This window comes from Stegodyphus dumicola, chromosome 1, assembly GCF_044657685.1.
Source record: "Stegodyphus dumicola isolate Sdum_Otavi_A_Nest chromosome 1, ASM4465768v1".
Lineage (NCBI taxonomy): Eukaryota > Metazoa > Arthropoda > Arachnida > Araneae > Eresidae > Stegodyphus > Stegodyphus dumicola.
Genome location: NC_140768.1, coordinates 143,773,354 through 143,917,532, shown reverse-complemented (window position 1 = coordinate 143,917,532; position 144,179 = coordinate 143,773,354). Strand labels below are relative to the sequence as shown.

General features: G+C 32.8%; 1 protein-coding gene across 1 annotated transcript; it reads right to left on the bottom strand.

Moving 5' to 3' along the window:
* Positions 1 to 87,917: 87,917 nt before the first annotated feature.
* Ufc1 (Ubiquitin-fold modifier conjugating enzyme 1) lies at positions 87,918 to 137,152 on the bottom strand. The gene is made up of 5 exons (XM_035363914.2): positions 136,881 to 137,152; positions 118,031 to 118,162; positions 117,228 to 117,304; positions 97,682 to 97,772; positions 87,918 to 88,083 (listed from the first exon to the last, which is right to left on the bottom strand). Exons 1-5 carry the CDS (start codon positions 137,001 to 137,003, stop codon positions 88,000 to 88,002), a joined length of 507 nt encoding a protein of 168 aa, XP_035219805.1. The 5' UTR covers positions 137,004 to 137,152; the 3' UTR covers positions 87,918 to 87,999.
* Between the last annotated feature and the right edge of the window lie 7,027 nt (positions 137,153 to 144,179).

Genomic DNA, 144,179 nt, shown 5'->3' with positions numbered 1-144,179 from the left:
AAACATAACAACTACTCAATTGCTGAGTAGAACGTAATTTGATACTTCATGTTTGTTGTTACTTATGCTCACTTATCTGACAGTAACATCAGCCCAAGCCCACGAAAATCCTCTTGTCAAGGAGCGCGAGATTACTTCTATCGCTGGCAACAGCCTTGAGCACCTTACAGGTGACAGTGAGATTTAGCTCAGTTCCGCCCCCCAATTTTGATAGAGAGCACTCCGGAGGGGTGGCGGGTACGACGGTCTCCCAGACCTCTCTTCTTCCATCAAACCACCCGAGAGGACTTCCGGCTCGCCGCATATTTAGAGTGCCGCCATGCCACACAGACACTATACATTTACAAGAATCCATGCCTTTTCCGGGATTCGAACCCGAGCCTCTCGGTACGGCAGTCAGCGACGCTAATCACTATACCAGTTGGGCAGCCCCTGATGTATAAGATAATTAATTACTAAATATGTGAACTCTTGTAAATGTATCAGTGTATTCTGTTGTACTCTTCTTCAACTGCTTTGTTTGCTTCCCCCCTTCCACATGTATATATTTCTTTTTTGCATTTAATAAATGCCATCTTACATATAGTGGTTAACTGTCGCTAGGTTTGGTAACCAATCTTGTAAGGATATTTCCAGTATACCCGGGAGTTAAGACAGCGGTTTGCAGTCACTAATCACTATCCGACTGAGCGGCGTTGAGCACAGTAGCCTAAATAAATAATTCACAGAACTGATTGGCCTTGCAAACTTGGGCAACTGAGGCCTCCAAAAGTCAAAATGTTTGTTCAAATATCCTTTGTGGTGTAGTGGCCGAAACCATTACACAAACCCTGGATAGTAATACAGGGTTGAAATGATCTTCTAACTCAAGTTCTAACAATAACATGAATTTTACTAAAATAAAAACATTAATAGTTGCGGTTCATGACAATGTGGGACTTGGATACATTCAGTCTCGTAATTTTAGAAATTTGTTAAGCAAGCGTGCGCGCTATTAACTGTATATACGAGGAGTGATAGTTCTAGAGGGCCAAAGTGTCCATAGCTCCAGCAGGAAGGTACTGGTTCTTCGCAGTAAATCACCTTACTTTCTCGCTGCCAAAAATATTACTAACTCACGCTGACATAACCTCCGCTGAACTCCGGGGGGGGAATTCCTGCACTCGTACATAACAAAGGAAATCGCATTCCAAAACTCCGCTGAAAGACTACCTTATTTTCTCGAATCATTGGAGTGACCTTTCAGGCTGAAACCAGAGTCATTAAAAAGGGTATCAGGTTCAATATTTCTTCTAACCTTCTTCGGAAACATACAATGACCTGACTAGGAACAGAGAGCTTACTAAAGCTATGTTCACTAATTGTAGTAAGTAGACAGGATACAGACGAAGGGTATACAAAACCCTTTATTTTTCTTTATATACAATGACTTCCGTACTCGGAATACAATGACCCTCCACTCGGGGTCTAACGTAAAAGATATCAAAATAAAACTAAACTCTAATTTAACTTTAGAATAATATACGTGGAAGATTGGCCTTATAATAACAGGAAGCGTATGTAGCACAGAGACTGTGAACACTACAATACGTTTAATTTATCAAGAGGATTAAAACCTCTGGCCTGGAAGGCAAATAGCAACTGCGTAACTTCTAAGGTAAGCGGCCTGCTTCGAACTCACTGCTTCCTCTCTCTCGCTTGGCAAAAAGGCCACACTTAAATACTTGGCGTTCGCCAGACAAACTTTGCATAAAATCCTTCACGCTTATAATTCTGGCCGGAAGTAGAAAATAAGAAGTGATAGTAAAGATTTAAAATAAAATAAACGTTAGTAAAACTTAAGATCCTTACAAGGGGACCTCGTTGCAACAAGATTTATCTTCAGGTATGAAAGAGGTACCATTGCATTTGGAACACCTCGACAGCCAGACAAAGAGCATCTATGCGACCTTGTCACATCCTGCTAAATCAGAATGTATACAAACTAAATACGTGTTCCTTCAACAAATTATTATGCCTCTACACGTACTGTTGCATCTTGAGAAAGACTCCGTATTAGATGGAAGGCAGGTCGTGCAGTCATTAAAGTCCTCATGAGAGAAGAATAAAGCGTTCCATTAATCTACTACCCCGAGGCTCAAGTCCCAGGCACCAGACGTTGAAATAACTCTCTCGATCCCACTGCTACCTCGGGGTCACCACCCCCAGTTTCTTGCTTTCACAGTGTTGGAGATTTGACTGGTCGTTAGAAAATGCTACCTGCCAGTACTGCGTGGGATGCCCGAAGCCCGCAATGAGTCTAATTAACTAACTACTCTACCTCACCTTGTGGGCCACTCGAATAAACGAGGATAGTTTTACCTGCGAGCGTCCACAGGTCACGAGGAGCCGCCAAGCTTAATGCTTTTATACCCCATGACCGAGACTGCCTAGGTACAGATCCTAGCCAGTAGCTTCATAGAGATCTTTGAGTCGAGTTCCCGGGGGGAAGTCAGAAGGTATATCAAGTAAGGCCTTGGAGAGTGTATCAAATAAGACTTGCAGATTGAGACTGCACAGGATTCTCACGGTCTGAAAATGATAACGTAACATTATTGATACTAGATTACTGTATAAAATTTTCACTGCACAAGATCGTGACGCATAGAAACGATATCAACATATTATTGACACCGGCAGACTGCATAAAATCGAAAATGCATAGGACATAGTACAGAATGATCATCACGGCATAAGAGACGTTACCGACATACTGCATAAAATTAGCGCTGCACAGGATCGTGATGGCATTCAGACGATACCGACACGGGATGGACACCACATGCTGCATAGTATCGGCATTGCGCGGAATTATTATTCTGTTCCTTAAACTTAATGATGAAAGTATTAATGAAGATCAAATAAGAAAAGAACGTGCTATTATAAACAATATTATTTTGTCGTTTCGTTATAGTTTGTTACTTTAATTAAATTAAGAATAATATTTTCTCCTATTCTCGTCTTTGCTAAGTATACAGTATATACAAGTATTAATTTCGTTATGGGGATAAAAAAAAAATCTATTACTCCGCTGTGCCTGCAACTGAGTGGAAGGAGGGGCTGCTTTAAATGCCATCTTGATGGGAGATGGTCCATCAAGATGGCCTTGCTGCTTTTCGGAACTTCGAAATATCTTGTGTTCTTTTTATAGATTTTAACCTTAAAATCCTCCATTCTGAGAAAGATTTACTTAAATGTTTTGCTTTCAATCATCATGTGTGGAATTGGAGCCTGGGGATCCAGGGCAGGGAAACTGGTTAGATTACGGGATGAAGTTAGACAGTATTCAGAGAGCTTGGGGTTTAGCACGTTTTAAAACGCTGCCTACCGAGGCCATCTTTGTGTTGGCTGGGCTACCGCCTCTCTCAATTTTATACGAATTTTCTTATGAGAAATTTTTATTTAGAACTGGACGAATGGAATTGAAAATGTATGAAGATTATTTGGTTACGAAGAATGTTTTTGAAAAATTTAATATTCATCTAATACATCCTTTCAAAAGATTTGGTTTTCCTTTGGATAAAGTAATCCAACTATTAATGTATTTGGTATTTATACAAATGGTTCTAGGATCGGGGGAGCGTAGGAGCCGCCTTTGTTGTTTTTTTACTATAGAATTGAGGTGGATTGTAGAATGTTTAAGTTGAATACATATAATTCAGTTTTCCAAGTAAAAAGTGAAGCGTTTAAACAAGCCTTATTATGGATTATAAATACCTTGTTTATACCCACGTATGTAAATATTTACACTGACTGCCTGTCACTTCTCCATGCGCTCTCCCGCCCAGACAATTTCAATCCACTAATTGCCGAAATTAAGAGTTATTTAGAAACTTTGAGTTCATATTTAAATATTAAGCTACATTGGGTTAAAGCCCATATAGGCTTTATTGGTAATGAGAGGGCCGACAGCCTGACCAAGGAGGCGGTCTCAAATGTCAATGCAATGGATATTGAAGTAACAGGTTCGAAGAAAATTGCTATTCGAAGAATGTAAGAGTTTTACGTTAATGGAAAGAAAATACAGTGGTTCTCTTCACCTAGAAACAAAGGATTTATGGAACTAATGTAATTAAAATCACAAATAAGATGAAATGTATGAGCAATATTGATGTTAATCAGGTTTTAACTGGACATGGTAGGTTTCCATTTAATCTGCAGGAAAATAAACTACGTAATAGTTGTCAGGTTGATGGTGATGCTAGGCATTTTGTGGTTGATTGTGGTTTAACAGCCTCTATTAGACATATTTTTAACGTTGCTAATTTTAATGTAAGTACCATTAATTTTAAAGTTTTTAAATCATATACTATTGTTCTAATGAAGTTTATTAATGAAAATAGGGCGCTTGTAGGAATCTTCGGTTAAAATTGAATTCTGTATTTATATGTATTTTATATGTATTTTTTATATTTATGGATATCTGTGGTGTTCTATGTTGTAATTTTTTTTGATTGTTTGTAATTTTGTGTTAGATGTGCTTACTTATTTTTAATTTAGTATTTTTGTTTGTTGTTTGGGAAGAAAAGGGGCCCCTTCTTTTGAGCTATGGGGACACTCGTGTCCAGGTGGGCCTCCAATGAAGGAAGCCTCCAATTCTTACAGTTCTTGTTACCTTGTGTTCTTGTAAAACCTATTGCTTCGAATTTTGCATACGTGTAAACCATCTTAGCTATGTTTAAAACTGTAGTATCTTTTATACAGTGTAATATGAAAAGTCTGAAGATACGAAGTACACAATCTTTCTTTACAATGAAAATTAAATAATTAAGTAATTTTCCAATCAAAATAATGATAATTTGTTTAAAAGCAGGAAAATATAAGTAAATAAAAATATCCTTGTTCATAATTATGCTGTTTCGTTATAACTTCTTGCTTTAACTGAATTATTAATGGATATTTCTCTTATTTTCCGTTTTCCTAAATATAAATCATTATAAGTATTGTTTTCTTTCGGAGAAAAAATCTGCAACGGAGTAGAGAAGGCTGCATCCTGGAAATTCAGAATACCATATGTTTTGAAAATTTATCATTATAATTTAATCAAAAGAATGTACTATCTAGCGCTCTAATTTAATATAAAACATAAATCTATAGAATACAAGGAGGTTAGAATAGACGGAGTAAGCATGATGTCACAGAAATGTCAACAACGTGACGTCACTTCTTATCGTGCGGCCGACGTACAACGTACGGATAAGACTATGAAACATGTTGTTAAATAAAATTACACTGATTTTGAGAGCAATAAAGTCCGGAGGCTCAGAAAAGTGTCTTTAGGCATAATTTGAGTAAAATACCGTTGAAACTTCCACTGGTGCTCGAGGTTTTACCATGTCGCATAGCTACCATTTGCACATTTTCATGTACCTAGATTTTATTGAAATTGGAACAGGTGTTTACAATCATTGTGATTTTTCTCTGTATTAAATAGAAAATCATTCAAGTATTAAAATTAGAACGGAAGACTTATAACCATTCAGTGGTGAAAGCTAACATGTAGACAACGCTGATCAGCATGTAAAGAAAACCAAGCAAACCAAAGTGACAAGCCATGACGTCAAACTGTGACGTTTCATGGCTTCATTTTAATTGCACGTGACATAAGCAGCAGGTTTACTCCTCCTTGTGTAGAACACTTTTTATCGTGGCAACTCATTCTTTTCCAAGACGAGAATTTATTTAAGCTAAATGCGTTTTTGGTAGGGTATGGCACCGGGGACTTATCTACAAACTTATCAAGTTGAACTTCCCCAATCATTGTATTAAGCTTATTGTTTCCTATCTCTAAGACAGAATCTTTACAGTTAAAATTGACATTACTGTTTCTACAACTAGAAACATCTTCATTGGAGTACCCCAAGGATCAGTACTTTTGCCATATTTATTTAACATTTACACTTATGGTATTCCTAAAGACCCACAAATTACCATAGCTTTTTTCGCAGATGATACTGCAAATATGACCCAGGCCTCTAAAGTTTGTCCAGTTCTTTCTTCAACATTACCTCAGTTTTCTAGAAAATTGGCTCATTCTTTGGAGGTTCGCAGTTAATCAAAAGTAGTAATTTTTCTTAAAGGACAAACAAATTTCGCACCACCAAGACCTCTTCTGTTTGATGAAGAAATTGACTGGGTTGACGATGTCAAATATCTAGGAGTTATTCTAGATAAAAAAAATTGACTTTTCAGAAACACCTCAGGGAAACTATGCAAAACATTTATATCAAGCTTACAACTATGCACTCACTTCTTGGGGAAGGAAATCATATGGCCACTTCAAATAAACTCCTTTTATATAAATCTATACTACAACGAGCATTACTCTATGCTAGTCCTGTCTGAGGCCAGGTTGCCAAAACTCACCTTCAACACATCCAAGTTCTTGAAAACAAAGCACTTCGAGAGATTATCAACCCGCCATAGTTCATTCCAAATTCCGATATCCCCGTGATCTCCTCGTCTTCACAATTGCATCAATTCTCTTAGATGTTCTCCATTTCCCAGAGAAAAACACAAATATCCATCTGACATTCTCCATCCTTAACATTTTTTACTCATACTAGACTCTTCAGTTCATTGATTTAAATTTTCCATCCTTAAAATTTTTTACTCATACTAGACTCTTCAGTTCATTGATTTAAACCTTTCAACAGAAACTCACCTTATTCGCCGATTTATGGCGTTCATTCACTTGACTCAATACGTTCGTCTCATATTTTGTCCACACTATTCATTCTGTTTTACCGATGGTCTTCACCAAATGCAAAGTAAAAGAAAGCACTGCTTTCTGAAACTCTAATTCATTATGTTCTTAGCAGCTAAATGTATACTAACAACTGCTTGCACTGCCGTGCAGCAAACTGGATAAAGTATTTATTCCATACAGAAGAACGGCTATTGCTTTTATAGAATATAAATTAGCTAACTAAAAGATTTGCGAGTAAAATAATGGTAATTTAACTTTTCTTAAAAGTAGAAAATAGATAAGTTACAGAAAAATTCATAATCATAATTATATTATTTCATTATAATTAGTCCAAAGGAGCTTTGTTCCTGAGGAACTATTATTGTTTTCGTTTTGAGATTTTGCGTCGAATCACTCTGAATGTCCGTTTCACTTTTCAGACTGCTGCTACGAAATATTATCGCCCTGTGTTATATTTAAAGAAATTGAATAATGAAGAAACTGCATAAATGTATGGATGTTTCTCGCATTGTAATAAAACAACGGTACCTACAGCCATCCAATTTTGAATGACGTAATTAATCCTCCTGCGAATATGGCTATCTGGAAGCCCAAATTTGAAATTGGAATTTGATTTATTATCGATTTCATATTTGTAAAATGTTAACAAATTTTTGATTGACAAATTCAAGGGTTCAATGTGAGCAATGGCAACGTTGTACAGGGGAAAAAAAATTATCTCCTGCACGTGAGACTCTGTATGGGAAATTCTAAAGATATCAGTTTAAAATTATTTTGTGATATTGCTCTTGAACTGACTTTTGTGGTTTAAGTGCGAAGAACATGATGTAATAAATATCTATTAATGGAACTTCTTTTATAAATACAAATTATTACATATGTTATATAATTTTCTTCGAAATAAAAATCTGCAAAGTATCATGTGGATTAATTAAGAATAGTTTTCTTAAAAATCTGTCATATGAAGAAATAACATGCACGTGTTTAATATATATTCTACCTACCGGCTTAGGTTTTCCAGGTCCCTACTCTAATTAAGTGACAGTTCTGATAAAGAAAATAGTTTGGCGCTATAATTTAATTATGTAAAAATTATAATGACGACAGCTTTGATATAGCCTTAAATTTCCAATTAAGTACAACACTCTAAATAAACACAAAAACGCTCGGAATTTTGTAAATTCATCGTCTACCGTAACATTCAGAAAATTGTAATTTAAAACACCCTATCCAAAGAGCGCGTTTTCTGACGATAACCGTAACCGCTTTAACTTTCCGGACCTCGCTTGCGTCCGGCATCGCTTAGTTAACTAATTCCAACCCACAGCTTATTTGAAAACCAGAAGAGTTGGAAAATGTTCAAACAACTGCTGGCAGTCGCTAAATTCGTTATCGTTTGCGCGCCAACGCTTTAATTTATTCAAATGCATTCGACCCTGTCTTTCGCGAGGTTTACTAGCTTCCCCTCCGTCCTTCCCCCGCACCTGCTCATTATCATTAAATGGAGAAGTGTTTGGCAACAGTTATGCTGCGTTGTTTTACGGCTTAGTGTATGTATGCATGCCATTTACCAAGCCGTGAACCATCAAAGAGTCGTTTGATCGTCTGTCTTGTCTCGGGTAGTTGAAGTTAGTGGTGTGGAGGTGGCAACAGGACCTTTGATCTGCGGTCCTCCAGAGACAGGTGAATTTTGAAAGGGAAATGTCGCTGGTTCACGTGAGTTGGAATTTGACAAGAGTGACTAGCGAGAACCGTTGCAGCTGTTGTAGTATAGTTTCTGCAGAACGCAACTGTTATTAATTAATGTGATGTCGTTTTGAACACCGGCAGGTTTCTGGAATTATGATATGCTGTTCCGTGTATTTATTTGGAATGTAAATCGATGTAGGGTTGTGTAAGATGTTTAGCTGACTTACAGGAATCCACTTAATCGGGAACTGTTAATATCTAAAAATGAGTTTCCAATTATTAACAATTCTCTATTTATTAAATGGGTTCGGATGAATGACGTTTTTCAAAAAATAGAGTTGTTAATTGTGGAACGATGAAAAATTACTGTCACAAACCAACAGAATAAAGCAAAACTTTTACGGGAAATGCAAAAATGATCTATATGTATGTATCTCGCACTGTGAAACAAAACGATACATAGAGACATCGAATTTTGAATAACGTAAGTTCGTAATATGGGCATCAGGAAAACCAAATTTGTTAATTGAAATTTGTCTTATTATCCATTTTATATTTTCTAAAACTTTAATGAATTTTTGATTAACAAACTCAACGATTTCAAAGCAAAAAATTAAAAAAAAAAAAAAAAAAGTAAAATCTGAAAACTTTCAGATTTTACATTACGCCCAAAGGGGTGCTTTTCTAACCTTTTGTGTACCGCCTTTATTTATTAAATATCATGTTCTTCGCACTTAAACCATAAAATTCAATTCAAAAGCAATAACGCAAAATAATTTTAAAATGAGCTTATCTTTAGAATTTCTGATACACAGTCTCGTGGCGCTAGAGATAATTTTTTTTTTCTTTCCGTACAGTATTGACATTGCTCGCTTTAAAATCGTTGAGTTTGTTAAAGAAAAATTCGTTAAAGTGTTAAAAAAATATGAAATCGATAATAAAACAAATTCCAAATTCGAGCTTCCAGATTCCCATATTCGAGTGGAGATGTTCGTTAGTCGAAATTCGATGGCTCTAGGTACCGTTGTTTTATCACAATGCGAGAAACATACATACGTTTATGCAGATTCTTCCTCATTTAATTTCTTTAAATATAACACAGGGTTCTAATATTTGGTGGTAACAATTTGGTGGTCGGAAAAGTGAACCGACATTTATAGTGAACCAACGCAAAATTCCAAAACGAAATTAATAGCTCTTCTGAGCTAACGCGCTTTGGGCTAGAAATGGCAACACTGTACAGGAGGAAAAAAAAAAAAAAAAGTTTTTTTTTTTTCAGCGCGCGAGACTGTGAATAGGAAATTCTAAAGATATGCTCATTTTAAAATTATTTTGAGAAAGTGGTGTTGAATTAACATTTATGGTTTAAGGGCCAAGAACATGATATTTAATAAATAAAGGTAACATACAAAAAGTTAAGAAAAAAGCTCCTTTGGGCGTAATATAAAATCTGAAAGCTTTTGTTATTTTTATTTATTTATTTATTTATTTTTACATCAGTTGTTCGAATATTGTTGTAAACTGACACATATTCTTAAAATGAATGGTCATAACTTACCTCAATTAATGCCTTTAACTACAGCTTGCTGTTTCTTTGAGGCTTCTTCCGCATAAAAGACACATTTTTGAAATCAGTTCACTAGTTCTAAGAGATTAACCCTTTGCATTCAGGGCCTCTGGGAAAAAATATAAATTTACTTACCTCTTCAAGGTGCCTGTAATTTCACAAAATTCAATCCTGTTCATTGTTTTCTGAACATCTTTTTGATATGGCATTTGGAAGCTTTTATAAATCCCTGATCTAAAGGCTGAATGTTAGAACTTGTATTTGCAGGAAGAAACACCAATTTTGAATGGTCTAGAAACCGGACACAGTAAATGAACTCTACGAAAAGATTTGACAGGTAGTAAGTCGGATATTCTGTCACTGATGAATCAGTCTTTTCCCGATCTGAATTTTACTGAGGCTGTTGGCACATTTTTAGACAATTTTCGTTGTATTTATAGAAATATTTTACTTAATATTTTTGTGCTTTAAATGTTCTATTTGATAAACCTTATTCTTTACTATCTTTATACACCATAATATCCAACACAATAAAGCCTTTTGTACTATCGGGAAGAGGTATTTTATCCCATTCCTCTTGAACAGATGTATCACTTTTCAGATGGTTGCCATCAAATATTATTGCTATGTGTTATTTAAAAAAGAAAAATTAAGCAATGAAAAATCTGTATGGGTATTCGTATATATGTTCTTTGCATTGTCGAAAAGGACGACAAACAGAGCGGTCGAATTTTTAGTAAAAAAACGTAGTATTCAATCCCGAAGCAACTTGAAGCCCGAATTTTGAATTTCGAATTTTTAGTCCAAAGGATTATTTGACCAAAAGGACTATTAATTTCGTTTTGTATTTTGCGTTGATTCACTACAAGCGTTGTTTCATTTTTCAAAATTTGCCACCAAATACACTCTTTTGCAAAAAAAAAAAAAAAAAAAAAAAATCGAAGCACAATGCAGCAAGGGTTGTTTTCGATGAAATTGAATATGGGTACAGATAATAAAATGATTAAAATATCAAGGTCAAGATATCTGTTCACGGCTCACAATCACCCATTGAGAGTTCAAATTAGTAGTTGGTCGAACCACCCCCGGCGGCAACGCATGCTTGAATTCGTAGAGTTTCCAAATGTCATTCTGCGACACATTCTGCCAGTTGTCGTTCCAGATTTGCGATATTTTGTCATACCTGAATCTGGTAGCCTAGCATGTTCAGACATGCTGGATTTGTGAAATGTCTGGTGACTTTACTGGACAAGGAAGAGTATCAACCGCACGGAGGCAGTCCAGAGATATGCGAGCGGTATGTGGCTTGGCATTATCTTGTTGGAAAATGGTCCCATCATGACATGCCATGAAGGGTAATGCAACCGGCCGCAGGATGGTATCAACATATCGTTGAGCTGTTAAAGATGTACGGAGGATAACTAAAGATGACCTGCTGTCATAAGAAATAGCGCCCCACATCATCACACCGGGGTTTATGGCTGTACGCCTTTATAAAAATAAGGCTGATTGGGACCGCTGGCTCCGTCCTCTCCAGACACGAACACGGTGGTCATCTGCTTCAAGAGTAAAGCGGGATTCATCGCTGAACACTATACGATGCCAGTCTGATGGTAGCCATGAGGATCGGCTACGATACCACTTCAGACGACTCTGACGCTATTGTGGGGTCAAAGGCAAACGTCTCAGAGGTCTCTGTGAACGTAACCCCGCCTCAGGTAATCGCCGTGAGATGGCCACGAAGGTATAGACGTGGCTGTAGTGCTTTGAATAGTCGGCAATGATACTGTTGGGGCGGTTCGGGCCTGGCGAACAATCATCTTATTTTGCTTCGCATTTGTGATCCTTGGCCTTCGTTTCGTCGGCAATTTTATTGTAGCAACTATTGCTGCCAACATCTTTGCACACCAGTGTCTGTACGCTGCAGGTGGCGGCCTATTGCTCGGTATGACCACCCAGCTTCACGCAACCCTACAATGTGACCCCGTTCGAAGTCGTTTAGTTGTCTGTAAGGTCTTAGGTATCGTCATAATAGCATCTTTAGTTGCTTCTTTACGGAATTACAATGGCAGCAACAAAAAAAGTAAATTTTCCGCCTCTGTTACTGGTTTTATACTTTGCGAATTGCGCACCAGAAATGCGCGCTATGATCGCAATTCCGGTTCATTTCCTTTGAAACTTTGATCATTTGTACGTTCGATCAAGATGTTTTTGCATACCAAATTTCGTAACGATCGCAAAACTCCTTGGTGCTTCCAGTTTTTTGGAAAGAGCGTATTATCGCCCTGTATTATATTTAATGAAATAATGAAGAATTTGCATAAATGTGTGTATGTTTCTCGCACTGTGATAAAACAACGGTGCCTAGAGAAATCAAAATTTGAATAACGTAATCTTCCATAGAATATAGGCATGTGGAAGCCCTAATTTGAGTTTGAAATTTGTTTTATTATCGATTTCATATTTTGTAACACTTCAGAGAATTTTTGATTAACAAACTAAACGTCTTCAAAGCGAGCAATAGCAACATTGTAGAGGGAAAAAAAAAAAAAAATTGTATCTTCAGCGCGCGAGACTGTGTATCGGAATTTCTAAAGATATGCCTAATTTAAAATTATTTTGCCATATTGCTATTGAACTCAATTTTATGGTTTAAAAGCGAAGAACGTATTTACTAAATAAAGGTAACACCCAAAATGTTAAAAAGAAAGTCCGTTTGGACCTAATTTAAAATCTGAAACCTTTCAGAATTTTTTTTCTTAGAATTGTTTCTCTTTATTTATTTCCTATTTTGTACACATTTTATAAATTTATATTTAAGAAACTCGCCTATCTTAAACTTAGAACTGGCAAGAAATAAAGAAGTTTTATCTGCAGCTGAAGGAGGTTAAAATAGATGGAATGACGTCACAAAAATGAAGCCAAAGAAACGTCAACAACGAGTCGCCACGACTTATGATGTTATATTTCTTGATAATTTAATTTTTTATACTTCTTGATATTTTGATTTTTATTCAGTTTTTCTTCTTATAATGCTAAAGGGGATAACCTTTTCTGCTATGAATTATGTAATCTTTTATTTTAATTTTTAAAAACATTTCATTTACACTGCTATGAAAGTAATGAATTTTCAATCAGTCTTTGAATTAAACTGTTAGTCTTTAATAAATTATGAAAAAATATAAATTTTCATGAAAATTATGAATTTTAAAGACATTTGAAAAATGTTGAAAATTTAAAGCTATCGCCTCAATATTTTCGTGAAAATTTATATATTTTCATAAAAATATTGAAATTTGAAAATTGATGAAAATTTGAGAGATTTTCATAAAAATATTGAATTTTGAAAAGTGTTGAAAATTTATATATTTTCGTGAAAATTTAAGAGTTTTTAAGGGGTGTGAAAAGAAAGGACTATTCTGGTGCACTTCTCGGAGAGAAGTGTCTGAGAACAGTCCTTTTCACAAACCTTTTTGCTTCAGCTTCCCAGATTGTTGCCATTCAGGAAAATATAAGATTTTTATCATTCAAATTTAATCTACAAATCCGGCTGTTTGAATGCATTGTGTTGCCACTGCCTCAAATAGAACACTCACTTCTACAGCGTGTTACCTTCACTTGCCACTCATTTTTACAGCGTGTTGCCATTCAGTAAAGCGTAAGATATTTAACTTTCAGATCTAATCTTTCCGCAACTCAGTAAATAACCAAGAGTAATAACTAAGGTCAAACCAAGGTCAGTAATATTTGATAAAAAATAACCAATGAAATAACACTAGCTGTATGAAATAACTGTATGAAATAACACTATCTGTATGAACACTAACTGTATGAAATAACACTAGCTGGACTTGCTACAAATCTGTAAGTAACAATTATTATTGGTCATAATAACTACAACTACTTCTACTAGTTAATAAATACTACTTTCATTTCACCCATCACTCAGCATGAAGTGTTGTCATGACTAAAATAAATAAGGAATTTCAGAGCGCTAGAAAGAAAAATAAAGATGTTAATACGCAAAATTGATTCTTGCTTTTGTTTTGCCGTTTAAATAATTATAAAAAAGAACATTGCAAGCGACAACAAATCTCTATATACTTTTATTTTTTATGATAATTCTTTTAGGCGGCTGGTGGTTCATTCGGCTAATTTTCAAAGAAATAATATAGCGAATATAAAAAAAAAAAAAAAAAAAAAAAAAAAAAAATGTATGGCAACTCTTAACCTTTTATTGGAAATTCTAATTTATTCTATTCTATTCTAATATTCTTTTATTGGATTCTAAGTACATGCGAACAAAGTGATTTTGTCTTTTTAGCTTTATTATTGAAAAAAAAAAAAAAAAAAAAAAAAAAAGAAGCTTTTGTTAGCATGAGTGAGTTCAAGAGCAGACTGATAGTCTGCGATATTAAGCAAGAGCATAAAAGCATAAAAAAACCTTAACAAGTTCTCTGGTGAAAATCTGAATCCTTTCAGATATTCTTTTTTTTTTTTTTTTTCCCGAAGCAATCTAGATTTGAATATTTTGAGCGCTTTTCTCAATTTAATACGTTTTTTAAAATGTGAATGCTTCTTGAATGGTCTTTAATATATATATGTTGTTCCGTACGTACGAGTTCGTATTAAATTAAATGCACAAGTCCGATAAAAAGTCAACAAAATTTATTCTTATTACCAGAAATAAAACAAAATGCTGAAATTTTTCCCTCACGTATATTCGTACGATATCACACAGTAGTTATATTATAAACTACTGAAACGTTAAATAGAACATAATTCAAACGCAAAGAAAGCTAATCCGAACTCACCACGAATTCGCTACAGTCAACAACAAGAACTAAGTAAAAAAATGAACTGAGTTGTTTTCCTCCGGCTTTTATAAGCTTTTTAATCATGCACGAGAACACTCTGGTATTTTCTCGATATTCCTGGAAAGCAAAAGAGTATACAGTTACGACATATCTCTTTATTAAATGTTAAATGCGCGTGCTCCTGTATTTTTAATTTTTCGGCGTAGCTTTCTCTTAAAACTCGTCCCGCGCTGCAATGCACGGGGAAATAAAACAATTTTAATTATAATTCTACTAAATATAGCAAATTAAATACAAAATCCGTAACAATATATATATATAAGTGTGTGTATGATTTGTTTGTCTTCATCATAATAAATAAGACAACATTTTGTAATGTTCTTATTGCACTACATTTTACAGCAAATTACAACACGAGTGCCAATGCGTTACAACATAGGTAACGCAATGCATAGAAAAATTTTCGACTGTATATATTAGAGATTAAGTGCTTCTTAATTTGCATTCTTAGATACATTATTAGAAAGGTAAAATAAAAATTTTAATGTATTAAAAAGTCAGTTTATTGCTTTTAAATAGCTCAGTTTACCTATCAATGAGAGACTGATTAAATTTGCAAGAAACCGCAAAAATTCAATCCGTCAGTGTAAGAGGTTTATAAATAATTTAGCTAGAGTGAAACAAAAAATTCCAATTAGATGTCATCATCAAAATCTTTTGGTTTTGGTTTATGACCAATTTCATTTTACAGTGACCTTTACAAGAATTTACTTCCTTTTTGCGTTTCGTTTATAGATCATTCATAGTGCAATAGATGGCGCTGTCCGTGCTCCGAAGCAATTTATTGTTTGGCCAATAGATGACGCCACTGGCTTCACGTTCAGTCATTGGTACTAAACTGTCAATGCTGCGAAGCAATTTATTGATTGGCCAATCGTAGCTTCACGTTCAATCATTGGTACTAAATTGTCAGTATTCCGAAACAATTTTACACAGCCCTCAAACTTATTTTCGCAAATTAAGTAGCATTATTATGATATTAATTTTTATGACAAGAATTTGGAAAGAAATATTTAACACTTTTAATGATTTGAAGCCCAATTTTTCGCTACCGTTAAAAACGAGAGTGAGGAACGCCCCAGAAAATTTTAAAATAGAGTTAAGGAGTATACCCGTTGAAGAAAAATAAAAGACAGATAACAGGTTGTTATTATTTAAATTTTTGGACCTACTTGGAAAGTTGTCGTATTTTTTTTTATTATTAGTTCATGTAAGTTAACTCACCATACAGGTGTTAAAATGATCTGAAATAAGTGTCAGTCTGAAAATTTATTAACTGTCAATGCATTTGAATTACAGAGTGTAACCAAGAGAAATGTCTTGCAGGATTAGAATCTTTGCGTCATTATTATCACTATTTGTGTTTTTTCTGATAAATATTTAGTAAATAAGATTGATTAGAAAATTTGTTTTGTTTAAAAAACATTTTTCCATTCTGGTTTAAAAGAAATAAAATTAATTCGGCCCTTTCAAATTGTGCATTTGGGCCGCATGCAGCTTGAATCTTAAACCATAGCATTCGAAGATTTTCTAGTTTCTTTCTGTTAAAAACTGGCAGAAAAATAGGCTTGAACTCTGGACTTTGCTACTGCCGCTGATCGGTTAGGTAGCTCCTGGCCCCCAGATGCCTGCAAATTCGCAGATATTTATTTCCACTCTTTAAGAGCTGACGGTCTACTGTATATAATGTAAATAGTGAACTTTTACTTGATTCTTCTTTTACTGTTTGTATGTTTTACTTTGTACAATAGTTGGCAATTTGGGATTTCGGACTCTGCACCACCCACGTGACCAGTCTTATGCGTTACTTTCAAAACATCGAAGGAAACTGCTTCTTCTTGTATTCACCTCTTCAATTCTACCCCGTATGGAGAATTCTCATCTTCGGGCTTTATCATATGTCAGGCCCAGTCGAGATTCTCTGAGGATACTGGCAAGAGCAGGAACGAATCATCCTGCTCAATGCCAGGAAAAACACCAAAGTATCAACGGATTTTCAACAATTATCTGTAACAGTGGTTTTTCAACTTTTTTCCCTCCATACATACCTTTTACATTACTAAAAGATCAGCCCCCCCCCCAAATCTTTCTTTTTTCACAATGCGAGAAGCATATATACATTCATGCAGAAATAGAATTAGGTATACTACATCGCATTGAGAATTGTTGTCCCAGAGCATAAAACAATCTTCTATTTCCGTGCCTTGTGTGGACTTGTCTAGCAAGAGAACAATCTTGAGAGCCTGCTCAAGCTAGATCTGACGACGAGGAAACTTAGAAGTCAGGTTATCTGTTCGGATATTATTTTAGCCGCATACATGGACCCATGGGACATGTTTCATGAACCCATGGGTGAAGACATCTGGAAATGAATAATCCCCAAACTGGAGAGACAAGGATCAAGTGAGATAAAAGAGGGTAGCCCACTGGCTGGTTTAAATTAATTTTCAAAATTCTGGAATGGTGTTTAAAATTTTTAGATGTAGAGTATTCATTGCTATGTCGGAGCCAGTGGCAGTCAGGTGTAATTTAAGAATGGTTTGCTCACGACATAACACCATCAATTGAAATCAAAACAGAAATTATAACTGAAACCCAAAAATAGTTCTAAGACCTGACCACTTAATTTTCATTTAGAAATCTCATACGTAGAAGCTCTAACCCAACAAACTTGGAGCAGCCAAAGCACCAATTAGCGGCTATCTTTAATAGAATTCTAATCATATATTTGCAAATTATATACTATAAACACAATAACAAAAACTGAACTTATCTCCACAACGAGAATAAGCCCAGCATAATTTTCTGAACTCGAGACAGCTTTAGGAGGTTAAATACCGCATCAAACATAAGGGTTTTATCCTTTCAAACCCAGCTAATTTTCTAAATATATTTTACTGGTATCATCATCGGGCAGTGGATTCCATTTCATTCATCCAAACTAAATTTTATAACGCAATCGTCTCTCCGAGATGAAATTGACTTCATTCCAAAAACATGTCTGGAATGTTATTCGCTGTTGTTATTCAAGCGCTGCAGAATTTTTCTACCTGCAGTTGTTGCCAGACTTATTCTCGCTGTATGTGAGAGGTACAACAGATGAAGCTGGGATTTGATTAAATTTGGGTGCAACATTCTGTACACGTATGATTTAGTAGATTGTGTCTTGGAAAATTTTGTAAATTTCTCGCATACCCTAAAAATGGCTTTATGACCCAAATCACCGTTTGTACACTTCAACTCCTTTTCACATTTCTTTGCTCAAAGACGAGAATTTTGATTTATACCTCATTTGACGCAGCTCTATTTTGATTATTAAACGTGATTAAAACTCTGACAGCAGCAGCATTGCACAGGACCATTTCATTCGCGGTAGGTAGGACTCAACTTTGATGATCATACTTCCAACTTTGTGACATTGTAGATAAGTCTTTGCCTGTCGTTCTTGGGCAAAGTGTCGAGAAAAAAAAGAGTAGCGCAGCGTTTGATTTTCTTATTTTCTAGATTTAGTAGATTCTTGAAAATTATTTGCTATGAATGTGAGCTGTGTCAAGCCTTCTAAAATGTCTTGCATTTGAAGTATTTGTATTATAGTATTTGAAGGCAGGCCCATAAGGACACTTAAAATGGCTTGTGGTTATTAATATGAATGAGTAGTATGTACCAGCCTTCGATTTTATCAGCTTAGTCATCGTGCGGTCAATTGTTGGGATCAATTCTGATGGTTTCTTCAAGCGACCTCGGAAGTTTTTCTTTTATTCCGTTGCTAGTAAAATGCCTCTTCAGACTTCTCCATGTGTTTCTTCGTTCGCCAGCCTGGATGAGTGGAATTTTCCAGATCCCTGCGGATATTCAGCCGTGTCCTATGCACTATGATTCAATACCTCTTGTCCCACTTAGCTTTTCGGATTGTTAGGGTATTTTCATTAGGAATCATTCTCATCATGATGACTTTTTATGCAGTTAGGTTTGGAATAGATATAGATCAGCATCTGGTTTTGACCCTGAGATATCTTCGGCGGGATTTGGGTTCAGCGTCTTGGATCCATGTAATCAGTTTCTTGATCGAATAGTAAAACTGTAAATTTATTTCCGGTCTGTGCATCGTCCACCGTAGCGGGAACTAAGTGTCTTTTAGTGATAGGAAGTTTACTTGTTAGCCCTTGGAGTGCTAAGCTGAGCAAAGTTTTGATTACATTGAATCTACTCTTTGGAAGTGTCGAGGAGAGCAAGTAATGCATGTTTAACGTAACAAAGCAATAAAAATGTAGTAAATCAGTCAGTTAGATTGCATGGAAATGTGAGCATACCGCAGACAGCTTTCAGCTCCATGAGTTGGTTTAGCATACTTTGCGTAATTTTCAATGCATGGTGAACTTACAATCTGATTTGGAAATGACAGTAGTTAAAAGCAAAAGATTCATGTACTCTCGGCATTTCCCACCTTGCTGGGTATTTTATTAAACACTTTAGACACAGAAACGAAGAGAGAAATGGCATTTCTAAAATAACCTGGTGGTCTCTCTCTATTTCAGCAATAGATTGTAACAACAAACTACCTCCAAAATGATTAAAATATTAATATGAATTTCTTTACTTGCATAAAATATAACATTTTTTTCCCATTCTGGTACACAACTTACAGCAATTTATGGAAGATGAGTATTGATATTTTTCTCGAAAATCACGGTTTCAGATCAGCAAAAATGATACTCTTGTAAGCCTTCATACTAGTGCAGTACTTCTATAAATTTCATACCTTTTGTATAGAAGATTTGTATTATCTACATTTTTTCCCTCTTAAATCATTAAACGCAGAATAAAATGCTTAATTCAATGCGGATTGTAAAGTGACTGCTTTACAACGATTAAGCATTCACTTTACAATCATGAAGCGCATAATTAAGTGCTTGATTGTAAAGTGAATGAGTAATCATTGTAAAGCCTAAAATTCACACATTTCGAAATTTTTTACTGTGGAAAAACTGATATATCTTGTTTTAAGTAGTAAACTCTTTCAAGTAAAGTTATTATTGTATCGATTTTGTACACATGATATCAAGAATGAGGGGTCAATTGTAAGAACTGTAGCGATTACGACGGATGAATGCAATTGAGCAGAGGAGGTGACGCGATTCGAGCGGAGGAGAAAGAGAGAGTCGAGAGGTGACACCTGACCCTTGACTTCGTGAATATAAGATGCAGAATTTTCTCGGCGTTCGTATTCAACTTTTTTAAATAAATTTCTGCGTTAATGTAAATCATTATGCATACATCTCAACTAATGGATTACTGCTAATTATTGCCGCATGGACTTATTACAAAATATTAAAACTTTGACTGTTAACGGGACATGTCTCACTAAAAGTTTAAAAATTATTGCTGGGTTAAAATGTATTTAAAATCTCATGAATGTTGGGGATCATTGTAAAATAGTTGGAAAATCATGACGTTGCTGTGTTCGTTGTACACAAATGAACACTGAAAAAGTAACAAATACGAGTTGCCCAATGAGTAATGTTACGCAAAGAATGCTTTACCCAGTACCATACGATGTAAAATCTGTTTCATGTAGTAAAGTTTTAAGGGATAATAGGTGTGCTTATAGTAACTGGATCGCTACGTGCGAAACATATGTATTCCATCATTAACTACGGCTGGGAAGAGTCGTAGCTAGGGTTTTCAGCGCCCAGGGACAAGTGAAGATTTCGCTCCCCCTACTGCTTGCCAAGGATGGAAAACATTTAATTCTAAAATGTCGTAACATCAGTTTGGCGCCCCTTGGATTCTGCGCCCGGGGACAGATGCCCCCCTTGCCCCCCTCTAGCTACGCCCCTGCGGCTGGGACATATGTGTCCCAGCCCTTCGCTTGAAAACCGTTTGCCAAAAAATCCCAGATGCTAAATTTACCTTATTTATGACCTTCACTTGGACAGAAAACGGGGTAATTTTTTTTTAATTCGTAGTCAAAGGGTTCGTAGTTCATCATTTTTTTAATTCGTAGTTAAAGAACTTTGCATAATTATACAAATAGAAACCAGCCTCTTGTTTTCTCTACATATAATAAAAGAAAGAGTCTGTCTCTGTAATCTCCCATCTTGGAATCTACTCATGTAAACCTCATCACCATGCCCATCGTGGAAACATCTCAGGTTGCAGGGAAGTACTGCTGCCGCAGTAGAAGCTCTGGCATAATCACGTCCGTATCAAAGTATCAAAATCTGTGTGTATCTTTCGTTCGTGCTGTGCTTAAGCTAATAGATCCAGGGCTACAAAATTTGGTACATAGGCGCATGTAGACAAAGAGCCAGTGCACCTCCAAGCGATTTTTTTTAAATTCGAACCAGATTTTTTATTTATTTATTTATTTTTTTTAAATCTTTTTTGAGGAAATCGCATCATTTTGAATAGTTCCATTCTTTTAGAAATGGGGTTTTCGCAACATTTTTTCATTCAATGATTTGTACACTGGAGATATGAGATGAAATGCTGCTTATTTTCTTTTGATTTTTGGACACGCAACACGCACACCGCAATCTTCTTATTCTGACGCGCATGTGTCTCGCGAGGCAGAACAGAAAGAATTTCCTTTTTTCCCTCTCTCCCTTTATTAGCTAATGGCAAAGAGGTTTGTATATTTTGAATTATGCCATCCACAAAGCACAATTTGTATTGGTTATTGCTTTCCTGATGATCGTTTTGTATTGGTTATTGCTTTCTGATAATCGTTTTGTATTGGTTATTGCTTTCTGATGATCATTTCATTCTTTTAGAAATGTGGTTTTGGCAACAGTTTTTCATTCGATGCTTTCGATACTGGAGTGATGACTGTTTTCTCTTGAAAATATGAGATTTATTGCTTATTTCCTTGTTTTTTATATTAAGTTTTAATTATGTATAATTTTAATTATATAAAAAGTTTCGCATGATTATTTTAGGATTGTTTAGGACCCAGAGGAAAGGATGATCCCACAAGAAGTCAACCGCAGTGCCGACTACCAGAATCCTCAACCGGAAAGAAAATCAGCTCGATTCCCTGGAGGTAGGAAAGGGAGGAGGGGCCATTCCGCCCTAGAAGTGAAGCACTGCTTTGAAGCTTGGGTCACCAGACGGGGTGTTCTTTGTTTACATTCAGAAGCTCGCTTGACAAGATTCTGATAGTATTTCGACACACGACAGTTCCATAGAAATCGAAAAAGGGACACTCTCGCATGAAAGAAACATTCATAGTGTGATGGATAATAGCAATTTGTATAGTTTAGTGACATTTACGCAAAAATCACATCTTGGTTATTTTTCGATAACTAACAACAGCGATTTTGATTATGAATTTGTTTCATAAAATTCTAAGCTGTTGCACTACAAAAATATAGATTTTAAGAAAAATGTTATGCTTAAAGAATGAAAAATACCTTACGGTACATTTAAAATTGTATACGTCTTTCGATACCCTTGATAGAGTATTCGCTACTTTTATTTTATTTTCCAAACGTCAAAATGTTTTAAATAAAACAAATTTTTTTCACATCCATATATTATTGTAACATGTACCTTTTAAAATTTTTTAGAGGAGAGGCTTTACTGCTGCTCATTTTAAACCCATCGTTTTAATTTTATATATCTGAAAAATAATCACTTTGGGCTTACACGTTTTACTTATTTGTGTTAACTAAAAATAAAATCACCATCAAATGCTGCAATCCTCGTCAAAATTAATAAATATACACACAGATATACCGACATGTTAGCTTTCCCTTGATTTGGAATCACACATTTGTGTAAAATTATGTACAGTTTTACACAAATGTGTGGAACAGAAGAGGGATACATTTGCGAATTTGGCGGAAGTGTACCATGTGCGGTCAAGATGATGTGACCATGCGAACGTGCTACATCATCAAGACAGCTTATTCAGAATTTGAAAATAGGGTAATCGACGGAGGTGAACTGTGAAACAACTGTGAAAGTACTGTGAAGAAATCTAATGATTAAATGTATCTAATTTATAATGATTATAAATGTTATCTAAATATATAATAACCTTAATATTGAATTGTAAACATAAATTGAAATCCTGTTGACAAATACGTTATAAAACTATTTAAGCAAGAATTGTTCGTATTGGGAAACAATCTGTTAAAAGGTATTGTAAAGCAAATGCTATGAGATGCGACTTAAGAACGTAATAAAGAGTTTTGGAATATGTATTGTTGAAATGAAGAGTAAAAAAAAAATCTGATAAGTATAATTAAAAGAATTATTCCCCTTACATTTTATAATAACTCAGTTACAAGTTTTAAATAACACTTAAAAAAAAAAAAAAAAAAAAAAAAAAAAAAAAAAAAAAAACTTATTTTATTCCCTTTCAGAAATGTTCAGAGAAAGTCAAATACTATTTAATACCTATTTAATTATTAGGAATTAGCGAAATACTTTAAATAAGTATTTCGCTAATTCATAATAATTCTCTAATTTAAAATGAACCGAATAGAGCATTAATTATAAATTGACTTACATTTTTCGATTTAAAAGAAGCCTCAGAAGCCAAAAAATCATGTCATATTTAAGAAAGTATTTTAGGAAGAAGCTCTATAAATAGAAAAGAAATAATGCATAATTTTAATATTAATAATACAATAAACTTTGATCTTAATTTTTGTACCTTAACCGAATAAAATCGAATTACCTTAATTTTTTTTTCTAATATAATTAACGAAAACTTGTGAAAAATATTTCATTCAAATTAAACCATTCTGAGAAAACTGTCCTGTGAAAAGTATAGCATTTAATTCCATTCAGAATGAAATGTTGTTTAAAAATATGTTGTTTTCACATACTTAGGACTCTGAAGTATTGTAGAAAAAGAAAATATATACACTTATATGTATATTTGCGACGTAATTACAAAATATTTACACCCGAACGCGTCAAATCCCATAGAACTCAATGGTAAATGACCCAGTGTTTTGGTCACCACGTAGGGATCGCCGGTGCTTCAGAGCCATGGAGGTAGGAAGTAAGATGGAGTCGCCCTAAACAAGTTTCTCCGTACCCTGCTCTGAAGGAGTTTTACAGAATTCCGCAAATCGGAACCCGGAAGTGTGTTCTACGTCATCACCGGATATGTACTTTTGATATCTCTGTTGGCAACAAAGCTTGGCGAGCATTTGGCGTTATTTTTTTTTTTTTTTTTTTTTTTTTTTTTTTTTTTTTCCCCCGTAAATTTTTCCGCAAGCTGAAGAATTGACGCGAATTTGGTTCATATGCTTGAGTGAGGTGTGTATTTTTTGCGCCATTTTTCTCGCATTACTTGAGCTATTTACTTTTTTTTTCTATTAATAATTATTTGTATTTTGTTATATTTATGATTAGTGTTTGATTTGATTTTCATTTAATTTATAGTTGCATTTTATTTACAGTATATATTACCAAATTATTGATCTGTGTTTCGATTTGTAGTTGTGTTTGTTTTGCCGATATGCAACCAAAAAAGATGAAATTGCTTATAATTGGAGATTCAATGGTTAAATATTTGGATGAATATTTACCTGCGAATCTTCTGAATTATGAAGTAGATTTACATTCTTTTCCTGGTGCAATAATAGAAAGGTTAAATCCTTTTTGGACAATTCTCGATACCATTTGATTTTGGTACATGTTGGTACCAACAATTCGAATGACAATGTTGAAGTTATTCTTAAAAAGTAAGATTACCTCTCTAAGGATATTAAACTTTGGGTAAAATCCTAGTATACGGTGCGGCCTTGGCGCGATTTTTAAAATTGTCGCCAACACCAAAATGATGCGTTTACGTTTGCCGCCAAATTTTTGGCAACCTCAAAGTAAAGCGTCACCACAAGTTTGAGTTGGCAAAAACAGTAAACAAAATGATAATCATAAGATAATAAATCCTAAGCATACTGTGAGACACAAGAAAAAAAGCAAGCATTTAGAAATTGAAAATAATTTTTAACAGACCTTTATAACAAATAAAAATATAATTTTCAACATGCATCGCAACAAATACAAAACATTCACATATCAAATATAATAAATTAAATACCATGGCTCAGTGTCACATATGTTTTAGGGTTTATATCATAACTCAAATGCCATGGCCCTCAAACTCGGGTGGCGGATATATTGCTTTTATTGCGTCAATATTGCTTTTATTGCAAATATAAAGTCTTTCATTTTTTAGGATGACGATTTATTATTTTTCAGGCGCCGCCACATATATTCTACCAAATAAAAGTCAAACTCTTCGCTTACCTTTTTCGTCCCCTTCATCCCACGCTTAACAGCACTCTACGTTCCTTCCAAATCCTAGTATACGGTGCGGCCATGGCGCGATTTTTAAAATTCGGCAGCAATACGCATCTACTGCCCATTGAATTACAGCAAGCTTTCCTTCCAGTTCTAACTTCCAAAAAAATTTCGTGTTTAAATATTCGCAATTCATAGCACTGCACATCATAATCGAAAAGTAACGTTATCCAACTGTAGAACAAAATACGTTAGCAACTCGAACTGTAGAATAAAAGACGATATCAAACTAAAATCATATTCAGTATCTGACCAAAAATCAATTAATTAAAAAATATTAACCAATCACAAACTCGGCGGAACCACTACTGTTATTTTAAAAAATACAAAAAAAAAAAATAAATAAAAAAATAAAAAAAAAAAATAAAAGATAAATAAATTTTACCTGAACATACGTTATCCTTTCTCGTTCAGTTCAGCTGAAGACTTCGGAACTTCAAACAATGGTTTGAAATAATTCTTCTCTTCCAACTGCACCAATCAAAACTTCTCAATTTAATATGTTTAATGAGCATGCGCGAAAATGCTCCCAAATGCACTCTCCTCCAGAGCTTTCAAAATTGGCTTGGTTACCACAATTGGCGCGCTTATTAGTCTCTTAAACCCAAATTTCGCCAACTCTCATGTGCACCGTATACTAGGATTAAGCCAAACTTTGAACCCGAATATCAATGTTATCATTTCAGATATCCTACCACGTGGTGAAGATTTTTTCACAATTTTAAATCAGCGAGTAGCAGCTTTGAACCGTTTACAGGTAATTAATAGAAAAATTGTAGAAATTAATTCTCAACTTGAAAATTGCTGCCAAAATCGAGAAGCTTTTTTTTGTTTGCAGGTCGTCTCATCAATTTGGAGCTAGGTTATTGGCTAGGGATGGATTACACCTAAACCGTCTGGGGAACAAATATCTTGTGGCAGTTTTCCTGGATAATATCAAGACTGCTTTGACTTCAAAGCCAGTTTCTGCAAAGGTAAGTCATTTTGTATTGTCTTGTGTTTCATTTACTGCGTTGGATTTTCCACCTCTGAGTGATTCTTTTGTTTCTGCAAGCCCTTCTTATCCTCTTTATTCAATTGATTTGAAGCATGGTTGTGCTGTAAATGCTACTAAAAAGGCTAATTCTGATTTGAGAAATGCTGCTAAAGCTGCTTCTGGCTCTTGACTGAAGAGTGTTGCTATTCCTGGTGCTGGATCGTGTTTTAAATGTGTTGTCCATGGTGGTGACTTTCATTCAAGGAATGCTGTTAACCCCACAGATGGTTCTAGTTTGCATCTGCAAAATGATACCACCCCTGGCTCACATTCTAAAAACGTTGCCAACCCAGATGCTAGCTCTCGGTCTCATTGCATGGTGGTGGATCACTCCGTAGAACTGATTCTGGTTTGCATGTAAGGAATGAGACTAAACCTAGATGTCATTCTAGAAATGTTGCCATACGTAGTGTTGGCTCTCATTTTAAGTATGTTTCTGTCCATGGTTTTGGTTCACATCCGAGGAATGCTGCCGTCCCTTGCTCTAGTTCTGATTTGCATCCAAGGAACATTGCTATCCCTGGCCCATGTCCTAAGAATGTTGTCATTCCCGTTGTTGGTGTTCATGGTACTGGCGATCATCTGAAGAAGCTGCTTTTGTTTTGCATTCAAGGAATAACGTCACTCCCAGCCCCTGACGTAGAAATGACACCCTTGCTGATGTTGACTCCTCCAGAAGTGTTGCAGTCCGTGGTTCTGGCCGTTTTCTGAGGAGCAGTGCTAGTTCCACTGTTAATTCTTCTACGAACACTACTGTCCCAATTGCTAGTTTTCAAAAGAATCTAATTCGTGCTTTTGATGATGGTGGTGTCCAAGGAAGGATTTAACTGTTAGTGGCGGTTTGCGTCTGAAGAATGCCCCCTTAATACTACACTCGCCCCCTTAATTGCCCGAAACAGCGTTCTGTCTATTGATAACAAATTACTCATTTATAAAGCCATGTTACGTTCCATCATCACTTATGCCTGCCCTGTCTGGGGGTATACCTATGATACCCATGTACAAAAACTGCAAGTTTTGCAAAATATTGTGCTTAGGCAAGCGGCGGGTTGTCCGTGGTTTATTAGAAATGCGGCAATCCACCGCGAATTTAACATACCATATCTGAAAGAATATATGGCCACTCTGGCCCTCAGATTCTACCAAAAAATCCCTAAAGTCTGTAACCCTACTATTCCTGTACTGGATTACAATTACAATAGCCAGGCCTTCAAAAAAAGGCCTCGGGCCGTGCTCAGACATCTAAATTAACTTGTTGATATGCTTACTTATCATATGTAATGTTTCTGATTTGCAATTGTCAATATATAAACTCACATATTATCACCCATGCATAATATATTATACTAATTTTTCATTTTTGCATCTATTTACTCAATTTCTTATTATTGCTTGTATATTTGTGTGTTGTATTTCAATATTTATGTGTGTCACACTGGACTCTTTGGACTCGGTTGCAACTGGCATTTCTTTTTCTATTCCGCACTTGCCCTCTCCCGATGGGGCGTGTTAGCCACTGTGGTGGCTCAAGTCTCTTAGGATCACACAGGATTATCACCATGAACTTCACTTCATGCATGTATTCGTACCTACTCCAAATTAGGAACTTTATATGCTTGAAAATCGAATAGTATGTTAATCTAGGGTAGCGCATCACGCCCGGGTACCTGAATGCAATGTACTGACGTTCTGACGCTTGATCCGAAGAATGCTGCTTTAGCTGTTTTGCGCCTAAAAAGTGTAATGGCCTACACGGGACCATCACTAAAAAATGCAATCGCTGCTGCTGGTTGTAGTGTACAGCAGGCAAGTGCTGTTTCTTTCAGTGATTGTTATCCATTGTATTGTTCTTCTGTTAGTGGCAAAGGGATTTTAAAAAATGATTCAACAAATTTTGATATTTCACAACCTAAATTGTGTATAAAAGATGACTTTTACTCTGCCTCTAGTTATGCTTTGCAGGAAAAGAACATTTCTATGACCAGAGAAAGCACTTGTAGTTCTGGCCTAAGTTTCTTTCACTTTAATAAATTTTGTTTACTAAAAGATCATGTAGAAAGCAGTGAAATTAATTGTCAAGAGAGGGAAAATAAGTCCATGTGTCCTATTCTGACTGGAGGGGGGGGGTCCGAAATTGACTGTAATGCACCATCACTTTACTCTAGAAAATGTGATATTTGTAAAAAAAACTATAAAACTAAAAATTCTTTTAATAATCATAAAAAGAATTGCAAAGAAAAACTGAAAATTTTAAACTTTCATTAACTTCTCCTCAAAGTAATATTGCTATAAACATTGATAATGTATAGAGTGTTAAAACATTAGAAACCAAAGAATGTATTAATGACAAAATAGAAATGGCTTATCTTCGTAAATGTGAAATATGCTTGAAAACGTATAAATCGAAAAATTCATTTTATAACCAAAAAAAAAAAAAAAAAAAAAAATATATTCAAATAAACAAGTACCTGATTTAAAACAAAATTTTTCTTCTGTTTACCCTCAGAAATGTCTAAATTGTGATAACTGTTATCCTTGCAAATTATCATTTTTTAAACATAAGAAATTTTGCACAAAAGTTAATAAATTGTATGTATGCTTCATAGCTGATTGCCATAAGTCTTTTACATATGTTTTAAATTTTAATAAGCATTTAGCAGATGAACATAATTTAAATAACTTAAAAGAATATTCATTTGAAACAATGAGTTATTTTCAAGACTGGATAGAACTGGAAGGAACCTCGACATTTACTTCATTCAGGAAGTTTTCTAAAGTAACGAAAAATTCTAAAACTTATCATTATTATTGTTGTCATTTTACCACGCAAGGTTATTCTGATTTTGAAAAAATACTAGTCGGAAAAGTGAAAAAGGTACAATTTCAAAAAATTTATGTTGTCCAGTCAGAATATGGACTTGTGAAGAAATGAATAAAATCTCTGTTTTTTACTTTCCTAAACATAATCATGAGCAAAAGTTTGAAAATTGTAAATATCATCCATTGAAACAAAGTACGTGATGTTTGATAAAAGCAAATTTACGTTTGTCTGTGCCTCCACAAAAAATAAGGGATATCTTACAAGATGGATCGGGAAATCGCGAGAATAGAAATAATTTCCCTGTAAAGGAAAGCTTTGTCTCCCGTAAAGCTATTTGTGCTTATTCTAGATATTTAAACAATTCATTGCGTCCAAGTAGTGATGCAGTTTCTATTAATTCAATCATTGAAACTTTAAAATGTGAAGCATACAATCCTGTGTTATTATAATATATATTATAAGCCTCAGAATAATTCAACTTTGTACAGTCCAACTGATCTAGATAATCTTACAAATCATAAAGTATCGTTTGCTTTTGGTCTTCAGACACGTGAACAGAAAGAAATGATGATAAAAGGTTGTACAGAGATTCTATGTATCGATTCTCCGCATAAGACTAACCAGTATGATTTTTACCTTCTTAATCTTATAGTACCTGATGAATTTGGTTGTGGCTATCCAGTTGCTCATTTTATTACTAATTTTCTAGATGCTGACACTCTTTATTGTTTATTTAATAGTTTAAAGTGTCGTGTACCAAATTTATATGTAAACTGCGTAATGACAGATGATGACGAAGTTACATAGCCTGCATTTTCAAAGGTTTTTGGCCAAAATGTTAAACAGCTTTTATGTTCGTGGCACGTACGCCAAAGTTGGTTCTGACAACTTAATTCTAAAGTGGTAGATAAGGAAGTACGACAAAAAATGCTAGGAGAATTAACAAAAATATTACATGAAAGAAACCAGATCACTTTTCATGATCAAATAAGGAAATTTTTGAATGACTATTCTAGGAAAAGTAGAGATTTTATTGAATATTTTTCTGAAAATTATAAAAATAGATTAGAAGAATGGGCTTTATGTTATCGAAACTTTCCACATGCATTTACTGATACTAACATGTACTGTGAATCTTTTCACAATCAGTTGAAAACTGTTTATTTTAAGTAGAGACATAATAGACGATTAGATATTTTAATTTCTACACTTCTGACAATTGAGAAAGATAAATATTTAAAGCATACCTTTAAATTATACACTAATGTATCTCCCAGAAATTCCATTTTTTGTTTAAGTAGGCATCAGAGAGGACTAAAAATTAGGGACAGTGATGTAAATAAATGCTCTGATAATTCTTGGGCTGTTTGCTCCCAGGCAAAAAATAAAATATATACTGTGCAGCGTCTTTTTGAAATTTGTCCGTGTCAGGATTTTTGCTTTTATAGGTGCCCTAAAGTATTGTCTCATTGTGTAGTCACTTGTATCACGGCAATTGCTTAGATAAATTGCTTTGCAAACATATACATAAAGTGCATTCATTTCTTAATAGACAAAATGATTGTATGTTTAATCCCTCAGGGATTAATCTTAAATCGAATCAGAAATTCAATGAAAGTATGAAATCAATAAATGTGTATTCTGTTAATCATTACATTCCACAAAGTATTGAACAGAGAGTAAATGCATGTGAAAAGTTTGTAGAATTACTGCGATTAATAAGACAACCAAAAGTCCAAAATGTCATGTTAAAGTGAGTTCATATAACATTAAATTCATTAGTTTCAGAATGTAGGGGAATTTTAAACTCGAATGAAAATTCAAGAGCAATTACAAGTGCATCATGTCCAATTTCACCAAATCAAAAACTTAACCCACAATTGTTTAAAACTTCTAAAAAAAGAAAATTGCAGAAACGTCAGCAGAACAAGAATCGAAGATCTTAATGATAGTGTAGATGACCCAGAAATAAATGAATGTGTGGAAAAGAAAATTAAATTTAAAGCCATAGCATTTGATTTAAATAACAGTGATCAATATCTGTGTGATTTAACCAGAATTGATCAAAATAAATCATTTTCCCTTCCATTAAAGTCTAGCAAAGATATTTCTAAAAGAATTTTTCAATTTGGTTGCTATAGTATCAATCGTATTGCTTTAAAGTCTTTAGATTCTTATAATCAGTACGAGTGAAGAAATTTTTATAAAATCGGTTTGTGCAGATTTTGTTAGGGGGTGGTTATTTGATGTAATCATAAATGCATTTTTATACAGAATTTTAGAAAGTGATGATGAATATACTTTTGCTGATTCCTCGATTACCCAGCTTATCATATCTGATGCATTATCACTTGGAAATGTTTTTCCCATTTCTTTGAATTCTTTCAAATATTTATTGATTCCTGCTTGCATTGATTCTCATTGGATTCTGATCATAGCAGATTGAAAGAAAAATACCTTTTATTTATATGACTTTTTAATAAATTCATGCAATCCAAAATACATAAACTTAACTAATAAATGATCTAATTTAATTAACAGTTTATGGGATATTCAGTGTCCACCACATGCTTTACGGAATGATGAAAGCAGTTGTGGTGTCTTCATCTGTTATCATGCATTTCAACATGTAAATAAATTAGGCTTATATCTTCCTTTAGATACCCTTCAATTTAGAAAATTTATTTATAATATTTTAACTGAGAATTTAACCTCACACACGGGAAAAGATAAATGCATCTTTAGCAGAGCAAAACTTTTCAGTAAATGTTAGAATGAATGAAGATTTGACCAAATCATGTTTAAAAACACATGATATTGAAATTGCACCATATATGTTAAAATCTATAGATCCTTTTATAAGTAATGAAGAAGGACACTTGTTTAAATCTGTATCTTTGTGTTTTCGAAAAGGATGGCTCTATAATACTATAATTGATGCTTTTTTGTTTAAAATATTAAAGTTATGAAGATTTTGCCTTTGTTAAGTCTAATTTACAAATACTTAAAGCAAATTCCTGTATTAAAGATATGTTATTAACAAGATTAAAATCAGCAAAATTATTTTTTATCCCTGCAAATTTAAATTGTCATTGGATATTAATAATAGTAAGTATTCCAGATATGGTATTTGAATTTTATGATCCACAAAATAAATCATGTGTGCAAGAGTATCAAATTTTAATTCATACATGGTGTAAGGTTTTAGCTAAAATATTTGCTACTAGCACTAAATGGAAAATAATTTGTCCTTTGCATATTTTTCAAACTGATAATATGAGCTGTGGTGTTTTAGTATGCTACTATGCTTATCAGAGGATTAAAAATCAAAGTTTAAATACGCCAGTTAATATAACTGAATTCCGGAAAATGATATACGAGCATATAATTTTAAGTGATTGATATATTTAAAGAAATTAAAAATAAGAAATGTTTTTCAGGACAGCATTCCATTCCTTTGGTAATGCTTGAAAAATATAAAGTATAATGGACAAATATTTTGCAGTTTATCTGTTGCCATACAGTTTCTATAAAAGAAGCCTTTTTTTTTTTTTTCTGAGTTTGCTTTATTTTGTAATGTTATATGGCTAATAAACAAATAAAAATGCTTATGTTTGTATGTAACTTGGTAGTATAATAATAGTATAAGAGAAAATTGTTAAAGTAGGCAACAATGAGCCCTTTTGGCCAGGGTGATACCCCCAATTGTGGATAATAGAGAATAGTTCATTTTATGTTAACAATGCATTCTCAAGGACCTACATGCCAAAATTTTCTCTTATTTTTAAAGAGGAATCAGAAAATTTGTACTTAACACTTTATCCCATTGACTGTGAAGGATTTCCTCAGGAATGATTGGTAAGTCTGCACCAATTTTCATGGCCAATGGGGTAGTATGTAAGTACTGAAAATTTTTCTGTTCATAATTAATCTCATAACATATCTGATCATTTTTAATATTTCAGGTTTATGTTTGCAAAATGAATAGTGCATTGTTTTCAGTGATCTCGTGTTTCATAATTGAATTTAGTCTTCTTTATTTTTCAGTAAACGATGGGCAGGAATCTGGTATGTATAAAGAGTCAAGAGCAAGCTCTGCCAGCAGAATTTTCTGAAACTGAAACTAGTACTCATAAATTTTGAAACAATATGGTTGAATAATAATATTTATACTGTATTCAAGGAATTTTATCTGATATGTCTTTATTTTCAGAGATGAAAAGCTATGTAAAATAATTATGTATTCTGAATAAAGTCTGGGAAAAAAATTATCCATTTTTGAATTATTTTTTACTGAAAATTGCTCCACATATTATGAATTAGTCATCTGTGAAGCATAATATAATATAAGTATTGTTTCTTACAAGACATGAATAGTACATTATCCCTTCTTAAATAAAACATATTTTCATTCTTTATTTCATCATCCATGATATTAATTGATTTTCATTAAGATTAAAAAACATTATAGTCACTTAAAAATGTGGACACTTTTGTTTCCTGGTTAATAAGAGTACTTGCATATTTGTAAGTTTCAGTACGCAAAGCCATATATATACAAATTAAACTTTCACACATTCCAATAACAGAAAAGGTCCAGCTCCCAATAATTAGATATTTTAATTTTTCAACATTCAGAAACAAAGAAATACGAGTGAACTTGCTGCTAATCAAAAAGATGAATATACTGGTCTTGTAATAGTTATGGAAAATGAGTGCTGAAGTTACAGCCCATTTTTTAATTTTTAACTATTGCAAAATAAGGAGGCATAAAAATTTATGTGTCAGGCAAAGGGCTTGCGGTCTTTCACACAGAAGAGTTTAGCCAGATTTATCTAAAGCATTCATGTAATTAAATATCTTGTAATTTTAATTCTATAATAGGTCTTATCATTACTTAATAGTTAGATAATGCCTATTATTATTTCCTGTCATTACAGAAGTACTTGCTGAAATTTCTTTGTTTATCATTTGCATCGATGGTTTTAAAGAATTGAATTTTTTGCAGAACTCCAATATCCATAAATTGTTTGACACATTAAAAATAAGAGAATATTTGCTCTAAGCATATACATAAAATCCAGATTTGATTTAAACATTCATAACTAAAGAACAAACACTGCTTTTACAAAAGGCCATGTTTTCTCCCATTTTGCATCAGTTACAATTATTTTCATGCACATGAGTATATTTTGAAGTGTTAAATTAATTAATTATCATTTCTATTCTTGGATGCTCTATGCCTGAGAAAATAAAACTTAATGTTAATCTGTATCCAAAATCTGATAACTAATTATTAATTTACTAAACCAAAATAATGAGGTTTTATAGTGCATGAATTGAGCAAAAGTGTGCAGTTAAATTCAAACTTGTAATATTCTGTAGCAACCATTTAAAGTCACGTTTCCTAATGTTTTCATTAAACGTAAAACTTAAAAATTTTTAACACAAGTATGTGTTAAAATTTATGTTAAAAATTTAATAAGCTATGTGTTATGACATAACATAACACTCCGAAAATTTTTGAAAGAGTTAATGACTTAAAACAACAAAGTATCAGTTTTTATGAGAAACAGCCAGTCCTTCGAGAAATTTTTGTATAAAAATTGGAAGGTCTCTGCAAACAACAATGAACAGATCTTAGAAAACTTTAAGTCATACACTTTTTTCTTTGTCACAAAAATATTGACATCAAGTGATTCCTCTTAAAAAAAGCAGAACATATAGCTCTGAACAGAAGTACATTATCAGTATTGATCTCCTTTTCTAGAAAACCATTGTGATTAGGAAAGGTATTATCATTTTCTTCTAACTAATGATTAAGGCTGCAGTATGCCATCCTCCCCCAGAAGTTTGCGTTGGTGATTCGTTAGTGCAAAATTCTGGCGATTTCGTTCAGTTTGTTTGGTTGCAGCTAAACACTCAAGGGCTATTTGACTAAAGGGAGGGATGCCTTTTTGGAGGACTCTGTAAAGGAAACAGGCTCGCATACACGTACACATGGGGAAAATCAAGAAAACACCCATGCAGCCAGCCCATTCTCCGAGATTCGAACCACGGACCGAACTATCAATGTTCAGTGATTTTACCGCTCGCCTGCTAGTGGGCAAATATAGTAAAAAGCATTTTTTAACATATAACGGAACATTATTGAAATTCTGGCTTTTTTAAGTTTTGCTTTTCGGATTTCTCTATGCCAAACATTAAATGCCCTGCTACAACCTCTATTACAAAGAGTAAGAAGGGAAACTAATAAAAGACACAGTCAACGAATGCTTCAGCATGGAATGCTAATATTCTCGGACTAGGGTTTGTCATAAGTCTTAACTAAACTTCTCTTTCTATGGTTCTGTTATGATTTTAGATATGTATCTAGGAAGTCTGTCTGATGACGTAGGAATACAGATTTGTGGTTTCTGAACGCCTGGACAACAGATCAGTAACGGTCTCCACAGTATCATCTGTTTTTACACACCTTACTTTTTCATTCGTAAGAAAAGCTAGAGATGGAAGTCCGACACGCATATTCCTTTAAAAGATGCAAATATTGGGAAATATTCAGTATTAAATGCGGAGTCGTAGCTAGGGTTTTCAGCGCCCAGGGACAACTGAAGATTTCGCGCCCCCTACTGCTTACCAAGGATGGAAAACATTTAATTCTAAAATGTCGTAACATCAGTTTGGCGCCCCTTGGATTCTGCGCCCGGGGACAGATGCCCCCCTTGCCCCCCTCTAGCTACGCCCCTGATTAAATGTGTCATTCTAGATTCTAAATGTATAAAATGATAGATGTAATGGCGTACATATAACCAGATCAGTGCTGTGAAGTAGCCTTTTAAATTGGTAGATATGGGTTTGCTATCTGTCGTTATGGAGGCATACGCAGTGACATACTTAGTTGCTCTGTTTACATATTTAAGTTTTTATCCTTACTTCCTTAAAGAGGATTCTCGTCATTAAAATCATCGGTTAGAACGAATGATGCAGATAAGTGCTATCTTAAGCGTTTTCGGTTGATATTATGAGTCCATTAGAAGGCAGATAAAATCGATACCAGATATATAATATCAGTCTGTACAGGTTGAAGACAGTAGTGAGCCAAACACATAGATGTTCCAGAAGGAAAGCGTTTTCCGTCGGACATCGAAATGCACAATGGCAGTCAGCCTGTCCAATTCTGCAAGAATTGATAAGTAGTGTACCTGTGGAGCCTGCCTCAGCAACAATACAGAATATAGTAAATTAAAAAATTCGGGAATTTAAAATGAATAAAATCCATTTATTTTCCAAATATTTCTTATACGTGAGTAGTACCGTCTTCGCGAGATGTCAGAAGACAGAGAAGGACGGTGAGGATGTCAAAAGGATCTGGAGAACTATCTCATCTCGGGAAGTCGAGTAAAAAGATGTTTCTACATCTTGACACTCGAGAATAAAATACGATCTGCGTGTGGAAACTGCACCACTATGAAATGGAAAGCAAAGGCGATGAACAATGAGAGAAAGATAGTAGGCGAAGAGGTAGTTAGGATACGTGTAAAACGGTACAAAATTCTTAGACTGGTCCGTTCTACCTTTTGAAAAGCGACTTGCTGTGTCACACAATCACGTGATGCTGATGCAGTTCAACTATCTGAGCAGTTTAGGATAGATAAATACAGATTTCGGAAGCTTTTTGTAGGTCTTATAAGATTGTAGTAGATAGAAAATGGGGGTTCTGCGACAGGAGGAGCTGAGGAGGTGGTCAATGACGTCACACAGAGGGCGGGGCCAAAGGGCAACGTCATCACACTAGGAGGCGTGGTTTCGAGTGGAGTTGAGTTGTTTTAGATTGCTGATTGAGCTGTAGACCTCCTGCTTTTCATTTAAAGTTAGTTTTTTTATATTGGCAACAGGAAATATTTTCTGCATCTTAATTTTGAAGATATAGCGATGCTGCCCTCTATTAATGAAAAAGTGAATTATATGTTTTAAAAATATATTTTTTAAGTCTGGTGTTAAAATTATTCAATGCGCGACTCTGAAAACAATGTAAAAGAAACAAATATAAAAAAAGACTTTCCTTTAATGAAACTACAAGATAATTTTTTTTTATTACTCAATTTTATTCTGATACTTTTATTCTTTCTAGTTTTCCATGAAACTTTAACTTATTTCTCAGGTTTTCTGTTCATAATAACATATTTATTTACTGTCATATTTTCTTAATACTTAACGTTTCTAATTTGTAATATTTTATTTAATTTCCACATACTATTTTTTTTTCATACCTTTCATACCATTTCAGCATACCCTGATTTTTAACTTATATATTATATTTCACAAACTTTCTCGCACATGCTGTTTATTTGTTACACTACTTAATTTTAGATGCAATTTCACACTTTTTTTAACGTTATAATGTTCAATATATTCTGAATTTTAACTTCATTTACTTTTTTTAAACCATTCTAGTATTCTATACACACTTTAACTTAGTGGTTTGAAATTCTATTTAAAAAGAAACGTTTATTTTTCGTGATCTTAGTTCTTTTACTAAATTTTCTACAGAATTTCTAATTTCTTTTACATGTTTAACAATATCTTCCTTACATTACCGAATATTTTTTTTAAAAACTTAAGTCTATAACTGTTAATTGCTTTTCTTAAGTTCATGATTTCCCTTCTGTGTTTATATTTCTTAATTCTAGTTTAACTTATTTATTATAATGTTTTTATTTCTGTCTCATCATTCGTAATTCCAACATTTTATCCCTTTTTATTCATTTTAACGATATGGATTGTTTTCATTTACTCCATATTCAAATATTTCCTTACAATTTTTAAAATACTTGTTTTATTCTCCGATCATAATAGATCATCTACAGGTTTTACTCAGAAATTTCCATTCACAACTTTACAGTTTAATACCATTTATATCTAAATGCATTTCTTTCTCATATAGTTTTACGATCTTCAAAGTTTCTAACATCATGTTTAGTTTTAAATCCCTATTACCTTTATGTGTGTTGATAATTTTCATTTCTAATTTTACAACCACGTTCAGTGTTTCATCCACACATACCAAAATATTTCTTACATCTTCTGGTATTTAGTCTATGTCATATTTCAGTACTTCAAATGAATTTACACTGCTCACACTATTATTTTTTCATGTTTTAGAGACACTGACTATACTAATTTTACTATTTTTCATACAATAATTGCATCTATGTCAGCACTCATGATAAAGTAGCAATTGTTTTGCATCACATGCATAAAGAAATTCTTAAAACCAACTTTTTCAATATCGTATTCAAATTACTGTTTTCCAGATGGGAATTACCAGTATTCTTTGGTTTTACTCTGTTACATCTTTTTAAATTTTAACATCTTACTTTTAATTCTAACATACATCTTTCGAACAGTTTTTTCTTTTAATAATAGCCTTACCTTATTTGTTCAAATTAATTCTTTAATTCACCTTCTTTACTACCTTTCAATACCTTCATAATTCACTATGCAAACGCAATGTCTTTCACTGACATTCTGTTTAATAATACTACAAATTTCCTTAATTGACAAAAAGCGAATCATTTCTCAGTTCAAAATAGAACTACTATATTTCGCACAAACATTACCTTCATCCATTCAAGACACCCCTTAACCTGTAACTGACGTAGCGATAGGAAAGGAGACTCTTATCATATGCTCTTTCGACATTTGAAGTTTCTAGAACTTCTTTGACAAGTATATCAATACCATCAGAAAATATACTTAACATTTTTACCCAGTTTAAAGGCAACATACTGTTATAAGAATGGTTTTAGTTAAATTTATAAGACAAATAAACACATTTTGTGCTAAATAGGCATAAACATTTAGATTCAGAATATTTCTTTTTAATCCGATGTAAGACTTGAATTTCATTCATGATACGGATTGTCTCTTGATTTTTTTGTTTACCTTACACTAAGAGAAAATTTTTGTTTTACAATTTCAGCTTTTAACGAAATAGAAATAAAAACTACGATACACCTGGTGTTTTTAAGAAAAGGAACTTTGATATAATTCTGGAAATGTAAATGCTTTTAGAGTTTTTTTCTTTCAATAACGTTGATTTTCATTACTTTACTAATTTCAATAATTCTCTTATTAGCTAATATGAATGAAAGAAGATTGTCAAAAATGTGACACAGTATAATTCTTACGAACATACGTACCTTTACCAGCATACAGATATTACCGATTGAAATGAAGAAAGATACAGATATTTTACTCCAATCTACATTAAATTAAAAAAATATTTAAACTTTCATACATTCCAAAGAATAAACGAAAACTCAATAGATATTGTCATGTTTGTATATATGAGATAAAAGTTTTATTAATGGTATTTAAAGTAATGCTTAGAACTTCATAAAAGCGAACATTCACTATGTTAATACACATATAATCAATTATTTACATAATTCAATGTAATATTAATCATTACATGTACTATATGCATATATATTTAAAGTTTAATTGTCTTACAATTGAATAATTAACTATTGAGAGAAAGAGGTTCATATCTTACACTATTTAATTCACATGGAACAGATTTTTCCATCAACCACATTGAACCGCGTTTATTAAATTCGCCAAAGCTCTTTTATTTCTGCATTTTCCCACTCACGACACATTTTAAATGTAACTATTGATTACCATTTCAAACACCGATATCATAACTCAGTGTAAAACTACATCATAACTCATTTATTCCCTACTAACTACAATTTTATATATATTTAAGAAGTACATCTAAGACATGATCATTTTCTATGTTCTAGCAAATCGATTCAATTGCGAACATACTATTAAGACTTGCGATTTTAGAAGACTTGCATGTATTAACGATGTCAAAGTTTCTTCGTTTTTATAAGATTCACATCAAATCATGTCGCATTCGAATGTGGTGTAAGAGATCACTTTTTCTTTTAAACACTTGTAAACAATGGATGCAATTTATAAGAAGAGAAGTATCATGCTGTTTCAAAACATCATCATCATCATATTTCTGTTTCTTTTGACACCGGCAACATTTAAAAAAAATGTTTCGTGAGATATTCTTTAAATTCTGTTTTACTTGAAAAAATGTCCGAACATTCAATACGATGTAAAGATTCATATTGTTTTAAATTCTTATGCTCACTAAATATTTTTTTATCATGATTTACTCTTAAAAATAACTTTATAAGTTTTCATATCCTTTTTACATGAAAAGAACTTGTGATTATTCACTACAAAATTCTAAGACGAGAAGCTTCGCGACTTTTCAAACTATAAACTTAAATTTCTTAGGACATACACTACATCTGATGTTTCTTTCATGAGATTTCAAATATCTCTTCAGATTACTCGTATTCAAGAAACCTCGCAAATATATCACATAAGTTCAGCGAATAATCGCTTCATAAACTCTTAAATTTTCAACACGAGTGAATCACTTGAAGCATATACTGCACTGTAAACATACAATACTTAAAAAAATTGTTATAAAAAATAAAAATACATTCATTTCACCAAGAAGCTTTTCTATTTAAATACATTTATTTATTTCCAAAGAACAAGTTTCTGTATTATACATAAAATATACTTAGAATTTTCTTTCATTAGTTAATATCAAATTAACACCAATATCCATTTACTGACATTTGATATACATGTTTGCTTTAAAATTAAAACTAAAATTTTAATATATTTCTATTAAAAAAAACATAAGGAAAAAAATACTCATAACATCAACCAAAGACAGAAATTTAAATAGAATAGCTGTACTTATATTAGTGCATTTTTATAATCTTCATAACATTTCGATTCAAAAAAAACCTATCACAAAATAAATGAAACATTTTTTTCTGCCTTAAAGAATCTCTTATATTTTTAAAATTAATACATAAAAATATATCTTCACCAATATATTTAATTCTATTACCAACACTTATTATAATGCAATCATGTCTTGTTTGTGAAGGATGATTTACAATGCAACCTTCGCATTTAAATAGTTTTTTAATCACTGAATTTAATTCAGTTTTGATAGAGTTTATGAGTTCTTTAAAAAGTTCATCATCATCACTTGCCATATCCGAACAATTGTTTTTTACATTTGATTTGCAACGGTAAAATAATTTCAAAAATACTTTTATATAAAGTATTAGATACATCAGGATTAGATACATCATTATCTTACGGTTGTTGTTGCTATTCCAAATTTGACAGTACATACAGAAGTGAAGGAAGATAATACATTCTTTCGCGTATGATTATCAGTGTTTAAGATATTTTCCATTACTCTATCATGATAAGTGGATGATGCTTTGAAGATTCTCCTTATGCATATATGTAATATCGAGGTTCAGAATAACAACATTAGGACACTATAACTCTTTCCCACTATCCTATCATGATTATTTTTACATATATGACGCAGGAAAGACTGGCTTCACAAACAAGACATGACAAGAATGTATTACGATAAGTGTTGATGAAATCATTTCGTTAATGTATTTTTTAGATAATTTTTGCTATTTAAGAATGCTACGTATTTCTATATCATTCAGAATTGTCGTTAGATTCAAAAGCGAATATGAGGAATATATGTGATACAGAGTTAAATGTGGAATTATACGAAGAATTTTATTCACGAAATGAAGCTGATATTTTGCTAGATGAACTATCAAATTATGATTTTAAAAATATTAGTTTTGAAATTAATGGGACTCAGTATGTTCCACGAAGAAAAGTACTCGGTTTTGGTGATGAAGGACTTAGTTACGAATTCTCTGGAACGAGTATTTGTGCAGAACCATGGGCTCAAACTCTTCTAAATGTAAAAGATTATGTTGAAACGATAACTGGCAAAAAATATAGTTTTGCTTTATTGAACTATTATCCTGACGGAGTGGCGAAAATTTCAACGCATAAAGACAATGAAACTTGTCTCGAACCTGAAAGTGATATACCTATCATCAGTTTAGGTGCAAAACGTCAAATGGTATTTACCAGGCGAAATTTCACATCTCGAAGCGTGGACTTAACTCATGGAACTCTCCTTGTAATGAAACCCCCAACGAATCAATTTTGGATGCACGGAATACCCTCTCAACCTGACGTTAAAGATCCTAGAATTAGTATCACATTCCGAAACATAAAAATTTCGAAAATTAAAAAACGACGCTTGGAAGATAATGAGGATGAACTTCCAGAGGATGACTGGTTTGCCCACTATATGAAGTCTGTTCCTGAAAATATCTTCATGCCGAATAATCGAGAACAGAAAAAAGAAAGTTCGAAGTTGATTGCACAGTGGACTCTTGGTTGGGGATATTTTGTGTCCATAAATCAGTTTGAAAACAGAATGAACATTCATCTACGTGAATGTGTGGAACCAAATAGTATACCCTACTACACGCGGTGTTGTTATAACTCCTGCAACATGGCAAGAATTTTCCTCAAAAATATATGAATTTAATCTTGTCTATACGAGTGCCAGCATCATTTGCAATAATGAGTTGGTAGTTTTCAACAAAGAAGGTGAGTGTATTTTTCAACAAGTTTTTAAACAAGATGAAAATTCTTTTAAACTAAAACCTGCATACCTAAAAGTAAACTGTGATATTTTAAAAAAATTGAAAGAAATTATTCCTGATGTATCTAATACTTTATATAAAAGTATTTTTGAAATTATTTTACCGTTGCAAATCAAATGTAAAAAACAATTGTTCGGATATGGCAAGTGATGATGATGAACTTTTTAAAGAACTCATAAACTCTATCAAAACTGAATTAAATTCAGTGATTAAAAAACTATTTAAATGCGAAGGTTGCATTGTAAATCATCCTTCACAAACAAGACATGATTGCATTATAATAATGTGTTGATAATAGAATTAAATATATTGGTGAAGATATATTTTTATGTATTAATTTTAAAAATATAAGAGATTCTTTAAGGCAGAAAAAAATTTTTCTTCATTTATTTTGTGATAGGTTTTTTGAATCGAAATGTTATGAAGATTATAAAAATGCACTAATATAAGTACAGCTATTCTATTTAAATTTCTGTCTTTGGTTGATGTTATGAGTATTTTTTTCCTTATGTTTTTTTTAATAGAAATATATTAAAATTTTAGTTTTAATTTTAAAGCAAACATGTATATCAAATGTCAGTAAATGGATATTGGTGTTAATTTGATATTAACTAATGAAAGAAAATTCTAAGTATATTTTATGTATAATACAGAAACTTGTTCTTTGGAAATAAATAAATGTATTTAAATAGAAAAGCTTCTTGGTGAAATGAATGTATTTTTATTTTTTATAACAATTTTTTTAAGTATTGTATGTTTACAGTGCAGTATATGCTTCAAGTGATTCACTCGTGTTGAAAATTTAAGAGTTTATGAAGCGATTATTCGCTGAACTTATGTGATATATTTGCGAGGTTTCTTGAATACGAGTAATCTGAAGAGATATTTGAAATCTCATGAAAGAAACATCAGATGTAGTGTATGTCCTAAGAAATTTAAGTTTATAGTTTGAAAAGTCGCGAAGCTTCTCGTCTTAGAATTTTGTAGTGAATAATCACAAGTTCTTTTCATGTAAAAAGGATATGAAAACTTATAAAGTTATTTTTAAGAGTAAATCATGATAAAAAAATATTTAGTGAGCATAAGAATTTAAAACAATATGAATCTTTACATCGTATTGAATGTTCGGACATTTTTTCAAGTAAAACAGAATTTAAAGAATATCTCACGAAACATTTTTTTTAAATGTTGCCGGTGTCAAAAGAAACAGAAATATGATGATGATGATGTTTTGAAACAGCATGATACTTCTCTTCTTATAAATTGCATCCATTGTTTACAAGTGTTTAAAAGAAAAAGTGATCTCTTACACCACATTCGAATGCGACATGATTTGATGTGAATCTTATAAAAACGAAGAAACTTTGACATCGTTAATACATGCAAGTCTTCTAAAATCGCAAGTCTTAATAGTATGTTCGCAATTGAATCGATTTGCTAGAACATAGAAAATGATCATGTCTTAGATGTACTTCTTAAATATATATAAAATTGTAGTTAGTAGGGAATAAATGAGTTATGATGTAGTTTTACACTGAGTTATGATATCGGTGTTTGAAATGGTAATCAATAGTTACATTTAAAATGTGTCGTGAGTGGGAAAATGCAGAAATAAAAGAGCTTTGGCGAATTTAATAAACGCGGTTCAATGTGGTTGATGGAAAAATCTGTTCCATGTGAATTAAATAGTGTAAGATATGAACCTCTTTCTCTCAATAGTTAATTATTCAATTGTAAGACAATTAAACTTTAAATATATATGCATATAGTACATGTAATGATTAATATTACATTGAATTATGTAAATAATTGATTATATGTGTATTAACATAGTGAATGTTCGCTTTTATGAAGTTCTAAGCATTACTTTAAATACCATTAATAAAACTTTTATCTCATATATACAAACATGACAATATCTATTGAGTTTTCGTTTATTCTTTGGAATGTATGAAAGTTTAAATATTTTTTTAATTTAATGTAGATTGGAGTAAAATATCTGTATCTTTCTTCATTTCAATCGGTAATATCTGTATGCTGGTAAAGGTACGTATGTTCGTAAGAATTATACTGTGTCACATTTTTGACAATCTTCTTTCATTCATATTAGCTAATAAGAGAATTATTGAAATTAGTAAAGTAATGAAAATCAACGTTATTGAAAGAAAAAAACTCTAAAAGCATTTACATTTCCAGAATTATATCAAAGTTCCTTTTCTTAAAAACACCAGGTGTATCGTAGTTTTTATTTCTATTTCGTTAAAAGCTGAAATTGTAAAACAAAAATTTTCTCTTAGTGTAAGGTAAACAAAAAAATCAAGAGACAATCCGTATCATGAATGAAATTCAAGTCTTACATCGGATTAAAAAGAAATATTCTGAATCTAAATGTTTATGCCTATTTAGCACAAAATGTGTTTATTTGTCTTATAAATTTAACTAAAACCATTCTTATAACAGTATGTTGCCTTTAAACTGGGTAAAAATGTTAAGTATATTTTCTGATGGTATTGATATACTTGTCAAAGAAGTTCTAGAAACTTCAAATGTCGAAAGAGCATATGATAAGAGTCTCCTTTCCTATCGCTACGTCAGTTACAGGTTAAGGGGTGTCTTGAATGGATGAAGGTAATGTTTGTGCGAAATATAGTAGTTCTATTTTGAACTGAGAAATGATTCGCTTTTTGTCAATTAAGGAAATTTGTAGTATTATTAAACAGAATGTCAGTGAAAGACATTGCGTTTGCATAGTGAATTATGAAGGTATTGAAAGGTAGTAAAGAAGGTGAATTAAAGAATTAATTTGAACAAATAAGGTAAGGCTATTATTAAAAGAAAAAACTGTTCGAAAGATGTATGTTAGAATTAAAAGTAAGATGTTAAAATTTAAAAAGATGTAACAGAGTAAAACCAAAGAATACTGGTAATTCCCATCTGGAAAACAGTAATTTGAATACGATATTGAAAAAGTTGGTTTTAAGAATTTCTTTATGCATGTGATGCAAAACAATTGCTACTTTATCATGAGTGCTGACATAGATGCAATTATTGTATGAAAAATAGTAAAATTAGTATAGTCAGTGTCTCTAAAACATGAAAAAATAATAGTGTGAGCAGTGTAAATTCATTTGAAGTACTGAAATATGACATAGACTAAATACCAGAAGATGTAAGAAATATTTTGGTATGTGTGGATGAAACACTGAACGTGGTTGTAAAATTAGAAATGAAAATTATCAACACACATAAAGGTAATAGGGATTTAAAACTAAACATGATGTTAGAAACTTTGAAGATCGTAAAACTATATGAGAAAGAAATGCATTTAGATATAAATGGTATTAAACTGTAAAGTTGTGAATGGAAATTTCTGAGTAAAACCTGTAGATGATCTATTATGATCGGAGAATAAAACAAGTATTTTAAAAATTGTAAGGAAATATTTGAATATGGAGTAAATGAAAACAATCCATATCGTTAAAATGAATAAAAAGGGATAAAATGTTGGAATTACGAATGATGAGACAGAAATAAAAACATTATAATAAATAAGTTAAACTAGAATTAAGAAATATAAACACAGAAGGGAAATCATGAACTTAAGAAAAGCAATTAACAGTTATAGACTTAAGTTTTTAAAAAAAATATTCGGTAATGTAAGGAAGATATTGTTAAACATGTAAAAGAAATTAGAAATTCTGTAGAAAATTTAGTAAAAGAACTAAGATCACGAAAAATAAACGTTTCTTTTTAAATAGAATTTCAAACCACTAAGTTAAAGTGTGTATAGAATACTAGAATGGTTTAAAAAAAGTAAATGAAATTAAAATTCAGAATATATTGAACATTATAACGTTAAAAAAAGTGTGAAATTGCATCTAAAATTAAGTAGTGTAACAAATAAACAGCATGTGCGAGAAAGTTTGTGAAATATAATATATAAGTTAAAAATCAGGGTATGCTGAAATGGTATGAAAGGTATGAAAAAAAAATAGTATGTGGAAATTAAATAAAATATTACAAATTAGAAACGTTAAGTATTAAGAAAATATGACAGTAAATAAATATGTTATTATGAACAGAAAACCTGAGAAATAAGTTAAAGTTTCATGGAAAACTAGAAAGAATAAAAGTATCAGAATAAAATTGAGTAATAAAAAAAAATTATCTTGTAGTTTCATTAAAGGAAAGTCTTTTTTTATATTTGTTTCTTTTACATTGTTTTCAGAGTCGCGCATTGAATAATTTTAACACCAGACTTAAAAAATATATTTTTAAAACATATAATTCACTTTTGCATTAATAGAGGGCAGCATCGCTATATCATCAAAATTAAGATGCAGAAAATATTTCCTGTTGCCAATATAAAAAAACTAACTTTAAATGAAAAGCAGGAGGTCTACAACTCAATCAGCAATCTAAAAACAACTCAACTCCACTCGAAACCACGCCTCCTAGTGTGATGACGTTGCTTTTTGGCCCCGCCCTCTATGTGACGTCATTGACCACGCCCTCAGCTCCTCCTGTCGCAGAACCCCCATTTTCTATCTACTGATAGTCCATGAGAACCACATGCAAAACTACATTAAAACTTCTATCTTGGATGATTGGTCAGAAATGACTTCTAGCTTCTAAAACTTAAATTATGACAGATTCTAAATTGTTATGGACTAATTTGACTCTTTATGAAAACAAGAGGCATAAAGTAATAATATCAGATGAAACATGTTACTAAGAATTTCACTAAAACAGAGGGCTGAAAATTCGGACGAGGCGACAAAGGTGCTCAGTTCTTTCCACCTGCACTTTACAGGTTTTATGAGACTTTCACATGCTGAATGATTAAGACTACTGAATACTGGTAGTATCACCCAAATTCGAACCCATGCGAACGCTGGTTGCATGATAGGTTTTCACAGTTTTTACATCTGCAGCATGAATTTGATCCAGTTTTCATTAGAAAGTCCTCATTTCCCCTCAGCAGATAGGACTAGCATGCTTTCCCGTATTCAAATAAGCTATCCTATTCGTCAGGAGGTCTGTCATGTCTTTTACATTATATAGATGGATCAGTGAATGCTCATGAATATTTCTGAATACATACATGTATTTTTTTGTAAGTACATGACCGGACAGACATGTTTATAAGATTACGTTTCTGTGGTAGGTAAACAAATATTAATTGTTGCAAATTTCTATAAATATTTAAAATCATTTTATTCTTATATAGATAATTTCTTACGTGCAATTGTAGATATTTCAATTCTGAGTTCGAAAATATTTAAACTGTAAAAATAGCTTAAATAATACGTTAAGTATGAATAACTGCGCTCCTAACGCGTCTTGCTGCTGACTTGCTTGCTTGCTTTTGAATCCCTAAGACCAATTTTTTTACAGAACTCGTGCTGCACCATATACACTGGTCATCAAAATTAAAGGGTAACGAGGAAAAAATATGCTCACTAAGTTAATGTTGCAACCAATGCCCGATGCTATAATTATTTACATTAATTAACAGTGGCGTAGCTAGGGTGGGGCAAGGGGGACATCCGTCCCCGGGCGCACCATCCAGGGGGCGGCACATTGATGATAAACATTCCAGAATGAAATGTTTTCCATTCTTGGAACAGAGAAAGGGGCGCAATATCTTTAGGTGTCCCCGGGCGATGAAAACCTTAGCTACGCCTCTGTTAATTAAATACATTTGAACACAAAATTGCACTTCCGCGCATACGTCAGCGCCAGAAATATGCAAATTCGGTGACTGACAATGGGGTGCGCAATGGATGCCTGTTGGAATTCCGGTCTGTTGTAAAGTTTAAATTGAATATGGTTTCTGAGACCAATCAGTATTCAGTAGTTATAGCTCAAAGCATCATTTAAGTGAAAGTCAAAAGGGGCGAATAATTGGTATAATCGAGAGAAGTCAGTATGGAGGTCGAAAAAGATTTGAATCTGGAGCTGCTTTTTAAGCAATGAATCGGTTGACAGACAGCCTTGGTCAACGGCGACCAAGAGCAACAAGTGCATCAGAAGAGCGTTTTATATCCTTGTTGACGCGAAGAAACTGCAAGGGATTTAGTTTTAGAACTTCATGCTGCCATAGGAACTAGAATTAGCCGTTCTGCTGCTGCACGAAGGCTTAACGAGGTTTGAATGGTTTGTGTCCCACTCACTCCATCTTCCAGAGGGGCCCGTTTAAACTGGTACCGTCGTCATGGTCAGTGAAGCCAAAACGACTGATCCCGAGTATTGTTTACTGAGAAGTCCAAACATAGTCTAAGCAGTGATTGTAGATGTGTGTTGATCTGGAAAAAGAAAGGAACACACAACTTCCCTTCTCTTGTCCGTGAAATATACCGTTTCCGCGGTTTAATGCTTTGGGGAGGAATTACGACCAGTGGCTGCATTGGAATCTTTCAAGGAGGTTCTGTAACCGCTCGGAGATATGCTGACGAGCTACTGGAACCCCAAGTTAGACTGTTTAGGAGTGCTATTGGCCCAGAAGTTTTGCTAATGGGTGAAACGTTTTGGCCTCGTCGAGTATATGTTGTGTAAGAATACTTGTAAACAGAAGATATCACTCAAATGTATTGACCACTTTACTCACCCGACTTGAGCATATGTGGGATGCCTTAGCACGCCGAATTCGTCCGCGGACCTTCCAAGAGCTGACAAGTCCACTTTTAGATCACTGGCGTGCAATTCTACAAGACTAAAGTCTATGAAATCAAGATGTCAGATATGCAAACTTGCCCTAGGTGACCATACACCATATTAAAGAAAAATATTTTCTGCAAGAGGGGCTTAATTTTCCCATCTATTTGGTTTTAATTTAAATATTTTGCGAATAATCAACTGCCAATTATTGTAATTTATGTTAACTAATGATTTTGTACAAATTTCTATTAATAATTTTTCATTAAGTATCAGCTACTTTTATTTCTGTCATTATCCTTAAATTTTGATGACAGTGTAAATACGGCTCTGAAAGACGGGGGGACGACTTAGTTGTTAATCAGCTGTAAGACTTTGAGGTTTAAAATAATGTTAGCGTTTTATAGTTGATTCAGAGATTGGTTGAAGCAGTGGCGTAGCTAGGGTGGGGCAAGGGGGGACATCCGTCCCCGGGCGCAGCATCCAGGGGGCGCCAAATTGATGATACACATTTCAGAATGAAATGTTTTCCATTCTTGGAACACAGAAAGGGGCGCAAAATCTTAAGGTGTCCCTGGACGCTTAAAACCTTAGCTACGCCTCTGGATTCATGAGTGATTTGGGAATATGTAATATTTCTTATGCACTAAGGGGGATAGCTTAATGTCCACATTCTCCTTCAGCTATTTAATTTCTTGCTGCTCATCTGAAGTTACTGTTTAAAGAGACAACCATATGTATTCATATGTATATGACAAATGAGATTCTCATATGTATTATGGCATATGAGACAGATGAGTATTGCCATATGTATATGACAAAGATCAGTTTCTTACAGTTGTTTATAGACCAGAAGACTGGCCTGACAAGTCTTTAAAGCCACAAACACTTGTAATTTTTCCTGAAGTTTATTCTGGTAGCTGGAAGAAACTGCTCGCATGCATTTCTGTAGATTTTATTTTGTGTAATGATGTATCAGCTAGTTTTTCTTAGAAAAATCTTCACAAAGCCATTCGGCTTGATAAACAAATAATAGTATATTTTGTCATACTAAAAAAAAGAAAAAAAAAGAAAAAAAAACTAGACTAATCAGTTTTTTTCTTTCGGACCCAGAAGTAAAAGCTGGGATCATAGTGTTTCCTACATACAACATGAATATGAGACAGTTTCTTTTAGAAATTCCTCCACGAAGGCATCCCTTCATTTAAGGAGATAGCTGTAATGTAATTTGCTATATTCGAACAAATAAAACAAACAATTTAATGACTTCTGTTTCTACAGCATCTAGTCCCTCCCAATAGTTAGAATTTGCTGAATATTTTTTCATGATGCATTCAACAGTGTCTCTAGTTTCCTTGCAAAGGTCATTTCAAAAATAAACATGGCCCATAGTACCTTTCAGCAATTCGCAGAAAACCATTTAGTTTTTTTTTTTTTTTTTTTTTTTTTTTTTTTTTTCCATATTAATAATGAATTTTGAGATTTTTAGCACATTTTATGCATTAATCTGAATGAAGCAGGTGGATAGATAATTTATTGTGACAAATTATATAAAAGATATGCCTTTATGAGAAATTTTTTAAAGACAGTTAGCCTAAATTTCTATAGGAATAAATGCAGCTTTTTTGAAGTTAAGTAATTTGTATTTTTATGGGAAAGCCATGAAAACCATGTGTTTCCAATTTATTTATCTACTGGTTATTGAATCTGGAACAAACTAATAGCATTCCATGGCTTCAGACAACATTCGACCCATGATGAGCCTTTTTTTTCTAATACAGTAGAACAAGGGTAATTTTTATTAATGGGTAATGATAAATAATGACCTTTCAGTAAATTTATGAAAATTAATACATGTATGTGTACAGTTGGTTGAATACAAAATGAAGAGCAAAATATTAATGTAATTTATTGTATACCAGACATATACAAAATGTTATAACTATTTCACAATAAAAAGGAATGGAAAAATTTATTTGAATAAACATTTTAATTTTAAAAATGCATAAGCCAGGCTATTTTCCATATAAACGTTTATACTATGGTATTGAGCAACTAATTGAACTGGGAGACAAGAGTTCATTTCTACTTTGTAACATACTTCTGTCACCAGTCTATTGATTGAACAATAAGTAAGTGACAATCAAAATCATCCATGCTAATTTAAGTTTGTATTTATATGAAGCGACACCTGCTTGATTTTTACTCACTAGAAATATTCTTTCATGTGAAATTAAATATCAAATTACGGAAGTTTATGAAGTTGACCTGTTAAAAAATCAAAAATGAGACAGTGACATGGAAAGCTCTTGGGCGAAAGAGATGACATGCATGATTAAGAATGTCCTGGAAAGACATCTATTATTTTGAATGAATTATAACATAGAATAGATAAAGTTGAACTTTGTGACTAGCATTATACCATTCATGAATTCCATACACTATTCTCATATGTGTTATATGAGAATAGTGATATGAACATTATGTGTTATATGAGAATCATGAATTCCATACACTATTCTCATATATCCATTATGCATGATATTGCCTGTCATCTGCTTTAGTGAAAAACTGTGTGCTAAGTAATAACAATATATGCTTACCAAAGAATATACCAAATATATAGTGTGGGGGGGGAACCTTTCATTTAGAGCTGCACTGATATTGGCACACTAAGCAAATAAAGATGCTTATTTACTTTCTTATATCATGACTGAGAAAACAAATCGAGTTGTCTGTTACACCCAAATGCAAACAATGATGTGTAGCACGTTAAATTAAACAATAACTTATGGCATGGCATCATGCACACTATTAATCAAGCCAAAGTGCAGCTAAGCAGATGACCACTGCATTGTGGTACAATAATTGCTCCACTTCTGCTCGTGAAACATTGAATACACTGAGCAGATCCTTTTGAAATTACAAGAAATGCTTCTTGGCTGACAGCATGAACTTAAGGCTAAATTCATAACAGCTACTTCAGAAATTGTGATTACAGGTTTGGGATCAATTGGTCAATAACCTCAATCTCATCCTAAATATTTACTGTTTTTTCAACAGTTAAACAAATTTTTGGGAAAAAATTATTTTACAACTACAAAGTATTCCAGAAAATAGTATCTTCATTTCTAAATGAACTGCTAACAAATGTGTATGATTAGCGTTAACAGAATCTTGTATCCTTGTAAAATAAGTATCTCAGTGCCACAGATACCTATATGGAATGATGGCCAAATTTACTTTAATATAAGGTGGTGTGGTGTGGTGTATTTAATTATGGCAAAGCACACTAGGGTTATCTGCCCAAGGGGAGGGATGCCTTCGTCGAGAACTTTCTAATGGAAACTCGCTCGTATACACGTTACACATGGGGAAAACCACAAAAACACCCATGCAGCCAGCCCGTTCGCCTTTAATATAAGGTTAGGTACTTTTAATATAAAAAGATTTTACTAAACTAACAGTCTCTATCTTTTTCTTTTAAATATTTTATTCCTAAATGGATACTGCTTTTTGGATTTTTTCATGTATTCATGAATAAATATTTTTATGCTTCAGTTTTATATGCTTGGATACTGAGCTGTCATTTTTTGAAGTTAATTAACTAAACCATAATTTTTCATCTTTAGGTATCTGATATATAAAATTTTAGTAAATTAAAAAAAAAAAAAAAAAACCCTAATATTATCATAGATTTGTTTAATGGATAAAGTCATGAACATGTTTAAGAAATAATTATGTCTATACTTCTTATAGTATCATAGTATATAAAAATGATAAAAATCTATTAATCAGACCTTAATATAGAAAATGCATAATTTTTGTAAACTCACCAAAGGTTCTTCACTAGCTGTTAAACAAATAAAATCTGTTCATAATTTTAATTCAAAATTCAGAAAGAAAATGAAATTTTGTGAGGTTTCTGCATATATGTGATTCATGCATATTAATGATTCTAACTAAAATTTAACAAAATCCTCCATTAAGAATAATAATGATGAACTTTATCTCTTACAAGAATCTCAAAGATATATTTTACTGTTTTATTACATAAGTGTTACTTTATAACAGCTGCACATTTAAATAACCCCCATGTTCTCAACAATTTTAGTACAGAAATTATCTTCAAAGTAAGAACCCCGAAATTAATCTCTAAGAATTAATTCAATCCAGATTAGACTATTGGTGCACAACTTGTCTTCATAATTTTTCCTATGTGCACAGTGAATATGAATGTTACATAATCTTTCACGAAGGAAAGATTCCTCTTAAGCAGATAGCCTTCATGCGCTTTGCCATAAATTGACTAACAAATACTGCTTCATAAAATAAGTAATTAGGAAAATATGAATAAAATAGCCATCAGTCAATTTTTTAATGTTTTTCTTAAAAAAATAATTATATTTTCAATTTTAGGACAAGTACATTTCAGAAAATATTGAATGAACTGAAATATTGTAATGAAGGTTCATTGTGTTCTCGATGAAATTAAATAATGCAGAATTTTTAATGTAATACTATATTGAATGCTTTAAACTCTTTAATTTAGCATAAAAATATTCAAATTAATTGTATTTTTATTTGAAATTCCAACAAGCAAACTTAAAACTGTAGTTACTTAAATGCATTTATTTGCAACAAATATTTTAATTGTAGTAATTAGCTTTATAAAATTGAATTTTGATTCTTTGTTTTAATGGAAAATCAAAATCCTTAAAGAAATATAGAAACAGACATCTATGTATAAATATTTACAGCACTAGAGAAAAGTACTCAAAGAAACTCTGTTTCACACTAAATTTACTAGGAGTTAATAAACAATAACTAAATTTTGACAAAACAAATAAATTTACATTAATTGATGTAATAAATAAACAGAATATCAGAATGAAATGGGTAACAATGCAAAATATACGAAAATATGCATATCAATACATGCAAATTATAAAAATAATGAATAGCCAATGAGAAATATATACACTGCATGAATTACAAAAGAGGGAAAAGAAGAAGATGCATGAAATATGCTTTAGTTTCTTCCTTTATTTACTGTTAGTATTACAGTTTTTCAGTTATACAATGAAAATTTAAACAATGTCTGGAAAGAATTAAAAAACTCTAATTATATGAGCCAAAACTGTTAGTATTGTGATAAGTAATATAAAATTATATAATCAAATTAATAAATCTGAATGAAGATAATACAAAATATAATAAGATAATACATAGAATTACAGGAAAATTAGTTTATTTGAAATATGAAAACAGCCTACAGTATAGCATCACATTAAAACATTAGAAGGGTACCTTGGATTGTAAGAAGTTATTAATATAAATTAGAATATAGAGGAAAGGATGAAATGATAAGACTGGAATTTTAGAAAATTTGTTATTCAGTGACAGATTACATTCTTTTGTTCAAAACGTTTTTTAAATCTGGAACACTGCACTACTAGGTAAGGTTTGAGACTGTATATCCCAGAATGAAAATAGTAATTAAAATGTAACTGAAATAATAATAAAGTAATTTTATTATAATTCAATAAATGCACAAAATTGTGAGATAATTACTTCAAAGTAAATCAAATTTAGAACTATAGTATACAAAAGTTTGGAATACAAAAGATCCCAAGTGTGAATGAAAAGAGTACCAGCTACACAAAATTCTTTGCTGAATCTAGATGTATACAGACATTTTATAACGAAAAAATTATTTTTAAAACATTCTGATAGAAAAATATGAAACTCTTTGATGAGATCTAATGAAAATATCAACAGAATCAACTTGAAGATGTTTATAAGTTTTTGCAAAACAGTACGTTTTCTATGAAAAATTAAATAATATTTCTTAATTTCTTGTAGAGTTTTAACCCATAGAAATAAAAGTCAAATATTATTGTCCCAGCAGTTCGTACATGTGGTATATAAATATTGTTAAGAATTACCTCGATTTTCTATTCCTTTTCATTCATTACATCAGTTAATGAGAAATAATTATTTTGCTAATAACCGAAATATGAAATGTACTGTGACCCAAAATGGTTTTCGATGCCGTTTAATTACTTTTTCTTACTGTTATTTATTTCACTTAGAGTGCAAGTAGATGCGTAGCAATACAATGACAACAGTATTCAAATTATAATAATTTAATTCAATATAAGTCACAGAGTAATATCATATGTAAATTTTCTGTCAAACATTGTGAATTATATGTAATAGGGAATGTTTACAAACTAAGAACAATATCTGTGAATTTAAAAATGTTCTGCCTAAAAAACACTGAAGATGTATAGTTTTCCTACATCAAATTTTTTACCGATAACTACTGTGCTTGTTTACGATATTATTTACCTATTGTAATTGCCAAGCAGTGATAAATCAAAGAGTAGGGCAACCACTGTTAGAACTATATTAACCCTGCTCGTATGCCATTGGTCAGCAAAGATAATGTAACTAAGGCTACTATAAAGGGGAGCTGAATCATCATCCATTTTGAAGCTAACTTGTTGGTATTCGCTATTGGATTAGCACTGATTTCTTGACATATTTGTGGATCGATTTCGACCTAATTTTCAGAAAAATGGGTGGTTGTGCTGCACCAAATTGTTCGAATCAGTCTAAAAATAACTTTAGGATGTTTCGTTTCCCTAGAAATGAAGAAAGACGAAGAAAATGGATAGTTAATTCTCGTCGAGATCAATGGATCCCGGGCCCAGGAGCGTATCTTTGTGAGGTAAGTTCAGCTTCGTATTTTTCCATAGAATGTTAGAAAAATTACTGGTAAAAGCGCAGAATAGGCTGCATCAACAAAGTTCAGTATGAGGAGCTGCGTGACGTCATTAAATGGGTGGGACTAAGCTTATGACGTCACAATGTAGTCTCGCATTTACACTACGTGTACTTTCTATTTTCTCTTAAAAATAACAATAATAAATTGTTTATTATTGTAAATTAATATCAAATTCCTTACTTTTAATTTACATTTATAACATTTAAGTTTAGGCGTTACTGATAATAAGTATAATAAATCGTTTATAAAATTACCATGATACAGTGAGCGAATTCTACCAATTATTAAAACGATAAACAACGTCGCAGTCTCTAATAGTTGTAGAGCTTCAATATTAAATTATTATTTTTTTTATTAATTTTTTTTATTTATACAAATAAACTTTTTTTTAATTTAAATTCATATTGTGGAACATTTCAATTTTATCATTTTTACAAATTACCTTCTTGCTACGTAACGACATAATTCCTTACATACCAATAATTAGACAATTTTCATTATTTCTAAAAATTTTAAACTTTACGTTAATAAAAAAAGAATATTTTTTATTGCATATGAACATCATTACACAGCTTACATATCAGTTTCTAAAATTCCTAAATCACGCTATATTCTGTGCAGGCATGCTAGAATTCTACGCATTAATAAATAAAAAAATCTAATTTCTCAGAATGAAAGAAAATAATATAATAAAATAAATACTACAAACTTGGAACACTAAGCAATGCTTCACATACGCACACACACACATATTATTTGCAATTACGATACCAAACACTACGTATTAAAATATGAGGTAAACGTTACTTCAAGCGTTAAAGTTTACAGTTTTGCTACTGTTGAGTCGATCGTCGGACTATCCATATATATCGTAAATCGGAAAGCGTTATAAACATATCAAAAAACAAAAAATTAAAAATACAATTTAAATGAAAAATTATGTCTTAAATATAATTCACAATTAAAACAACAATACAAATTAAAAATACACAAAGGATATGTTAAACATTGCACATAAATAAAGTCACATTACTCCTCGACATCACGCACAACCTCGTTTTCCCTTTTACACAACGATCAGTATTCGCTCGAAAAACATTAAAGAATTCCACAAACTCGGTGTCCTTGTGCTCATTTATCTATTTTCACTTAAAGAAAAATCAGACAATTGCTCAAATTCGGCATTGCGCACCACATTGGCTTTGCCCATGTGCACATCGATCTATTTTCACTTAAAAAAACATTCCAGAGTTGCACAAACTCGGCATTGCGCACCACATTGGATTTGCCCATGTGCACATCGACCTATTTTCACTTAAAAGAACATCCCAGAATTGCACAAACTTGGCATCGCGCACAAACTCGGCATTGGGCACCACATTGGCTTTTCCCATGTGCACATCGATCTATTTTCACTTAAAAAAACATCCCAGGGTTGCACAAACTCAGAATTGCGCATCACATTTGATTTGCCCATGTGCACATCGACCTATTTTCACTTAAAAAAACATCCCAGAATTGCACAAACTCGTCATCGCGCACAAACTCGGCATTGCGCACCACATTGGCTTTTCCCATGTGCACATCGATCTATTTTCACTTAAAAAAACATCCCAGAGTTGCACAAACTCTGCATTGCGCACCACATTGGCTTTTCCCATGTGCACATCGATCTATTTTCACTTAAAAAAACATCCCAGAGTTGCACAAACTCGGCATTGCGCACCACATTGGCTTTTCCCATGTGCCCATCGATCTATTTTCACTTAAAAAAACATCCCAGAGTTGCACAAACTCGGCATTGCGCACCACATTGGATTTGCCTATGTGCACATCGACCTATTTTCACTTAAAAAAACATCCCAGAATTGCACAAACTCGGCATCGCGCACCACATTGGCTTTACCCATGTGCACATCGATCTATTTTCACTTAAAAAAACATCCCAGAGTTGCACAAACTCGGCATTGCGCACCACATTGGATTTGCCTATGTGCACATCGACCTATTTTCACTTAAAAAAAATCCCAGAATTGCACAAACTCGGCATCGCGCACCACATTGGCTTTGCCCATGTGCACATCGATCTATTTTCACTTAAAAAAACATCCCAGAATTGCACAAACTCGGCATCGCGCACAAACTCGGCATTGTGCACCACATTGACTTTTCCCATGTGCACATCGATCTATTTTCACTTAAAAAAACATCCCAGAGTTGCACAAACTCGGCATTGCGCACCACATTGGATTTGCTCATGTGCACATCGACCTATTTTCACTTAAAAAACATCCCAGAATTGCACAAACTCCGCATCGCGCACAAACTCGGCATTGCGCACCACATTGGCTTTGCCCATGTGCACATCGATCTATTTTCACTTAAAAAAACATCCCAGAGTTGCACAAACTCTGCATTGCGCACCACATGGCTTTGCCCATGTGCACATCGATCTATTTTCACTTAAAAAACATCCCAGAATTGCACAAATTTGGCATAGCGCACCACATTGGCTTTGCCCATGTGCACATCAACCTATTTTCACTTAAAAAAACATCCCAGAATTGCACAAACTCGGCATTGCGCACCACATTTCTGGATCTTTAAAACTCAAGCTATGATTGACTTTCAGGTGCGCATACCCTTCGAACTCGAGACAGTCGTACGCTTTCCAACAATCGGATATAATAATCGATCCTGGTAGAACATTCTCTTTAATGATTTCTAGCAATGTTTCGGCACCTCTGTTTTCAACAACTCTAAAGACGTATTTATCTGTTCCTCTCTCAACCAAACCAAAAACCCATTTTCCTTCGACTCTTTTACCTCTATGATACTTTTGCTTGCCAAACTTGCTTTCGTCGATTTCGACAATGACACCTTCCCCACCCAACTTAACATTCTCCTTCAAACATAACTCCATGCATACTTCTCTACAAAAACTTTTCCAATCTGTCACCGTATTTTTAGCAATACGTAATTCCGTTCGTATAAAATCATTCCCGCACTTACCCAACCACATATAGGTAACTCGCAAAACATCACACATGCTCAATTTACTCTTCGCAAACCAGGAGTTCTTTCGAATTGATCTTGAAATTCGATGCCTACATTCGCCTCCAGTAACTCTGCACATCCACTCAAAACCGTCTATACGGTTTTTTCGCTCTACTAGTTTCATATTTGTTCCACAAATCGGGCACTTATACGATATTGCAATCAAACCTTTCTCCATACACCACTCAATAACACATTTTTTATCTCTTCGCTCCAACTGATAAAAGAAATCCAGATTCAAATACTCATCCATTCTGCAGTAAGCACCGAATTAAACACACTCATGAATAATCAAAACATTCTTTAAGCAAAAGACAGACAGACAGACAAAGTAGACAGATGTCTTTTGTTGCACCCGCTAAGTCTTTCTGCACCGATGGGCGAAAAATCAAGCATAGGTGCGAAGGAAAGGTATATAGAAAGGGGGGCAATTTCGTATTTCAGAGGAGAGTAAAAAGGAATTTCGTATATTTTATACGAGTTCGAAAGGCCAGGAAGAAAAGATGGGACAAAATAAAGTAAAAAATAAATGGCCCAAAAGTAATGGAGAGGGAAAAAAAATTTATTTGTAATTAAAAAAAAAGGGCCTATAGAAAGAAAAGGAAAGGAAGTAAGAGAATTTTGTTAAAAAAAAAAAAAAAAAAAAAAAAAAAAAAAAACACGATTGTGTTCATGAGTGTAGTCAAAGTTGTTATCATTTACATTAAATACAGTCTTCCAGGTGTGTGTAATGAGTGTGTTTTGTAAAGCTGAATAGAGGTAAAGATGGGAAAATTAATAATAAAATAATAAATTTTGGGGGTCCAGTCACATAACAGTATAAGTCAAGTTTAGAAGCTAACTTTTGCTATAACAAGGAAACTAAAATTTAAAATTTTTTAAATTTAAACTTTTATTTTTTTACATGGAAACCAATATTAGCCTCTACCTTGAGACACAGTAACAGAAGACACATAAGATCAAGATACATATAATATCATGCAAAGTTATACATTAAACTAAGTAACATCATCTATTGCGGTTTCCAACATATTTATATATTCAGGAAACACCATCAGATAAAATCATAAATCCAAAACAAGGCGAGAACATATCAGCAAAAATAAATAAGTAAATAAATTACGGAGTTTTTTTATTATTATTATTAATTAATTTTTTTTTAAAAATAAGCATTTTATTTATTTATTAAGTTAATGGTCATAATTTATTATATGTGTACTATTTTATCAATTTGAGGCGCACTGTATTAATATATGCTTTTAATTTAAATAGATAGGAAATATAGATTAAAGGAGCAAAAACTACAACTCTGTACATTCATTGAGGCCCGAGATCGTGTTTTTAGCTCTCGAGACATTCCTCAAAGGGGCCCCAATGGGTAGGGCTAACACTACTAATAAGGGCTACTGATAAGGATAGCGTCCCTACGAGATGGTAACCAAAAACGAACCACATGATTTAAAGCAATTACTAAGTATTTAATGCCAAAACATAATAAAATGAGCATAATAATAATAATGATCATAATAAATGAATGAATTTAAAGGTACTTTAGTGACAGATATTTGATTTAGCTTAGAGAAAAGAAGTTCTACTTATCTGAACGCTCCGTCTTAGTGCTGCAAAAGATTGCAAGGAAGACAAGACCCCCCCAGGTACAGGAGAACTCCCAGCTTTGAGAAAGAGACAATGCAGAGGATATTCGCGAAAATTTTCTGAAATAAATGAAGATTTTCCGGGAAACACCTTTGAAAATTCAGGAGCTCTTCCAAGATCCTGCCTCCATCGTACGTGATCACAGCGCCCTCACTTTAAGCAAAGAATTCTTTTCTGTATTTTCAGAAGTTACGGTTATAATTTTTAATTCATGCATTCAATATTTTCAATCGTTTACTAATGATCGTTTTCAATCGTTTGGTATCTTAATAATACATTTGTGAGAGATAATTCGTTGCGTTAAATGCTAACACTACCACACAACACACAAAAGTAGATTTATAATTTAAAAAATCTCGCGCAGAACATTATAAACCTACCATTTCAACTCAGTTAAAATATAATTTAAGTTGTCTTTAAATACGAAGCTATAGCATACTTATAACTTGTTTTTAAGAAGAGGCGTAACCAATATTACGTCATAAAAAGGCGTGTCCAAGAGAAGTAAACACAGCATGGACTGATGCAGCCTATTCTGCGATTTAACTCAGAGTTTATTTATTTATTTATTTATTTATTTTTTTCATTTCTTTAAATTTTGAAATATATTTAGAACGTCAAACAAACTTTCGAAATACCAATAACTGTGTTCTACTAAGTTGTCTAATTGGAAGTTAATAATAATAGCATATATATATATATATATATATATTTGCATTTTAATAAGTACGAAAATGTCTAAGTGAAGATGTGCTTTAGGCCACTGCTTGGCGATTTTCAGTAGTGGCGATTTTTGGTGGGACTAAAATTGTGACGTCACAATGTATTCTCTATAGATATAGAAATAAGTAGAATAAATTCTTTACATTTTAAGTTATAATAATGCAGTAAGTGAATTGTACCAGTTATTAAAACGGTAAACAACGTCGCAGTCTCTCATATTTGTATTTCATACAGCTTCAGTATTTTCAAAGATTTTAGAATTTATACAAATAAAAAAAGATTTTTATTATTAAATTTATTGCGGCAATTATATCAGAATGTTGCAAGTGTCTTTTAAATAAAATAGCATATACTCCAATTTACGTTAAATCTATTAATATAAGGGCTCAATAAATTTCAAGACTTACCCCCTTTTGATGATTTTTTTTTTTTTTTTTTTTTATGCTGGATTATATTCCGGATAGCTACTAGAAAAATACTAACTTCTTTTGTGAATGATTCAACGTAAAATAAATCATACACATGATTTTGATATTTTGGGGGGGTATATTGACATAATATTATTTACATTTTTAGTTTAAAAGGATAATCTTTTAAAGAAGAATATCCGATTACTTGTTTTATTTTTCTCGATTCCTGCAGCAACCCAACCAAACACAGAACTTACTGCGTACAACCCTTCAGATATTTTAATTCTTTCTGAATAAACTACATTCCAGAATTCATCCCCGCCAATTAATATCTCAACATCTATGTTATTTTTTCTTGAGCAATCGGCGATCTGCAACCCCAGATGCTCCATGAAGTCTGCAATTTGTTTACTAGGCATACTGATGGGCGCCGAGGAAATAACATCCGAGATCAAACATTCAATTTTTATTTTATTATTTTGTGTCAAATTCTGAATTTCGATTTCAACGACCGGATAGGAATGATTCATTGCCTTCGTCACACCAAATGAATAAACAGAAAGTCTTTCATAACGGATTGGAGTAAGTTGTAAATCGTCGGCCAATTTTTTCGTTATAAAGGATCTGTGACTGCCTTGATCAAGAATTAATCTAGTTAATTTTGATTTATACTTAGAACAAGCATAAACTGTACAAGTTTGTAATAATACTTCCCTGGCATTACAGTCATTATTATTATCACATTGAGGAACAGAAGCAATCAATTTTAAGTTTTGAACTTTATTTCTTTCCTCAGAATTCAAAGTCAGAGATTCAGTTTCATTTTCGGAATAACCTTGTTCCGACTTCTTGTTTACAAGGGATATATTAGTATAAATCGATTCATTGTGATGCATACCGCCACATTGATTACATTTAGTTTTATTTCTACACTTTTTTGATGTATGAAATTTTTTAAAATAAGAATAGCAGCGGTTTTCGGATCTTAGTTTCTTTAATTTATCAGAAACATTCACTTCGCATTTAAATGACTCGTGCAAATTATCACAAAAGATGCATTTTCGGTTAACTGCAGTCTGAAATGCAGCCATGGGTGTATTTTTTACATATTTTCTAATTTCATATTTTGATTGATCGACTCGCGGAGGCACAGGATTTTTCCTTTCATTTAATACTAGATTTGAAACTTCCCTGCATTCTATTTCTGTTTTAATAAATTGCGTTAATTCCGAAACTTCAACTTTATCTTTCGATCCTCTTTGCCGATTAAATTCTAAAACTAAATCGTCCGGAATTAATTTTAATAATATTGGAATTAATAAATGTCCATATGAGCCAGAAGTTACTTCTAAAGTTTCCAACTTACGAATCGAAACTTCTAATTCGTCATATAATTTACGTAAAGCCTTTACGTTAGCAGAATTTTTAATGGCTTCGAAATTGAGAATTTTATTCATGAATGAATTAATGATCAGGTCTTTTCGACCATATCTGTCCTTTAGTGATGCTACACAACTATCATAATTACTTTCTGTTAACTCAAAGCCTGAAACATCATTCAAAGCTTGTCCCGTTAAGAATGTTTTTAAGTATGCAAATTTTTGTATTTTTGAAAGCGTTTCGTTTTTATCTATCGAATTTTCGAAACTATTCCAAAATTCCTTCCATTGTTTGGGGTCTCCCCAAAATTTATCAATCATTAATTTTGGTAATTTCAGCGTACTATTCCCACTAGAACTGGAACTTACATGCAAAATTCCATTACCACTAAACTGGTTTAAATGGTTTAAATCAGAACTTTGGGGATTCCTCACTGGCGGTACTGCGGTAACCGCACCCAGAAACTGCTTAATTTGACTACAAGCAATTATACATTTGTCATTGTATTCTTCGCTTATACTATAATCTTCTTCAATTAAGTTAACATCAATTAACTCTTGTATTTCATCATCAAGCGTTCTCAAATTATTTTTCTTTTCTGTTAATAATTCAAACAATTCCCGTAATTCTTTACTCGAATTTTCCTCCCCTTCAATTTTTAATTTATCTTCAATCACTTTAATTAACCTAGTAACAAACGATCTCAATGTGGAACGTTTACGTTTCAATCTATCTAACTTCTCTTCCATTTTATTTAATTTAAATACACCCACGACAGCAATAATAAATACTTACTAATTTACTACAAATAATCACTAAACAATTAATTTAAGATTTCCCTACCTTTATTTGGAATTCCATTGTCCCTTGAATATGAAATATCCTAAATCGAAACACTTAGATCGAACACCTAAAATCTTCACAAAGCCTTAATTTACGACGATGCACCATCTAAATATTTTGTGCATCTCCAAATCAGATGATGGTGGTTCAGTGAGTTCACTAATTTTAACACTTTTTCATTTTTAACAATATTTTAATTACTATATACAGAGCGTATTCTTAGGCCGCCGCCTTCAACATGATCAAACTTTATTCTTTTTCAACTATCCGAGCAACAGCGCCCTCTAGCCTTTTCCTTCAAATTACACAACATACGTTACGTGTAAGTTATTAAGATTTATCTTTAAATAAATTTTTGTTTGTCTTATACAATAATTTTAGGAGTGATTAATTTAACTACAAAAGGAAGTTAACACTTGATATTCACCAATCGTAGGCGTTTCTTGTCAATTCTGAGTTTAGACGGCAAAGTTGTTCACTATAAACTTAATTGAATTAATCGTTTGATTTGGTTCTAACAGTTCAAAACGTCCTGAATGGCGTTCATCATAAATGCTGCTTTTTCCAACTTTAAATTTTTTAAACCATTTCTGGGCAGTCCTTACACTAATAGTGTGTTCACCATGTACACTATTAATTTTTATCTCTGCAAACCTTGCAGATTCACCACACGAAAATAAAAAATGTAGCACAGCACGTTTGTACTATCTATCTATATTCATCTTCTATGGGTACTAAAATGCGTTCGATATTTACGAAAGTTGGTGATGTACTGAATAATATGTTAGTTAAACGATGACAAGTTTCAACAGGTTCAGAATTGTATTATTTTAGTAAATGCGTCATAGTGAATTCCACGCATACTCTTAATGCGCACGAACTTATGGACTGAAGCTCGCGTAACTCTTTGTTTCAGAGAAGGAATGCCTTGGTTAAGAGCTGCCTGAGGAAGAGTGATTCGTATTTTACATAAGGAAAATCACGAAAACCACCCTCGTCGAACTACCACTATTCAGTGGTCATAACTACCCGACCAATAGAGGGGTCGAAGGAAAGTTAATAAGTGCTTAAGAGTTATTATTCGGATATGTATAAATTAGATTTGTTTTAAATTATATTAATTATAGATAGATTGTTAAAGTATATAACATAATTTTAAGGTAGTAAAAAGTCGAATATTTTTTAAATGTATCATAAATTAAACTTTTTTTTAATATTAATTGAGATGGATTTGTTAAAAAAAAGAGAGAAAAAATATATTCTAAATTTAAAAAGAAGCTACGAATTTGAATATATCCTAAATTAATTATTTTTCAATTATATCAATAAAATAAATAAATTTATTATCAAATAAAATACAATTATATCAATAAAATTATTTTTCAATTATATCAAATATAATTCAAAATTATTTGCAATTCTAATTATTTCCGAATTGAAAATTATTCGAACTCCATCCGTTTATACGGATCTTCAATCACTGAGACTCCAGTTATTATCTTCCGAGTAATCATAATTAGAATTATTCAAACTCAAGCTATTCGGAATTTTAATTAATCGGATTCCAACTAATGCTAACAATGCTCTAAATGCTAACAATACCACAACACACAAAAGTAGATTTACAATTTAAAAAAATCTCGCACAAAACATTATAAACCTACTATTTCAACTCAGTTAAAATATAATATAAGTTTTCTTTAAATACGAAGCTATAGCATACTTATAACTTGTTTTGAAGAAGAGGCGTAACCAATATTACGTCATAAAAAGGCGTGTCCAGGCATAAGAGAAGTAAACACAGCATCGACTGATGCAGCCTATTCTGCGATTTAGCCAAATTACTCTTCTTGGTACTTTAAAATATTTATTTTCATTTAACTGTCACTTATTGACGATCAACTGATTTTATAAGTACAAAATCAACTGCGGAATGTGTATGTGTTTGTGCAGTAAAATATCGTTGTTTCTTTTGTTATCGTGAAAAGTTTATACCGTTTGTAAAATTTGTATCATACATTTCATGTAAACTTTGTGCTCAGTTAGAAATGTGATGTGCCTTTTTCTTTTCTTTAATTTTACTGTACGATTGGTGATTAAAAGTAGCATTCTATGTTTTGATTCTGATGTATTGTCGCCAAATCGGATAGTTGGCGCCAATGTTAAAAACTAGGTGGTATGATCCAAATAATAAATGATTTTGTTTTTTCTTTATAGTAAGATAAATATATTCTGTATTTTTAGACATTTTAAAGAAGTTAAATATTAATTTGGTTGATCTTTACATTATGGTAACTTGGCGTTTTTTTGGCGAAAATTTGGCGACCAACTCTCCTACAGCAACCCTCTATTTTTTTTTCCCGCCGCCATTTTGTCTTCACGAAGTAAAGACATGTTTCTTTTCTTTTTATCTACTGAACACTTCTTCCAACAATCTACTAGCCGAATTACACTTATGCTAGAAATTTTATCTAACAAAACTGCTTAATCATGACAAATATTCACTGCGAAATTGGGAAAAAGTGCACAATACCATACTCCTTACGCGTTTTTCAAAGTAACACATACACATAAACCATGTACACGCCGACTTATTTTTACTTAAAAAAACATCCCAGAATTGCACAAAAATGGCATTGCGCACACTCTTCACCATATCCATGTACACTGCATTTTTCTCATAAATTAGAAAAATTTCACGAAAATACATGACAATTTTCTCAATCTTTAAAGAACATATATGAAATCACCTGATCGCGAAAAAGTATTTACCCTTTCCAAATATGAACATTTCCACATATAAAATAAATAAAATATCCAAAAACTTTTACCTCTAAATCATCTATTACATTATACACGTCACCAACGAATTCATACCGCAAGCATTACAAATACTTAGTATCAAATATTTAAATTATTTCCATGCACGTTTACTTCAACTTAAACGTGTACCAAATTCCTACAAACATAAAATTCACAAAAGAACTATCATTTAATTAAAATATCATTAAACCATGTACACGTCGACTTATTTTTACTTAAAAAAACATCCCAGAATTGCACAAAAATGGCATTGCGCACACTCTTCACTATATCCATGAACACTGCTTTTTTCTCATAAATTAGAAAAATTTCACGAAAATACATGACAATTTTCTCAATCTTTAAACCCGGTAAAAAGAACATATATGAAATTACCTGATCGCGAAAAAGTAATGAACATTTCCACATACAAATAAATAAAATATCCAAAAACTTTTACCTCTAAATCATCTATTACATTATACACGTCACCAACGAATTCATACCGCAACCATTACAAATACTTATTGTCAGATATTTAAATTATTTCCATGCACGTTTACTTCAACTAAAACGTATACCAAATTCCTACACACATAAAATTCACAAAATAACTATCATTTAATTAAAATATAATTAAATTCAAAAACACTACTTAAAATATAAATGAGCACATACATTAAATTAATACATACATAAATACCCATTTCGAATTCACTTTAGTTACGGCCATGGGATCCAAAAATTCACGAACACTGTTTCACACAACACAGAATAAAGCCAAATACAAAATTTCCAGATTTTTTCCCGATTTTTCCCCTTTTTCCGATTAAAGAACCGTAATTCGTCCATTAATATCACATGACATATCCCATGATCTCTCATTTCCCTCACACAAAATAATGCGTAATCGGAACTGAGTACTGCTCACATTATTACCAAAGTGCCAGGTAGTAACCTATATCGCCTCCAAAATGTCGCCAAACTACCAGTTACCATATTGTAAAGATCAACCATTAATTTAAATATTCGATGAATCGTTTTGATCCCATTATTATCCTTTATTGTAGTAGTAAATCTTAATGTTGTATTTTTAACTATAGGTACTTTAAATTTATTTTTAGTGTGTAAGCAGGAAATATGTTTTAAGTAGTTTTACAAACATGATTACTTTTTAAAAATTTTGTTCTATTTTCATAAAAAAATTTAAATTTATCAGAAAATTACATTCTTAAATTATTATAATATATGTAACTGTAATTTAATACTAGTGCTTTTGATTTTAATGTTAAATTTCATGCATGCTTTTGTTAAATATGCAGGTACATTTTGAAGAAAATCAATTTGAATGCTCTAGGCAAGATGGGCGTAAAAAACTCAAGCCCAATGCTGTGCCAACTCTTTTCACTGTGCCTAATCCCCCACAACTGTTGACCCCACAGCGTCTAAAAGGCATTGGTTTACCAAAGCACCGTTCAGTTACATCCAATTTTTGTAATGTATGTGTTTTTTATTTTTATGGTTTTTCATAAAAAAATATGTTTTTATTACAAATGGACTAAATTGCTTTATAAAAGAATCAAAATATTGAAATTAAGGCATTATGTGATAAAGCTGTAATTACAGTCCCTAAGATTAGATTAAAAAATTAAAATTTTGCTGTTGTTATATATATAATTAAGTATGTACTTTGTTATTATAATCATATATTGAAAATTAAGCATAAAACCTCAATTTGATGTAGTTTTTGGATAAAGTTTTTGTAGTTTTTCGAGGACGGTCATACATGGGTCTGGTTTCTTCAAATTTGCTCCTAAAAGAAAGAAACCGGTATCTGATTGCCTTCAAAGTCAAAAGAGTTTAAATCAAAATTTGTATTAAACTAAAGTTGCTTTTTTGCTTAATTTTAAATTCCAGATAAATAGAGAGAAATATGTATGGAGTAAGTAAAAGAAATAATATTGAAATTAATAACTTTAATCTTGAGTAATACAATAATATAGTTATAATACATTGATTTAAATGTATATTTTAATGTCTTATATGTCTTGTCTGAATGTTGTTATTTTTTGTTTAAAGATTTACAAAACTTATTAGTATTATTTATATTATTTATTATTAAATTTACATTAAGTATATTTTATTTATCAGCATTTTCAGGTATCCTTACTTATATGTGTTTCATAATTTTTGCATCTTCAGGGTGGCTTGCTGCACAGTTTACCTTTATTAACTGAAGCGATTTCTGTTGCTGAACCATCTGTTGTAAGTCTTCATTTGAACAGTTATTAAATATTTAGTATTATAAACTTTTTCTAAAAAGTATTAACACTGTTTCTAAAATTAAAAAATATATTAACGTAATATTTACTTATGTTTAAGAAGTATGAATGCTATGAACAGTCCAATGTATTTATGCTTTTTTATAAGTTGAGTTACTTTGAAAATGGTAATGATTATTTGTATTTATTTTTATCCGATCAGAGTTTATAATTTCTTTCACTTCCACATATTTCATATATTATAATTTCTATTAGGTTCATTTGCCACAACCTTCAGCTTCATATTTTGGAGAAATAAATTTTGCTGCCGAAGTATCTGATGTAAATTGCCATTTTGCACTTCTAAAAAATTTTAATAGTTTTTTAACATCTATTCGTAAACTGTACTATGTTTTTTTTAATGTTTCCATCTTCATAATCATGCACTTTATTTCATTTCACCAGTGGTTGCAAATGTGTACATTACAGTACATCTCAGGTGTGTTTGCAACAACATTTAGCATTACCTTCTGATTAAATAACAGCTGCTAGTAAAGAATCTATTCTATGTTTTCATTTGAGCAGCTATTAAATGTCATATGTTTTACATATATTAATGAATTTTTATACGATTTCTGAAATATGAAATTGTTTGTCTTATGGTTGCTAAACAGCTGTACTATATCTGGCTGTTGTGCTATGGAATTATTTTTGAATTTTGAGTGTTAACAATTTATTATCTATTTATGAATTATAAAATGTTATGTAAAATAATTATTTCTTAAAATGAATGTAGTTTATATTATCTGTATTTCTAAATTTCTTATATATATATTTCAGGTTTGTTTGCAAGAACAAGCTTCAACTTCATCTTGTGATAAAATGCCATCTATTTGTGAAGGATCTCATGTAAGATAATTAGTGTATTATTAAATTGCTTGCTTATAGAAAACGTTTCTATTAACTTTTTTTTTGGGGGGGGGTAAAAGGAATGTAATTAATTTCATCAGCATTTACAAATTCTTTGTGTACATTTCAGGTTTGTTTGCAAGAACAGCCTTTAGCCTCATTTTGCAATGAAATACCATCTATATGTGAAGGCTCTGATGTAAGTTGATAACTAATGTATAATTAAATTACTTCCTTATATGCATTTAAAATGTTCTATAAAGTAATTTTTTGGTAAAAGGAATGTAATTAATTTCATCAATAGTTGCAAATTCTCTATGTAAATTTCAGTTTTGTTTGCAAAAACAACCTTTAGATTCATCTTGCAACCAAATTGTAATTAATTTTAATTAATTTCATCAGCATTTGTGAAGGCTGTGATATAAGTTGATAATTTGTGTTATTAAATTGCTCATGATTATGGAGATAATCGATCCCTTGAAAAGCTGGAAATAAATTTTAAAAATCTATTTTTAAGTGAAATAAATTTTAAATATTAGAAAATAAAACAAAAATAATCTAGAAAATGCTGAAAACAATAGAGTCAAATTTAAAAACCCACCACAGTATAGGAAAAGAGACCTGGAACTTGCATTTTTATTTTGTGGATTTATTATCTGTTTAAGTTTGACATTTAATCCAAAGGGGCTTTGTCCCTGAAGGACTATTGTTTTCGTTTTGTATTGAAACACTATAAACGGCGCATCACTTTTCAAATTGTTGCCACCAAATATTATCACCCTGTACTATATTTAAAGAAATTATATAGTGAAGAATCTGCATAAATGCATGTATGTTTTTTGCGTTCTGATAAAACAACGGTACCTAGAGCCATCAAATTTTGAATGACTTGATTCTACTGTGAATATGGACATCTGGAAGACCGAATTTGAAATTCGGAATTTGTTTTAATATATATTTTATATGTTGTAAAACTTTAACGAATTTTTGATTAACAAACTTGAGGATTTCAAAGCGAGCAATGGCAATGCTGTACAGAAAAGACACTTTTATCTCCAGCGTGTGAGACAATGAATCGGGAATTCTGAAGATATGTTCATTTTAAAATTATCTTGCAATATTGCTGTTGAACTGAATTTTATAGTTTAAGTGTGAAAAACTTGATATTTAATAAATAAAGGTAAAACACAAAATGTTAAAAAAAGGCCCCTTTGGGTGTAATTTAAAATCTGAAACCTTTCAGATCTTTTTTGTTTGTTTGTTGTGTTCCCCCCCCCCTTCTTTGATGATTATTCATATAGATTTTTTCTTTATTCCAGGATGTTCTTTTAAGGAATTTTATAAAACAGCAGACTGAATTGATCTCGCTTCTGCAATGCCAGAACAAAATATTACTGAAAGAACTTACAGCAACCAAAAAAAATGAAATTAATGTTTTAAAAAAATGGCATAGCACTGAAATTCAACTTCATGACCTTCAAGTACAGCATGAGGAATTGCTGAAAGGAGTGAAAACATTTCTTTCAGATGAACAAACAGCAATGTTGAAACTTCCTCGTAGAAGCATTGCAAAATGGTCTAATGAGGGAATAATAAAAGGCCTCAAAGTTAGATTTACCTTGGGCAAGCATGGTTGTAATTACTTGCACAGAATAGGTTTTCCGTGCCTTCATACAGCACTTTAAATAAAAGACTTCAAGGTCTTGAAATGAATTTTGGAGTCATCAGTGAGATGATTGAACCTTTGAAAATTAAAGGAGAAAAATGAATGCTAGTGATAAAGACTGTATTTTATCATTGGATGAAATGGAGATTTCTGGCAATCCTGATTTTGATATTTCAAAACGTAAATTTATTGGTAAATGTACATTAGGAAATCAAAAGGGTGCAGGAAATCACTATTTAGTTATTTTACTAAGAGGTTTGAAGCTGAAATGGAAGCAAGTGGTTGCCCATGAGATAACTGGATATGTAACAGGATGCCAGCTCAAACAACTTGTTGTCAATGTTATCGAAGCTGTCAATTCTGTTGGATTTAATGTTGTTGGTATTGTTAGCGATATGGCAGCAGTAAATAGAAGCCTGTGGAATTCTTTGGGAATATCTGTTTCTCGAAGCCAAACAAATAATTTCACTACTGAAATTAAGGGCAAAATTATTTATGTATTTGCAGATGTGCCACATCTTTTAAAAAATCTCTGGTCTGCAACTCTTAATCATAGTATAAAACTGCCCAGTTATGTTTGCAATAAAGAAAATTTGGTTACTTTGCATGTATCTGCAGGATTTATAAAAGATATCTGGATTACTGAAACAAACCAAAATTGTGGTTTGAGAACTATGCATCATCTCAGCAAAGAAGACCTCTTCCCCTCACATTTTGATAAAATGAATGTTGCTTCTGCTGTGAGGTTTTTTCCAATTAAAACAGCTGTGGGATTGGAGAAGGCAGTAGCTTTAAAAGAGATAAGCCCTAATGCTCTTACAACAGCATGGTGGATAAGATTTATATGTCAGTGGTTTCAAATGCTATCCTCTAGATGTAGAAAGAACTCAATTTCTGTGACAAATAAAAGCAAAAAAAATTGAGTTACTTTTTGAATTTATTAATGTTATACAGCTTAAAGAAATTGGTAAAGGGTGGAAACCATTACATACTGGTTTGATTCTTTCTGCTTTATCAGCCATACAGTTAGCAGAGGCATGTTTTCTGAATGATTTTCAGTTTATTTTGACGAGCAGATTGACACAAGATGCTCTAGAAAATGTATTTTCTCAGATACGCAGAAAAGCTGGTTTGAGGCCAAGTGCTTTGCAAGCTGTGAAAGCATTAAAGCTTATCTGTTTATCTCAGTTTATATCTGACATTAAGAACTCCAGTTATGCTACTGATTCAGATATTTACTTATTAAACTATGCGAAAGATGAATTTGAATTTCTGTAGGAGAAAAAAGCTTTAGAGCCTGTTACCATACCAGAAGTTTCTGATGTATCTCTACAGAATCTCACCCTTAGTGAGGAAAATAACGTCTGTTATATTGCAGGAGCTGCAATATATTCTGTTTTGAAAAATGCTTGTAATTCATGCTCACAATTTCTCTTAGTTTGTGAGCAAAATACTCCTTCCATTGATGAAAATAAGCAGTACATAATTAATTTTGCAAATTTAGGTGGGCTTAAATGTCCTTCTCCAGAAATTTTTAAATTGTGCCTTCTGTGTGAAAAAATAATTCAAAATTTTCGAGACGAAATAATACATGGAAATGTAACTATGGATGTGGAATTTGTTAATATGATTTGTAAGAAAGCAGGCGAGGTAAATATTCCCTCCTGTTGCAATATCAAAACAAAGATAATAAAATATTATTTTACTGCCCGTGGAATTGGTCTCAAGAAGCTTCTTCAAAATAAAAGGCAGCAGCGGCAAAGTTTTGCATCTCCTGCTTTTAAAAGGAAGAAAGTAAACTAGAATCTAATCAAGAGTTTAAGAAGTTTTTGCTGTTCAATTCTGTCTGTAAAAAAGTAGAATAGTTGTCACTGAAAAATTGCTATTTGTCTCTTCGAATAATAATTAGGCCCACCAACAGCTGAATGGTTAAAGTTACTGAATGCTGGGAGTTCCATCTTCTGTTCTATTTCCAAACAGGCTGGCTGCATGATTGGTTTTTTTGTGGTTTTTCCCCATGTGTAATGTGAATACAAGCCAGTTCTCCTTAGAAAGTCCTCTACAATAGAAGATCTCATAGTCAGCTAAATCGGATTTACTTTTGTGTGACCTTAAATGAGGCATCAATTGTGAATCTGTTTTGGCATGTTATTAGGAATTTTAAATGAAACATTTATTGCTGTTGTGAAAGAATGATCAACTGATGTTTACCTTACTAATCAATGTCTTATAGTATTGTAATGGCTTGCAGGATTTTTCATAATGGGATGTTGCATATGTTTTACTCTTTACTCTTCTTTTTTACCAAATAAATAGAGTATGTTCCTAATCAGACATTTCTTCTTTTGTACCAGAGTTATATAGTATGATGTGATAATTTGGATTTGTTTATAGAATACATAACAGTATTTTTTGACATTCTAATAGAACCAGTGTATTTTATTTATTTACTTATTGCTTTAAAACAGATTTTGAATCAAGGCTTACTTCCCACCCCCTTTGGGTATGCACATAAAACATGTTTAAGCTATATTTATAATATATTAATGAGATACAGTGGATGGACAAAAATATGGAAACACCTTGTGAAATGCATGTTTGAAAAGAAAGATTGATTTTAATGAAATGTAGGTGGCGCTGGTGTTTTTGACTACTGACGCCACCTATACAACTTCGTAAATGTGCTAAACAGTTCAGTTGTTGTCGGAGTACTGTTATGTGAGGTTGTCATTGCATTATGTCAGAGTTAACAGACTTCGAACGTGGGCAAATTGTTGGAGCACGTATGGTAGGTGCTTCCGTAAGCAAGGTAGCCGAGGTGTTTAGTGTTTCAAGAGGTACTGTATCGAAGATTTATTCCGCATATTTGAAAAGCGGAAAAACATCATCTGCTAAATCACAGGGCGGACGAAAGTGTGTCTTGAGTGATCGTGACAGACGATCATTAAGGGCAATTGTGACGAAAAATAAGAAGACCACAGCTGCAAAAGTTACTGCTGAAATGAATGTTGTGTTACCGAACCCTGTGAGTACCAAAACAATTAGAAGGGAGCTTCATAAACAGGGAATTGCTGGCCGTGCTGCAATTGAGAAGCCACTCATCAGTGACGCTAATGCCCGTAACAGGAAAAGGTGGTGTTTAAGTCATAAAGCCTGGACTATAGAGCAGCGGAAGCGAGTAATATGGTCTGACGAGTCTTCTTTCACATTGTTTCCCACTTCTAGCCGAGTTTACGTCTGGAGAACGCCATCTCAAGCCTATAATACAGACTGTTTGTTGCCAAGAGTGAAACATGGCGGGGGTTCTGTTCTGGTTTGGGCAGCCATATCGTGGTTCTGTGCTAGCCCCAAATGAACTGTGTTAGGGCACATGACTGCCAAGACTTATGTGAACATTTTGGCCGATCAAGTTCATCCCATGGTACAAACTTTGTTCCCTGATGGTGATGGTGTCTTCCAAGACGACAGAGCCCCTGTTCACACAGCTCACATTGTCCAGGTCTGGATTTCTGAGCACGAGGATGAGTTGTCCCATCTCCACTGGCCACCACAGTCACCAGACCTGAATATTATCGAACCTTTGTGGTCTTAGGTTAGCTTCTTTAATGGAAAAAGAACAAAATAAAAATGATATACCTTGAAAACAAGAATACTATGTGAATAGTGTTGGCTAAAATTTATTCAGATGGTTTTTTGCATTTATTCAAACATCTCCGCATATAAATGAGAATTAATTATATTACATTAGTTTTAAAAGTAAAACTAATATAATATCATTCTATATAAAGCTGTTTGATGTATAATGGAAAAAATTCAATTACTGCAGTATGTTTTAATAAAATTTGAATATAATAGACTGAATTGCACTACATTAGACCAAAAAGCAAAACATTTTTATTTATTTATCTTTATTTTCACTATATGTGTTTGTCATATGTTTGTTACTAGAGGACTTATTTTATAGATTTGAAGCTAAATAATATTTTTATGTTTTTACTTATCCAAATTAATTAATAAAAAGAACTGTGATTTAAGTATTGTCTTTGCTGTGATATAGATTGAATCTTATTATGTTATGGAATTATCATTTAAATATTCAGATATGTGTAATATTAAGAGCATATGTATGTAAGTATAATTTTCCAAGTATAATAAAAAGTAACCATCAACAACAAATAAACTTATAAGTAAATAGTATCTGTAAATTCTGTATGTAAAGGTATTATTTTTATTTTTATTTATTTGTGTGTGTATTATTTTAATATTGTTTATAGCTAAATAAAGAACAAAAAAAAAAAAAAAATTAATGGAATTTTTTACTCTATTAAATCTATGAATCCCACAGTCATCTGAGCATTGAAGTAATTTTTATAGCAGTCTGCACTTCATTCTAAAAGCATTATAATTTAAAGGTGTATATCTTGAATCAGTATTTAAAATCATAAAGTGTTTAGCAGCTTTTTCTGGAAACACACACAAAATAACATTTTTAACAAATTTGCTACAGTAATAGACGTTTGATTCCATGTGAGCAAAATTCAAATAACATATTAAAAATAAAAAACAAAAATTAAAGATTAAACCTTATCCTAAATTAATGGAGGTTGAGGGATTTCCCTCAACCATATTAAGAATGTGGTTGAGGGAAAGCTCTTGTCAAAAAATACATTTTGAGATAAATAACATTATGCGTGTATTTAAAAGAAAAAATTGAAAATTCAATAAAGGAATTCAAAAAGAAAGCATTTTTAACTAAAAATACAAATTTGAAATATGATATGTGAAAATGTTTTAGAAACTTTTAAAATAACTTGAATCATACGAGAAATTTGGCAATTTCAAAAAAAAAAAAAAAAAAAAAAAAAAAAAAAAAAAAAAAAAAATACGAGAAAGAATCTGTACTGCAGACAAAAGAAGGGGGAAAAGCCACACATCTTTATAGGAGTGCAGAAAAAAGCTGAAATTCGGATTCAATAGAATGTTAAATTTTAGCGGACAGCGCTAAAGAGCCAAAGTTGCCGCTCCACACCTAAATTGCAACCCTAAAGCTTAGATTCAAAATGCCTGACGAGTCAGCCTGTATCTCTAGTAGCTCTAATGTAACGATGACGTAGGTACACTTCCGGTGATGACGTACAACACACTTCCGGGTTCCGATTTGCAGAATTGTAGCTCGTTCGCTCTGAAGCACCGGCGATCCTTAAGTGGTGACCAAAACATTGGGTCATTTACCATTTAGTTCTATGGGATTTGACGCGTTCGGGTGTAAATATTTTGTAATTACGTCGCAAATATACATATAAATGTATATATTTTCTTTTTCTACAACACTTCAGAGTCCTAAGTATGTGAAAACATCATATTTTTAAACAACATTTCATTCTGAACGGAATTAAATGCTATACTTTTCACAGGACAGTTTTCTCAGAATGGTTTAATTTGAATGAAATATTTTCACAAGTTTTCGTTAATTACATTAGAAAAAAAAATTAAAGTAATTCGATTTTATTCGATTAAGGTACAAAAATTAAGATAAAAGTTTATTGTATTATTAATATTAAAATTATGCATTATTTCTTTTCTATTTATAGAGCTTCTTCCTAAAATACTTTCTTAAATATTACATGATTTTTTGGCTTTTTTTAAATCGAAAAATGTAAGTCAATTTATAATTAATGCTCTATTCGGTTCATTTTAAATTAGAGAATTATTAGAAATTAGCGAAATACTTTAAATAGTACTTAACTTTCTCTGAACATTTCTGAAAGGGAATAAAATAAGGATTTTTTTAAGTATTATTTAAAACTTGTAACTGAGTTATTATAAAATGTAAGGGAAATAATTCTTTTAATTATACTTATCAGATTTTTTTTACCCTTCATTTCAACAATACATATTCCAAAACTCTTTATTACGTTCTTAAGTGCGCATCTCATAGCATTTGCTTTACAATACCTTTTAACAGATTGCTTTCCAATACGAACAATTCTTGCTTAAATAGTTTTATAACGTATTTGTCAACAGGATTTCAATTTATGTTTACAATTCAATATTAAGGTTATTATATATTTAGATAACATTTATAATCATTATAAATTAGATACATTTAATAATTAGATTTCTTCACAGTACTTTCACAGTTGTTTATAAGTGAATAAATTCTTCATTTCAAATACATTTATAAATAATTTAATGAATATTTAAGTATTTTGTCAAAGGCAGATACATGCTTTTTGCAAGCACATGCATAAATACCCATACATATTTCCTATTTTTCATTTCCGGCATGTGCAAATCTTTAATTTCTGTGCATTCACTATATTTTTCGTGTAAAGTAATTTACTCTAATTTAGCATACACCCGAAAATTTTACATAAAAAATATATGTGAATATAATTTGAATGAAAATTATAAGTATTATTTTTAATACCCACTCAAAGGTCAGTTTTTCTTCAAAATTCCTCCACGATGGCATCTCTCTCTTTAGGCAGATAGCCCTTGCATGCGTTACTCTATTTAATAAAAACTTAATCTGACCTATGTGCCTAATTACAAATATTTTAACATACACAATTTTATATTTACATTTAGCCATCAAGTTTCAAACTTTTCAAAACTTCTAGAAAATAAATTTTGGCAGATCTCTTTTAGCAATTTTCAAAAATCTATATTTTTGTAGTGCAACAGCTTAGAATTTTATAAAACAAATTCATAATCAAAATTGCTGTTGTTAGTTATCGAAAAATAACCAAGATGTGATTTTTGCGTAAATGTCACTAAACTATACAAATTGCTATTATCCATCACACTATGAATGTTTCTTTCATGCGAGAGTGTCCCTTTTTCGATTTCTATGGAACTGTCGTGTGTCGAAATACTATCAGAATCTTGTCAAGCGAGCTTCTGAATGTAAACAAAGAACACCCCGTCTGGTGACCCAAGCTTCAAAGCAGTGCTTCACTTCTAGCGCGGAATGGCCCCTCCTCCCTTTCCTACCTCCATGTTCAGAGCAGGGTACGGAGAAACTTGTTTAGGGCGACTCCATGTTACTTCCTACCTCCATGCTCGATTCATGGTCAAGGGCTAAATGAGGAAGGAAATCCCGTCGAAAATGAAGGTTACCCTAGGAGAAAAGTCCGAATTCATAGCCTGAATTGTCCCAGTTGGGAAGAATTTGTTCACAAAAGAATGGATGACTTCAGAAAGAAAAAAAATAAGTAAAAATTTTCTCTGTTCTCGCAATTTGAATTGAAGTTCAGTTTATATCATTTTGTTCAAACGTAAAATGATTGTAAAGTAGAATTTAAAATTACATTTTTCAAAAAGGATTGTAAGCTATGTACAGCAACTATGTACGCTTTCATGTAAATAAATGAATCGTGAATGTTACCATGTTAAATGTGTAAAAAATGTTTGTACTGAAAGTAAATTTTTACTATAAATGTAAAGTTTAAACTTTGTTTAAATGAAATTTTTGAAAGAAAGTTAATCGAATGAATATGTTAAAGCTAGGTTCTCCACGAAAGCATGAAACGCGAACACGAAAGCTAAAAACACTTTTGTGCGTGTAGTACACCAGGTATAGTATTGATAATAAGGGGTCATTTGATGTGTAGAAGTGTGTAGATTGTATTTTTACTTCTAGGAAGTTGGTTATATGGTAGTGTTGTTTGTTTCAACACAACACTTACAGACTCGCTTCTTAATAGAACAAACTTCTCGAAAGCCTTGGAGGAAATGAATTAAACGTATGACTGAATGAAATTTGAATGTAATAAAATATAAATTGGGCGAGAAATTGGAAAATTTTTCTCTATATAGAGTATTAATAATTTTTCCTTCTAGATATATTGGAAGGCTGAGATTAATTATCATGACGTTTTCAAGATTACAAGACGATGTATGTAGTTTCAGTCTCAAGCAAGAAAATTTGGAAAAATAATTTTCTTTCTCTTTGTTTTAACTTAGGTTTAGATCAGTTTGTAAAGTTGACCCTGAAAGTTAAAACTCCGAATTCTCAGTAATGTAACTGAAATGAGAAATCAAAAGTTTTTCTCGAATTTAAAATTCTCAAATAGGTCGTTTCTTTTTTTAGCAATCTTGAAAGAAGAAAGGAGATGAGGACTTTGGCGAACGCCGTTTCCTCCAGTCCGGTCAGGATTGGTAAATTAGAAGTTGGCGAGTCAAAATAGGTCATTGTGAAACCTTTTTCTTTGATTACTTGAATCCTGGTGGGGGAAATCTTTTACGTATATTTTAAATTTATAACAGTTATTTTATTTCAATGAACTTTCCTATCGATTCTTGTTTCCACTTTAAGTTACATTATCAGGACTACATTCCTTCTAATCTCCTTTGCAAACATCACTGGAGTACTGAGTAGGAACAGGTAGTTTACTTAAAACTATGCTCGTATGAGTGTAGAAGATACGAAAAAAATGGGAAGGGTTAAATTATCCTTTATTGTTCACAGTTTACAGCCAGTTTCGAGTTATGCAAATGATGTGAAATGCGCAATTTTCCAGCGCGCGTTGAAGAAGATATAAAGGATCGAACCTGTGGAATGTTCAGTTTTCGTGCCGTTATTTCTGCTTAAGAAAATCATCGTAGAAAATTTGTTCTTCTCTCATAGGACGTGTGCAATAGCAGAGAATGCGAGGCCGTTGTCAACGGAGGCAGTTCCAGCAGACAGACGATTTTACGAGGGGCATGGTGATCGGACTGAGAAGGGCAAGTTTGCCCATACAGCAAATTTCAACGGGTAGATATGTGGACGCATCCACAGTTCACCGGCTGCGGCTACGATGGTTGAAACAAGAAAAAGTGGCAAATTCGAGGAGTGCCGTTGCAGCCAGAATGACGTCAGCACGCGTGGATCGACGCACCCGGAAGCCAGTTCTCCAGCATCATTCCCGCAAGCCAGTTCTCCAATCTGCAGCATTTTCAAGACACCTTTGGATGTTCTCATATCGACCAGACCCATTTGCCCTCGTTTGGTAAATATTGACCTGCACTCGTGGCGTCTGTTAAGAAGATTGCCAATGACCCCACATCATAGACGTCAACGTCTGCAATGTGCCGGGCTCGAGGGATGTGGGCGTTGGAATGGCACAGGGTCGTGTTTTCAGAAGAGTCACGCTTCTGTTTCTCCAATGTAAGTCGTTGCGCACGAGTGTGGTGTCGACGTGGAGACAGGTCTTATCCAACAACAATTGTGAAATGCCCCACCACACGAAAACGCGGCATCATGATTTGGGGCGCAATTGTGTACGATTCCAGGTCACCTTTAGTTCGTATTCAGGGCACTATGACAGCCCAACGATACGCGGATGATATGCTGCGGCCGGTGACACTCCCGTACCTTCAGAAAGTGCCTAATGCACTTTATCAACAGGCTAAAGCCCAAACACACACTACTCGCATCAGCCAACGTGCTCTGCAAGGTGTAGATATGCTTCCATGGCCACCGTTCTCTCCAATGAAACACATTTGGGATGTGATTGGACGCTACTTGGAGATCTTGCCATTGCAGACGAACTGTAGCAAATGATTAACAGGAAATGAACAGCCATTCCTCAAGACACCACCTGTAGTCTCTTTGACTTTTATCTAGATTTGTTGCTTGTGTATCGTCGTCCAAGGTGGTCCTACAACCTACTGAGCCAACGCTGTTCTCGCTCTGTATTATGCATATCATTTCGAAATAAAGATCACTTGTTGTTGTCTCTCTCTGTTTGCCGAGTTTCATCACTTTCTGGCCACTCCGTCTTGGGTGTTGCATTGTCAATATCGAGTAGTGTATAAGTAGGAATCTTGGACCAATTTTTGATCATTCTGTTCTAAGTATGAACTGCATTGGGGTTTCAAATCTTCTAAATAAATTCGATCATATTTTACTTCTTTCTGTCCATGTGATTCAAGTTCACATGCCATTACTGCATTTTTATACGTATCCATTTATTAGTAAACAAGACTGCTTTCTAATAATCAATTACCGATGCCGCGTATTCCATGCCAATTATGAATTATGTTGTATATATTACCTTTAAGAATTGTCGATGAAGTCCCAGCTTGTGCAATGTAGTCTCTTAGTGATAACAAGTTTCCTTCCTGTTGTGTTTGAAGAAATCATGTGTTCTGTGAAGTATAGTTCAGTACCTAATAGTAATTTATTAGATAAAGCACTAAAAGACTATATCAACACAATTTTCAGGGAAAAAAAATAAAATAATTTTTTTTTTTTTTTTTTTTACTGTAGAAATAGCTGTGAATCAGTTTCTTAAGGATAAATCCAAGGTTTCAGCAAATAAACTTTCTAGTATTATGTCTAACCCTGAAGGTAGATTGCATGAAAAGTAGCCTCTTTTCTCATGAAATGTGTAAAATTCGATTGATTCCTTTCTTTTGACTACATAAGTGATAATTCTGTTAGGAAAGGGATACCTTTGTGAAGGGCATTCTATTGAAAATTAGATTATATTTACCCTGCGAATCAGGAAATCCGTAAAAACATCCAAGCCCAGCTCGGTTACTGGTCTAAAAACCCAGGTCGAATTACTAGTGTTAACCGGTTTCAAGTACTTAAATGCTGCGGGAAAATTAACAGGATTAATTGAAGGATTTGATGTTGCTTAATTAAGAATCAGATTTCTTTGCTTTAAATTTTGACCGCCTGTGCCGCTGTCTTGAACACTGATAAATCTGTTCGAATCATGCATTAGTGGTTACTACTGCATGATTCGGACATATTTATTTACAAAATAGTGTGGATGCTCTTAATTATGTAAAAGGGGTTTTTACACTTCTATTTTTTTTTCTCTGCTTATTTCCACTTTGTTCAAGTAGCAAACTTAAAAAGGCAAAAATTTACTTATAATTAAAGTAAATTGATATGCTGTTTATCATTTGTAATTAACTGATTTTTACATTGCGGGGATTTTTTTATATATTGGTAAATATAGGAAAGTTTTTCAGAATTTAATTTTGCTATATACGCAGAATTTTATGATAAATCTAAGTCAATAGCCATTATTGTGTAATAATTGATATTATAATTATTAAGTTATATTTCATTGTATAATTTTCACTTCTACTATCATTCAATTAGCTATAATAATATAATTCTTATAGTAAATGATATAATAATTTTACAATAATAAATAATTATTATAATTATGCAGTGGAGCACTGTTTATATGTTTCTCGCTTATACATATTTTACATTTATATAACATGCGATTTCATCTTGGTCCCCATTCAATCCTGTTTATTTTAATAATAAAATACGAGGGTTGGAACTTTAATAGTGGCAACTATTTATTTACAAGGAATACAAAAGTGATTCATGTCACCATGTTTTACAGTCCTTCAATATAGTCTCCAGCATTGTGTACAACCCGTTTCCAACGATGTGGAAGTCGCAGAATACCTGTAGCAGCGCCTGTTTTGTTGATAGTTTGAATGGACCGGTCTACTGCCACAATAATCTCAGGAACAGTTTGGAAGCGAGTGCTACGAAGTGGTTCCTTCATCTTAGGAATTAAGTCATAGTCACAAGGGCTTAGATCTGGGGAGTATGGTGGATGGTAAAGCATTTCCCAGCCCCATCACTTGAACAAATCAGTCACAGCTTGCGCTGCATGCGGCCAAGCATTGTCATACAAAATGAGAGGAGAGCTCTGCAGAAAGTGTCGCCGTTTTTTTCTCAAAGCTGGTCGGAGATTGTGCTCCAAAAATGAGCAGTAATACTGCGCAGTGACGGTTTGCTGTGGGGGAACGGTATGCGTTAGGATGACACCATCACAGTCGTACACGAGAATCACCATAACTTTCACATTGCTTGGGTTCTGACGAAATTTCGAACATCGTAGTGACCCGTGATGACGCCATTCGTTTGATTGGCTTTTCAGTTCTGGCTGGTACGATCGAGCCCAAGTCTCATCCAGCGTAATGATACGGCGTAAAAAAGCATCTCCTTCGCGCTCATAGCGCTCCAGGTGGGTTCGGGCAGCATCGTATCGTAGCCATTTCTGCATTTTCGTCAATTGATGTGGAACCCATCGTGAAGCAATTTTTCTCATGGACAGGCGTTCCTTCAGAATGTGCAGCACAGTCGTATGCGCTAATCCTGTTTGTCCGGCCAGCCGACGAATCGTATGACGGCGATCACTATCCATTAGTGCGGCAACAGCTTGCACGTCTGCATCGCTGACATTCAGACGACCCGGCCGCAGCATGTCTGCCACGTTTTGGCGTTCTTCATTGAATGCTTTCACCCATCTTGCTACGGTTCTGCAAGGCAATGCAGATTCCCCGCAAGCCTTTTGAAGACACTGTCGTGCTGTACGACCTCTGGCACATTCAATTTTTATCCAACATCGTTGTACTTGTTTTGAAAACATCCTGACAATACTTACTTTAGACCGCGAGCTAATACATGGATTCGTTCTTCGCGTCACTCTGCTTGCGCGTGACGTAGGCAGGACGAGTCTTTTTGCTGAGAGGTAAGGTAGGTATGTAGTTTACGTTTGGTATACGCGATATTCTTTGGTTTTGTTGCGTAGCGTTTTTTCAGCTGTGTTGCCACTATTAAAGTTCCAACCCTCGTATTTCTTTAATTCCTCGGATAACTTCGGTTATACACCGCTTATGCTCGACTTACTGCATTGGTTTAACATCTTGCAGTCCAAACACTCAAGTATTTTCCCCAAAAATGAGGATTGAGGAAGAGAAGGCATGAGACATATATATATATATATTTTGCGGGTGTTTGTATAATGTTATGTTTTCAAACATCATTTAATACTATTTATTTATTTCCCCTCCTCCCACAAATAAGTAAGTAAATAATCTTGCACTGTATACAAAGGCGCACATTTACCACTCTGCCTCAGTCGAAAAATACGCACGGCTGTGTGGGTAATATTATGCCAGCTTTCAGGTTAGTTGGGTGGTGACGTATTCATTGAAGAGGCAAACCAACTCCCGAGCTGCTAATATTGCATTAGTAGTTTTGTAGGATTTTTTTTGGAGGAAAGTTTTCTTGAAAATGATCAACCATATTCTTATTAGCCAATTCCTTTATGAAGGCAATTCTTCCCTTCAGATAGCACTCGTGTACCTTACCATAACTTATGAACAATGAAACAGCATTTTTAAGCGATTCTAGTATTGCAAGGACACATGTATTTAGGTTCTGCAGCGAGTTAAATAACAGGATAATTCCTGTAACTTTTATATAATCTTGTATCGTCTGGGTTTACTCTGATTTCCCATATCCCTTAATCTTATTATGGATTGTGTAAAATCTTCTTTGGCCTTTTCCCAGATTTGTAATGCTTTGAGTCTGAACTGCATTGTTGTGACTAATCTCACTTGTTTGACCTCATTATCAAAACAAGCGCATGAAATTTATCATGGCCAGAAGTATAAGATTACGTCTATTATTGGCAAGAACCTTGAGCACTACATGGGTGATAGTATGATTTTGCCCAATTTTGAGAAAGAGCATTCTGGGGAGTGGGTCAGACTGTCTCCCCTTCTTCACCTACCACAAAACCACATGAGACAGCTTTTGGCTCGCCATATATTTAGAGTTGTCCCAAGCTGCCAAGACACTACACATTTAGAAATATCCATGCCTTCTTCAGGATTCGAACCCAGGCTCTTCGGTGTGGTAGTCAGAGTCGCTAATCACTATCCAGCAGCTTGAGAGTCTGAACTTTGCAATAGCACTGTCATCGTTTAGAGAAAAAGATTTGTTAAGATGCTTCATCAGCAACATTCTTACTTCCAAGTCACTTACCAAGGGATGCATTGCAATATGTATGATTTCTTCAATTGATCAATAGGTGTAAAGTAGCTAGGCAGATGTTTTCTTAAAGCTTGAATAGTCTTAATATATTATCTCAGGTGCTGCCTTAGAATCATTAGTAGCAATTATTCTTTTTATCAAAATCTGCAAGTGAAATAGTCTCATTCAGGCTATGTTAATTGCAATAAGATCATAGTAGTCTCACCGTAGTTTAGGATCCATCCTGGCATCACTTTTCTATTGTAGTCTATATTTGATAGATGAAGATGTATACCAGCTGTGTCCTCAAAGATAATTTCATCTCATATAGGAGAGTGTTTAAAAAATTAATTACTTCAGTCACCTTTTGTTTCAATTTTGATTGTTTCCTTTTTCAAAAACTTTTCTGTTAGATCGAGTTTGTTCAGAGAAGAGATGACAGAAAGAAGCTCTTGATACACTACATAACAGTGATTCCAATGAAATCATTATACAGTAACTTTGTATGGATTAATACTTGATTTCAGCTCATGACCTTTCAGGTAAGTTGGAATTTTACAGGAAATTGCACAAATACTTAGCCTTAATCTTCATGTAATATGTAATTAGATGTAATATTGTAATTAGATGGTTTGGTCTGACTACAGCAAACCACATGGGGATTACTTGTCTAAGAGAAGGAATATTTTGTAAAGGATATTCTAAGAACAAATAGCTAATATTTACATCACAAATGAGAAAAAAGCACAAAAGCGGCCATACAACAACTAGCTCATTCATCAGGATTTCAGCCCAAGGCAAATTACTAGTGCGCAGCAGTTTTAATTACTGTATTTGCCAGCATATAAGATTCACCCCATTTTTTATGCACATTTTTGAAGGATAAAACTTTATTACTGATCATTATAATTCTGCCAAGTTCTTAAAATTTTCACAGTTGGGGTGACCCAAAATGCCTCTCTGCAGCCCTTTTTCCATCTTCTTTAGCATACATAACCACACATAGCTTGTATGCTATGTTATAGCAATGTTGATATTGTTCTTAAGCCATGACTTGCCAACAAATTTAAGAAAATTGAACAGTAGAAATTTCACACACTTAAAAGTTGCTCACAAAAATTGGAAAGTTTAAACAAACCCAGCTGTGATCGTCGGTGACAGTGCATGCGTATTCACTGAGCTCTACTTAACTGTAATGTTCCCACACTCTGCAAGGAAACAAGAAAAAAACTGCATAACTACAAATAGAGGAAATTTCCGGAAATGAATGTAATCAGAAACTGAGTATCAACATATTTTCCTGATCTATTTTTAAAACTTCTGTTTTCCAGTTTTTTTCTGGCACCTGTTTTCCAGATCTATTTTTGAACGAAAAAAAGTGAGTCTTATACATCGGCAAATACGGCACCTGGCTGCTGTAGACAAATTAAATGGAAAATATGCAGAACTAAATTTTGTTTATCTAAAATACAGATTTTGTTTTAGTGATACTTTATTATCATACTGATACTGCTGTAGTTAACATTGTTTTGAGATTCTTACACAAATGTACACATTACTTAGCTTTGGAAAATGCATATCCGAATAAAATAAGTAAAATGTCAATAATGACAATTATTGTGCACATATTGTTTTGGTTATGACACCTTTCCAGCCTAGAAGACTAGATTTACTGCTTTACCACCTCATTTGCCTGTTTAATATCAAGGAATTTTATGTAGTAATTGTAAAAATTAGTTTCTTGCTCATTAAAATTATATTTTTTGCATACACTCAGAGTTAGGATTTCATAAAAGTATTAATAAAATTCTAGAACTGTAACTGGAGAAGATTTTCAACAAGTTAAATAACAGCTTTTATGATGGTTCACAAATATAAAGATGATGAAAATCAGAAACAGGAAGTGCACTGGAATTTGAAAGATCACTTTTACTGCATCTACACAGTATTTCACCCAAAATTATATGTGATGTACAAGGTCTTAAAAGACTTCAATAATTCTTCTTTTTTTTCACTCCTCTTTTATATCCCGATGAAAATCTAGACTGAAAAAAATTATTTTAAATATTCCAAAAATTAAGATTTTGTATGTTGTAAAGTAATAGTTTCACATAAAAGTAATTTTGTTTTAATTTCGGGGGGCTCAAATTTGTCCTGCTTTTGGGGATGCAAAGATTAAATGATTTTATTATATAAAAATACTCACTGAATTTTCACAAAATATAGTAATGAAGTTTTAAATGTATTTCATATGAATTTACAAAGTGTAATTCTAAAAAGAGCAACAAAACTCAATTTTAAAAAAATTATAATTTAATAGAAATTCCATTTCCAACAAATATAGTTTTTGGTACATACAAATCAAAATTCTTGTTAAGTAACAGAAGCACTTTCTTTATGGACAACAAGGCCCTTCTGTATAAGGTCTGGAATTTCCACAGCTAGCCATGGACCCAACTACAAAAAAAAATAGATAATAAATACATAAATAACACTTTCAAAATATTATCAGACATATGAGGGTTAATTTACAATGTAATACAGTCAAAAGTCGTTAATTCGGACACCCATAATCCGGACCTCAAAGCTAAAAACTTTCTGCACATGCACCGTTTTGACACATGCACATAGGCGTTTACGCGTGCGCATAAGACCATTTACCACTGCGCATATGCGTGTGAGCAAGCGCAGAATATGTTTTCACGTGCGCTTTTTATGTATAACGGACGGTATAATCTAAAATTATCTAATTATCTATTTCAATTAATGTTGATGATTGCGTTGTTCCTTAATCTTCGAAATGGATCCGGCTTATTATTTTTTGCAGACTGTAAGAGCAATTTTATAAAAGTAAACTTGAACTTTCGATTATGTTAAATAGAATCTCCAATTCTGGAGCTCCCAAAGGATCCTACAAAACGAAAGTATGTTTCAATGTCCATCAAACACAAAGTGAAATTGCTGCAAAAAATGGATAAAGACATGAAGAATGTGACAGAGAGGTTAGTGAAAACGAAAAAATTTCGATTGACAAGTTAGTCGGTATTCTCGGCACAACAATTAACGGGACTTGAACAGCGGAACTTTGTAACTGAACAAGAAATTGTGTCTGTTTATAGAATTAAAGAGAAAGTATTATCACATAAAACGAAGCAACTTAAAACAACTTGCATTGAAAGAAATGTTTAATAAAGTAAACAAATAAATATTAAGCTTTTTTTTTTTTTTTTTTTTTTTTTTTTTGTAAATTTTGATACTCTTTAGATTATAATTGTTCTTTATTTCATAAATTAAGTTTTCATATTTTTAATTTTAGACTTTCTGCATGCCATCTTACGAGATTTAAACTGATGATCTATAATCCGGAAAAATCGATAATCCGGAATTGCCGAAGTCCCGACGAGTCCGGATTAACGACTTTTGACTGTAAATACAGTTATATGATAACAGGGATGTTCATGTCTACAATCAGTTTAGGAATTCCTGGTAAAATCAATGGGATGGCTTCTTAATGGTGACCTGTTGTTAGGGTGTTGGTGCCTTTATACAAGCTGGCCAGTATTTGAAAAGACAAAATCCTTCTAAAGTGCTCACATCCTTACATAGATCAATTTTTAATTTGTATAAACACAAATTTAAAAGCCTATTTGCATAACAGTGTTCTAACATTAAGTTGCCTGCACCTTTAGAAGGGATTCTACTATGAAATGTTTCAAACTGATGAATCAGATCATAAGGAGCACACTCCAGATCTCAGCCTATGGAAAATTGTAACTTACTCATTTAGAATTTTTCCTGTATGCAACCCTGTACAATCACTAGAAAATGTACTCTCTCTAGTTGCAGGAAACAGTAAAACTACACATCTGCAGAATGGTAGTAAGTCATACGGCTGGCTGAATTCGGTCACTCTGGATGGAAGGAAAGATACAAGTACGGTATGAGCAACACACACTCATTCTGCCTAGACTCTTCTACAAAATTTGGGAAAAAAAATTTTTTTTTTTCCAAATTTTGTCCTGAATATATGTAGATTTTTTTCCTGAATTTAATAAATAAATTAATAAATTAATGGATAAATTTTTTTCCTGAATATATGGAGAAGTACATACACCGAAGAACCATTACATTATGTCCACTCTCCATCTATAACAATGAGCTCGATCAGAAACAAAACCACTGCGCGTGTGCGTCTGATGTTGGAGTATATAAAGCGGCTATGCATTGTCTTTCCAAATATACTGTGATTAGCGACATAATGGGAAAAGCAGCTGATTTATCAGACTTCAATAAAGTTCAAATCATTATGGCTCGGCGACTGGGAACATCAACAACAGAAACAACATGTTTAGAGGGCTGCTCTCGTGCAGTTGTTGTAAGCAGCACATATCGAAAGTGGTGTATGGATGGTGAAATGACAAGCTGCCTGCCAGCAGTGTGTCATTGACGCCACATTGATTCCAGGGAAAGCGGAGATTACTAAGCATTGTTCACTGTGACCGAAGAGCTACAACTGCTGAAATCACCACCAGCTACAACAATGGCGAACCAGACAGTGATTCTCATAACACTGTGCAGCGTACATTGCTGTGTATGGGCCTATGCAGCCAAAAGCCAAAGCATGTCCCTGCACTGACTGCATGCCATTGCCAGCTGCTTCTGCAATGGGCCAAGAAACACTGGAATTGGATGATAGAAGAAGGAAGAAAGTTGCATGGTTCGACGAACCATGTTTTCTGGTACATCACATCAATGGGCGTGTGCTAATATGCCAATTTCCAAACTAAACCCTGGTTCACAGATGCACAGTTGGACGGAGACAAGATGGTGGTGGCGTTATTATGGTCTAGGCAATGTTTTCATGGAGCACATTAGGACCCATAATCCCCATAGAACAATCCCCGATGTCTGTGCGCTATGTGAACATTGTTGCAGACCAGGTTCACCAAATCGAGACAACAGTATTTCCGGTGGGGATTGGTGTTTACCAAGAGGCTAATGCACCATGTCATAAGGATCGAATCGTCAGGGAGTAGTTAGAGGAACATTCCAGTGACTTTCAAGTCATGTCTTAGCTTCCAAATTCATTTGACATTAGACATCAATTCCAATAGAGCATTTGTGGTCCCAACTGGAAAACCAAATTTGTACTGCCACGCTACTTCCTTGTAATGTGTGGGTATTGCAGGACCAGTGATGAGTACTTGGTACTAGATACCTCAGACTACCTATCGGTACCTTCTGGAGTAAATGCCATGTGCCTCCGTGCCTGAGCGAGAATCTAGATATGACGCAACACGCGTCTCGTTCTTCTCGTCAAACACTATGTTTGCTTACAATTTTGAGGGCTAAAGGTGATCCTACATGTTATTAACAGGATGGTCATAATGTAATGGCCCTTTGATGTATATGCTACATGCTGGCTGATCATGTTCGCTTTCCTTTGTGGATTTTGAAGCTGAAATATATTTCAAGATGACCAGGTATTTCCTGAAATATGTGATCTATCACTTAGTTATTTATTTCATACATAGCACCAGAGGAAAGGCTATTTTTAAATATGAAAATATATATAAATGCCTATATGATTAATTGTAATTGATGCATTATATTAATTACACAATGCATATATCATTAATTAATATAATAATCTATTAAATATTCTGTTCCACTAAATTTAAAAATTGTTACTTATAAGGAGTAAGACTGCAGTTTTGGCGAGTTTCTTCAAACATATCACCAAGCCATTAGTATTCATCATAGCATGGGCAGTTCCACTAAATTTAAAAATTGTTACTTATAAGGAGTAAGACTGCAGTTTTGACGAGTTTCTTCAAACATATCACCAAGCCATTAGTATTCATCATAGCATGGGCAATCACTGCCAACACATTAAAAGAATTAAAAAAATGAATTCAAAATAAATAAAATGATGATTAAAAGTACTATTTATAGTTAATATGAAAATGATACATTACTATTGTTATTCCAATGTACACAGAAATGTTTTTGCTTAAGAAAACATCAGAAAATTGCACAAATTCAGTGCACACATTAAATATTATATTATATTATATACATTATTTTCTTTTTCCATATACATATTGATCTATTTTCACTTAAAAAATATTAGAGAATGCACAAACTTGACATCTTGTGCAGTCTTGGCATTAAGCACATTAAACATTACAAACACCATATTATAGGTATTATTGTTTTTCTCTCCATGTACATAGTAATCTGTTTTCGCTTATAAAATCTTAGAACTACATAAACTTGGCATCACCACCAATCTTGGCATTGCAAACATTAAACATCTTGTAGATTACGTGATACATTACTATTGTCCTAATATCTCATCCCATTAATTATGGTTATTAAAAAAAGAAATTTTCCAAAATAAAATCCTTACAAAACAAAACAAGGAAAATAGAGTTATTATGATAAAATCATTAACAAATACAAAAACTGCCAAATTTGAAGTGCGTTATTCTTCACTTTAGCCAAGAGAAATTTCACTAGTTTCATAATTAAACAATATCTTCATAAAATTAAAAAAAAATTAGCTTTCATTTTCAAATGTGCAATAAAATGACAGTAAAAACAAAATGATAAATAAATAAAAGCAGTGAATCACATACTACATGACTATCCATGCCTAGCCATAACTAATCAGCTCCATGAATCCAAGACTGATGCCAAAGGTATAGATGTTATAAGAGATGTTTTGCAACTACTTAAGTAATTCACTAATATCCAATCAAGTCTACACCTTGGCTTATAAACATTTATTCTAAAAGAAAGCTGAGATATTGCCATGAAGGTATCTATATGGTTGTGTAATATAGTACTTTAAAGAGTACTGAATATACAGTCAATCTCCACTTACCAAGAATGATATCTATGGTTAATTCAAAATCATGGTTAATCCAAGGGTTGTTAAAAATACACAGAAAAGAGGAATAACACACGTTACAATAAACGGAAAGATATTATAGTAGTTTACTTCTATTTTTGAGAAGCTTGATGATGTGAATATGTTCTTTTGGTTATGTAAACTAAATTAATATTCAAAGTTTTCTTCCTCTCTTCATGGTACACCTGCTATTTGTGGCTTTTTATATTATTTGAATACGCGTGGTACTTCAATAAGAATCAATGGAAAATAAGATTAATGGCAATATACTTGAATTACTTTTATGATTGGGCAATTCTCTTTCACCAGATGACCTAACAATGTTTATACATTCTGGATTATATACAGCTGTAGACAAGAACAATTCCCATATAACATGATACAATTTGCTATCACTGCTGTAATTCCATATACTTTTCCTTTTTTATTTTCCCTTGGCAATTTTCCTGTCGTTTCACAGTAAATAAACCTTTTCTTCGCTTAAAGATGGGCTAGTTAATCTGGAACCTGTTTGATTGGAAATTACTCAGGTTCAAGATTAAATAACCCATCTCTAAGACTGATAATTTTTAAACATTTTAATGTTATTTTTATGCCACTGTTTTAATTTGCTTTTCATAAATGTTTCTGTGGAAATTTACGATCAATTTAATTAAATTTGACCTTATTAGCTGCCTCTCTTCCTTTTCGTTTTCTTAAGTTGTTAAAATTATGTTAACAAACTGTTTAATATTTTCTAGTTCATTATGCCTTTTCTCTGAGGCGAATTTTCAATGTACTGTATAATTTCTCAGTTAATTGGCATGTCCTGGTCTTAAATGACTGGAACGCAAAACTTATTGTTGCATTTGCTGCTAATAAGTTGAAATCTTTCTAACATAATGCATCACAACAGCCAGCTTTATTGGAAGCAGAGCTGATATAATTTTAGATATTAAATTGAATTCACTATCAGGAAAGTTAATTTGTAAATTTAAGTCAGTTAATTATATTTTTTAACTTGAAAATCGTTCCGTTGTGTTTTAGAATCTAATATTAGCATAAGTTCTTTTTTTCATTTCAGTAAGTATATATTTTTATAAAACACTATTTTTAGTTTTTAGTACGGGAACAATTAAATATTTCAACAATTTTCGAATTACCTTAATTATAGGAAAACTGATATTATAGTTTTATCATCTTATAGTATTAACAGATTCTAGTTTAGTTTTTAAAACCTCTTGCAATTAATGACTGTCTCAATTCAATTGAAGTACAATGATTCATGAACATATTTTACATCCTGACAGCATGCTTTTTTATCATATAAACAGTAAAACCAAGCTGAAGTATTATTGGCAGATTTTTTTATGTTTTCTGAAGTCATTATTATTTATTATGGATAAATAAAAAACAAAACATACACATTATGAAAACAAATATTCTGAATAATAAAGTATGATATAAAATTTGAACTATTTTTGAAAAAGGAACTCACCAATTAAAAAAAAAATACCTAACAGTTTCTGTTTAAACATTTTAAAAGACTACACACAATTTCACTATAACCATCGATACTTCCATATCAGTAGCAAATGCAGGAGTTACTTTTTGAATGTTAACATTTTTCAGGAGGAAAGATTGCATTATTTAGGAGAAGCAATAAACTTGAAGATCATCATGTAGCAACAGCTACGAGGCTACTATGAGGTGCTGACAAAGAAATCAAGGTTTGAACAACCCAGTTAAAACTGGTTGGCAAAGTCAGGTGATGTGAGGTAGGTTTCATACATACTACATGCTTGACCTTGATAATATGCGGACAAACAGAAGTGAGACAGCAGATGATTCACGTTAGTACTGCCAAATCGGATGAAAAAAAATACATACTTCAACAGGGTTCGTACCCACATTTTAGTTAAAAAAATAAGCACCTATAAGCACTTTTCAAGCACATTTTAAGAAAAAAAATAAGCACCTGTCTAATTACATCATACACAACTGCATAACCTTAAAAATTAGACTTGTAATTTAAAATATGATAAATGAAGTACTTATTAAGAGAGAATAAGCATTACCTCAACCATGGAAAATAATTACTTTTTTTAATTTTTTTTTTATTTTTAATTTTAAATAATAGTTCAATTTACAGAACTAGTTTACAATGAGAGAAAAAAAAACTATGAAGAACTAAACTATATTACAAGATTTAATGATGAAATTTCAGTTCAAAATAGAGAATATAAATAATAATAAGTCATATTTATTGTATTCGCTTGGAACCTAATAATAAATACAATTTATTTTTCCACTAATATTGATATTTAAATAATTTAAATCTAAATTCTGAACATTTTCTAAATTTTCACTGTACATCAGTTTTTTGTTAACAGATATTGCAAGCAAAGTAATTTAAGTAAAAAAGAGGAACATTTCTGAAATCAGAAGACAGAAATTTGCTTCATGCAGTCATCTTTAACAGTAAAAGCTTAACTAACCCGCATACTTGGAAATTGGCAAAGATTCGGACAGTCGAGCGTATCTTGAAGGAGCAGAGGGGAGAGTAGACTGTAGCCGCTCTTTAGATTTTTCTGCTAAATAAATGCTTTTGACATCTCAATAAGTGCATCATGTAAAAATAAACCAACAGAACTAAAAAATATTCTGCTTAGCAAGCATAGTAAAATTCTTTTAAGTGTTCATAAACAAATCTCGAAATGAACAAAATTAATTATCTCTGCAAAATATCGCAAACATTTTTGCGCAATATGTGTGCGGTAATTCTTCCCTACATGATATTACGCAATCGGAATCAACAACTGCCGGTATTGGGAGAATAAAGAACTAAATAACTGGAGTTTTTCATTCTAATTTTCAACAGACGACGTTAAATTTCTGGAATAGAATCATTCTTCGCTTGGGTTGGTAGACCGCAGAACGTTTAGTCTTATTCAATCCAGATTGGAAAGTGACCAAAAAAAAAAAAAAAAAAAAAAAGTATCCGTTGCTTGTTTTGCAGTGAACTGTAACAGTTTCAATACTCAAGATTTATTCTTTAAAAATAAAAGCTTAACTAACTGGAATACTCGGAAATTGCCAAATATCTGAAAATTCTGGATAGTCGAGCGTAACTGGTAAAAGAAGAGAGGGGGCTAGATTGTAGCCGTTTTTTAGATTTTTCAGCTAAATAATGCTTTTGACATTTCGATATGTGAATTACATAAAAAATAGTCCAATGGAAGTGAAAAATAATCCACTTAGCAAGCACAGTAAAACTGTTTTATCTCTGCAAAATATGGCAAACATTATTGTGCAATATGTGAGCCTTAATTCTTCCGCACGTGTTGTTATGCAATCAGAATCAACAGCTGCCGGTATTCGGACCATTATGCGTCCATGTGGCATATTTATAATTGAGCAGGACACGTCGTCTCTCCGCGCAATATCCATACTACACTCATATTGATTAATAAAAAGATTTACCAATATGTGGTGTTTTTCATTCTAATTTTGAACAGGCTGCATTAAATTTCCGGAATAGAATCATTCTTTGCTTGGATTGGTAGACCGCAGAACTTTTAGTCCTATTTAATCCAGGTTGGAAAGTGACCAAAAAAAAGTATGTTGCTTGCTTTGCTGCAAACTGTAACGGTTTCAATATTCGAGATTTTGTGGAGAAAGGTAAGAACACCCAACTTGCGTACTGTTTAATGCATTGGAAAAAAAAAAAAAAAAAAAAAAAAAAACTATTTTGACTATTTGATTACTTTTACTTTATTTATGCCATTCTGAATATTATTCCTTAGAAAACTAATCTGTGTTAAAACACACCCATTTTTGAAGTTTATCTATACTTCAGCAGTTACTGTAAATTTATTATGTTCGGTATGATCATAATAAATGTGAATATGAACTGACCACGTGGAACGAGAATGTAAATTATTAAAATCTTGATAGAAATTCAAACGTGTGTAGTACTGGGTGGGAGCAAAAGAATACAGTATTTACTGTAATTTCTACCACTTTCGCAATTCTTTGACCAATAGAACAACGTGCACCTGTCTGTACTTGCGCACAAAGGTTATGTTATGCAGAGAAAGGGGTGAAAAGTGACTTCTGGGAGTATGATTCACCCTCATGATCCATATAAGGAAGAAAAGTTGTTTATTTAGTTTCAGCTTCGGTACAGGGAAAATAATATTCGTTAAAAAAAAAAAGCACTAAAAGCAAAAAATAAGCACTAAAAACAAAAAAAATAAATGCTTCAGAGAAAAAGTAAGCACCTATAAGGGCTTTTATTTTTTATCTTCAAATATAAGGACTTATAAGCACTTGTAAGGACCGCTACAAACCCTGTTCAAATAACAGTAGGTGCCAAATAAGTAAATTTAACCTTTTAATAAAACAACATATTTATAGCTAATACTGAAAATACCAGTATTTTACCTTAGCAAATATTAGTTTCACAAAATGCAAAAATAGAACAAAATACCAATGTTTCATATACTAGAATCCCAATATTGTAATCACTAGTCATACAGGTATAGTCACACTCCACTCATTGGGCAGCTCTGTCCTACTTTTGAGAGAAATCCGGAAGGCAGTCTGAGGATCTCCCTTCCTCTTCCCTCATCACCAAACTACTCAAAAATACTTCCGGCTAGCCATTCTTTTGATTAACTCAATGCCACACAGACACAATACATCTAGAGATATTCATGCTTTCTCTGGGCTTTGTACCTGGAACCATCAGTATAGCAGCCAGTGTTGCTAATCGTTATGCCGATCAGGACAGCACACAGAAATATAGTAATTTCCTTTATTATTACAGATGCAGCTTAATAAAATATGTACCTAATATAAAGAGGGACACACTAATGTAGTTAATTAAGTTAATATATTTAACACACCAATGTATTTAAAGTTGGGTCTATTTTTTCCCCTCTGAAGAAGAACATGTGTTTGTTCAGCCTCAAAATATATGTGTCAATTTTTTTAAATTGTCATTAATTTTTTTAAAATCTGTCAATCTAAGACTGCTTTTTGAATTTTAAAATCTGCTCTTTTACCTTTACTATTATATTATATTATTACATTCAGGGTATACCGAAGGAACAATATATTAGGATTAATGATGCAATACAAAAAAAGACTACTTACACCCAAGGCCATGGCATGCGCGATTCCAAACTTTGGAACATTTCTTGCCCATAGAGGTTTAAAGTGATCAGTTAGACATATTTTGCCTCCTCTACAAAGAAAGCACATGACTTTTATTACATGCAAAAAGTTACACTTCAAATGAAATACAAGTTACATGTCAAATAAAAGAATGTACACATTTCTGCACATGGAAATTAAGTACTTTTAAGGAAAATTAATAAAAAAAATTAAGGACCTATGAGCAAATGGGAACATAACAAATTCAATAAAAAATATTATCTATGCCTGAACTTTACTTTTGTAACACCACCCTAAAAATAAAATAGATCCGTAAATAGGATGTATTATTATTAAACAAAACATAATTATTAATAAGTTTGAGAATAAAATAAACTTTATGAAATTCATCAAATAGCATTAAACATTTTACACTTATAATAGTTGGACATATTTGAAAGAAGACAAGTGAATTATATTTACGTTTTACTAAGAGTTAGCTTTATGTTGATTTTTTTTTTATGTCTCATTTTTGTCTTTCTCAGCCTAAAGGTTTAGTAAATAGCAGGTAGATTTTTACGTCAAGTGACATACGTTAAAATGAGAAGTAAAATAATAATCAGCATGATTCATAACAAAAGACTGCCTGCTATTACTGCTGCCCTTTCCCTAGAGAGAGAGACCTGCTGATCAGAAGAAACGTGAAAGTCCTGACGTAGGCATGGTTGGCAACTTTTGAAAGTTAGTTGGCTTTGTCTAACACAGTTAGTGTCGTAACTTCGTGTAGAGTTCCAGGGGTTGTAACCCAGTAAATGTACTTTAAGATTCCAACAATCCACTAAAGCACCAGAGATAAGTTGTTTTGTTTTATTTTAAGTCTCACTAGATGCAAAGAATAAGTTTTACATAAATTTTACATTTTTGCATTTTATCTTGTGACTACAGTAAGGGTTAATGAAAGGAAATAATTTCCTTTAATATGCAGAGATAAATTTTAGGGTAAACAGTTAGTTATAGATAATAAATTAGGTAGTTAGATAACCTTAGTTAGATAACCTGGATTTACATGGCCACTATTAAATTTCATTTATTCTTTAACAATATTTGTTAAAAAAGCCCTATTAAAATCACAATCTAATAAAATTTATGACATGTAATTTATCACATTGATTCTTAAACGATATTAGGATAATTATACATTAGAAGCTACAGAACATTTGTTTTGTAGCAACCAAATTCAACAAAATATTTATGCGTCTTTTAATTTGAAGCCTTCCCAGACATTTTGGCTAATTTATATCGATTTCCTTCTCTTCAAGCATCTTTTCTAACGATTAGAAATTTGTCTCAATATGCTAACTAATGCTCTCACTAGTTTCCGCATGCTTTATCTCCTAACTTATCAACCTCTCCCGAATATACTTATGAGAGTTACTTGATCTGGTAAAATTAAAATGACACAACTCCCCAGACGTGAAGCAAATTACTGCTATGTCTGAAAGTAACTACAAAGTCACAGAAAGGTTAAAATAAGTCTCTTATTTAAAAAGAACTTAGAACATAAAGGCATGCTTTTCTGCTAAGAAAATCATTTGTAACTCATGTTGATGTAATTAAACAAGAAGAGTCAAATTCAAACTAAAATTGTGGACTAGTGGTCAAAGACTATGGAATTTAATTTTAATTTAAGCTAGCTCAGCAACTTTTATAGTCATAAGAAATTCAAATGTTAGCAGCGATAACACAAAGATGCATAATTACAAATTATCAGAGCTGGCAACGAGCAAGCAGAGGTCATAAACACACCCTGTCTTACACTCCAAAAACCTCAGTTTAAAAACTCTCTAAGTGGTTTGCATTATGGTGAGGAAACAGAAATGGAAAATTATAGTAAATGCTAAAATTATAAACAACTGAGAAATTTACATAATAATAATTGAACATATCTTTGAAAAATAATTTTCTTTTTCTTCATGCATTCAGTTTCTATCTTCAATATGTTTCCTTTTCTTTTTAGAACTTTTGGATTTAATTAAAGATTTCTGTTGTTCTAAAAAAAACTAAATGCATTTAGAATATATAGAAAAAGCTGCTCACTTCATTTCTTTAGTAATATGAACATTCAGAAGAAATATGAAATAGGTAAGGGCCGGTTACAGAGCTCGTGTGGCATAATTTTTAGAATTTAATGACACACCGAGTGACAAAATCTAGAAATGGCAAAACGTTTAGAATTTAAGAAGCGAAATCTAGAAAAGCACTATTAGAGCTTTTCTAACTTTTTATGCACACACTAGCAGAATTTAGGATCTACAGAGATTGCATCAAGTGGGAAAATGCCTAGCGCTAGCCCCGTGTATGATGCATTAAGACACATTAGATGAATCTTTTAAATTGTCAGTTTTTAATTTCTTTATTAATTAAAAAAAATTCTTTTCTATAATGCCTGTCCATGCAATTAGATTAGAAACATTTTTGATATTTTCCTTGCCTGTGATTAGAGAAAAGTACGGAAAATAAAGGGAAGATAAACATGTTAAGAAAAAGATTTTAGTATCATAAGTAAAACATTCAAATATTATGTTTTCATTGTTCTTCCAGATGTTCTCTAAAATGTAAGAATTTCTCTGCAAACTTCCTGTAAAATATATCCATTACGTGTTAATACTATGAAGACATTTTTCAATTTGTCATATTTTTCTGGAATCTTCTAGATATTGCCTTCAAATACTGCAATGCTTAAAATCCTAAAGAAAAATTACCCCTACCAGTTCTGTAACAGCAGAAAGCCATAAATATTTTGGAAAAGAAAATCACAGGGAAAAAGTGTAAAATGAATTTTATAGATAAAACTAATGCATATTCTGAGACAATGACATGGGAAAAACTTTTACCATAAAAAAGAAGACATTTTTTAATTAATTACATAACTATTTTGCTTTTCCTAAGAACTGTTTTGTAAATTGTGCTTTATACCATTATACCTTGTTTATTTTTCAAAATATTGTATAAGTGACCAAAATGGAACTTTATAATATGACAATGAAAAATAAAAATGTTTTATTTTAATGTTATTTTTGAAGTATAATTTGAATATCGGGGTTCGTACACATTTCTGCACACAGAAATTACGTACTTTTAAGGACCATAAATGAAACAATTAAGGACCTATGAGCAAATGGGAACTGAATAAATTCAATTTAAAATACTATTCTATACCTGAATTTGACTTTTGTAATACCATCCTAAAAATAAAATAGATCCCTGAGTAGTATGCATTATTACTAAACATGAATTAATTAACATAATGATTAATAAGTTTGAGAATAAAATCAATTTTATACAATTTATCAAGTAGGATTAAATATTTTACACTTATAATAGTTGGACATATTTGAAAGAAGATGACATTTACTTATGTTTTACTAATAGTTAGCTTTATATTGATTTTTTTATGTCTCATTTTGTTACATACTTAGTCAGTCTAGAGTCTAGACATTTAGTAAATAGCAGGTAGATTTTATGTCAAACGGTATCGGTTAAAATGAGAAGTAAGATCATAATCAGCATGATTCATAACAAAAGACTCAATGTTGTCACCACTGTTGCTTGTCTAGAGAGAGCCCTGCTCATTAGAACAAACCTGAAAGGTCTGATGTAGACACAATTGGCAAGTGTTGAAACTTAGTCAGGTTAGTTAGTTTGATGCAGTTAGTGTCATAGCTTTCTGTAGAGTTCCAAGGGATTGTAGCCCAGTTAATATACTTTAAAGCTCCAATAAGCGATTAAAGCTTGAATTTTTAAATTTTTGTGTTTTATCTTGTGACCACAGTAAGTGTTAGTGAAAGGAAATAACTCGCTTTAATATGTAGAGGTGACGTTTAAAGGTAAGCAGTTAGTTATAAAAACGAGAGTTGGAACTTTAATAGTGGCAACACAGCTGAAAAAACGCTACGCAACAAAACCAAATAATATCGCGTATACCATCCGTCAATTACATACCTACCTTACCTCTCAGCAAAAAGACTCGTCCTGCCTACGTCACGCGCATGTGGAGGACGCGATGAAAGGATCCTTGTATTAGCTCGCGGTCTAAAGTATGTGTTGTCAGGATGTTTTCAAAACAAGAACAATGTTGTTGGATAAAAATTGAAAGTGCCAGAGGTCGTACAGCATGACAGTGCCATCAAGGGCTTCAAGAGGCTTGCGGGGAATCTGCATTGCCTTACAAAATCGTAGCAAGATGGGTGAAAGCATTCAATGAAGGACGCCAAAACGTGGCAGACATGCTGCGGCCAGGTCGTCCTAATGTCAGCGATGCAGACATGCAAGCTGTTGCCGCTTTAATGGACAGTGATCGCCGCCAAACGATTCGTCAGCTTGCCGGACAAACAAGATTAGCGCATACGACTGTGCTGCACATTCTGAAGGAACGCCTGTGCATGAGAAAAATTGCTTCACGATGAGTTCCACATCAATTAACGGAAATGCAGAAATGGCTACGATACGATGCTGCCTGAATCCACCTGGAGCGCTATGAGTGCGAAGGAGATGCTTTTTTACGCCGTATCATTACGTTGGATGAGACTTGGGCCCGATCGTACCAGCCAGAACTGAAACGCTAATCAAACGAATGGCGTCATCACGGGTCACCACGACGTTTGAAATTTCGTCAGAACTCCAGCAATGTGAAAGTTATGGTGATTCTCGTGTATGACTGTGATGGAGTCATCCTAATGCATACCATTTCCCCACAGCAAACCGTCACTGCGCAGTATTACTGCTCATTTTTGGAGCACAATCTCCGACTAGCTTTGAGAAAAAAACGGCGACACTTTCTGCAGAGCTCTCCTCTCATTTTGTATGACAATGCTTGGCCGCATGCAGCGCAAGCTGTGACTGATTTGTTTAAGTGATGGGGCTGGGAAGTGCTTTACCATCCACCATACTCCCCAGATCTAAGCCCTTGTGACTATGACTTAATTCCTAAGATGAAGGAACCACTTCGTGGCACTCGCTTCCAAACTGTTCCTGAGATTCTTGCAGCAGTAGACCGGTCCATTCAAACTATTAACAAAACAGGCGCTGCTACAGGTATTCTGCGACTTCCACATCGTTGGAAACGGGTTGTACACAATGCTGGCGACTATATTGAAGGACTGTAAAACATGGTGACATGAATCACTTTTGTATTCCTTGTAAATAAATAGTTGCCACTATTAAAGTTCCAACCCTCGTAATTGAATTAGGTAATTAGATAACTTTAGTCATTATGGATTTACATGGCCACTATTAAATTTTATTTCTTAACAATATTTGTTAAAAAAAGCCTATTAAAATCAAAATCTAATAAAATTTCACAGTTTTAAATACATGTAATTTATGACATTGATTCTTAAACGATATTAGGATACACATTAAAAGCTACAAAACATTTATGTTTTCTAACAACACTCAACAAAATATTTATCCTTCATTTTAATTTGAAGCCTTTCCAAACATTTTGGCTAGTTTATATCGATTTCCTTCTCTTTAGTCATCTTTTCTAACAATTAGCGGTTTGTCTCAATATGCAAACCAATGCTCTTGCTAGTTTCTGCGTGCTTATCTCCTAACTTGTCAACATCTCCACAAGGTACCTATGAGGGTTTACTTGATCTGGTAAAAGTTAAATAGTCCCAAACCCCCGACTGGATCATAAACTGAAATGCTGAAATTATAAACAATTGGGTAAGTTACATAATAATATCTTTGAGGAGTAATTTTCTTTATGTATTCAGTTTCTTTCTTCAACAAGGTTCCTTTTCATTTTAGAATTTTTTGATCTAATTATTTCTGTTATTCTAAAAAACACTAAATGCATTTAGAATGTATAGAAAAAGTGGCTAATTCTATTTCTTTAGTAATATGAACATTCAGAAGAAATATGAAATATATATGGTAAAGCCCGGTTACAAAGCTGGTGTGGCAGAATTTTTAGAATTTAGTGACACACCGACCAACAAAATCTAGAAATAGCGCAAAACGTTTAGAATTTAAGATCCACAGAGATTGCATCAGGTGTGAAAATGCCTAGTGCCAGCTCTGTGTATGCTGCATTAAGTCATATTAGATGAATCTTTTAAATTGTAAGTTTTCAATTTCCTTATTAATAAAAAAATCCCTTTCTATAATGCCTGCCCAGTGATAAGATTAGAAGCATTTTTGATGCTTGTGTCTAGTGAAAGGTAGAGAAAATAAAGGGAAGATAAACATGTTAAGAAAAAGATTCTAGTATCAGGAGTAAAACATTTAAATATTATGTTTTCATTGTTCTTCCAGACGTTCTCCAAAAGGTAAGATATTCATCGCAAACTTTCTGTAAAATACATCCATTACGTGTCGATATCATGGAGACATTTTTCATTTTGTTACATATTTCTCGAATCTTCTAGAATCGTGGGTCTATAAATCTTGACTTCAAACCCTTCTAAAATTTCCAAGCTGCATTTTTCAAATACTAAAGAAAAATTATCCCTACCAATTCTGTAACAGCAAAAAGTCAGAAATATTTTGGAAAAAAAAAAAAAAAAAAAAAGATGGAGGGAAAAAGGGTAAAATTAATTTTATAGAGAAAAGTGATGCATATTATGAGAATTTTGAATATTCCGAGACAATTGCATGGGAAAAACGCTTACTATGAAAAAATTAAAAAAAAAAAAAAAAAACATTTTTAATTAATTGCATAGCTAATTTTGCTCTTGCCTAGAGCTGTTTCATAAATTATGCTTTATAGCAATATGCCTTATTTATCAGATTCATAATATTGTTAAGTTGCCAAAATGAAACTTTATAATATGACAGCAAAAAATAAAAGTGTCTTATTTTTATGTTATTTTTTAAATACAATTTCAATATATTACCATTATTTTAATGAAATTTATTAATGTTACGATGTTTTAAAAAAAACTGGTCAAAAAATTGTCAGATCTCGGAATTAAAAATTTTCTATAGAAATGATCCCAAAATTGCCAAAATGTTGACAAGTCGCCAAATTTAGAGCTGTTTAATAAAAGAATTCACATCCCCAAAAGCGAAAAGTTGTTTAAGAGTTCTTTATTAGAAAAAAGGTATTTCGAAATGCTTGTGTTTCACTTCTTGCTTAGAAACTTGAGTATCTCATCATTTTTAATATAAATAGAAACAAATTATAACCCATGAACCCATTCAAAAGATAACCATATATGTCAGTGAATCGCCAAAAATATTTCTCCAAAATGCACTCAAATGGCTCACAATCAAAATGGCACTCAAAATGGCAGTCCTCACACTCAAAATGGCAGTCATAAAAACAGACAGAGATTTCAGATGATTAAAATTAAGGACCTTCTGCTGATTTTAGCCAAAATTAAGGACTTTTAAGGACAAAAAATCAATTCCAAAAAATTTAAGGACTCTTAAGGACCGTACGAACCCTGAATATATCACCATTATTGTAGTGGAATTTATAAATGTTACAATATTTTTTAAAAAATCTATAAAAGAATTCACATCACCAAAAGCAAAAAATTGTTTAAGAACTTTTCATTAGAAAAAATGAAATAATTTTGGAATGCTTATGTTTCACTTCTTGCTCAGACACTCAAGTATCCCACCATTTATATCAGAAATAGGAAAAAATTATAACCCATGAACCCACTCACCAAATCAAAAGATAACCATATTTGTCAGTGAATCGCCAAAAATATTCCTCCAAAATGCTAATTCACACTAAAAATAGACAGAAATTTCTCAGATGATTAAAATTAAAGAACATCTGCCAAATTTGGCCAAAATTAAGAACTAAAAATCGATTCCAAAAAACCTAAGGACATTTAAGGACTCAAGGACCGTACAAAATTTATACACTGTGTGAATAGGTGTACACAGACATTTTGACAAGTAATTCTCCAGGGTTCGTACACATTTCTGCACATGAAAATTAAGTACTTCTAAAGACCATTAATGAAAAAAAATTAAGGACCTATGAGCAAATGGGAACTGAATAAATTCAATTAAAAATATTATCTACGCCTAAATTTCACTTTTGTAATATCATCCTAAAAATAAAATAGATCCCTAATTAATCTGCATTATTACTAAACATGAATTAATTAACGTAATTATTAATAAGTTTGAGAATAAAATAAACTTTATGCAATTTATCAAGTAGCATTAAATATTTTACACTTACAACAGATGGACATATTTGAAAGAAGATAAGTGACATTTACGTTTTACTCACAGTTAGCTTTATGTTGATTTTTTTTAAATGTCTCATTTTGTTACGTACTTGGTCAGTCTAGAGGTTGAGTAAATAGCAGGTAGATTTTATGTCAAACGGCATAGGTTAAAATGAGAAGTAAGATCCTAATCAATATGATTCAGAACAAAAGACTGAATATTGTTATTGCTGCTGCTTGTCTAGAGAGAGACCTGCTCATTAGAACAAACCTGAAAGGCCTGATGTAGGCAGGTGTCCTGATGTAGTTTCACAAGTATTGAAAGTTAGTCGGGCTCTGTTTGATGCAGTTAGTGTTGTAGTTTCGTGTAGAGTTTCAGGGGCTGTAACCCAGTTAATATACTTTAAGGTTCCAATAAGCCATTAAAGCACCAGAGGTGATAAGTTGTTTTGTATTATTTTAAGTCTCACTCGATGCAAAGAATAAGTTTTACTTGAATTTTTACGTTTCTGTGTTTTACCTTGTGACCACGGTGAGTATTAATGAAAGGCAATAACTCGCTTTAATATGCAGAGATAATTTTTAAGGATAAGCAGTTAGTTATAAATAAGTAAATTAGGTAATTAGATAACCTTAGTCATTATGTACTATTTACATGGACACAATTAAATTTTATTTTTTAACAATATTTGTTAAAAAAGCCCTATTAAAATCAAAACCTTATTAAATTTCACAGTTTAAAATACATGTAATTTGTAACATTGATTCTTAAACGATATTAGGATAATTACACATTAAAAGCTACAAAACATTTATGTTTTGTAACAACAACACTCAACAAAATATTTATCTGTCATTTTAATTTGAAGCCTTCCCAAACATTTTGGCTAGTTTATATCAATTTCCTTCTCTTTAAGCATCCTTTCTAACAATCAGAGATTTGTCTCAAAATGCAAACCAATGCTCTCGCTAGTTTCTGCATCCACCTACCTGCTTTATCTCCTAACTCGTCAACCTCTCCACAATGTACCTATGAGGGTTTACTTGATCTGGTAAAAGTTAAATAGTCGAAAACCCCCAACTGATGTGAAGCCAACTATCGCTATGTCTGAAAATAACTAAAATATCAGACAAAGGTTTAAATAAGCCTCTTATATAAAAAGAACTTGGAATACAAACGCATGTTCTGATGCTAACAAAATCATTTACAGCTCACGGTGACGTAATTAAACAAGAACAGTCAAATTCAAACTAAGAGTGTGAACTAGTGGTCAAAGATTATACAATTTAATTTTAATTTAATCTGGCTCCAGTGGCGGCTCGTAATAAGCACTGTGGAACTGCAGCACCCCCTATTTCCACTTATTACAATTTTTAATATATAATACAGTGTGCCCTTTAGTCTTTAATTCTTTCTTTATACTTTTACAATACATAATCCCTAAGCTTAATGTCAGTAGCCATCCCCCGGTTTGTGAAAAAGTCTTTGGAACTACGCGCTTCACAGTTCCAGCGGCATGGTATTTGGCTGTTCAACGCATGCGCACACAGAAGCAGCACGCCGAGCCAGGGAGAGAGAAAGCACTGTCGCTCTTGCAGTGCTGAAATTCTGGCGTGTTGTTGGGAACTTTTACTCCCCGTGTGTCGTATTCCTCACAAGGTGCAACTTCACCATACGGACCATAAACAGAGTTCATGAAAATTTGCAACCTTTAAAAAATTGCCTTACTGAAATTCAATCAACATCAAATGCAGATCAAACTATTGCAAAAGCAACAGACATTTTAAAATATCTAAATGATGATAATTTCAAGTTTTGGTTAGAGGTTTTTCATGAGATTATGCCTCATGTTGAAATAATATACTGTTACGAATTTGGTATTTAAAAAGCTAATGTTAGTTCAATTATAAATCAAATGGTTTTATTTCCCGCGCAGTGCAGCGCATGACGAATATTAAAAGAAAGCTAAGCTGGAAAAATTGAAAATACAAGAGCACGTGCATTTAACATTAAATAAATAAATATGTTTTTTTGATTTCGAGAAAGTACCAGAAAATTCTCGCACACGATTTAAAAATCTTATAAAAGGAGGAAAACCTCTCAGTTTGTAACAGTTGCTTAGTTTGTTGTTGTTTAGAAAACTGCTCTTGTTGATTGTAGCGAATTCGCGGATTAGCTTTCTTTAGCTGTTTTGGAATTAAGTTCTATTGGACATTTGAGTAGTTCTACTGTGAGATATTGTAATACTGCATAATTTGAGAAAATTTAAGCATTTTTGTTGTGATAATAATAAATTTTTGTTCATTTTTCATCGGACTTGTGCATTCATTTCATAACGAACCCGTACGCATGCAACAATATAACTAAATGCAATACAGAGAAATTAGTGTGTTTAAAGTTAACGAATATATAACAAATTTCAAAACTGCTATTTTAAAATTAAGAAATTCAAAGAACTGTGATAATTTTTCAAAGACACTGATGGCAGAAGCTAAGGAAATATGTGATTCTATACTATGTATTGATAAAATACACAGATATTCTTCCACTAAACACTTAGCAGCTGCTAAATTGTTTAATAAAAAAATGCTTTGCTAGTTTTAGGAATAAACATTCTACAGAAGAAATAATACTGACCATTGAAGCATATCCAATGATTGACAAAGAAAAGCTTGAAACTGAACTAAAAGTATTCTATTGTAGGTCGGATATCCATGAATATTTCAAATTAATTGAGCTACTGAAATTTATCTTCGAAAATAATGTAGATGATCTCAGTGAAATTTACGAAACTGATAAAAATTCTCTTTAGAGTTCCCAATGATTACATCAGTGGCAACGGTGCTTTTCAACATTGAAAAGAATGAAAACTTTTCTAAGAAGCACTAGGAATTCGGAAAGACTAAATACGCTTGCTTTGCTTTCAATAAAGCAAAATTTCCTCAGTTGTCATCCAGAGATCAAGGAGAAAATTATTGATCTTTTTGCGCAAATTAAAACAAAGAAGAATGGATTTCATTTTTAAATAAACAGATATAGATTAAACTGTAACAGTTTAGGCTAAAGTAATTAAGAAATGTTTAATTTTTTTCTTGTAAGCTTTCATGATGTTTCAAAATAAATTTTCTTTTTATACATGTTTGTTTCCTTTTACACAATTTTGAAACAAAAGTTAAATTTTTTTGGAACAGCACCCCCACTAATTTTAGTTACGAGCCGCCACTGTCTGGCTCAGTAACTCTTTCATATGAGGAAACAGAAATGGGAAATTATAGTAAAGGCTGAAATCATAAACAATTGGGTAATTTACATAATAATAACTGCACATTTTCTTTGAAGAATAATTTTCTTTGTCTTTATTATTTTCTTTCTTCAACATGCTTCCTTTTCATTTTAGAATTTTTAGATTTAATTAAAGATTTCTGTTATTCGAAAAAACATGAAATGCATTTAGAATGTATAGAAAATAATTAATTTTATTTCTTTAGTAATATGAACATTAACAAGAAATATATATGGTAAAGGCCGGTTACAGAGCCGTTGTGGCAGAATTTTTAGAATTTAGTGACATACCGAACAACAAAATCTAGAAATGGCAAAACTTTTAGAATTTAGAGCAGGCATTGGAAGCAGAATTTAGGCTCCACAGAGATTGCATCAGGTGGGAAAATGCCTAGTGCGAACTCTGTGTATGTTGCATTAAAACCTATTAGATTAATCTTTTAAATTGTAAGTTTTCAATTTCTTTATTAATAAAAAAATCCCTTTCTATAATGCCTGCCCATGCGACTAGATTAGAAGCATTTTTGATATTTTCCATGCTTGTGTCTAGTGAAAAGTAGAGAAAATAAAGGGAAGATAAACATGTTAAAAAAATGATTCTATTATCAGGAGTAAAACATTCAAATACTATGTTTTCATTGTTCTTCCAGTTCCATGTTCTCCAAAAAGTAAGAAATTCATCGCAAACTTTCAGCAAAATACATCCATTACGTGTTGATGCCATGGAGACATTTTTCATTTTGTCACATATTTCTCGAATCTTCTAGCATCGTGGGTCTATAAATCTTGCCTTCAAATCCTTCTAAAGTTTCCAAGCTGCAATTTCTAAAATACTAAAGAAAAATTATCCCTACCAATTCAGTAACAGCAAAAAGCCGGACATATTTTGGGGGGGGGAAGGAGGGAAAAAGTGTAAAATTAATTTTATAGAGAAAACTGATACATATTCTGAGATAATTACATGGGAAAAACTTCTACCATGAAAAAATTAAAAAGATATTTTTAACTAATTACTTAGCTAATTTTGCTTTTGCGAAGAGCCATTTCTTAGATTGTGCTTTATAGCATTATACCTTCTTTATTTTTCAGAGTCAAAATACTGTATAAGTTGCCAAAATGAAATTTTATAATATGACAATGGAAATTAATGTTTTATTCTAATGTTATTTTTTTAAATATAATTTCAATATATTACCATTATTTTAATGAAATTTATCAATGTTAGGATGTTTAAAAAAAATCGTCCAAAAATTCTCATATCTCGGAATTAAAAATTTTCTATAGAAACTGATCGTAAAATTGCTAAAATGTTAATAAGTCACCAAATTTAGAACCGTTTAATAAAAGACTTCACATCTCCTAAAGCTAAAAGTTGTTTAAGAGCTCTTTACTAGAAAAAATGAATTTTGAAAGGCTTTTGTTTCACTTCTTGCTTAGAAACTCGAGTATCCCATCAATTATATCAGAAATAAAAACAAATTACAACCCATAAACCCATTCAAAAGATAACCATAGATGCCAGTGAATCGCCGAAAATATTCCTCCAAAATGCTAATTCACACTCAAAATGGCAATTGTAAAAAGAGACAGAAATTTCAGATGATTTAAATTAAGGACCTTCTGCTGATTTTGGCCAAAATTAAGGACTTTTAAGGACCAAAAATCGATTCCAAAAAATCTAAGGACTTTTAAGGACTGTACGAACCCTGTTCTCCAACATAGAAATACAAAATTAAAATTGTACAAGTCCACCTTTGGCTGCAATGGCAATAAAGAAGATTTCATACTGATAACAGTCTCAGCCTAAAAAGCTTTCAGATTTCCTGTATCAACATTATGCGATTATTCCAATGACATCCAGAATATTTTTGGGGCAGTTTAGATTAGCCATTAAAATGCCCAATTACTACTTCTTGACTTCCTCTGTGACTAAGCTAATCGAAAGTGTTCACTACTGGAAACCAGAAAACATAGTGTAACTGTGATGGATCACTGTGACCAATTTTCAAGATTTATGTCATTATCATACACTCAATGTCCTAGAAAATGTTAGATGAAACAATGTGAATACACTGAATATGTCCTGCAAAAGAAAAAAAAGGTTAATTACAAATGAAAATTAGCTGTGACGCCATTGTAATTTTTTTTTTTCAGAATTTATATTATAAAGTTACCATAACTCTGATATTGTCCTTGAAAATCTTAAGATGGCAAGATGGTACATATAATGGTATAATTTTCCAAGGCTTGGCTTGTTTTGCAAGCAGCCAAAAGTGAAGGTGAATTCACCAACTGAGGGATGCATTAGGCTTAGGCACTAGTGGAAGAACAGAAGAGCAAGTTCCAGATTGCCTAAAATGATGAAACAAAACTTTGCAGTAAGCTCCGAGAAAAACAGAGAGATCCTTCTTTTAAAAGATTTCAGTTCTATCAAGAGGAACTGTAATATGGTTGCTGGCAAAGCTGCTACCAGCATATGAACAACTTAGTTGAGAATTTAATTCCTTCCCTGCCACAAAGAACTGACAACTGCAGCTTGAAAGATGAGTAAACCTTTTTGCCTTATTCTGAGAGTTTAAACTCCAATCCTATTATATGGGATGACTCTTGCTGGTAATTCACCTTTGCTCAGCAGGTTGACAAGAAAAAACGAAACTTGTTGGTGAACTACATGATCGAGAAATGTATTAAGAACTGTATGCATTACATAGCAGTGTACATTGTGTAGTATACAATTTTTACATGCAGCATATTTTATTACCATATTTGTGCACTGCACATCCTATTAGGTTAATCTCTTATTTAATGCATTTCACATGTATTTTTCTACTTTATATTTGTAAGCAATACATAATGTATACACATAAGAATTTGTATGCGTATCATTATTTTAATACTGTGTCTATGTGTAATTCACTCAGTTTATAAGTTAAATCATCAATACAACAATATACACAATACATATAACACAGTTATAAAGTACATAAGTACCCATATGAAATACACTAAAACACCATTTTTAGTGTGTTTCATATAGTATTTATGTACTTTATAACTGCATGTATTGCACTGTATGTGAACTATGTGGTGTAAAATTCTTAAGTGCATCATAATTTAATACTGTATTAATGCATTGTGTTTTTTGTTTGGTTCAATGCCTTACTTAGAGTATTATATATAGGCATTTATGCACTTAATAATTGTTTTTATTATAAAGTGTGTGCGCTGTTATTTTTTCCGTTCTTCTTCTTCTTCTTCTTTTTTTTTTTTTTTTTCTGTTTATTTTCATGGCATTCAAAGAGAACAGACATAAGAAGACAGAAAATCAATTTCAAGTAATCTAAGCTTATGTGCTGATCATCATTTATAGTTAATGTTTTATTACATTGCATTTAATTTTTTGTATTTATTTATTATACATTCATAAAAGTACAAGACCAAAATAGTTTTGCTATATATGCACACTATTTTATAATATAATGTAATAAGTAAATTTTATTGTATAATTTTCATTATATTATCATTACGATGAATTCTAATAATTTAATTATTGTAATTATAATAATTATATAACAATAAATAATTATTATAATTGATCATTATTCTTTTATATCTTTGAGGTAAAATTTATGTGTATTGTTAAACAATGAAAAAAATTTCATAATTAATTATAATAATTGTATAGTGATAAATAATTATTATATGTCTTTTATTTTTGTGCTAAAAGCTATATCTAGTATAATACGCATTGGGAGGGATACTTTTTTGCCTCTGTACTTATTACAGTCAAAAGTCGTTAATCCGGACTCGTCGGAACTTCGGCGATTCCGGATTATTGAATTTTCCGGATTATAGACCATCAGTTTAAATCTTGTAAGATGGCATGCACAAATTCTAAAATTAAAAATATGAAACCGTAATTTATGAAATAAAGAACAATTATGATCTAAACGGTATCAAAATTAACAAAAAAAAAGGGGCTTAATATTTATTTGTTTACTTTATTAAACATATCTTTCAATGTAAGTTGCTTCGTTTTATGTGATAATACTTTCTCTTTAATTCTATACAGGGTTCATAGCCACATTTTAGTTAAAAAAATAAGCACCTATAAGCACTTTTCAAGCACATTTTAAGAAAAAAAATAAGCACCTGTCTAATTACATCATACACAACTGCATAACCTTAAAAATTAGACTTGTAATTTAAAATATGATAAATGAAGTACTTATTAAGAGAGAATAAGCATTACCTCAACCATGGAAAATAATTACTTTTTTTAATTTTTTTTTTTATTTTTAATTTTAAATAATAGTTCAATTTACAGAACTAGTTTACAATGAGAGAAAAAAAAACTATGAAGAACTAAACTATATTACAAGATTTAATGATGAAATTTCAGTTCAAAATAGAGAATATAAATAATAATAAGTCATATTTATTGTATTCGCTTGGAACCTAATAATAAATACAATTTATTTTTCCACTAATATTGATATTTAAATAATTTAAATCTAAATTCTGAACATTTTCTAAATTTTCACTGTACATCAGTTTTTTGTTAACAGATATTGCAAGCAAAGTAATTTAAGTAAAAAAGAGGAACATTTCTGAAATCAGAAGACAGAAATTTGCTTCATGCAGTCATCTTTAACAGTAAAAGCTTAACTAACCCGCATACTTGGAAATTGGCGAAGATTCGGACAGTCGAGCGTATCTTGAAGGAGCAGAGGGGGGAGTAGACTGTAGCCGCTCTTTAGATTTTTCTGCTAAATAAATGCTTTTGACATCTCAATAAGTGCATCATGTAAAAATAAACCAACAGAACTAAAAAATATTCTGCTTAGCAAGCATAGTAAAATTCTTTTAAGTGTTCATAAACAAATCTCGAACTGAACAAAATTAATTATCTCTGCAAAATATCGCAAACATTTTTGCGCAATATGTGTGCGGTAATTCTTCCCTACATGATATTACGCAATCGGAATCAACAACTGCCGGTATTGGGAGAATAAAGAACTAAATAACTGGAGTTTTTCATTCTAATTTTCAACAGACGACGTTAAATTTCTGGAATAGAATCATTCTTCGCTTGGGTTGGTAGACCGCAGAACGTTTAGTCTTATTCAATCCAGATTGGAAAGTGACCAAAAAAAAAAAAAAAAAAAAGTATCCGTTGCTTGTTTTGCAGTGAACTGTAACAGTTTCAATATTCAAGATTTATTCTTTAAAAATAAAAGCTTAACTAACTGGAATACTCGGAAATTGCCAAATATCTGAAAATTCTGGATAGTCGAGCGTAACTGGTAAAAGAAGAGAGGGGGCTAGATTGTAGCCGTTTTTTAGATTTTTCAGCTAAATAATGCTTTTGACATTTCGATATGTGAATTACATAAAAAATAGTCCAATGGAAGTGAAAAATAATCCACTTAGCAAGCACAGTAAAACTGTTTTATCTCTGCAAAATATGGCAAACATTATTGCGCAATATGTGAGCCTTAATTCTTCCGCACGTGTTGTTATGCAATCAGAATCAACAGCTGCCGGTATTCGGACCGTTATGCGTCCATGTGGCATATTTATAATTGAGCAGGACACGTCGTCTCTCCGCGCAATATCCATACTACACTCATATTGATTAATAAAAAGATTTACCAATATGTGGTGTTTTTCATTCTAATTTTGAACAGGCTGCATTAAATTTCCGGAATAGAATCATTCTTTGCTTGGATTGGTAGACCGCAGAACTTTTAGTCCTATTTAATCCAGGTTGGAAAGTGACCAAAAAAAAGTATGTTGCTTGCTTTGCTGCGAACTGTAACGGTTTCAATATTCGAGATTTTGTGGAGAAAGGGGAGACCTCTCAACCTTCGTACTGTATAATGTATTGGCCAAAAAAATGAAATTATTTTGACTTCTCGATTACTTTCCCTTTATTTAAGCCATTCTGAATATTATTCTTTAGAAAGCTAATCTGTGTTAAAACACTACCATTTTTGGAAGTTTACTATACTTCAGCAGTTACTGCAACTATGTTGTTATAAACATTCATACATATGCTCATAATATAAGCATAACGATCATAATAAACACGAATATGAACTGACCAAGGAGAACGAGAATGCAAATTTTTAACATCTTGATAGAAATTCAAACGTATGTAATATTTGGGGGGGGGGAGGAAAAGAATGCCGAATGTAGCGGAATGCAGAGAAAGGGGGAAAAGCTATAAAGCTATTTTCGGGAGTATGACTCACCATCTGACATTCCATATTAGGAAGAAACATTGTTTATTTAGTTTCGGCTTTGGTACGGGGAAAAAAAGCGCGTTCATTAAAAAAAAAAGGGGGGGGCACGAAAAACAAAAAAAAAATAAAGGGCTTTAAAGAAAAAGTAAGCACCTATAAGAGCCTTTATATTTTATTTTCAAATATAAGGACTTATAAGAACTTATAAGGACCGCTACAAACCCTGCTATAAACAGACATAATTTCTTGTTCAGTTACAAAGTTCCGCTGTTCAAGTACCATTAATTGCTGTGCCGAGAATACCGACTAACTTGTCAATCGAAATTTTTTCGTTTTCACTAACCTCTCTGTCACATTCTTCATGTTTTTATCCATTTTTTGCAGCAATTCCACTTTTTGTTTGATGAACATCGAAACATACTTTCGTTTTATATGATCCTTTGGGAGCTCCAGAATCGGAAATTCTATTTGACATAATCGAATAGTATTGCTCTTACAGTCTGCAAAAAATAATAAGCCGGATCCAATTCGAAAATTAAGGAACAACGCAATCATCAACATTAACTGAAATCGATAATTAGATAATTTTAGCTTATACCGTTCGTTATACATAAAATGCACACGCGAAAACGTATTCTGCGGTTGCGAACACTCATATGCGCAGTGATAAAAGGTCTTACGTGCACGCGTAAACACCTATGCACATGTGTCAATGCGCCGCATGCGCAGAAAGTTTTTAGCTTTGAGGTCCGGATTATAGATCATTCCGAATTAACGACTTTTGACTGTATTCTATAGCGCAATCATTATACCTATCCAAGTTGTCATTCTCTTCATCAGAAGAAATAAAGACTCGCATATTGTCAGGTCAATGTAAGGCCTCTCCCCACCACTTTGATTTGCTATTGAAATTATGATGCGAAGATATAATTCTCAAGGGGGAAAGGAATTTCTTAGCACCTTTCTGAGCATAGCCTGATCACCTCCTCTACCTTAGTTTAGTTTTCACCTGCTTGTTCCTGCAGGTATTCTCCGCCCATTGCGGCCAGTATTCACTGCTTGGTATTTTTAAATGCAATCTATCGGTGTGGGGGCAATTGAAGAGCTAGTGATCTGCATCACGTACCGCGCCACGTTCACACAATTCTGAGACTCATTTGCCGAATCTCTTAAGATAATGTGGGAAGGGACCATGGCCAGTGTAGAAATGAATTTGTGCACCGCTGTATGTTTTAACTCGGCATGTAACTTTTGGAAAAAACTTGTAGGTTCTCCTCCCTGTGTTTTCTCTTTCGCATATTTTCTGCCATTCTTGTAGGAGCCTACTGAGTGTAATTTTTTTTAAATAGGACTGCAACGCACTTACTGCGTTTTCCAGTCTACTGGAGTCATTGGCTGCAGCTTCGTTTCCAGTAATACCCACATGAGCTGGAACCCAGATTAGGTTAGGTCTGTCATCTGGTGAGATCCTTAGAAGAATTTTCTGTATATCTTGCACCAAGGACTTGTCTTATGCCCTCGGATGGGCTCCAAACTTGAGGCAGAGTAGCTATATATACATTGACCTTTGTTCTTAATTGACGTTTTGCCAAATCAATGGCTGGTTTTAATGCAAGAAGCTCTGCCTGAAAGTCGGTATTTTTGTCTTCCAGTCGTCTTTCCCACTTCTTCGAGTACACAGTAAGCACAGCCTGTGCCCTTCTCCGTCTTTGAGCCATCTGTACATACAGCTAATGCTTTCTCATTTGGCGGGGAGTATCGCAGGTTTACTGTGATAAGTCTGTATGTGTAAAAAGTATACTTAAAAATCTTACCTGTACATTTTTGCTGTTTTACCATCTAATTCTGGAATGGCTATTTCAGGAGCTGTGGTAGGATATGTCACTGGAATCTGTAAGAATAAATATAAATTATACCTTAAATTCAACAAAGCATTTTTATAAAATGCAATATATGTTAAGAGAGATCATTAAAATATGATTATATGTATCTAAAGACTAGCAAACTAAAATGATTTCTTTTATTAGAGATTTCAACTTAGCAAAACTTATTTTCTAAAAAGTTAAAAACTGAGTTTAAAATTTTTAGAAAATTTGGAAATTAAAGATATCTGAAATGACCTTGAATTGTTACGAATAAAGAACTGATTATTTTAAAGCATGAGCATTCACTTTATAAGAATGATAGGATACAAACATATGAACTGCAGAATATTATGTTTATTCAATTTCTATTTTGTAGAATTTAAGTGGTGTATGAAGTCTGAAAACAATATAGAAGGCTTTTATAGGGTGGTTTCAAATCATATGAAAATTACTTACAAACCACAAAAATTATTTATAAAATTATGAAAGCCACAGGTAAGATACTTTTTTTTCCACCATTCTTATTCGCTATTTTTTCCACTTGAAAATTTTACTGATACTCTTTTATAGAACTGTTAATGTACCACTAGTCTAAATATTATTCTTCACCTTAGTACATCAGCCTCTAAAAATTTTTCAGTGTTCCTTACAGACACCATTTCAGAAACTACCAAATAGACATAGATAAATGGATATTTTATTTGATTCATTATAATAAGTGCTTTTTTTTTAATATATAAGAAAAATCTTACATCGAATTCAATTGCAAATTCATATTTCATGAGCTCGTGCACATGCCAGCATTTACCAAACCACTGCGTCCCATCCTTGTTTGATTCTAGGCGAAACCAGTCATTATCACTGTCTTTGTTGTTTTGAACATACTAAAGGAAAAAAAAGACTTTGTTCATTATGCAAATATTTTAGTATTAGAAAAATACCTATTCATTACATGAGGGGGGGGAAAGAAGACTATCTGATGAAGACAAAAATATTAAGGGGAAAAAAACCCACAGAAATAATGAAACAAAGTGCAATAAAAGAACATGATACTTATATATTATCCCACTGACCATGAAAGTTGGCAGAGATTCTGCTTAAGTTGAGCCAATTATTCCAGCAAAATTCAGAAGAAACTGATGCCTCTTTACTTAATAAATAACCAATACTTGACCCACTTTCATAAAAAAGTTTCACAGAATTTTGATTTGTTAGGCCCTCCGAAACCATGAGTACAAACTTTCCACAGGTTATTGTTCCAATTTTTTTATTGTCCTCTTCTGTGTTCAGTTGATTATTCCATGTCTATTAACGCACACATTTTTGAATGCAGGATCACATAAATTTAAAACTAACCCACTACTTGCTATTCTGTAAAAGGCAGGTGCCAAATTTTAATCATTTCTTTCAAAATACAAGGGAGAAAATCGACAATAACAATAAATTTATATCCTTGTTCATAAAAACAAAACATGGCCTTTTGAGAATCAATCAGGATTACATCAGATAAAAGTGTAGAGGTTCTAAGCACATTGTTATATCAAGTAAATTTAACTGGCACTAAATCACTCTGCTTGGCAACAGTCTTATGGTTGACAGGATAATTAATAAGTATCATGAACATTACTCAGTATAGAAATAAAGTAGATTGCATTATTCCATTTTCAAATGAAATTCAGTTTTACTTTTTCTTGACCTTTTCCCGATTCTTTATGACCAAAGAGAATAATTTACCAAACATTGTCACATCAATTATTAAACAAATGTTTATAAATTAAAGTTAGAATTTTTTTTATTTTAAAATTTCAGTACATTCAGTTTCATTGTCAAATAATATTAGAAAGGTAATTAATATTAGAAAGGTACTTTGGCATTATCTGCCCAATGCTCCTGCAAAATCGCCAATCATTGGCAACTACTTTTTCATAAACCTAACACGTGAAAAACAGTAACCATTTTAAAAAATGGCAACACGCTGAAAATTACATAAAACAGCAACGGGTTAATAAAATTCAAAATGCACAAAACATGCATAATAAAACAGTAAAAATTGCATCAAACAATAACAAATGAACTAAATTAAAGACACAACAAACATCCATCCACAATAAAACACTTGTATATTCTTGGTCCATATGCACAGCGAACTGTTATAACTTAAGAAAGACATCAGAGAACTGCAGAATTCTCAGCATTGCAGAGCAGACCAGTACTTCATGTACTTCGAGTACATACATGCTTAATAGAAACACACTGGTACAGCTGCATATAAGAATGTTGTTTGCTTGTTTTGTATGATTAGTAGAGAGATCTTTAATTTTAATTGATCCCCAGAACTGAAGAAGAAAAAAAAAAAGGTACTTATGCAACCATCTTAGTAGAAGTCGTCAAATTTTCAGAATGTGCCACACTGTGATAACCATGCACATAGCAATTCTTCCAGCAACCATCCTTATAACAATCCTTCAGTCAGCAATGGTGCAATTTTCATATGCCTTCATTCTTTTTTGTTTTATTCTAAGTTCCAAGAATTTTTATATGTGAATTGTGATTCCCCCCTTTAGTTTTAAAATATAAACTTGTGGAATTTGCCAGCAATGGAAGAAACCTTAATAAATTTTTTGCAAGAATGCAGAATTTTGCTGAAATTTTTTTAAAGGAAGCAACCAAGAAATGAGTTTCCTCAGCTGCTGTTGCCGAGCGTCGTATGAAGCCGAGTCTCCCCAATTCTAAAATTTTTTTTCAAGCAAAAATACATCGCTGTGTACTTCAGAAGGAGAATAGCATAAAAAATACAGAAATATTTGAAGAATGTGTTTTATTTTCTAATGTATCACATAATCCTCATTCAAAAATTCAAATTTTCAAAGTATGTTTTTAAATCGCTAAAATATGCTTTCATTTCATATGTTGATAATGTATACCTACTTCAGAGTCGTAGCTAGGGTTTCCAATGTCCGTGGACAGCTGAAGATTTCATGGCTCCTCCTGTTTGCTAAGAATGGAAAATATTTAATTCTAAAATTTTGTAACACCAGTTTGGTTCCCCCTGGATTCTGCACCCAGAGATTGATGTTCTTCCTTGCTTCCTTCTAACTAGCCTCTGACTGACTGCTGATAAATATCGACCAATTTCTCACCTTCACATTATGTTAATAGCTGGTAAGTGGGAGGTTACAGGCAGGGCTCTGGAGTCGGTAGGGAAAATGACCAACTTTGACTCCCGGAATTTCAGACTCCGACTCCCTCATATATATATATATGTAAACATATACACATGGGTTACAGCTTATTTTTTTAGTATAAAAGAAATAATAGATGCTACAGAAAAAAAATTGAAGCAATGGCATAGCAAATTATTTATATTAATTAGCATTTATTATGAAATGGAAAAACTGGCATTAGTTATTTCTAAGAAACAGTATAGCTTCGGCAAGATCTTCTTTGTTGGAGGGGCCATAGATCCGATTTGATAAACTTCAGAGCTGAGAGGAGTCTTTCCACACTAACTTGAGTAGGAGGAAGAGCTGTTCCTGTTAGGAACTTCTTTTAACTTTTCAGGATAGATTTTTGTAAGTTCTAAAAGAGGTGTCTTGCAAGCGCAATCATATTTCTCTATTTCCTCAAAGGCCATGCAGAAATCTTGTTTGCATTTTTTTATTTTCATATCCAAAGGCTCTTGGTTCTTCATTTTCATTCGCTTTACCTTAGCCTTTTTCAATATTATTCAAAAATATTTCTCAAAATCTAATTCATCTTTCGAAGAGGATGATAGAGACTCAATTGCAATGTCTGCAATTTGACTGTTCTTATTCGAATTCGCCAATTGTTCTGAGAATAATTTCATTCTTAATGAAAGTTCATAGATGGCTTTCTTTGTCTTTTTAATTTGTTCGTCATCCAAGAAAATTCGGTGTTTTGGATCTACAAATATTGAACCCAGCAAGATCTCATTGTCTAGCAAACTAGTTTCTCTTTTCTTCATTGAAGAAATTATTCCTTCTGAAATAAACTCCCCATTTCAGAAAGAACAAGCATCACTTCTTCCATTCTTGCTTCCTATCAATTCTTCAGAATGCAGCTTTTTTGTGCCTATATACGGTGTAGTAAGAAGAGTTTCCAATTCTGCAAGATCATTCCACAGTCTTTCTGTTAGTGAAACATTAGGGTTACCTACATCTTCTAAAAAGTTCTTAATTCTAACAACCTCTTTATCATTAAATATGTATTTCCTTATCACATTGCTTGATCAATAATCGCTCCCTTTCCTGCTCGCTTCCTAAGAATGGGATTAATTTTTGAGAGTTCTTGCTGCTATTGCTAAATTTACAGTGAGATTTGTAACTAAATGAAGTAAATAAATGAATCAATTTAATCACTAATGACAAATATTAAATCCATCCTCCTCCCTTATATTTATTTATTAATATGTCAATAAAATACAAAATAACTATGTATTACTGTATATAGTCCATAAATAAAAATAATAACTCAGCTTGTCATTAATTTTTTCAATTCATTTTAATTTCATTTCAAACTGTCCAACAAAAACTGGAGTCGGAGTCGACCTGTTTTTAGCGACTCCTTTTACCCCAAAATCTGCCCAACTCCAACTCCACAGCCCTGGTTGCAGAACCTTATATAGTGAAGTATGGAAGAGGGCGACAAGAATGTTCAAGTTTCTAGAAAGAGAGATTGCTGTTTGGTAAAGCAAAGCTACAGGCCATTTTCAAAAAAGCGTCTGGAAAAGCTGCCTAATGGGAATTATGAGGAAAAAGAAAAGCATTAAGTTAGGAGGGAGAAAAAGTATAAAATACATTGATTGTACACCCATGGTGGGCTGTGACAGCACCGGATCTTTGATTTTTCTGATGTGAGGCAAAAGCTAAAACTGCCGCCCTCACCCATCATCCTTTAAATTTCTCTAACATATTTTAATTTGTTTAATAAATACAGAAATAGATAGGGTTTGAGGTAAAAACCTAAGCTCCATTTTATACTAAATTCTTTATGTGCCCCCTCTATTTTTTTTTTTTTTTTTGTTATAAAGGAAAAATATGTACCAAAGTTACATAATTAGAAAATCGTCTCCTCCTAGGAGAATCGTCTTTCTGTTGAGCTTACTTTCGGATTCAATCCTAATTCTGAGTGTGTCTAACCCTCCAGTCCTCGACACCATTCATTCCTCCGTTCTTGGGGAAATGGGCATATCCTAAGTTTCTCACTATTCCGTATTATTACATACCATTTAAATTAGGTTAAGTTACATTATATGAATATGGCAAAAACAGGAGGGCTATCTGCTTAGAGGAGAGGTGCTTTCGTGAATAAACTTTTTAAAGGAAACTGGCTCGTATTCACGTTACACATGAGGAAATCCCCGAAAACAAACCATGCAGCCAGCCCGCTCTCCTGGGTTTGAACCCAGGCAAGGTGGAACTACCCGTATTCATCGGTCTTAAACACTCGGCCACTGCTGAGGAAATTTTTTTTATTATTTACTATGTGTTTTGTTCATTATTTACTATGTGTTTCGCCATTAGGTATTGCATGGAAAGGGAGGAATGCTCCGCGGAAACAATGTTTAAGGGAAACTGGTTCGTATCTGCTAGAAGAAGGTGCTTTCGTGGAGGAACTTTTTAAAGGAAACTGCTCATATTCATGTTACACATGAGAAAATTCACGAAAAGAAACCATGCAGCCAGTCTGTTCGCCTGAGATTGAACCAATGCAAGGTCAAACTACCAGTATTCATTGGTCTTAATCACTCGGCCACTGCTGAGGACATTTGTCTGATTATTTGCAATGTATTTCGCCATTTGGCACTGCATGGGAAAAGAGGAATGCACGGTGGAAAAAATTTGAGAGGGAAACTAGCTCGTATCTATGTTACACACAGGGAAAATCACGGATATGCTCATAAAGCCAGCACAATCACATATGCTTAACCCTCGGACCGAACTACTAGTGCTCAGCCACTAATTTATTACCGCAATAATAACAGTCAATTTATTACCCTAATAATAACTGCTGAGCCAACTAACGCTCAGCAGCTTTTATTGCTCAGCCACGGAAAAATGCCGAGAAATGCCTATTGCTGAAAGGAGATATTCTGAAAAGATTATACAGAATATGGTTTATTACTGAGAGTATTTGTGCTTCCTGCCTTGTTTTTCATACTTTCTATTTCATAAGTAATTTTAAGTTCTTACCTGCCTTAAGTCAATTAAAATATCACGAAATTAGTAACGAAAATTAAAATTTTACTCTGAAAGCCTTTTGTTCTGTAAATAAATGCACGGAATCGTCATAATTTGATCTGCGGTTTGATTTTCGGTTGCCAGAATCGAGAGACTTGATAAACGCTCCTGGCTCACCGATGATCGTAGAAATTTTTTAATATGTTTTAATTTGCTGAAACTTCGATCTGAACAGGTTGAAGTGTTCGTGATTCGTCCTCAAACAGTTCCTCAGATTGCTTTTTGTGCTTTGGAAGTTTTCCTTGTCAAAATAGACTCAACTGCAATTTTTTTGGCTACTATTGACTTTTGTATCCAATATCCCATAGGAGTTTTCTCTCATTTTTTATAAATCCTCAGTTTTGGTCAGTTCTTTTGTTAATTACACAGAAAGACGAATTCCTTTTGAATATCTATATTTGCTTGATTGAATTCTGAAAAAATATTAACTCAAATTTTCAGGTTGATAGTAAATTCAAAATTTTTCACAGCAGGTATGAGATGTCCTACACTTTCACAGCCACATATTTTGCCGACCATCTCGTCTAGTTGCTTCCTTTTAAGTTGTATTTTGTACATTGTTTCATAATATACAATCAAGTAGTGTATCCGACAAAAAAGCGAAGTATTTTATGAGTAATTCCAAACAGATTAACTGCTTCCGTGCACGAAGAAGCAGAATGCACACTGACAAGATACGAGGAGCCAGCCAAACATGGCACAAATTCCTCCAGCTTTCTTATAAGTACAAGTTAGGACTTTTTTTTTTGTTTGTTTGTTATAAAGGAAAAATACATACCAAAGTTACATAATTAGAAAATCGTCCCGTCCTAGGAGAATACAGATATACATTCTCTCATCTTTCCACTAACTTCTACGAAATCAATTAAATTTTCCTTTACCTCATGCACATCTTTGTGCATTTTTACTTATTGAATCACCTGGTTCAATTTTTTCTCCATATGTGTAGTACTTGGCTTCTTTAATATCATTTAAAATGCTACTTCAGATTGTTTTGCCTTTAAGTTTATAACTTATTTGAATTATCTTTGATAAATATGATTCCTTTCCCTTTGTTAGGTGTTTTGATTAGTACCTAAGAGTTGAATTATGTTTGGCAAATGGAGAGATTAAATTCAGAAAATTTCCTTGGCTAGGTCGAGGACACTTTGTCAACAGGCTTTTTGGGATTTCATCAGATCCAAGAAAAGAACGACAGTTTGTTGAAAGATACAGTGCCGCATCCATGACTATATAGAAATCCTCTCCATTTTCCTTTCTCTGTGTAAATGAGTCGCTCAGTGTCGTGATCGATACCTTGGCAGGATTTCATTTGTACTCGAATTTTCCACTTAATCATGCACCTCTGTGGATTCAGACGCTTCATGCTCAGTTAATCCTGCTAAAACTTTTTTTTCCAATTAATGAATCCTGTAGTATGGTGTAGCGGCAGCACTATGTTTCTGATAAATCTTGCAGGGTGTACAAAAAATTGCATTCTTGTCTTTAGAATATGTAAAGCAAGATCTTCTAAGCTTTTCATTATTTACTAATGTTCTATATCACATGTCAAATGTCTGCCATCACGTTCAGTGGGACTGAGGTTTACGTTTACTGGATGTTTACCAGCTAATAATACTGATTGACTGCTTAAGAAAGATTGTTGGTGATAGTTCATTTTTTTCTATGACCAGCCAACTGCATGAGTCCAACAAATAAAAAATTTTTAGTTTTTTGTCTTCCTGCTGCCCGCCCCCATCTAAATGAAAAGATCTTTATATCATGGTTTCATGTTCTCTAGCTATTTGTTTGATATCGATGAAGGTTGTTCTTTCAAATGCTGACTTGTAGATTGTTTGGGAATGATATATGGAGTCATGTTTGATCGAGCAAATTGCAAGAAATATTAATACCCTCTACAATCTCAGCATAATCAAAATTACGGCAGGGTCTTACGGTTTACTTCTTCTGTGGAGTTATTTTTTCCTCTTAGCTGAAATATGTTTTCTCTGTTTGGCCTTATCTTTGGCTCATTTTCTATATTCGGCTTTTCTCCCCCTCGGCGCGCAGATGTTTTCTATTAATCTAAATGAAATTCACTATGAATTGCCTCAATAAGATATAACTAAGAATTGACGTAATTACACTGAACAGTCCTAAATAAATAAATGGTCACGTCTTGCTAAATATAGTGCAGGCTATTAAAAGCAAGCATATCTTAAAAAAAAAAAAGACCGAAAAGAGAGTACAAAAGTGACCTGAAAACTTTAAAAAAAAAAAAAAAAAAACTTAAAAATAATAAATCTAGCTTTAAAATCCAAAATGCGCTCCACTGTTCCGAGTCAAACCAAAGGTGAGCCAAAGTTGCCAACTGGCTGCAAAAAAAAATCTAAATGCCTTGCTTTCATCTTGAAGACATAACAACGGTGTCTTGTATATACTCGACGAATATTAATTTAAATTATTTCATTTGTTCAGGATGACCCAAGGTTAATTTTTTGGGGTTAGCTCTTAGAAAGTAGTTATATGCTTCTCCATTTCCCAGCAGAAGTTGCTGTGGAAACCAGGCGACTTCTTCAACAAGCTATCGTTCTATTTCTCATTTGAATACACCCCGCCCGGGCAGGAAACGATAGAGGGACTTCAGACGTTACTGATAGGGTCAGTCTGATTCTATCATGACGCCTGGAGTCTCTCTATTGGCCTCTTTCTGATCCTATACTTATAGTTGTTTTCGCTGTACTTAACTTTATTTTAACTCATGTTTCTTTAAAAGGGTTCCTAGTGTTTAATTATGAATCCTCTTAAAAGAGGTTTCTAAACTTGGCCTTAAAGCTATTAACATTGTACTAAAATTAGAGAGCTGTTTTAGCGAACAACATACCAAATACGATCCAGCGTTTTATTTGAATTTGCTGCCCACAACAGTTGCCGCCTGGAGCAGGAACTCCAGCATGCCCTCCGCTAGATCCGGGACTGGGCTGTGACCATGTGTCAAGTATTTAATCTCCATTACCAATGACCAGTTTGTATGCAATCTTTACAATTAACGCATTTTATCCCAGTGTCCTATTTAAAGGACAGTTGAAAAATAGTATGCAGAAATCAGTATTTGCTTGGTGTGAATATTTTGCCAGCTGGGATATGTATTAGCATCTGCTAGTGAGTTATGTCTCGACCCCTCCTTTTTCCTCTGGACATTTTCATTATTCATTGCATTAGTGCGTGTGGTTTGTATCATCTCTTTGTGGTTGTAGAATTCATTTTCAGTTCATTTTAGAAGTTCGGCTGGGCATTTTGTATGTGAAAGTACTCTTTTCTTATTATCCTGGTGGTTAATGAAAGCTATATTGTTATTAGGTGAGTTTTAGCGCATTGTTTCATAATTGTCCTCTAAATAGGACAATGGGACGATAAGTATGCAATTGATGCGTTCTTTCCCTCTTTATAAATATGAGAATAAAAATTTTTTTCTAGTGTTTCACTCCTGCTGAGTTATGTCAGTGCAAATGTTTCTGAAGTTAGAGGAAGCATTAGAACTATTCAATAGTTTAGATTCAGATGCGAGCGACGTTGAAATTGTTGTGTTACCACCAGATGCCAGTGAACTAACTGACGAAGATGAAGGGGATGAGAATGAAGTAAATACTAGTGAGATTATTGTAAACAATGTTCCTGGGTCTCTGGAGGTTATAACTGGAAAAGTTTCCAGCTTGAACCGTCCACACGCTCTAGTGTTTCCACAACAAAGAGTAAAGAAAAAGCTAAAAGATACCCGTCATCTTGGATAAAGAATAAATTACCACAATATACAAAATGGAAAACACGGAAACAAGTGACTTGCTCAAGCAGATGGAAACTGCAATGAAAGATAAAACTCCATCAGAGCTTTTTGAGCAGTTTTATTCCAGTGAAGTCTACGATCTCATTGTAAAAGAAACTGTGCAATATGCAACAGATGTAAAAAGCGAACACAATTTCTTGACCACTGCTAACGAAATAAGTATTTTTATCAGAATTTTGCTTCTAATTGGTTACCATTCAAATACCTGCGAACGTGACTACTGGTCAGATGCTGAAGACCTTGGCATTACCCTGGTGAAAAATGCTATGTCACAAAACCGCTTCCAAAAGTTCAAATTTTATTTACACTTTGTGGACAATGGAACTGTCAGTCAGCATCTCCAGGATCGATCCTTCAAAGTAAAACCTTTGTTTGCCATACTCAATAATAATTTTAGGAAATTTGGACACTTCTCTGCAAATCTAAGCACTGATGAAATGATTGTCATGTATTGTGGTAGGAATAGTCTGAAACAGTTTATCTGAGGCAAGCCTTGTAATATCTTGTTATTTAATAAATAAATATAATTATTGTTGAAGTGGCAACTCCATATTTGTATTAAACCGTTACTCAGCAACGTGAGATATTGTTTAATTATTTATTTTAACAGCTAGCAGTAGTATGAAAATTTTGCCACTTAAGAATTGTATGAAATTTGTATATCACCGTGAACTAGAAATAAAATATATGTTCTACTAAGAAGATTGTCTGTTTTGTAAATTATTGCAAAATACATTACAGCCTATACATTTTGGTTATAAACTTTGGGCTCTCTGTGGAAGCGAGGGATATTGTTATAATTTTTCTCTCTATTGCGGTAAAGAATCTGATGCAAGAAATGATACTCCTCTTGGTACTCGGGTTGTGATGAAACTAACAGAGAATATTGTGAATCCTTCAAGCTACACTTTATATTTTGATAACTTTCTTACTAGCATTAATCTTTTGAAAAGTCTTCGTGAACAGGGTTTTCGAGCTACAGGAACCATACGAGAAAATTGGACAAACCACGAGTGTCCTTTAGAAGAATTTAAGTCTATGCGGAAGAAAGAAAGAGGCATGTCTGATTTTGCATTTGATGAGAAATCCGAGATTTTCCTGGTGCGATGGAATGATAATAGTACTGTCACTGTTGCTAAAAATTTCAGTACTTTAGAACTATTCTTTGATGTGAAGAGGTGAGTGAGAGGACACAAAGATAAAGTTAATGTGAAGATGCCAAATTTGATTAATTCTTACAACAAACATATGGGCAGTGTGGATAACCACAACTGGTCGTCTGGACTTTATTCCATTAAAATTCACAGAAAAAAGTGGTACTGGCCACTACTTTTTATACGTTCACTGGATATGGCTATGGTAAACGCCTGGATAATTCGCAAAACTCTGAACAAAAATGAAGCTCTAAACTTGAAGGAGTTCCGAAGAGCTGTAACAACAGTTTATCTAAAAAAACTGTGATAAGTACAAAAGGTAGACCTAGGATCTCGACTGTACCTTCTGATGCAAAAGAAGACATCCGTAAAGATAGTGTTGGTCATTTTTTACTAGAGCCAGAAAAACAGCGTCATTGTCAAAGAGAGGGCTGCAAAGGAAAGCCAAAAACATACTGTGGCAAATGTGACAAAACATTTTGTCAGGCTTGCTTTGGACCTTTCCTTCAAGATTAGAGTGAAATTCATCTGAAAAGTGAACTATATTGTAAATAAGAAAGTACCGTCAAAAGTCGTTAATCTGGAATGGCCAGGACTTCGGCGATTCCGGATTATCGATTTTTCCGGATTATAGATCATCAGTTTAAATCTGGTAAGATGGCATGCAGAAATTATAAAATTAAAAATATGAAACCGTAATTTATGAAATAAAGAACAATTATGATCTAAAGGGTATCAAAATTTACAAAAAGAAAAAGCTTAATATTTATTTGTTAACTTTATTACACATTTCTTTCAATGTAAGTTGCTTCGTTTCATGTGATAATACTTTCTCTTTAATTCTATTAAACAGACATAATTTCTTGTGGAGTTACAAAGTTCCGCTGTTCAAGTCCTATAATTGCTGTGTCGAGAATACCGACTAATTTGTCAAGCGAAATTTTTTCGTTTTCAATAACCTCTGTGTCACTTTCTTCACTATCGGAAGCGAATTATAATGACGAGGAACTTGATTTAAATCATATCAAAGACGGAGGACATCGAGATGAAATACTACATTTAGTAAGGAATTATTAAGCCAATTAAAATAAAAACATTTGTCCTGAACATAAGGATAGTGCTGACAGATCAACTTCCAATTCATTGCGCGCCGTGTCGTTTCCCTCCCCCCCACAGAGCAGCGTGAAATTGATAAACATATTTCGGAATGATTAGATAATCAAAGGATATGCCTTTATCCATTTTTTGCAGCAATTTCACTTTCTGTTTAATGGATTTCGAAACATACTTTCGCTTTGTAGATCCTTTACATATTAGTAAATATATATCGGAAATTCTATTTGACATAATCAAAAGTTCAAGCTTACTTTTATATAATTGCTCTAACAGTCTGAAAAAAATAATAAGCCGGATCCAATTCGAAGATTAAGGAACAACGCTATCTACAACATTAACTGAATTAGATAATTTTAGCTTAGCTTATACCGTCTATCATACATTAAACACGCATGCGCACACGCATATTTGCGGCTGTAAAGGTCTTACGCGCATGCGTCAATGCGACGCATGCGCAGAAAGTTTGTAGCTTTGAGGTCCGGATTATGGGTGTCCGAATTAACGACTTTTGACTGTATTAGTCAAATAAAGTAAAATTTGTACACAGAAATCACTTTTCATCATTATGAATGATATGAATCTTTTTTTTTTTTTTTTCCCTTTCATTATATACTTACTGCAGCTTAAGAACTGACTCATGCAGCAATGACTAAAGTAATTTTTTTCTAAATATATGAAATGGAATACCAAGTATCATGGTAAACATTTTACGTTCATTTTATGCTTAGCAAAGAATAGATTTCAATTAATGGTGCTGCAAAGTGATGAATGTGTTGATGAAGAGAAATTTATCGTACATCAAAAGATTACATTTAGTGCTAATTTGAATTAAGAATAATAATTGTTCAGATAAGCCAGTTAAAGTAGTAGACTTTAAGGTACCCCTTGTATTATGGCAAAGTTGTTTAATTTATGGTAGCCTGGGTAACCGAATGTTAAGGAAACCCTATTGTGATGTTAATCGGGTGCATGATTCTGGGAAATTTTGAATCATGGGATGTTTTATAAGAGCATTTGTGGTTTTATTCTTTAGACAGTAGAATGGCTGAATGTAGTATGATTAATTTGAAGTTTCTGTACTATTTGGAATGAAAGGGGAAAAGAGCGTTAATTGACTGGTGTGTAAATGAAGGTTTACTTAATAGCCATTATAAGTGTCCTGTATGTAGGAAGGATATGCGTCTAGTCGAACCTAAAAACCGTTTAGATGGATTTGTAAGAAGAAAGGTTCAGATGTGGCGACGCCGATATACGGATTCGGGTTCAGATAATTTTAGGCAGTTTTTGGATGCTGTTAAGGACTTTTGTGTGCAACAGACTAAAGACGAAGGAACTTCTAAATAGGGTAAGTGGATATTTTCTTTTTGTAGTGCTTTAATGTATAACATGTTTTTTCTTTTTTATGTTACTTTATTGTTTGGTTTAAAATGTAGTTTATTGAGATTATGTATCTTTTGTTTGCCTGCATTGTAGAACTGGGGTGCTCCTTTGACTTTTTAAGTGAAAATATATCTAAGTGTATATGGACAAAGTAAAGGGAGTACGCAATGCAAGTTTGTGCTATTCTTGAATTTTTTTAAGTGAAAATAGGTCGACGTGTGCATGGATAAAGTCAAGAGAGTACGCAATGCCATTTTTTTTTTCCATTCGGGGATTTTTTTTTTTTTTTAAGTAGGTCAACATGTACAGATACAGAGTTTGTGCAATTCTTTGTCTTGTTATTTTGGCTTCAAAAAATTGCACAAAATCTGCATCCACGTACCACCAAAAATCGCCAAGGTGTACCCTAAAATATACTTTTACCAATGAGCCTTAATTACAAATTGAAATTTATTCATTCAGGACTTATATAAGCATATGCAGGAAACAGACCTAAGTAGTAGTCCATACCTGCCAACCTCTAAAGATAAAAATTCAGAAGATTTCTTCCAAATTCAGAAGAACACGAAGAATTAATATATTTGATATTAAAAAAATGACAATTTATACAAATAGAAAAAAGAAAATTGTACTTACATTAGTAAATCTCAATTAAGTAGTAACTAAAAAATTTATTAGGAAACATAAAACAAGAACTTAATGTTACACAAAAAATTATTGCAATGAATTTAGAGTGCATTTTTTGGCTTTAGCCAAAAATTCTTTGGAAAATTTATTGTCATAACAATTAGTTTCCTCATAACATTTAGCAATTAAAATGTTTTCTAGAGTTCTTGGTAAAATTGAAACATAGTTTTGTTTTTCTTCACAACACTGAGGACTCTCTCGCACTCAGCATTACTGTGTGGAATTACGAGAATAGCACATAAAACTCTTGCTAGTCTTATCATATTTTGGTGTTCCATCAGCTCTTTTTATTCTTTTTAAGGTACCAACGAGGACATCAAGTCTATCTTCTCCAGAACTGGCACAGTCTTCAAACTGTGCAGCAGAAAATTGGTTCTGTAGTTCATCTAAAGCATCATTACGGCATTCATTTTCCTTAATTGTTAACAAAAATAGAAATTTATCAATAAAAAAAGAATCTTTTCAAAAGATGAACTTTCAATTTGTTTCAAATTTGCCACTTCAGCATTTAAAAGAACTTCATTTTGCAAAGGAAACTTCCTTACAATGTAATCACAGGCTGAGGAAAAATACTTTCTAACACATTGAAAAAATTCTTTTTTCTCATGATCTTTCAAAGAATTTACAAGTTCCCTGGTTTGATTTCCGATTATAAGATCATTGTCATCCTTTTGATTTGCCAAACTATTATAGGCAACACGAATCAACACACTGTTTTTCACAACGGACTGTTTTACAAACTTAGTATAAAGTTCTTTCAAAAGATCATTAAGAATTTGGATAAGCAGGGGAGATTTTGGCGAAGCTGATTGTAGAAGGGTATTTACACTGTCAAAAATCTTAATGGTACTTAACACAAAACTACAATATGCTTTGTTCAAATCCGAAGAAAGAAGATAGAAAATCCTTTCCTCCCAGCTAATAGAAGACTTTCTTCTTCCCTTCAACTTCTTTAACAAAGTTGACCTTTGAGGAGTCTTCTAAGCATTTTCTTTCTAAAGGGTTTGATTCTGTGTGTTGGCTTTTCCCTTTTAAAGCATTTTGATTAGAAGCAAAGTTGGTTTTCGGAATCTTATATGCCGACAAATTTGATGGGATCTGTGGTTTCGTTTTGGTCTCTTCGTGGAAATATTTTAGCAATGCATCCCACTGTTCAATAAACCTTCCTAGAGCTCTGCCTAAGGATAACCATCTCATGCATACATGTTTCAGAATTTTTCTCGTTTCACCAGAGCACAGTTCTTGGAAATTCTTTAGGTTTTCTTTCCTTTTTACACTTTTTTCCATATAGAAAAACACATCAATCAGAAGCTGGTCAATATTTAATGGTAAAGCAGCTGCAGCTTTTTCTGCTGCCAAATTAATTAAGTGGCATGGGCATCCAATAACAATTAATTCATTTTGTTCTTTTTTGAGGAAAGAGGCTACACCCTTTTTGTCACCCACCATGACATGAGCATTATCTGCACCAAATGAAATGCAGTTTGACACTGGGATGTTAAGTTGTTTCAACTCATTAATTAACAAGGAGGCAATATTTTCCCCCATAGTGTCTCCATTTAACAATGGAAGACGCGAAAGATGAGTTTTCATTTCATTAGAAACATCACAGAAATATGTGACAACGATGGGGTAAAGCTTCCAATCGCTGTCGTTGCTGCCATCGATTGACACCGAAAATGCTGAATTCTGGAGTGCAGCTATCGTTTTACTTTGTGTATTGCAAGCAATTTCGTTCACAATAGAAGATGTTTTCGTGTGAGCACAAGCATATTTCTGAGCAATCTTGGAGTCGGGAAACATCCGTCTGAAAATTTGACCGGCGTGATGGGCAGCGCTTAGCGGCACGTTGTGTTCGACGAGGAATGCAGTAAACAAACACTCTGCCAAAATGACATCGGCATCCGAATTCGTAGCCGAATTTGAAAAAATATCATCCACTTTCTTTGATGTTGTCGAAGCCGAAGCATTAACTTCATGCTTTTTAGACTTAACATGCTTCACAATGTCGCTTCTTCCACCGTGACTTATCATGAATCGCTGACGAAAATCGCTGAATTGGCGAAAAATTCTAAAATTTCAACAAAAATTACTAAAAACACTTGAAAAAGGAAAAAAAATCGTAAAAAATGGATTACGATCGTAAAATCGTAAAGACAAACGCATTTTCTTAAAAATTACGAAAAATTCGTAAAAGTTGGCAGGTATGAGTAGTCTACATTTCGGAGTATCCCTTGGATCATCGCTAAGTTGTTGTTTCATTTGTGTTAACCTAGGTATTTTACAATGTATGTTTTGGAAACCCTATCATGGCATGACTGATTGTAATATATGATTGTTGGGAAAATATTTCTCAAGGCTTATTTCTGTGTTGGATGTCGGTTAGGTACCGACATCCAACGCTACAGAAAAAAGGAAGTACATTCCTTTTTTTTGTGCTTTATACCGTAAAATGGCTGCCAGTGGCAAGATTAATCTGAAGTTTCTGTAAGATTTTGAATGAATAGGAAAGAAAGTACTGATTGACTGGTGTGTAAATGAAGGTTTAAATGGCATCCTTCACCTCTCAATAAATCGGACAGTGACATTTACGGATCCGGAAACTGGAGCTCATATCAACACTTTGGAAGGTATGTGGATCGTAATAAAAACGGATTTTCGAAAGAAATACCACTGGCAGTCCAGCATTATGGAGGACACTTTAGTGGATTTATGTGGCAACTGCTGTTAGGAATTCTGTGTGCTACACACCAAAGACACAGGAATTTCTGAATACGGTATTGATATTTCCTTTTTGTAGAGTGCAGATTAGAAAATATGTATTTCCATTGGTAAAAATATATTTATGGATGACGCTTGGCAATTTTTGGCAGCACATGGATATCGAGTATGTGCAATTTTTTGACTTGTTATTTTGGCTTTGTGCAGCAGCAAATTTTGTGCCAAAAATCACCACTATACAAAGCCAAAATAATAAGTCAAAGAGTTGCACAAACTCGGTATCCATGTACGCATCAACATATTTTCACTTAAAGAAACATCAGAGAATTGCATAAACCATGTACACATTGAACTATTTTCACTTAAAACATCAAAGGAGCAGCCAACCAAAAATATATAATCTCAATAAACTACATTTTAAATTTAAAAAAATCAAATAACATAAAAAAGGAAATTCATCTTAGCACTACACAAAGGAAATATCCACTTACCTTATTTAAAAATTTGCCCGTCTTCAGTCAAACAAAATTTCTTGACAGCATCCAAAAACTTCCTAAAATTATCTAAACTAGAATCTGTATACTGGTGTCACCACATAAATTCACAAAAATAAGAGTCAAAAACCTCCTTTGTAGTGGCAGAATCCTCCAATGTTCAACCATACGCATTTTCCTTCGTACAAAGAGGACACTTATATTGGCTATTAAGTAATAGTCAATTAATGCTCATATTAGTCAATTAATGCTCTTTTCCTCTTTTATTCCAAATCGTACAGAAACTTCAAATTAATTTTACCACATTCAGCCATTTTACCATCTAAACCACAAAACAAGCAACAAACTTCCTAACCAACATACACCACAAGCCTTACAAATTTTTTCCCATCATTCAAATTCACCGCAATCAATCACACAACAAAATATGTCATAATAGGGTTTCCATAACGTTCAACTACTTAGGTTACCATGAATGAAACAACAACTTTGCGATAATACAAGAGGCACCCTTAAATCTACTCTAACCTTTCCATTTTATGTAATTTCCTTGTTTTATTTTGATTTAAAATGCAGTTGATATTATAATTTTTTATGCTTTAATTACGTTTTATTGCATTACATTTTGGATGCCATTTTACTTAGGATGATGTTGCACGGAACACGAATGGCAACCTCCCCCGCAAAAAATCCCTATTTTTCACCAAGGGGGGTCAGAAATATATTTTTCCCAACCTAAGTATAATAAACAACTAAACTGAGGCTTAACTTTCTATGCACATGATAGAAGCAAGACAAAATTTAGCCAAACAATATACCTCTAATTGCCATCTCGTGATATATTGCAAATAACATATAGCAAATATTAGGTAAGCTTTATGAATGATAACCATGAATCAGGTTTTCAGATATTGCAAACAGAAAGTATAAATTTTCAATTAATAGAATTTGTGAAAAAATTTGAAATTATAATAAATTATGATAAAACAGAAGTTTTTCCATTGCTATGACAATGTCCCAATCAATCAACAGATGGCAAAATCATATACATGTTCTAATTCAGAAAATATCGATAGTGAAGAAAGCGAGAGAGAAGTTATGAGGAAAAATTTCATTTGACAATTTAGAGGTAATTTTTGACAAACCATCTACTGTTCATGCTCTTTATTTCTTCAGTATACTGGGTGTCTGACTACTAGTGTGATAAGCATGTTCTTTAGATCTTTCATCAACTGAAAAGTCTGGTCAACAGTTGTAGAGAAACTGCCATGAAAATACCTGCCGACCAGTATGAACTTGGTAAAAGGGCTCTAGTGTAGAATTGGAAGCCCCTTTGATTAGCGATATTTTTTTTTTTTTTTTTAATTTTGTCAATGAAACCTTATTTCTGGTTACAATGATAGTTTTAACTTCCTGATTTTTTTAAATGAAAACAGATTGATGTGTACATGGAAAAATTTAAGGCAGTACGCAATGCATAGTTTGTGCAATTCTGAGATTTTTTTTAATTGAAAACAGATCGATGTGTACATGGACACAGAGTTTGTGCAATTCCTTGACTTTTTATTTTGGTTTTGTGTAACGGCCATCTTGAAATTGTGCCTTCCTGGCGCCGATCTCGGCGTCAAGGAAAAATCGCCAAAAAACAAGGGGCACCCAATTGCAAACTTTTGTAAAAAAAAACTCATAGTTGCGTAAATGTGTGCCAGCCATGATCATGAACAGCAAAGCAAGGTTGCCAGAATAAAAACATTACCTACAAACGAAATCTAAAACTTTCCCATACACCTGATACTTCACTTTGGTCATTATGTCTAACACAAAACTGAACCCATATGGCCCACAATACATGCAATCCCCCCCAGTCTGTTCATTTCAGGCAATTAAAGCACTGACACAATAAAAGCAAAAATTACGTACGTTAATTCCCAACGAAATATTAAAAAAGACATACACAACTGAATTACCTGAATAAGGGCTTGATATTCTTCTTTCAGTCGTTGGGGCCATAATTCTTTTTCACGGGGACCAGCTTTCGTTTTCAAAAGAGGAATTTTACTTAGAACTTTCCTCGTACCTTCATCAACCATACTGAATCTCAAACTTCAGATATTAAACAAAAGATATATAGAAACAAAATTTAAAACGTAAATAAACAATATTTCACTGCCGAAATTCTAAATATGTTACCCTCTGATGCACTCCGTGCTCTGAAGTGTCAAATACGAAACAGACAGACAGACAAAATAGACAGATGTCTTATTTTGCACCCGCTAAGTCTTTCTGCACCGATGGGCAAAAAATCAAGCATAGGTGCGAAGGAAAGGTATATAGAAAGAGGGGCAATTTCGTATTTGAGGAGAGTAAAAAGGAACTTCGTACATCTTGTACGAGTTCAAAAGGCCAGGAAGAAAAGATGGGACAAAATAAAATTTAAAATAAATGGCCCAAAAATAATAGAGGGGAAAAAAAAGGGCCTATAGAAAGAAAAGGAAAAGAAGTAGAAAATATCCTAAAATACGATTGTGTCCATGAGTGTAGTTAAAAGGAGAAGAATTTGTCTTCATTTACAATAAAGGTGTGTGTGTTTGGTGAGTGTGTTTGTTAATGTTGAATAGATGTGTTACTGGGGGGGGGAATATTGACGTTGTTAAAATGCTTCGTATCAAGGTATTTAGCATGGAATACAAAGTAATATGTATGCTTGCATCCTGAGATATCAACAAAAGTATATATTAATTTAACTAAAGTAACTTATGCTATTTTGGTTCCCAACATTTTCATACATTTTTCAAAAAACAGCAGCAGACAAACAACATAGAACCATATACAATACAAGACCACAACCGTACACACACACACACACACACACAAAAAAAAAAAAAAAAAAAAAAGATATATATGTGTGTGTGTGTGTGTGTGTGTGTGTGTGCGTGTAAATTACTGAGTATATGTATTAAAAACACAAATTAAACATAGTATTTATAATTTTAACTATCATAATTTATTACAAGATTAATTATTTTACTATCATAATTTATTACTAGTTAATTAATGCTAGTATAACACAATGAGGCACACTATTATTTATATAAGCTTATAGTTCTAAGAATTTATTTAAGGCAGTGAAGAATAAACCATCCCTTACATATGGACATTTAACAGATAGCAAAGAACAGTATGAGAAAAAAATCTGTGAGGTATAATATTATTTAAAGGTGAAATTATATTTAAGGGATCTAAAAAAAAGAGAATCCAGAAGATCCGAGAGGGAAATAGCGCGATGCACTGAGTCCCCAGACGAGACTCAGTGCATTTTCCCTCAGACGAGAATCCTCAAACAAGATAAGGGGGGCTATGTAAGTGGTGACAGACGTGAACTGATAACGTTGGCGTCTGTTTGAAATTGATTCACAAAGGAAGCCACAACCAATGAGCAACTTCAAGTATTTTTTAATACTAAAAAACAGATGAAAAGTTAGAATTTTTTTATTTAAAGGCACTTAAAAGAAATTGGATTTAGTTTAGATGAAAGAAAAGTACTTATCTCAAAATTTCAGGCTTTCGTAGCTTTCCAGGCTACGTATTTCCAAACCCTACCCCACTTTTCGAATTTTTGACGTCATGGACAAATCGACTAGTTTCGCCTGGATGGTAATTCTTGAGCATGCGCTGAAGGGCGAGAAGTAACATATACATAACAAAACTTTGGCTTGCACCACCTTAATAGCAGGTGATTTAAATGCTAAACATTCCTCTTGGAACTGTAGAGTCACAAATAGAAATGGAGAAAATTTAAGCAACTTCATCCACAATAGTAACATCAATCTCATTGCTCCCAATCACCCAACGCACTATACGCACAACGGACTAGGGGATATTTTAGATATAGTTTTGATGAAAAACCTTCCTAATATTCCTAATCTTGATGTTCTCCCAGAACTTTCGTCTGACCATCTCCCTATAGTCTTCAACTTCTAATGAATTTATCCCCCTCTCCCTAAAGCTCATACAAAAGTTAATTGGTATATGGTTACCGAACAGCTAAATTCTGTTAACAGCAGAGCCATACTTCGTTATGACTGCGACATTGAGCTGGAAATCACCAGATTAAACTCCAAAATTCAAAACGCTATCAATAATGCTACCTATACAGTCAAGAATAAAAATCCCTATGGCATCCCAGAAGAAATTAAATCCCTTACACAAGAAAGAAATAGACTTCGAAAAAGATGGCATATTACTCGCAGTCCTACTGAAAAACGTCATATTAATTATTTAAACAGAAAAATAAAAGAAGACATCGCCACCCATCGATCAAATTCGTGGGATAATTTCCTAGAAAACATGGTTCTTTACCCAAACTCTGTTTGGAAAGTAACCAAATCACTCAAAAATCTTTCACCCAATCAAATTCACCCCCTGTATCACATGGGCAAAATTCACCACTTCGAAGACTCCATTGCTGAAATTCATGCAAAAGAATTAGAAAACATTTTTAAACAACATGAAAATAAAAATTCTGATCACGAAAAAGATATTAATTACTCTGTCAATAGCATCCTCAAAAGTCCCAGCATTAATTTTTTTACGCCTGCATCTCCAAACGAAGTTCAGCAAATTATTAAAAAATTAAAGAAGCGCAAAGCTAAAGGATATGACATAATTTCTAATGAAGCGTTGCAAGCTTTACCTATAAGATGCATAGTCTTAATTACAAATATTTTTAATGCTTGTATTAGACTCAGCTACTTTCCATCGCAGTGGAAAGACTCGATCATTGTTACGATCCCGAAACCAGGAAAAGATCCAAAGCTAGCAAAAAATTACAGACCCATCAGTCTTCTGCCAGCGCTTAGAAAAGTTTTCGAACGAGTACTTAGTGCTCGGCTCACCAATCATCTAGAACGCCTTAATCTCGACAAGCATCAATTTGGATTCCGCAAAGGCCACAATACCACACATCAAATATTAAATTTAGGTTGAATTTATTGCCCAAGAATTTACAAAAAAGAACGGAGTAGCGGCATGCTTCCTCGATTTCGAAAAAGCTTTCGATCGAGTGTGGCATGCTGGCTTACTTCATAAGCTATCTAACTTCCTTTTACCAAACAGCTTTATTAAGCTTATGCATTCTTATTTTAAACATCGTACTTTTCAAGTGCGCTGTGGTGAAGCAATCTCTTCAAAAAAAGTGATTTACAGTGGAGTAGCTCAAGGCAGTGTTTTTAGGACCGAAGCTTTTTACAATATTCATAAATGATATGCCTCTACCTTTTCATTCTAATATACTCAAATATGCCGACGACACAGTCATCTTCACCAGTTCACGAAGTCCAAATAATGCTTTAGAGAAACTTCAGCTCCAAGTCAACATTATTAACAAATTTTGTCAAGACTGGAAAATCAAACTAAATACTGATAAATGCTGCGTAGTTCTCTTTCGCAGATACAGAAAAAATATCTCAGTGAATATAAATATCCGACTCAATAAGCAAGATATTCCTGTTGCCAACTCCTATAAATACTTAGGTGTCTATATTGACAAAACCCTAAATTTCAAAGATCATATTCAATATGTTACAAATAAGGCTAACGCTGCTTTCATTGCTCTCTACTCATTAATTGGAAGAAACTCTAAGTTAAACCTCCGTACCAAGCACTATCTACATCTCACTTATTCGCCCAATAATCCTCTATGCAGTTCCAGCCTGGGCTACTGCCCGAAAAATAGACAGACAAAATTAAATGTACTTCAAAACAAAATCTTACGTAGCATAGTGAACGCACCCTGGTTCGTGCGAAATTCTCAAATTCACAAAGACCTGGATATCAATCCAATTCACGACCAAATCCTAATTTCTGCACACAACTTCTTTGAAAATATGAGAAATTCTCCCTATGAAGCTATTAAATCGCTTACAGACTATGACCCTACTATTGAGAACGTAGTGAAAAGACCTCGAACGATCCACCACAATTCTAAGTGGTGGTAGTGTATATAACGTGTAAAAAAAAAATTACTATTCCTTTGCAGTTACTATTCAAGAAAGATGAACTTTGCAAAATTAGGACTTTATTTTTCATCGATGAATTCTTCGTTTTACTACTTATTTAATCAAGATTTTTACTTTTACATTTTATTTTTACTATTTCGTATCGTGTGTTTTAAAATCAAAGTTCGTGGTAACATCGTGGTATGTAAAAATGAAAATGGTAAAATGTAAGTTCGTGGTAACACCAAGTGCTTACTCTCACTCATTAGCCCTAGTGAGCTACATGACCTCCTTTTCGCCTTTTACAGTTTCCTATTCATTTAATGATTATATCGCAAGTTTAGAAGATTTTCAAGTGTTTCAAAAGACATAGGACTCTTAAATTCACAAATAGATGTTGCTTTTACTATGTTCGAACTTTATTACCAAAAACTACAGAAACTTCATTTTTCGAACTCTGACTCCTCGACCAATCTAAATGCCGGACGCTGATCACGTGTTTCTGCTCTTCTTGACTCACGCAGAAGCTTAGACTTTCATTTCTCTTCTCGCAACCAAAGCTGTTTCAAAAGAAGCGTCGTCACTCCCCTATTACCAAAGCTGTTTCAAAAGAAGCGTCGTCACTCCCCTATTACTAGCTGCCGCCAGATAGGTTGACTGCAGCGCTAATTCAGTGCAGCGGTTGCGCTGTGAGTTGAAACCCTTCCCACATCTTTTCCTCCCCCCCCGTCACTCGTAAACAGAACTGCAATTGCAACTTGATCATTTCAGCACCGCTATTATAAGGAAACTTCTGGTTTTGTTTAAAAATTTAGTTTTTTTTAAAGTAAAACATTTAAATTGCAAATTACGTCGTTTTGGTTGAAAAGAATCCAGTAATATAAAAATAATATAATTTAAAAAGAAGGTAAAATAAGAATAAAATAAATTTCTAAATATTCAAATATTCTTACTTTGCATCAGATAATTTTTTATAATAATGATGCAACAACTACATATGTATATAATTTATTTTACAGCAAAAAATTTATAGAACCAATGTTTTTATATATGAGTAGTTTTATTAAATAATTTCAAGAAACAGGCAATGAGTAGAAAATACTAAAAAATTTATTATTACTAGTAATAATACAAATAAAACTAACAAAATGTACTTAAAATTCTTTTACACCAAACTGCAGTCTTTTTTTTAAATAAAATATTAATGTATACATACAGTCAGAAAAACTGTTGATTTTAATACAAATAAATATTATTTTTGGTTTTATTACTAGATGATAATAACCTGGCTTGAAAACCAACTTACTTTAACTCTTTATATCACCACGCAAAATTGTAGCCATAAGACCTTTAATTTTTTAAAAAACAAATGAGGAATGAGTATAAAATAATTATGAAGCATTACTACACTTTTCAGCAACTTCTTGATTAGATGTTCTAGACAGTGGCGTAACTAGAACTCTTGGGCTCCTATGCAAAAACATTTCCTGGGCCCCCTCTCCCAATAAATTTAATGTGCTTAAAAATAAAATAATATCAGGATTCCAGAAGCCAATGTTTTCATGATGATTTTTATTACACCTGGATTAATTGTTAAAAAATAAAAGCACCTTTTTAGGAAACCCGTTAAAAGGTACGTGAAGAAAGAATAAAAAGGAAAATATGTTTCCTTGACCAGCTGTTGAAATGCAAATTTGCTTTGGTCTCGGTATTTGACGCAAGATGATTTTAATTATTTAAGACTTTAATTTAGCAAGCTTATAAATAATTAGTTATATTATAAACTGACAAACAAAATAATTGATAAATGTACAGAAAAGATATTACATTAATATAGAGTACTCTGTGATTCACTCAGCTTACGAACATGATTTATGAAATAATATACAAGTAATAAATAAGAATTTTTATAACGTAAATGATACATTTGTTAAATATAAAACATATTTATCATAAACTTTGTAACGTTGCGCGCCTCCAACTTGCACGCAACCAAGAGGTGACTGTGACAACTGGATAAAATACAGAATCTTGTGAAGGGTTTAAGTCCCTTTTTATTCAACGTAATAAATTACAATTGCGTGCTCTTGACGCTCACAGACTGCGCCTACTTGGCGGTCAAATAAAAATAATAACTTGAAAAGAAACTAAAGACAAGATTCAAACTACGAGGCTCTCTAAAATAACTAACTCACCGCGTTTTACAATACCGCTGCTAATTCAGCAGACTTGAAGCTCACTTGAACGATTAACACTACTTCCCGCCAAGCACATAGGCCGAAACGCGGGGTTCTTCAATTTCTCGCAAAACTACCTCCGCGCTCGTGAAGTAAGAATATCACACACCGAACTTGTTTCCTTTCTATTTAAATCATAATACTTCCGCTGATAATTTGAATCCTTGCGCGTTCTACTAAAATTTACATATTCTGGCATTGGCAGTTCCAGGGGAAAGTAAGGCTTGACAGGAAAGATAGTTTAAACTTAAAATAAATGTTAGTTAAAATAAATATAAACCCTACATTTGCCGCTGCCAGAATTTGGAAAACTTGGAAGCAGGTCCTACAAACGACCTGTTGTAAGTTTCTCTAATTCTGAACTAACTGGCGAGAACCTCGTTTACACAAAAAAATCTTATGTAACAATTTGTATACTAAAATTCTGTTGCTCGTTATAACTCTCTCTTCTTACAGAAACTTTTCCTGGACTTCATCAATCAATCTTGGTCTTTCCTTCCAGCATCTGGAAGGAATAAGTATCAGTATCTTTCTACATACATTATAATTTACACTTTCTTGACACAATAAATTTTTGTTTTTAAACGATTCGTTTTTCTTAGTTATTGCTTACTTCACATTCATTCAATTTTTCAAGCATTAATTTAACTTTACCCTGGCTCTCCACCGTGTGTGGTGTCAAACGGGAATATTCGTGTTTTAGTCTTACAACACTTCCCCTAACCACCATGATTTGTTAGAATTCAACGACCAAATAGACACACCTTACTCGACATTCTACAACTCAATGAGCTACTTTAATATTCTTAAAAATTCAAATGTAGGTGGAGAACCCTACAAAACACATTCATTCTAACTTCCCCCTCATTCATCTTTAAACATGCAAGCTTTCGCTCTAAAGCATGACTTTATCTACAATTTAATACTTAAATTTTGACTTCACTGCTTTTAAGCATTCACTTTTAGCATCTACAATTTTATGCTTCTAGACTAAATTCTACTTTTACATAACATTCAAGTATTTACGTACATT

Excerpts from the sequence above, each read along its gene's own strand:
- Ufc1 (XM_035363914.2), bottom strand. The coding sequence starts at position 137,003 with ATGGTTGATGAAGGTACGAGGAAAGTTCTAAGTAAAATTCCTCTTTTG. Across the intron at positions 118,163-136,880 it reads AATATCAAGCCCTTATTCAG|TATGTTCAAAACAACAAAGA; the intron begins GTAATTCAGTTG and ends TTTTTCCTTTAG. Across the intron at positions 88,084-97,681 it reads CGCATGCCATGGCCTTGGGT|TTGGGTCCATGGCTAGCTGT; the intron begins GTAAGTAGTCTT and ends TTTTTTTTGTAG.